The 144179-nt window shown below is 38.9% G+C and overlaps 3 protein-coding genes across 9 annotated transcripts; 2 read left to right on the top strand and 1 right to left on the bottom strand.

The window, feature by feature from the left end:
* Positions 1–40683: 40683 nt before the first annotated feature.
* On the bottom strand, positions 40684–57202 carry trhr2 (thyrotropin releasing hormone receptor 2; the record flags this gene model as incomplete). The annotated part of the gene is made up of 3 exons (XM_079825280.1): positions 40684–41385; positions 53336–53750; positions 56817–57202. 3 exons carry the CDS (start codon positions 57200–57202, stop codon positions 40684–40686), a joined length of 1503 nt encoding a protein of 500 aa, XP_079681406.1.
* A 5565-nt stretch (positions 57203–62767) lies between these two features.
* On the top strand, positions 62768–114822 carry zc3h18 (zinc finger CCCH-type containing 18). 3 transcript variants are annotated; one of them, XM_079825585.1, is made up of 19 exons: positions 62768–62957; positions 64046–64947; positions 65794–65878; positions 70368–70519; positions 70613–70708; positions 70980–71137; positions 71479–71508; positions 72137–72248; positions 72521–72807; positions 105517–105702; positions 105894–106025; positions 106153–106248; positions 107700–107900; positions 111584–111694; positions 111807–112003; positions 112700–112890; positions 112977–113076; positions 113240–113336; positions 113750–114822. In XM_079825585.1, the coding sequence occupies exons 2-19, from the start codon at positions 64057–64059 to the stop codon at positions 113973–113975; spliced, it is 3348 nt and encodes a 1115-aa protein (XP_079681711.1). In that variant the 5' UTR covers positions 62768–62957; positions 64046–64056; the 3' UTR covers positions 113976–114822. The 3 variants fall into 3 exon arrangements, with proteins under 3 accessions (XP_079681711.1, XP_079681709.1, XP_079681710.1); XM_079825583.1 differs by having other exon boundaries at positions 107661–107900; XM_079825584.1 differs by having other exon boundaries at positions 62771–63306; positions 107661–107900.
* Positions 114823–119280: 4458 nt separating this feature from the next.
* Positions 119281–142332, top strand: tango6 (transport and golgi organization 6 homolog). 5 transcript variants are annotated; one of them, XM_079825636.1, is made up of 19 exons: positions 119292–119380; positions 119702–120351; positions 121170–121286; positions 121383–121545; positions 122496–122602; positions 122673–122768; positions 122904–123066; positions 123199–123266; positions 123360–123472; positions 123591–123767; positions 125222–125348; positions 125651–125845; positions 126545–126679; positions 127656–128144; positions 130371–130428; positions 134231–134389; positions 136502–136653; positions 138065–138178; positions 140998–142332. In XM_079825636.1, exons 1-19 carry the CDS (start codon positions 119329–119331, stop codon positions 141172–141174), a joined length of 3312 nt encoding a protein of 1103 aa, XP_079681762.1. In that variant the 5' UTR covers positions 119292–119328; the 3' UTR covers positions 141175–142332. The 5 variants fall into 5 exon arrangements, with proteins under 5 accessions (XP_079681765.1, XP_079681762.1, XP_079681761.1 ...); XM_079825635.1 differs by having other exon boundaries at positions 122493–122602; XM_079825639.1 differs by lacking the exon at positions 122673–122768 and having other exon boundaries at positions 119281–119380; positions 119665–120351; positions 122493–122602.
* Positions 142333–144179: the final 1847 nt, after the last annotated feature.

Raw genomic sequence — 144179 nt, 5'->3', positions numbered from 1 at the left:
GGGCTGGGATTTCTATTTTCCAGCATGCTTTGCTATGACACTCAAAAGGGAGAGTAAATGCTAAAATGAATGTAATATAATAATTTATATAATATATATATATATTAAATAATATTTTTTGTGTGTGCAAGATTAATGTTAAGGTAGAGATTTAGTAGTGTTTAATGTTTAGCTATGTTAGTTTAGAAGAGTTTCTGTAATGTTTGGGGGGTTGGGGGGGGGGGTGTTACCATGGTGACGAGTGCATGAGCTTAGTTTCAGAACAGATACACAGTATATTAAATACTGTACTCATTCAGAAAGTGCTATGCTATCAAAGTATTGTGTTACCAATTAGCAAGGTAGCATTTATTGATTACCTAGTTAAAGCGAACCAAGTTTCCACTACTAAAAATATTTAAGTTGATCATTTTAATTTAAATGTATGAATTAGCTTACTCAAATATTAAAATGTGAAGAGTTCAGATGCAAGATGCCTCTAAAAGCCACTTCGGTCAAAAATGAGATAACGATTCTGAGTGAATGCTCTCCGCATATAGTATAAGTTCATAAAATACTTTAACTTCAAACCCACACTGTAAAAACTAATTAGTTCAGTTTACTTAATTAAATTGTGCAAACTTGTTGCCTTAATTCAATTAAGTAAGCATTACTTAATTGCATTAAAGGTCCTGTTCTTCGTGATCCCATTTTTCAAACTTTAGTTAGTGTGTAATGTTGCTGTTAGAGCATATATAATACCTGTAAAATTATAAAGCTCAAAGTTCAATGCCAAGCGAGATATTTTATTTAACAGAAGTTCCCTTTCAAAGCCTACAGCGAACGGCCGGTTAGGACTATATCCTGGTATTTCCTGCTTTAATTACGTCAGTAGAGCAGTATGTCGACTAACCTCCGCCCACAAGAGTACGCGAAAAAGGGGGCGTGGTCTTGTTGCTCCCGCATGGATAAGAGGAAGTGTTGCGTTCGGTTGCGTTTGTATAGTTTGTTTGTCGCCATGTCGTCGAGACGCTGTTATTTTCATCCCGGAGTCAAGTCACCTTTGTTTGGCTTTCCCAGGGACGCTGTACTTAGAGATCATTGAGCGCATGCATCCCCGTTTTGGTAAGAGGCGTGACCTTTCCGGTAACGTGCGCTCTGCGTGCGCTATGCTGCTGTCGAATCACAACACGGGAACCGCTGGCACAATCAGAACTCGTTACGTGTTTCTGAAGGAGGGACTTCATAGAACAGGGAAATCTTTCAAGCCGTTTTGAGGACAGTGAAAACAGCAGTATACAGATAAGTAAATTGTGTGAAAAATACTGTGTTTTTTTTACACGCGAAACATGAACACATGTTATATTGCACACTGTAAACACAATCAAAGCTTCAAAAAAAACACGAAAAACGGGACCTTTAAGTTGTTCTTACTTAAACCGTTTAAGTTTTGTCAACTTAATTCTATCTGAGATCTGAGGAAGTGTACTCCCAGAGTGCATTGTGGCATGAAGAAATTAATTGCTTCGTTTTACTATGTTTGCCTTTATTTTACTATTTGTCTTTTGTCAGTATAATCCCAATAATGACAGCAAGTAAAATAGTAAAGGTCGTATTAATAATAAAAAAAAATAAAAAAAATAAAAAAAATCCTTGTTACCATTGTTGTGTTTTGCATGCTGAATGTTGAAGTGTGTGTGTGACACACTCGAGCATGGTCATATGATATTGTGACAAACATAGAGGGATTATATCAACTCAATTAAAAGGTTATGCCATAAATATTAGCAAAAAAATTATTTGACATGAAAAATAGTTATGTTCTATATCATTAATGGACAAATATTACATACATACATACATACATACATACATACATACATACATACATACATACATACATACATACATACATACATACATACATACATACATACATACATACATACATACATACATACATACATACATACATACATACATACATACATTACTTCCCTTGTTTTGAAATCAATTTCTTGTTGCATTGCTGCATTAATAGGAAGTTAATTGCTATAATATGAATGAAGTTCCAAGTGTCCAACCAAAGGGAACACTAATCACAATTATGGTGACAAGAAGTGGAGGAAATGAGTGATAAGTCTAGAAAAAAATTGCCCCGCCTCAAAAACACTTTGCCCGTCCACCCGCTTGCTTTTTTGCTTTGGCAAAATGGTACTCAAACCAGTCAAGTAATGTTTACTTGAGTTTTCTAAGTAACGAAGGCATAGCATGCAAATAGTTCAGATTACTTACTTGTTTTAAGTAAGGTCAACAAATTATTGGACATTAAGTAAAGTTTACTAAAAAAGTCTTCGTAAGAACAACTGTAGGATTTTACAGTGCACTAAATCCCAGCCTCAGCCCATTCAGAAGTACCGGTAGAAACCTATACATAGAAACCTATACATAGGTAGAAACCTATACATAGAAGCCTGACAAAAATGCTTATTTTAAAGTAAAACGTCAGACGGACTCAGAGGCTTTTGCATCAGAAGTCTTCATGTACAAAATAAAAATCTGCGAGTACTACTTAAACTTCTTAAAATGTCTTAATTTGATGTAACCGATTACTTCAATTGTTCGGGTTTACAGTGTAATCGAAAGAAAACAAGTTGATAAAAAGATTGAATCCAATATTTGGTGATAATATAGCATAACGAGAGATTTATAAACTATTTTATTAGGCCGGTCGTTTTTGACCAGGGACATCACACAAGTGACTTTGTGCCATTGTGTACAAAATAAAACTATTTCAAAACAAACTTCCTGGTTAAACATTAAAGCACAGTAGTGCTTTTTCATATTTTATTGAATATTGACAAAATTGTCAACAAATACTGCTTTTTCACTCAAAAATGGAGATGCATAAACTCAGATTAATGATGCCTCAATCAGTTCCAAAAAGAAATACAAAACTTGTCCTCATTTAAAGAAAACAAGTTGACAAAAAGATTGTATCAATATTTGGTAACAACGAGATATTTAAAAGCTCTTTTTTGTAGGCTGGTCATTTTTGACCGGGAACACGTGTAATAAGGTATCCCAAAAAAGTACAAAAAATATCCCCCAAAAATGTTGGGAAGTAGTTATACCCTGTGTGAGTGACATCCTCATCCTCAAAATGACCCGAACACGACAAGGGTAGAGGTCAGAGGTTGCCCCTGTTGTAGAGGTCTATGAGAAAGACCCTTCTGGAACAGAAATCTGATGGCAAAGATCACTTTAACAGCCGTTTCTATTCCCCTGGCAGGAGCACAGATGCAACAAGAACCAAGTTCTTTCAGAAACCTCAATCATAAACTAACATGCAGTGATGCATATGTGCATCACACACTCCATCTGTACAGTTTCGTTGGTTACAATGATGGACAGTTTTGGACACTATTGAAAACAATGAAATAAACTACTAATATGTGCCACATATCATTTCGACATTACTAACTGCACCAAAGCCATTTGTAAAAAAAAATTTAAAAATTAAAAAAAAAAAACTAGATTTTTAATGTTAGGGTGTTCTGACTGGTTTCCAGAGTGTTTCTGGAGAGTTGATAGGATGTTCTAGGTGGTTGCCTGGGAATTGTCACATTCTGGGTGGTTGCTAGGGTGTACTTACTGACTTCACTCACACTGGGTATAACTACTTCCCAACATTTTTGGGGGATATTTTTTTTACTTTTTTGGGATACCTTGTTGCACGTAGTGTTCCATGGTCAAAAAATACCAGCCTACAAAAAAATAGCTTTTAAATCTCTCGTTGTCACCAAACATTGGATTCTTTTTGGTCAACTTGTTCTTTCAATTAGGACAGGTTTTGTATTTATTTTTGGAACTGATTGATAGGCATCATTAATCTGAGCTTATGCACCTCTATTTTCGAAGTGAAAAAAGCAGTAATTGTGGATCATTTTGTCAATATTTAATAAAATATGAAAAAAGCACAAACTGTGTACTGTGACTGAGTACAAAATGGCACAGTCACACTTGTGATGTTCCCAGTCAAAAATTACCGGCCAACAATAATAATAGTTTATAAATCTCTCGTTATGCTTATCACCAAATATTACATTCAATCTTTTTGTCAACTTATTTTCTTTCAATTATCTATTGTTCAATCATATTTAAACTGTATAAAGTCATTATAATAACTCTACAAATCACATTTTTGTCAAGGTTTACCACTTAATTTGTTCCTTTGAGGTATGTTTTGGCAAAATATTACATTACAATTACAATAAGACCTGTAAAAAGGATGTTTTAAAGGGGGAAACCTGGAATAAGCAGTTTGTTACCCATCATTTATTTCAAAAATATATATCTGCAACAAAATGAGTGTTTGTGTAAGCATGTTTAATTGAGTTAACATAGAAAGTATGAAGTGTAAAATGAACAGACACTTTAAAATAAAAGTGAGCCCATGACTGATCCTCTACTGCCACCTGCTGGTTAAAATAGTCATTTTGTCATACTACTCACTAATATTGTTCTATAATTCATATTTAGACTATAAAGTCACTATTATAACATTTATAATCACATTTTGTCAGTTCTTTTTGAAACTGACTGACCAAAGGTGACTGACCAAGGGTTATGTTTTCAGTGTAAGGACTAAGCAATCACAACTCAACATTCCCATTTCTTATGTAACCGTGCTTTCAGAAATCTTGTCTGTATGCACTGTTGCATTTGTTCATAATGGCTTAATGCTTTCTGATCTGTAAGAAATAATTTATTTTCATGTCCATGCAATATCTTCCATTGTAGCACGATAGGCCACTATGCTAGGGTGTTGCTATGTGGTTGCTTACTAGTCCACCCCCAAGTTTACATAGGTGAACTTAAGGTTTACATTGGTTACAAAGGTTTACTTAAGGTAACAAACTGTCTTTATATCGGTACCATGTATATTTGACATATTTACACCCTCTTTCTCTTTCTTCCAGCCATGTCTTACTATTTTATTCATTGGCCCACTTTAAGCCAGGCAGGTTGAGTCCATAAAAAGCAGGTGTTGTAGATGCAGGACATTCCGCTCACGTGGAAGGGGCTGCCATCATATTTATCCACGCTCGAGTGCTCAGTGGAGCCAATTGCACACAGCAAAAGAGACGAAGAAAATTGCACATGACCCAGATAATCTGGGTAGACTCTCTGACAGGGCTTAATTTAATTACAGGGCAATTAAAGATCAGTATGAAGCTGCGAGAGGTTGGCCCCACCACAGAGTTGATGATCTCCCACATGGCATCTACCTGCTGGCATGACAACCACTCACGAGCATGATGCATTACACGCTGCTGGGGAGAGTTAATTCCAGAAGTAGGGGATGTTTTGAGGTTAACATGGCAGGCAATTTAACATTTTTGTATAATGCCATTGCATTTTAATTTCAAACAGCGTTTTTGGATGCATGCATTATATTTAGTCATAGAGGCCTCCACACAAACTTAAAATGAATGTTAGCTCAGTGGCTCACTATACACATTAAACAGAGAGGGCAGAGATGTGTCGCTAAATGTTCAAATGAAACCTGTGCCACCAGATTAACCTCTCGATACAGACATAAAAAACAACCAGAGTGCATAAACGATGGTAATAACATCAGATTCTGGCACTGAGCCATCATTTTATCACACCAGCTATCACACCAGCTCCTGGTACACACAGATAAATGGCGACAGAGCCCAGTAGATGTGTTTTCTGCCCCTATCAACTGTCAGCAGATGTTTACAACGAAATTTATGGCAAATTGACTTTACTAGTCTGGTTAAGAATCTCCTTCTTCTTTTTTTTTTTCAAATAAAGATCACGATTCTGAACAGACAACTAAACAAAATATAATGTAATTTACTAAAGATTCTGACAAAATGTTAATGTCTGCTAGCCTGATGTTGTGGCCAGGGTTAAGTTCGGCTGGCATCCAGGCTAAAGGACTGCAGTCTATTTATAATGTTTAATTAATCTGAATTAATTATTTAAAAAATACGGTTTGAATGAATATTCAATGAATAAATACATCACTTGTTTCATTACTGGATGAATCTGCCTTTTTGAACGAATTTCTTGAATGAATGATTCAATGACAAATACATTTTTAAAGGTCCCATGGCATGGCATTTTTCTATTATTTTATAATGTTTCCTGAGGTGTACTTATATTGTTAGTATGATTTTTACATCATAAAATATCATAATTTAGAAATAAAAGGCATTTTTTCTATACTGCTGTTTGCCCTGTGGCTGAAGGCCCTGTTACAAGAGGCGTGTCTGCTGTGAGACTTCAGTAAAACGCCCACTGTTGTGATTGGCTGACATCTTTGCATTTGATATGAGCGGAGGGGGCGTGGTTTGACGAGGTCTACGAGGCACGAGCAGGCACGAGCTGCTGCCAGAGAGACGGATGGACCGGACTCGGAGTTCACTTCACATCGGTTCTGTCAGTCTCAGTTCAGTGAACTGTTTTAGTTACAGCATATACTTCAGGTTATTAGTCTATTTCTAGTCGGAGGGGCTGTCACTCATGTCAGAAAGTTAGTAACTTTAGTAAATTATGGATCAGCGCTGACTGGAGACGCGAACTGTTTAGAACGATTCAGTCCGATTTGGTGAACTGATTCGGTTCACTAAAAAGAACCGGTTCAAAAGAAAGATCGTTCGCGAACCGGACATCACTAATGTACCAGAGACTGAGCTCAGCGATTGCTAACAAAGTTATTTATAGTAACTACTGAGTTATGAGAGCGCTGTCAGTCAGCGCGAGTTTATTGTGTTTGTATTTGAGAGTTCTGAATAAACACGAGTCCCAGTCACGCCGAGTCCGTCTTCATCATTATTACCAACTTTGTAACACATGCAAAGTACCATTACAGCTGTCGAGATGAACGAGTTATGAGTAAGTGTTGATAATACCATTATTTTTAGATGTTCCTATCATATGGAAAGCGTCAGTGACGCGCATTGAGTACACAGCGCAAACAAAGACACAACAGCAGTAATCGAATGTAATCCAGTTTATTGTGGGAATAGCTGGCTAGCCTAGCCCAGATACCCTCACGCTTACCCCCCTTCTGCTTAATCTCGCGCCTCCGCTGTGGGCCAGATGCAGTACTGGGGGTTGGGGATGTTGGAGGCCGACCGGACAGTGCAGCCCGAGCCTCGGCGTGTGTAAGGTTTATCTCTAAAGATGTGGCTCTGCCGATATTGAGCAGAAACTCCCGACTGTATGCACATTGTAGAACCGATAGACGCGACGAGGACGTACAAAAACACTGACTCACAAGATAGAAAACACGAAAACACCGTTCTGTCGGGAGAGAGAGAAGCCGCAGCGTGTGCACGAATAATAAATAATTAGCTACACATAAGAAATCACTGATCACAGATCAGAAGGAACTGAAAAAAGACTTCTGTTTTCATTTGTACATCCAAACACTGAGAAACTGCCAGCATTCACTCGTTCAAAAGCCATGATCTCTCCAGGACAAATATAGCGTTTGCATGGGCGTGCCAGATTCTCTGGGCGGAGGAAAGGGAGGTAACCGTTCCTGCTTGGACGTCAAACCAGGAGACTTCAGGATTGGCTCGTCTGGCCTGTCATTTTCTCAAAGGCAGAGAGATACAGCCAGAACTCGGGTTTACACCGATCAACATTTCTATCCACTTGGGGACAATATTCAGGCTAGGGGAACTCATATTAATGTTGAAAACGAGAATTTCATGCCATGGGACCTTTAAGCCACCTGGAGGCATAATGTTTTGATTGCGACCATATACATCTGTGTTTATATCTGAACTATAAACTTTTATCCCAGTACTTCTATGATAAGACTATTTGTAACAGAAATAACGAAACTGTGTGGTTTCTGAAGCTGTTTCATACTGTAGGCCTACATGATAACTGCTCTCTCTGGCTCAATAAGTAAGGGATAATGTACATTCCAGCCGGTTGTTATCGCAGAATAAACCCTGACAGAGGGGGTCTTGCATCACTCTGAAGGGGTTTATTCTGTGATAACAACCGGCTGGATGTACATTTGCCCGCTTATTACACGACTAATTGTCTCAAATAAATTAGACACAAAATATTTTCTTGAGTTGAAATATTTTATTAGCTCTTACGCAAAGCTTCCGCGAAGAAAAACAGTTCTAAACTGTTTTAAGCCTTTATCTATTGCTGAAAAGATTTGTTTTTACCATATATGTTGAAATTAATGCTGAAAGGGATATAGTTCATTCAAAAATGAATATTAGCCCATGATTTACTCACCTTCAAGTCATCCTAGGTGTATATGACATTCTTCTTTAGGACGAATGAAATTGGAGTTATATTAAAAAAGTCCTGACTAATCCAAGCTTTATAATAGCAGTAGTTGTAGCTGTTTTTGAAGTCCATAAAAAATGCAGCTGTCCGTCAAATAACGTGCTCCACACGACTCTGGAGGGTTAATAGAGGCCTTCTGAAGTGAATCGATGCGTTAGTGTAAGAAAAATATCCATATTTAAAACTTTATAAATAAAGTTCCGGCCGTGAAACCCTTGAAGTCTTCCATTATAACCCGTGGTGGGTGTTTTTCAGTCACAAGATGGCGCCAGACAGTCAACGACAGCTGAGTGACACGTTAAAGGGTTAGTTCACCCAAAAATGAAAATTCTGTCATTAATTACTTACCCTCATGTCGTTCGACACCCGTAAGACCTTTGTTCATCTTCGGGACACAAATTAAGATATTTTTGTTGAAATCCGATGGCTCAGAAAGGCCTCCATTGGCAGTGTATTTTGCACTCACAAGACCCATAAAAGGTACTAAAGACGTCGTTACAAAGTCCATCTCACTACAGTGGTTCTACAATAATTTTATGAAGCGCCGAGAATAGTTTTTGTGCGCAAAAAACAAAACAAAATAACGACTTTATTCAACAGGTGCTTGTCTTCCGTCTAGGCCTCTGACATGAACTCATGAAGCACCACGACACATGCACGAGAATAGAGCCGGCGTTCTGACACATGACCCGGAAGCGAGGAGCTTTGTTTACAAGCAGAGGAAGATGCGCCGTATCTAAGCTGTTGAATTCTACATTGATCGTGCTTCAGGTCTTGGCGTAGTGGTCAAAATGGGGCTAAAGTGTGCATTTCCTGGATGCTTGAACACCGGCGCTACGTCATATTCTCGCGCATGAGTCGCGGTGCTACGTGAGTTCGGCCTAGACGGAAGACAAGCACTTGTTGAATAAAATCGTTATTTTGGGGGGTTTTTGCGCACAAAAACTATTCTCGTTGCTTCATAAAATTATTGTAGAACCACTGTGGTGAGATGGACTTTGTTACGATGTCTTTAGTACCTTTTATGGGTCTTGTGAGTGCAAAATACACTGCCAATGGAGGCCTTTCTGAGCCATTGGATTTCAACAAAAATATCTTAATTTGTGTTCCGAAGATGAACGGAGGTCTTACGGGTGTCGAACGACATGAGGGTAAGTAATTAATGACAGAATTTTCATTTTTGGGTGAACTAACCCTTTAAGCATATAAGTACCGGTCAAGATAACTAGTTGTACCCGGATGAGCGGTGTGTTCTTCACTGTGGCGGTTGTTATCTGAGAATAACATACTGCTGGAATGTGCGATTGACCAGAATCAAGTAGTTTAGGGTTGAGATCGCGATCCCTCTGTAGTCAATGATTTTATCTCTCATCTCTTGGGTGATCAACTCATCTTTGATCACCCAAATTACATATTTAAACGTTTTTTTTCCCTGTGAAAATAATTTATTCGTGCCTTAAAATAGCTTGAATCTACACCCTTGCTTCATTTAGGATATGCCGCCCTATGCAAATTAGTCTCCGCCTCAATCACACAAGCTCAGAAGAATACCTAACCTGATCCACTCTGTCAACTGTAATGTAGTAGTATATGCTGCCCAATGGCAAGTGGAAATAATTCAGCCATATAGTGTTGTAGTCAAGACCACCTAATCCGAGACCAAGTCTAGACCAAGACCAATGTGTGTTGAGATCAAGACAAGACCAAGACTTTGAGGGGTTGAGACCAAGACAAGACCAAGACCAAGGCAGGACGAGACAGACCAAGACCAGAACAATTAATTTCAGCACTCTTTAAATTCAGAGATCCACATTACCACCTGAGAAATGACTTATAACTTATAATAAATTACTTATAATAAATATAATAAGAATAAGAAATTATGTAGAGCTGTTACCAATCAAATTAAATCATTAACAACAAAATTCATCTTTGCGCTACAGAGGTGATACAGATGATGCATCTGAATTGGTCAATTACAAATGCATAAATAATGTTGAGGTTAATGTTTAAAAAAAATATTGAATGTTTGTTAAAGCAATATCATGTTTGCAGTCATGCTCAAGTTTGTGAAAACAGCTCTCTTGCTCTTGTGATATTGGTTAATTATATCACGTTATAAATCCAGATCTCATACAAGAACTTTTTGCAACAATATCTTGAATTTTGTGAGCATTTGCATGCATTTTTGGTGACATTTTTGAAACAATTTCTGAATCGCCACAAATAAATCAAATTAGAAAAAAGTTATTGATTGCATCTGAAGCAGGAAGTTTTACATCCAATCACATTAATGATGTTGATAAATAAGTCAGGCAATGCACTGGCAATTTAGTAATATCCCAGTAGTTGGGTCTTGAAACTAAAACTAAACTAAATCCAGAGTCTTCTAAATCTGAGACCGACACAAGACCGAGTACAAATGTGGTCGAGACCGAGACAAGACAAAGACCGTCAAACAATGGTCTTAAGACTCTCAAGTACAACAACACTACAGCCATATGTTTGAACCAACCAGAAACTGATTCAGAATGTCAGTGGAGAAAGGCATAGTTCATCATAGCATCGTAATATATAGTCTGCATCAGTTATACATAATTCACCTGCTGTATTGCTAAATGTAAATTTTTCATATCAATAGAAAAATATACCAGGATTGGTACCTGGCTTCTCTTGAGACCCCTGCTTCGCAACATACTTAATGATATGCTAACGCCCACCCACACGTTGACATGATTGGTTACAACATGTTTGTGATGTAAGGAACACAGACGATTTCAAACCACATTTTTGAGACCTTCTTGGTTCACTGCAGGTTTAAGGAGAAAATATTTAGCAATGGTGTGGTTGCCTGATGAATTTGCTTGTGGATTGTCTTAAAGCATATTAAAAACACCACATAAACAACATTAAAACTTGATTTTCACCACAGGGCGGGGTTTAACGAGTGAGACTCTATAAACTATAGTTTTCCATTTCTGACACTTCCATCTGCTTGGCTCTCCAGTTTTGACCTAAACAGAGGAAGAGAAAACACCTAATTTAGGCTGACTGACAGTATAGTTGTCATTGATCTACGATTACTTATAGTTGAATTGAGATGCCCTGAGCTCCCCAACAGCCGTCAATCACTCCTCTCACCTCAGCATATCCTGGGGGCCAGAAGGAGGATTTCCTCCAGAGAAGAGCTGAACCGTGAGATTAAGTGTGACAATTTCCCTGCTGCCACACCGCAAAGGCTAATCCATTTCCCATCAGGAATCGCCAGGAGTGTACAGCATTTGTTTCATAAAGAACACAAAACTACTGTACACCTGTGCTGCCCACAGATCTGAGTCATATACTGTAGAACTTATAGAAAATATTATTTGGATTCACAACAGTGAGTCATACCTCATCTGTGTGTGTGTGTGTGTGTGTGTGTGTGTGTGTGTGTGTGTGTGTGTGTGTGTGTGTGTGTGTGTGTGTGTGTGTGTGTGTGTGTGTGTGTGTGTGTGTGTGTGTGTGTGTGTGTGTGTGTGTGTGTGTGTGTGTGTGTGTGTGTGTGTGTGTGTGTGTGTGTGTGTGTGTGTGTGTGTGTGTGTGTGTGTGTGTGTGTGTGTGTGTGTGTGTGTGTGTGTGTGTGTGTGTGTGTGTGTGTGTGTACAGGTATATGTGGTTTATGAGGACACAAATGTGTATAATGACATGGGTATTACAACATAAAAATGGTTTATGAGGACACTTCCTGTGTCCTTGTTAACTAAATGGCTTAAAAACATACCAAACTGTATGTTATGAAATAAAAAAATGCAGCAAGTTCTCTGTAGGTTTTAGTGTAAGGGGATAGTATACAGTTTGTACAGTATAAAAACCATTACGCCTATGGAGAGTCCCTGCAAACCATATATTCAAGAATGTGTGTGTGTGTGTGTGTGTGTGTGTGTGTGTGTGTGTGTGTGCGTGCGTGCGTGCGTGCGTGCGTGCGTGCGTGCGTGCGTGCGTGCGTGCGTGCGTGCGTGCGTGCGTGTGTGTGTTCCCAAAAAGTGTCAGACACTAAAAAATGCTGGGTTTCGTGTGTCTTAGGAGAAAGCATAATGCAAACTGAATTGTTTGAAAGTCAAGCCAGGCAAACAGTATCAAAACACATCTTTAGAAGTAAAATTTACATTTTAGTGGAGATTAAAAAGCATTTTAAGTCTTTGCCAGAGTGCACTGTCAATGATTCTCTATCATTTTGTGCAAATGTACAGTAAGATTATAGAAATAGTAAATCAACGTGGCTAATAATTCTGCACGCAATGTATATACAGAATAAAATAAAGAATAAAATATAAAAATGGGAAGGACTTATAAAGTCAGAACCTTACTGTTAACATTACAAACTTATTTTGTTAATTATAAATAATTTTTTTTAGTAAAAAACATAATTGACTATATTTTACGATATAAGTGTTATATCACTATGATTTATTTTTCTATAAATCTTCCCTGCTACACCTTTATAGACTCGGTCAGAAGGAAATGCTCAACAGGAGCTGCTGATGTGCTGTCATGAATCCTTCCTGCAATCTTCCAGCCACTGATGGATGTTTTTTTCCGTCTGGCTCTGCTAAAGGGCTCTGGAGGTCGTTCTCCTACTCAAGACGTGGTTATCACCACTCCACGGGCATGCAGCTGTCTTTGTGCCAGTGTTTTGTCCATGTTTAATTCATAGAGCCAGTCTGGCATGTGACTGCCTTTGAATAGTTACACACAACGCTAAACCCTGAAGCTTTCCAGCAAGCCTCCTCAATGCACAACTACTCTCACTTGACTTGTATTGATGTTTCATCTCTCAAAGGGATGTCCTCATTCACTAAACCCTTTTTTTCTCTCCACACTGCTTCGCAACATTCATTTTCTTTGCTGATAAAAAATTAAATAATGGTGGCATATTATAATAAGTGCATTGTTTTTTTATAATTCAATAATTAACAGTAGTAATGATTCAAGTGAGTCATTTTATTTACTCAATTAATTCTTTATGAGTTGATCACACACACACACACACAAAATGTACTTCTCTGGAAAAGGAATTTGAATGATTTCCTTTGTCAGGTGCATACAGCAAAATGTTCCAATTTGAAAGATAAAATGTGAAAAACTATATGAGGGTATAGGGTTAGACTTGTTTCCATGGCTACTTTCACAAGGTCCCATGCACTATGCAGGTTTAACAGTTTAGTGTGTGTGTGTGTGTGTGTGTGTGTGTGTGTGTGTGTGTGTGTGTGTGTGTGTGTGTGTGTGTGTGTGTGTGTGTGTGTGTGTGTGTGTGTGTGTGTGTGTGTGTGTGTGTGTGTGTGTGTGTGTGTGTGTGTGTGTGTGTGTGTGTGTGTGTGTGTGTGTGTGTGTGTGTGTGTGTGTGTGTGTGTGTGTGTGTGTGTGTATTTGTTTACTTCTGATCTGTTCAGTGGCACAAATAATAGTTAAATTTTTAACGCTCAAATATCATCAGAACGTCTCCCACGATCACTGCTCTTGAAGTATTCTTACACCTGCTGTCATTCACAAAATGCAATTTACATTCCCTCTTACAGTACGGCTGACATTCAAGTCACTCCATGTAGAAGAATGTCACATGGGGTTTTCTAAACCTGCACACAATCCGTGACTAAAGTAACCTTGTTTATCGCCATGACGATAAACACCCCCACAATCTGTCCAGCCCTTGTGGTTTGTCAACTTGTGGCTAAATCAGTGTGGAACAGAAGGTGGACAGAAATCACATCTAACTTACTTTGACAAAAACAACCTAATGAATAAATCATGCCGCTTTCCACACAATAGCTCAGTGCGGTTTAAAAAAGGACCGGTTTATAAGGTTGTTGTTTTACAACATGAATATGATTTTTTTTTTATATAAATACAAATTCTTTTGTAATTTGTGTGCAAATCCCTTGGTTTGTTTGTTTGAAGCATTGAATTTCCTTCTTGTTTGTCTGTCAGCAGAAGTTTAATATTTAATGACACTTCCTTGTTTTTTAGGTTACAAGAGTTGATCTCATATTTTAAATATTTCTCTGGTACACACAAAACTCCTGCTTGGAAATAGATTTCTAAGTTTTATTCCTTCTAGAAGGCCTATTCAAATTCATCATTTTTCTCTAATAGTCTTTCTGTGAAGCTGAAAGGCAGTATGCTTTTAACCTTTAATGCTTTTGCTGCATTACATGGGCTCTCAGTGCTAGTCTGCTGGAGACGGGGATATTCTACATTGTTATTTAATTGCTATCGACTTAATAATTCCTTTCAGTACCTTATATTTTTTATTGCAAATGTACAGAGAACATGTCTGCATAATCAGACAGTATGAGATCATACGACTGATGCGAGCATGTGAAGTGCTCTTTGTGTTTGTCTGTACTGGATTTGTGCGCGTACGCCTTCCCTAAAGCACAGCGCCCGTGTGTTTGAAGTGCCATCCTCCGTCTGTTGTCTGACAAAGCACATGTATCCCCCAAGCTTGTGTCCTCCACATTTAAAAACACAGGCTCTCAGCTCACCCTCACAGTCCTTTATTCTTCCCACACTTTATTTAAAATTACCATACAACTCATTGTCTTGCCATCAACGTGGTTATTGTGATCCAAACAGCGTAATCAACGTGGTAATCCAAAACAGATCATTCAAGTGTGGACATCAAACAAGTGGACCTTGAGCTCAAGAACAGGTGAGCAGCTTTAACAATTGCTATTTCATTACCGTTACTACCTTTGGAAAGAGAAGCAGGTGCACTTGTGTTTGCCATGAAAGGAGAGGTCATGTTGTTTTCTGACCTCTGTACAAGCGCACAAGACAAGTACACACAGTACAAGATGTTCATCAACAAATTTGGTTTCTTTTTCTAAAAATGGCCATGAGCAGCTGTGGCCATATAGTGGAGCATCCAACTAAGCAGATTAAAGTTTGATAAGTAAGGTACATAATTTTATAGGATACACTCAAAAAATGATTGTAGCTGTTTGTTCAGTTTATTTAAATAAAATAGGCTGAAACAACACAATTCTTTCGTTTCTTTTTTACTTAATTGTCATTTGCACTCAATTTTATTACCTTAAAGCAAACCTGTAGCACTCCTCTCAGAAACTGAAGCCTCCGCGCCTCGATCGCCCCTAGGTGGCTGCTCCCAGTATAGCTCATAAGCCCCGACCCTCCGTGTTTTCTAATGGACCCGAGACAAACTAAGCAATCAAATTACACTTTAAATAATTTTTCCAAAAGTTGGTTTCTGTCATTGTAGGCAGTTTTGATCACGATGATTTCATTTCAAGTGTTAAATAAGTTTAGTTTTAGTTAGTTATTTGATGCCATAAAAACGGGGGGTGTGACATCATGATTGACAGCTGAGATTGACAGCTTCTCGGAGTGATTTTTGGGTGGAGATTGGAGCTTTAGCTTTAATTTCTACATTTCTATAACTGTTTATTTCACACTGACATCATGAATTGTTCTGCATCTGTGAGAGTGTGGGCGGGCTTTTGATATCGCAGCTCTACTTCCTGCTCTCTACTGCGCAGATTCCGGTCCCGAGATCACTACTGCGCAGACTCTGTCCCAAATCTGCGCAAGATGTCAGCGCCATATTCGGACCTCCGGAGGCTTCAGTTACTTCAGCGGAAGCCGATGAAGTCGCGTCGTCCATATTTTTTTACGGTCTATGCGTTAAAGCTGCAGTCCGTAAGTTTTGCCTCTTTGTCGCCAGCTCTGTTTGAAACCTGCAATTGCAGTTGGTTGCGGAATGATATCTTTACGTGGGTTGTGTATTGTCACGGTAATATGTGTAGGCTGTCACCGCACTGGTGTGTATACTGTACTTTACTGGTAAACTGGTAAATCATGGTAAACTGTGGTAAATCATGGTAAACTATAGTAAATCATGCTAGAATCATGGTAAACTATGGTAAATCATGCTAGACTATGGTAAATCATGCTAGAATCATGCACTCTAAAAAAAAAAAGGTTCTATATGGCACCAAAAATGGTTCTTGGCTCGTAATCATAGGGGAACCTTTTTAGTGCTATATAGCACCAATTTTGGTGCTTCAGTGGTTCTTCAGTTCTTCAACCACTGAAGAATTTGGTGCTATATAGCACTAAAAAAGGTTCCCCTATGATTACGAGCCAAGAACCATTTTTGGTGCCTTATAGAACCTTTTTTTTTTAGAGTGTGGTAAACTATTGTAAACAAACTTTGAAGTTGGCTTGAAAAAGCATAGACCAGAAAGTTTGAAAAAGTTAATTTTAAAGATTTAAGTTTGACAGTTTTGAAGTCAATACAGATGATTTACCATAGTTCCCCATGATTCTAGCATGATTTACCATAGTTCCGCATGATTTACCATAGTTTACCATGATTCTAGCATGATTTACCATAGTTAACCATGATGTACCATAGTTTACCATGATTCTAGCATGATTTACCATAGTTTACCATGATTTACCATAGTTTACCATGATTCTAGTATGATTTACCATAGTTTACCATGATTCTAGCATGATTTACCATGATTTACCATAGTTTACCATGATTCTAGCATGATTTACCATAGTTTACCATAATTAATGGAATTACAGATACTACATCTTGGAAGAATGACCAAAACAATACGTTTCACCGGAAAATGTAATCTTAACATGTCTGCCACTTTTGTTCTGACAGACTGAGAAAAAAAGTATTACAATAAATTGCGGTACCAACGGTGAATAAATCAAACGATTGTTTGGCTCATATCACATCAAACCGTGCAAACGATTAGTATTGTTATGCTTTGTTCTCAAATTGTTGATGTTAACAACATCAGAGCATTGAGTGACTACATGTATTTAGTGTGTGTTAGAGTTACCTGTAGATTTTAATTTCTGTACAGTCTAATATTTTGCTTTTGACTACGGGTGAATCTCCAGTTTTCACTGATGTTGTTTGGAACTTTTTGGATTACAATCCGCCATCAAATGATACGTTTAATTATTTCAGCTGCTGTGAGAAAAGGCTATAAATGATCCGCTTACCGCTGTGAATCGGGTTAATATAAGGAGATCGTTTTGAACGCTGGCTGGTTATATATTTTCTCAAAATTTGATTTTGGATCATTTTTAACCAAAAGAAGTTACGGACTGCAGCTTCAAATATAAATTTGTAAAATGTTAAGTTAACCTAAACTATTTGTGTTGGGACTACATTAATCATTTCTTGTTGCATTGACTGAAACTGGGCAGTGTATTTTCTAGTTCCCAGCATGCTTTGCATAGGGATGGATCAGGAGAGTAAATGTTGAAATTAAGTGCTGTTTAATGTGTTTCTTTTAGTAAAGGGAAAGACCTATTCAAGTTTGATGTTCAGTTATATTTGACATTTAAAAGCGTTAATGTTGTGTCGAATTTGTGAAGTTACCATTATGTTGAAGTGTAGACCTTGTGGTTAGGCTGTGGGTGGCTATAAGTGAACTAAGTCTGTGCTGTTCTCAATTAACTGAAACTGTGCTAATGCCAGTGATAAATTGTTTTTTACTTGATCATTACTTGCATGCAAGTTACAAATGTTACACTTAGCAAGTGAACAAGTGATGCATTGACTTTTTTTATTAAATAAATAAATTATTTCAGTTTGACAGTCTACATATGGTCATCAGTTATACCCCTTTTTACCCTATTTTATCTAGAAGGAATGACACAATTTTGTTAGTAGTCTTGACTAAATTAATTTAAGTTCATACAACAAGATTCGATTTTGTTGGGAAAATGTTATTCAATTTCATGGAAAAGTTTTCCTTAATTAAATTAAGATTTTTTTTTTATTGTGTACATTAAATTGATCGAAACTGACAGTAAATTGTTACATCCACCGGCTGAATTGCCCTTGATTTTCACTAGACAGCACTCCTCCCATCTCCTTGGCCTTTCCATCATGAACTACATTTCCCATAGTCTGTGCAATGATGAACGGAGCCAAAATATTGCTGCTAATAAATGTGCTTTTAAACAAAGGAGGAAAAACTCAGTTTATAAAAATACCCGTGTACGTGTGGACTAGGCCTCAGTCATTCATTGCTTAGTCTTGTTTGTGTTACACTGCATTTCCCTGTGCCATGGACTTTTTATTATCTGGATGGTTTGCTCTGTGGTTTGACCTATTGCCTGTTTTATGGATTACGAATTTGGATGGCCCCAATATAAGCTGTATTTGGATATGTTTCAGAGCAGTTATGTAACAAATACTTTTACATTGTTAAAAAAAATTTTTTTTACGGATTATCAGACTGGCTGATGATCAGTGGCAGGTGCGGGTGATGGCTGAATGAGTGAGAACCAGGAGGGATGCTGGGAAGTCTATTCCAGAGTGTGAGTGCAGTGAAGGAAGACCGCGGTGCACTTGTGACAAATAATACTTCACAATATTATATACTGCGATACAGAATATTTGCAGTCTGGTGAGCAAAAATCTTACTGACCCCAAACTTTTGAACGGTAGTGTGTAGTCTATTATTTGGGAATTTGAACGTCATAAACAATTTCAAGTTCAGTTTACATACATTTCCTCTTTGCAGGAAAGATTGCATTGTTTCTGCAACTTTACATTCAACACAGAAACTTGGAACATCCTAGAAAAGTGTAATCGAACGGCAACTTGTGAAAACCACATGCCCAATTTCAAGAGATGCGGGGGTTTGACATCACACAAGCACTGTGGCACCCAGGGAGATAATGATAATGATACACAACTAATTATACACAGCTAACGATAAACATTCACTTCTTTGCGAATGAAATGCATCAATTAGTCAAAGTCCCCACAAAACAAAATCTGTAAATACGTGTGTGAATTACTGTAAAAGAGTTTTTTTGTTGAGGATTGTATGCAAAATGTATAAACTATTACTGTTAGCATTTTACCCTTTTGTGTGTCTTTGTTAACAGTGAATTGCTAGCAAATGCTGGCTTTGCAATTTGTTTCTTTGAACGTATGAATCATTTTGAGCCTTGGGGAATGGAACACCTTTAGTCAGAAGTTAGATAAAGTACTTGCGTCCACATGCTAAAAAGGCAAGCTTTCCCCCTTGATTGTAATTATGGCAACTGATCAATATTACTGATTAGACAAGATTGCCAACATTTCTTTTATTAAATTAGTTTTGCCCCGCCTCAAGCACTAAACAACAGGAGAGGTAATCACCCTCCACATTCACCGTCAAGCTACACATCACGCTTCACGCCAAACTCCTCGGCTGGGTTAAATTATCAATGTCTAAAAGGTCGTAGATGTTTTCTCGCAGAAGAAGGAACATATGTTTAAACACAACAACACACCCACACGCCTCCACACACACCGGATATAGAGGAAACATAGTCACTGTGTGATCGGTGTAGTATCATGGCCAAGTAGCTCTGGCTTTCGGCACCCTGCGGAGGCTGGAAAAGACAAATTAAGCAGCGGCTTGTAGAGCCTGTTCACACTGAACATGAAACACAGCGTTAACGGAGGGCAGGAATGCCTTCAGAGCTAATGAGAACAGGAGAAATACTCTCAACATAAAGCTCCTTAGAATCCTACAGACATCAACACTGCTGTAATTGGTCTGAGAATTTTACATACACTGTGGTCCAAAATGAAAATGGGGGATGTTTTTACAGTTTAACCTTAAGTTTTAGGATTTTTACCAGGAATTTTAAAGAGTATTATTTTACAATAAATTACTGTAGTCAGAAATGTACAGAGAATAAATGCATGCTGGGTCATTTTCTTATGAAATACTGTTAATCAACAGTAAAATGATGCTAACATCCTTCTACTGCTTTAGTTTTACTGTGAATTCACATTATAAAGTTGTCTTTAACCATGCCATTGAAATAAATTATATTGTTTAGTACTGTAATTACTGTGGTCTAGCCAAGAAGTTAGTCACATTTTAAGTTAGTCAACTTATTCTTAGAATTTCGTTTTAGTGTTATTTTAGCATGGAGATTTACCAATATCCTATTTCAAATTCAAAACTGTTTGTCCATTGATCTTTTACAATAGTGAAGCAACTATCTTTGAAAGGAGTGACATCATCTTGCAACACAAGACTTTTTTTCTTATAAGCTTCACCTATGCACAGAACAAAACACAACAATGGTAACACTAAACAAATAATAAAAAAATATAAACTCTGAAGATTACAAAATAAACCAACACAAACTTCTACACTGTAAACCCAAATAAGTTGGTAAAACGGTTACATACAATTTTTTAAGTTAAGAAATTAACATTTTAAGTTAGCAGAACTTGCAGATTTTAATTTTCTACATTTTAATTGTACTTCAAATATTTGAGTAAGCTAATTCATATTTAAATTTAAAGGATCAACCTGGCTAGCTTTAACTAGCTAACTCAATAAATGCTACCTTGCTATTTGGTAACAGTGTTTTGATAGCATAGCATGGCACTTGCTGAATGAGTACAGTATGTAATATACTGTATACTGTATTTAATATATCTGTTCTGACACTAAGCTCATGCTCCACTCGTCACCATGATGGTAACATGGTAAAAGTGAACCAAAAATAAGTTCAGCAGCACAGATAACACCAACAAGAATCAAGAAACTCCACAGTTTCTTGCAGCACTGCATGCTGGGTACCTTCATATACACTGTAGAAATACAATATGATATTGTTTGTTTACAGTAATTTTTTGAGAATACAGTTAGATAGATAAGTCCTACTGTGAAATTACTGTGAAAGTAAGGCAATTATTAACCTGGAGTTATTTTACACTAACATTTTTTTAACAGTTAATGCATTAACTAACAATAAACTATACATTTGTTCTCCTTATTAATCTAAATCAGTTAATACAAATACAACTATTCACTGTTAGTTAGCTCAAGTTCATGAAATAATAACAGATACACCTTTTGATTTTAATGTGTTATTAGTAAATGTTGAAATTAACAGTAACTAAGATTGAAAAACTGGTAACACTTAACAATAAGGTTGAACCATGAGCAACATGTGTTACTGTATTTGTTCATCTTTGTTAACGTTACACTCTAAAAAATGCTGGGTTAAAAATCACCCAAGTTGGGTTGAAAAGAGACTAACCCAGCAATTGGGTTGTTTTAACCCAGCAATTGGGTTGTTTTAAGCAAAGATTTAACCCAACCACTAGGTTTAAACAACCCAAATGCTGGGTTAAAATAACCCAATGGCTGGGTTAGTCCATTTTCAACCCAACTTGGGTTATTTTTAACCCAGCATTTTTTAGAGTGTAGTTAATACAAATACAGCTGTTCATTATTTGTTCATGTTACTTCACAGTGAATTAACTAATTTATATTTTAATAATGTATTAGTAAATGTTTAAATTAACATTAACAAAGATTAATAAATGCTGTAGAAGTGTGGTTTATTATTAGTTCATGTTAACTAATGCATTGTGAAGCGTTACCACAAAAATGATGTAAAACCGAACATTTAAGAATGAAGAATATTTAAGGCATTCTGAAATTCATGTTAATTACATTCTGGGTAAATTCATTTATTTACATTTATGCATTTGGCAGACGCTTTTATCCAAAGCGACTTACATTGCATTTAAGGTACACATTTTACATTTTGTCAGTTCTTGCTTTCCCTGGGAATCGAACCCATGACCTTGGCGTTGCTAGCGCCATGCTCTACTGTTTGAGCTAGGAAAGCCAGAAATTCAGGTAGTTTTCTTTAAAATTGCAATGAAAAAAATTGTAATGAGCAAAACTGCAAAATAGAAGCATTTTCATTATAGGACAAAGACAACTTATGACATAATAAGAAATATTTAAGAATATTTAAATTAAAATTCCTTTACGTTTAGTAAAATGCTAAATAGAAGCAGTGGTCCTTGAACTCTGCTTATTTATATTAATTGAATACAGTATGTTTAAATCACTGGCGAATGGAAGGTAAAAAAGAAAGCAAAGGTTACATTTGCCATTTGTTAGATGAAGTCACGACAGTTCAATGTAGTAATTGAACCTTTTTAAACTGAGATCGAATCCTTTTACTGTGCGATGTCTCTGTGTGACACTTTTAGCTCAACAATTCTCAGTGTGTCTCTTGCACTCCTTTATCCCTTAGCTAAGATTTGATCATTTCATCTGTGTCATGGTTAGCTGAGAGCTTATCCTCACAGTCTGATCTTCCACCAAATCCTGAGCTTTTCTACCGAAAGATACGAGCAATCTGACAGGGCAAAGACTTTAGTGAGAGCAAGAACATGTGATACTCCAGTCCAGATATGGTTTCTTTGAAAGAGCACCATCCAAACTAAATCATAGATTTAGTTTTTCTTTGCTTGTGTTTCTGAATGTTAGACAAAAAATATATAGGTTATCAGTCTTGCTGTGATGTAAAATTGTGAGTCGTTTTTTAAAAGGGCATGTTTCATACTTTTTAAAAAAGGACTGCAAATGTCACTTTTATTTCTCATGAATATCTAAATCTCTTTTAGGGAAGTTCTGATTAGTCTAATTTTATGAGTCTACTGAGAGGAAAATTACAATGCATATTAGATTTTATGCAACAGTTAATGCTGTTCGTTTAACATTGTTTGTCGGTCTGCGTAATAGTGGTGAATCATTCTCACAACCGTTTTGTTCAAAAACACTGATTCAAAGATGACATTATGTTGGTGTGGCTTTGTTTGGATCTATTTTTATTGGTTAGGAAGAATTTGACATTTATTGTGTTAACTTCTTGTTTATTGAACTGTATAAAAAAGCAAGCACATCTGGCAAATAAGACCACTATAAGACATTAGCTTCTCCTTCCACAGTGGGCGGTTTAAATTATTATATTTAATTATTTAAAAGACACAATTATTAAAAAACATGATTCATCTGTATTTGAATATTAAGTCCTTAATTTGCAGAAAATAAGTGATAAGTGTTTTGCAAGATGAGAAGATTTTTCATCTCAAAAATATTTATGGAGTATGACTCTAGTGCACTGCTTTAAAAAAAAGTCAGTCCAAAAATATATTTATTGTATATATATATATATATATATATGTCAGGCTCTTTTCTCACCTCCTTAGTGCAATTGAACAGACAAATTGCCCATTTAAAACTAATTGCCTGACATTGCACACATTACACTAAATGTATGAAATATAGGGGGAAAAACGTTAAAGCTTTTCTTATCTTTAGCTCATCTTTTCATTAACACAACACATTTTTGTACTGAAATATAACAATGTGTAGTAAAAATGTATGGTATAGATTTAACTTTACTTTGATATGACTATTTTATCTCTAAAGCATAACCGGAAAAAAAAGGTTTTGTGATTTTAGTATTTTTCATGTCATTAACATTGAAAAAATATATTTTATTCATATACGATATGCTATGTCCGATCTAGTGACACCAGTTGTTTAAAAAATAAAAATAAATTTTATTTTATCAGGATTTTAACCAAATGTTGTATAAAGATGATTCTCATAACGGAATGAACAGAATTTTTGCCCATTTTACCCACATATTGCATAAAGTAAAATGGTATATCAGTTCAATATACCATATTACTTTATGCAATATGTGGGAAAAAATTGACAAAAATGGGTTGTGCCATTCAATACAATGTTTCTGTATCTAATTTGCTTATTACATTTCCCCTATCATGCTATTTTAAAGTTTCCTCATTTTGTTTTGGAGGTCTCCAACAACAGGTTTACATGCATCAAAGGTCAAAAACACTTTAATTTTCTCATAATATAAATTGCACATCACCACATTTTTCAGTGATTCTCAAACGACTCAATGGATGAATCAGTCTCCCTAAATCCCTCTCTGCCTTCTCTGCTCTGACTGGCCAGATGTCCCAGTCTGTTGTGATTGGTCTATCGAAGCTAAACACCTATTACCATAACTGAACTTCAGCTCATTCCGGAGGCTTCCTAAAGCTCAGCGATTGTACACACTGTAAATCTTGGCATTAATTTTACATAACAATCTGAGCACAAATCCGATGATGAAACATTGAAAGAACTAGTTATTCAACCCGAACCTCCATCACAAGGACAACTTGAGTTGTAACATTAAGAGTTTGCAAATCAAATCTTGCTCCATCTATCTTTACAAGTTGTAAGAACGACAGACAATGTGCATTAATAGACACAGTTTTAGGTAATAGTGGCCCACAGCTGCTTTGCAGAAGTATTTCAGTAAGATTAGCCAGAGACCTACACTGTTAAACCTTACCAGGTTTTTTATGAGTAAAATACTGGCAGCACTGTTGCCAGCTAGTTACTGTAAAGAATCTGTTACAGTGACTAACTAGCAACAGTGTTGCCAGTATAGTACTGTGTGTCTATACCAATACAGTGACTAACTGGCAACAGTGTTGCCAGTTTTATGCCGTAAATCAGACATTACAGTTGATAACTGGCAGCAGTGGTTTCAGTAAATTACTGTACAGTAATAACATACTGCATATACATTTAAATAATTAGTGGTGCTTGCGTAGCAAGGCATCACTATTACTATCTAGCCCCAGAACGAGTTTTAGTGATGCCTTGCGCAGCAAGGCATCACCATCACTCTCAAACATACTTATTAGTGTTGCTTGTGAAGCAATGCATCAATATTGTCATTCTCCATAATTAAAATTATTATTGGGGCTTGCGTAGCAAGCCATAAATATTTAATATCTCACCCCAGATCGGTTCTTATTATTATTCTTACTTCTGGACACTTTTTCGGCGCGCTTCTCCTCCCACATTTTTTGTCACAGACCCATGAATGAGGCGTCAAATCGACCGGCCTATACGGGAATGTGTGCTATATCTTTTCTAAGAGGTCGGGGGTACGATGTTCGCCCCAGGGGCGAAAAAGTAGCCCAAAAATCCCATTGACTTAACATTGCGACGAATTTTGACCCCTCGTAGCTCCGAGCAAGGATTTCGTAGAAACTCGTGACTTACCACATTTGAAGAGGCTGACAGGCCCAGTAAGATGACACACCGCAATGGGGTATAAGTTGTACCCCTGGGGTGCAGGAGCTGCCCAAAATTTTACCCCATTCATTGTCTATGGGGAGGATGTCCCGTTAAGCTCGTGTATCTCTTACTATGGGAAATTGCATAGGGATTTTGTGTTGACCATAGCTCTGGCTCACAGTATCTCAGAGACAAGGGGGTGGGCTCAATTTACTCAGCCAACCAATCACTATCTCAGGATGATTGTCAACATATGAAGCCACGCCCTAGCAACCATTTAGAGCTCCCTAGCAACTGATCCCATAGACTTCCATTGAAAGAGATCAAAGGGATATCTTTTGATAGAAGTGTCATAGAAACACGAGGGTGGGTTTGTTTGACTCGGGGCATCAACAGCCAATCACAAATCACCTTCAACACTTCCTAGCCACGCCCTAGCAACCATTATCAAGCAGCCTAGCAACCGTTTACCAAGACCTATATCTCTGCCTCAGAGCATCATAGACGTATGGGGGTTGGTTTATATCATTCATACTGACAAGCAGCCTTTGGAGTATCATCATTGGATGCTGCCAAGCCACTCCATAGCAACCAAACAGAGTACCTTAGCAACCATTTACCAAGACCTATATCTCTGAATCAGATCATCATAGAAACATGGGGATTGGTTTATATCATTCATACTGACAAGCAGCCTTTGGAGTATCATCATTGGCAGCTGCCAAGCCACTCCATAGCAACCAAACAGAGTACCCTAGCAACCGTTTACCGAGACCTATATCACTGCATCAGAACATCATAGAGACATGGGGGTTGGGTCTTTTGGCTCATGCTAGCAAACTGGACTTTCAACATGCTACACATGTTAGCAGTGAATAGCTACATGCTAATAATGATTAGCTAACAGCTAAATCAGGCTGAGAACATGCTAACAACTCTATAAAAACTCCATAGTAACCATTTGTGACAATTGACAACTGCCTAACAACAACATAGCGACCACCCACAATACCTTAGCAATGCCTAGCAACCACCCAGAAGACCTTAGCAACCGCCTAGCAACGCCCTAGCAACCACCCAGAATACCTTAGCAACCGCCTAGCAACCGCCCAGAACACCTTAGCAACCGCCTAGCAACACCCTAGCAACCACCCAGAAGACCTTAGCAACCGCCTAGCAACACCCTAGCAACCACCCAGAAGACCTTAGCAACCGCCTAGCAACGCCCTAGCAACCACCCAGAATACCTTAGCAACCGCCTAGCAACCGCCCAGAACACCTTAGCAACCGCCTAGCAACACCCTAGCAACCACCCAGAATACCTTAGCAACCGCCTAGCAACACCATAGCAACCACCCAGAATACCTTAGCAACCACCTAGCAACACCCTAGCAACCACCCAGAATACCTTAGCAACCGCCTAGCAACCGCCCAGAACACCTTAGCAACCGCCTAGCAACGCCCTAGCAACCACCCAGAATACCTTAGCAACCACCTAGCAACGCCCTAGCAACCACCCAGAACACCTTAGCAACCGCCTAGCAACGCCCTAACAACCACCCAGAATACCTTAGCAACCGCCTAGCAACGCCCTATCAACCACCCAGAATACCTTAGCAACCGCCTAGCAACGCCCTAGCAACCACCCAGAATACCTTAGCAACCGCCTAGCAACACCATAGCAACCACCCAGAATACCTTAGCAACCACCTAGCAACATCCTAGCAACCACTCCGAATACCTTAGCAACCGCCTAGCAACGCCCTAGCAACCACCCAGAATATCTTAGCAACCGCCTAGCAACCGACCAGAACACCTTAGCAACTGCCTAGCAACGCCCTAGCAACCACCCGGAACACCCTAGCAACCGCCTAGCAACACCCTAGCAACCACCCAGAATACCTTAGCAACCGCCTAGCAACCGACCAGAACACCTTAGCAACTGCCTAGCAACGCCTTAGCAACCACCCGGAACACCCTAGCAACCGCCTAGCAACACCATAGAAACCACCCAGATTACCTTAGCAACCGTTTACCAAGACCTATATCTCTGCCTCAGAACATCATAGAGACATGGTGGTTGGTTTATATCATTCATACTGACAAGCAGTATTCATTGGATGCTGCCAAGCCACTCCATAGCAACCAAACAGAGTACCCTAGCAACCGTTTACCAAGACCTATATCTCTGCATCAGAACATCATAGAGACATGGGGGTTGGTTTATATCATTCATACTGACAAGCAGTCTCATCAATGGATGCTGCCAAGCCACTCCATAGCAACCAAACAGAGTACCCTAGCAACCGTTTACCAAGACCTATATCTCTGCATCAGAACATCATAGAGACATGGGGGTTGGTTTATATCATTCATACTGACAAGCAGTCTCATCAATGGATGCTGCCAAGCCACTCCATAGCAACCAAACAGAGTACCCTAGCAACCGTTTAGCAAGACCTATATCTCTGCCTCAGAACATCATAGAGACATGGGGGTTGGTTTATATCATTCATACTGACAAGCAGTATCATCAATGAATGCTGCCAAGCCACTCCATAGCAACCAAACAGAGTACCCTAGCAACCGTTTACCAAGACCTATATCTCAGCCCCAGAACATCCTACAGATATGTTGCTTGGTTTTTTTGCTTTATCCGGGTGGCGAATTTTGCCACGGCAAGCACCACTCACATTTTCTTCAGGAAATGTACATTCTAGTTTATAATGCAGTACTCATTGTGGTCCTCTTAAACTTATGAAGCATTCTTTCATGTTACTTAGAATGAAATAGAATGAACAAATTCACTTTATTACTTAGATGTTTATCTATTGCCCAAAATAATAGAATCACACACACAAAAAAACATATCAACAAACATAATATGAAACACAAATAATTTCAAGACATGTCAAATCCTGCCCTCTAACCAAAACAATTAAAACTTAGATACAACACCCAAAATCTATATCTCAGCCACCAATGACCCTCAGGTTATTTATGTTAACATAAATTAAATTTAGTTTAGTAAAACATTAACAAAAATCCTTTCAGTTAGTTGCATGTTTTCCACTCAAATTCGGCCTCTGCAAAAATCTATGTACGTGTGGATTTATGTTTTGAATCTTTCTTTTAACAGATGACCCAGTTTTACGGCTAGTTCCTGCTTTGGAAGCACACTTTGTCCCCTCAGGATTAATCCTCACTAAAAACCTGTTGAGTAAATCAGACAACAACTATTTTAGAAATGGAGTCCTGCTCGAGCCCCTGCCCTTTTTCAAAATGAATCAAAAGTGCCCCTCTCAGACAAATATCAATGATAATATTGTGGTTAATAAAACTAAATAAATTTGATTATAACATGACAATGTATACAATAGTAACGGACGGCTCAAAAGTCGGATAATTTCTGTTGAGGCGTTGCCGTAACGCGTTGCTATGGGTTGCGGGCGTTTTGATTGACAGCTGATTTTCCACTGTTCGGAAACGGCTCTCGAGCCAAATATGGTCCTTTCAGAGAGTGTGTGGCCTCACGGGAAAAAACTAAACCAATATTTTTTTTCATCCATAATCAGAGCTAATGTGTTGATTTAATTACAAATCTATATATTATATATTTTAAAGTATTACACAATTCACCAATGCTCGTTTGTCATATATACACCAACCAATCGTGATCTGGCAAAGCAAGTTCAAATTCCATTGGGCGATGTGAAGCGGTAATTTTCTGTTCTTATTCATAAATCGGTTGAAAATGACATGGACAGACGAACTAACGTTTGTGGAACGATTTCCTGCGGATTGTCTCATTTTATAAATTGCATCACTGACAAAATGGATTTTAACTGACAACAAACAAATCACTGCACAAAACCACAGCAGCAAAAGTCGCATTAATGGTGAGTAGTGTTAAATTCACTTGTATTTATGTATATTGATACACCGTTTACTATTTCATGAAACTATCAAAGTTAACAAAACCCAAGTGCCACCGGCACCTACAGGCCTATTATGTGAAGTGTAGGCTGGCGAAATGGTTACGTGAAAGGACTTTATTATATTAACGTTACCATTTTTGAATATTATACAGTATTATGAAAGAAGTCTCTTATGTTCATCAAGCCTGCATTTATTTGAGAAAAAACAGCAATATTGTGAAATATTATTAAAATAATGGTTTTCTATTTTAAAATAATTTAAAATATAATTTATTCCTGTGATCACAGCTGGATTTTCAGCATCATTACTCCACTCTTCAGTGTCACATGATCATTCAGAAATCATTCTAATATGAGGATTTAATGTCAATGATGGAAACTGTGATACTCTTTTCAAGATTGTTGGATTAAAAAAAAGTTAAAAAGAACATAATGTAATAATATTTCACATTATTAGGCTACTGTTTTTTCTGTATTTTTGATTAAATAAATGTAGGCTTGATGAGCATAAGGATATATATATATATATATATATATATATATATATATATATATATATATATATATATATATATATATATATATATATTGCCCCTTTTTTACATTTGAGCCCCTGCCCCTGAAGAACTCTCTGCACGGCCCTGCTTGTAGTTGTGTGATTCATTTTCAGTCTGAAAACATACAAATCCGCTATTGGAGTTCTCAACACAGCAAGCTCAGTAGCAAACCAACTCCAAGATAATCAAGGCAAAGAGGTGACAGCTGCTCGTTTAGGCTCAAACATTCAGCCCTAGTGTATGTATTTGTGTGCTCACATGCATGCGTATGTGTGTGTTAATGCATTAATCCTTGTTTTCTGACTGAAGATGTAGCCTAAACAGTTTGAAATAAACAGTGAAGTAATGCATCATGGGAATGTAGACCAGTAATTTACCAGTTAATATTACAGTTATTTCCCTTAATGGGCGCTGAAAGTAATGTACTGTAGTTTATTATTAGTGCGGCATAACCTCACCTCATATCACAGTAAAATTATGTTAAAGCTAAATACTGGCGATTTTACAGTTGTTTACCCAGAAATCTACAGCAAGGCTTAACAGTGTACACAATATAAAACACAAAACTACATATTTTGAACACCCAAGAGAAAATGTATAAATCAGTTAATCATACTTACAGGTTGTGATTCTGAGGAGCAAGCTGGTCCAAATAAACTGGGAACTGACCCATGTTTCAAAAGCAAGGCCGTTTCTCAATATGACGGTTCACATGCGACTTGTGAATCGTCATGCTGCCCAAGTACTGTTCCATTTCAAAGTTCACATCTAGCCAAGTACAGTTCAAATCCCCGGATGTGTCCTTGATCCGCCCCTTTTATCGAGGAAGCATCGATAGGTGACTTGAGCGGACTTGAGATACAGTTATCCCAGAATGCATCTCGCACCAACCAACAAGCAGCGAATGAGAAACCCAGCGTAATTAAAAAAGATACTACTGTTATGTGTCACAAAATGTAGTTTTAAGACTTTTTCAGGCAAGAATGTAGTTGGTTAAAGCTCAATTCTGTGGTTTATTTAGAAAGAGAGTGCCTATTTGAAAATTTGATCTGGCTTTTTCGGAGTTGTGAGATCCAGTCGATCAGTGAGCGCTCAGCGCTCCTTAACCCCCCCGAGAGCAGCCTTACCTCGGCTAGTCCTTCTGACGTCTGCCGCCGACTCTTGATGTCCAGTGGTTAAACATGAGATATGATTTGTCTTGTGTACATCTAACGGGCGATCTTTAGTCTCATGAATCTATAATTAGTTCCCTGGCAAATCGTTTTGGCCAGAGCGAGTGACGTTTTCGAAAACGCTGCTGTTCCATTAGCAGAATCAATGGACTTGTGTCCTTGCATCCTCGGGAGTTCGTTCTCCTGAGTCGAACTTGGCAAGTCTGAACTACCAAGGAAGGAAGTCAGAAGTTTGCGTACTTGGTATTGAGAAACGCCCTAAGTGTTTTGCTAATCCTAAAAAATTACGTATTTGTTGGCAATTCAAGTTGTTCGCGGGTGTACGTACAACATAGGTGGGCATTATGCGAATGTCTTTTTTTTGTGAGGTAGAACCGTCACGCAGTGGGATTCTAAACACAAACGACTCGTATAGGTGGTTCAGAGTTGATTCTTTCTTTTGGGAGACAATAACTTTATTCATCGTGCACTTTCGACTTCACAACTTTACAGAATGTTCACAAACAGCTATATTACACACTACATGAAAGGGAATATTTGAAGGGCACTTTAATGTGTTCTTGGGGCAACATGTAATGATAAAAGAAGTGTAATAATGGGAGTAATAACTTGCAACATTTTCATAATAATATCTAATATATTATCCTATTCACTTGTTGTGTCTCCCAAAATGCCTGATACACATGATTGAAGTCATGGTGTCCTCTACAGTAGAGTGATGTCTGTTATACACTCACCTAAAGGATTATTAGGAACATCAGTTCAATTTCTCATTAATGCAATTATCTAATCAACCAATCACATGGCAGTTGCTTCAATGCATTTAGGGGTGTGGTCCTGGTCAAGACAATCTCCTGAACTCCAAACTGAATGTCAGAATGGGAAAGAAAGGTGATTTAAGCAATTTTGAGCATGGCATGGTTGTTGGTGCCAGAAGGGCCGGTCTGAGTAGTTCACAATCTGCTCAGTTACTGGGATTTTCACACACAACCATTTCTAGGGTTTACAAAGAATGGTGTGAAAAGGGAAAAACATCCAGTATGTGGCAGTCCTGTGGGCGAAAATGCCTTGTTGATGCTAGAGGTCAGAGAAGAATGGGCCGACTGATTCAAGCTGATAGAAGAGCAACTTTGACTGAAATAACCACTCGTTACAACCGAGGTATGCAGCAAAGCATTTGTGAAGCCACAATACGCACAACCTTGAGGCGGATGGGCTACAACAGCAGAAGACCCCACCGTGTACTACTCATCTCCACTACAAATAGGAAAAAGAGGCTACAATTTGCACGAGCTCACCAAAATTGGACAGTTGAAGACTGGAATAATGTTGCTTGGTCTGATGAGTCTCGATTTCTGTTGAGACATTCAGATGGTAGAGTCAGAATTTGGCGTAAACAGAATGAGAACATGGATCCGTCATGCCTTGTTACCACTGTGCAGGCTGCTGGTGGTGGTGTAATGGTTTGGGGGATGTTTTCTTGGCACACTTTAGGCCCCTTAGTGCCAATTGGGCATCGTTTAAATGCCACGGCCTACCTGAGCATTGTTTCTGACCATGTCCATCCCTATATGACCACCATGTACCCATCCTCTGATGGCTACTTCCAGCAGGATAATGCACCATGTCACAAAGCTCGAATCATTTCAAATTGGTTTCTTGAACATGACAATGTGTTCACTGTACTAAAATGGCCCCCACAGTCACCAGATCTCAACCCAATAGAGCATCTTTGGGATGTGGTGGAGCGGGAGCTTCGTGCCCTGGATGTGCATCCCACAAATCTCCATCAACTGCAAGATGCTATCCTATCAATATGGGCCAACATTTCTAAAGAATGTTTTCAGCACCTTGTTGAATCAATGCCACGTAGAATTAAGGCAGTTCTGAAGGCGAAAGGGGGTCAAACACAGTATTAGTACGGTGTTCCTATAATAATCCTTTAGGGGAGTGTATGTCAGACATTTTTAAAGACCGAGAAAGAAGGAGATGATTTTTAAAGAAGGAGATGTTGAAACCTCCAAACATTTGGTGTCCCTGAAAAGTCCGGAATGTTAAAACTGTGACATGTACGATGGTCTCACTAAAATATAATGTCCACTACAGCGGACAAAAGTCTATTCCTGGGTCCCGGGCACTCTCTCTCTATAGTTTACAAGACTCAAAAACAAAAATGAATGTAATATAATGGGCAGCGGGCAGTCAAAATCATAGCCTTCTTCTCTTGCAAGAGAAAGTATTTGTCTTCAACAGTGGCTTTCGGTGATGAAAGGATTCGTTCACGGGTGTCTGACATCATCAGCCGGATCTGTGAACTAATGCCATCGGAGAGAGAGAAAAGAAGAGAGAGCTGAAATGAGAAGAAGATGGTGATAAGCAAATCTGATGAAGTGTTTCTGCTTCCCGTCCTGAGAAACTCATCTAATTTTATCTGTCCATCTCCTCTGTCAAGGCACAACACTTCGGCTCGCCTGCCCGCCACTCTCTCTTAGAGAGAAAATCTGTTTTCAGCTCTCTATGGAAATGACTTTTGACAGTTACTCATAAGTGGGTGATTCACGCACCGAATGAACAAAAGATGGCACAGGAAAAAAAGAAACGATTTAGATCTAACCCTCATAATGGATATGTGTTATTAAGTTTTTAATATTGAGCATTTGGAAGGCCAAGGGCACATGGTGGAAAAGCGAGGGCCGCTGATGAACACGACTCTGTCGGCAGCCTCATCTTGTTGAATGACACCTCAGTTTTGAAAAGATGGCTTATCAACACCAGGATTGGCACCACTGCACCTGGCCGGAAATCCATTCTCAGGGGCGTCTTATCTTCCCCGGCTACAATCCTCCAATCTAATCAGGCAAAAGTGAAGTGAAAAAGAATGTAACCTTAGCAACCAGCTGCCAAGCTACCTGCAATGCTTTCCATGTTGAGCCAAACATTATCATATGGTCGCTATTTTTGCCTGCTAGAAATGTTAGAATATATGCCTCTTTTGCATATCGATTGGACAAGGGAGAATGTGAAGCATTTCGTGAGTATGTGCGTTTGAGTGTGGCTATGTGTGCTGCTGACCTTTATAGGTGCAATAGCTCACGTCCCGCAAGGATAAACACCACGCTTAAAGTGCACCAATTGCTGTGCAATCCACTGACCGAGAATACAAGGAAACTATTCAAATGTTTTATAATAGAAAAATTCTCTTTACATGGGTTGGTACTGTTATTTTATTCAAGAAATTCCTACAAAAATGCACCTTTTGAATGATGTACATGTTTACCAATATCCTTTTCAACTTCAATTTCAAAAACGTCTTGGTGACGTTAACCTGAAATTCTTAAAAAAATGTAAAAGTTTGGTTGTTTAAAATGGCATTAATGTCTTAAAAAATAAATCAGTCAGATTTCTAGTAGTGTTATTTTGTGGTCATCTGACAAGAACCATAAAATTAGACTCTCCTGAGTGTCCAGGAGATTCAATTTTTTTTTAAAAATATATTTTCAAGTCATGAAGTTAAAGATATGAAAAATTAGATGAAAAATGTATGATTACAAAGACAAAATTTCTAAGAACTTTTGTTTTAAAGACATTTCACATTTTTTTCATCCTTATTTGTCATTGACCCATATGTAAATTATTACACCTATGATTTGCTTCATAGTGCAGTGCTGCTTTTGACTGCTCAAGATTTCATGCAATGTGAAATTATCATTACTTGACTTTCTGCAACCAGTCATTTTTTTTCCTTCAGGACATGTGGCAGCATCAACACGAATAAATCAACAACTCATTAAAATTCTGCACTTGTATCCAGCTTTAATTTTCACATAGGATGCCAAATGAAACCATAAATGAGTAAGATTTCATATGCATGTTTTTATCTGTTTTAAAAAATAAGCACAAAACTGAACATGCTCACAGATCACTTGCACATTACTCTGATTTTAACTCTGCAATCACGGTCTGAGCAAACACAGAACGGGCTTAAAATCAAAAGCAAATAGAAGCTTCATATCGCAATACACAATATCAACCATGGGTTCCACAACAGATTATTTATAAATAGCAGCTAATAATAAGCTTTCTAAGCTCCCAAAATGAAATGACTTCTGCAACACCAAGTCTGCATCTCATTGTGCATACTATCCTTCCTAAATAGTATGTGACATTAGTAATATTCAATACTATTTAGGGTGGATAGTATGCACATTGGGATGCAGGACAAGCAAAGATGCGCGAAGATACGCCATGTCATAATTACAATTCTGACTTGTAAAAAGCAGTCACGTGTTCGCAGAACTCGTAATTACAACTTTAGACTCTTAATTTTTGGAGAGATCCGACTTGTACCACGCGACCACTGCAGATTTATTTTCAAGTGAATAGTGCAAGAGAAAAGTCAGAATCCGAGGACGTGAACGGCTCCAAGGCCTACAGCGTCACATGTTGTCATCTCTTATTTAAGGTAATTCAGTGGTGCAGTTATGACATCACTTTGTAGGCCAAAATGCAGAAGCGAGTTAGCATTTTAGCACTTCCGGTTCCCTCGTCCCAAAGTCAATGTGTTTTTTGAATGGGGTTTTGGTTAAATGGTTGAAATAAGGTCTGTGGCGAACACACGCTCAAGACACTTTCATGTTTTATTTTACGACATAAAATACATCAGTATTACCCCACTCGTGATTTTTTGAAACTGGTACGTGTCTTGAAAAAGGCGGTGGCTAACAAGTGGCTAAATGGGACTACAGAGGCTGTCGAGATTTAACCCCATCACGCCGAAAAGTTAAGCTCAGTCCGCTTTTACAGCTTCATTATGCTCATAATTGGGCTCTTATGCCGCGTTCCAGGCCACCCGTAACCCGTGTATTTCCAACCTTCTACCCGTGAAAGTGCACTGGAACGGCAGTCAAACCTGTGACTTCCCACCCGTGAACTCGTACTAGATCGATGTACTCCCAGTTACGAGTTTTGACGTCACATAGCCCGCGAAGCAACAATGGCAGCCCCTATGGACGCAGTGTTTATGAAAGTCGTACATTAAAAACCAAATATAAGATATTGCTCTAACGTTATTTATCCGCAAATGTTATGCATTATCCTATCAGTAGCTTTTCTAGAGTTAGCTAGTTTTCAGGCCATTGAGTGCACGAATAAATATACAAATAACGTAAAATAAAAGGTATTACAGCTTCTCTTGCCTTATGCGCCATTTTTCCACTCCGTTTCCCTCAAATAAGCAAGGAGTTATGCTGCGTTCCAGGCAGGTTTTTGAGCCCGTAAATTACAACTTCAAACCACGACTCTTGTAGTGTTCCAGGCAAAGTCACGCCAAACTGCCTGAGCGCAAGGAATTGTGTGGTAGTTAGATGTAAACAAAGCATGGCGGACCGTACGGGGTGTATGCTCATTTACAATCATTTCTATCGCCAAAGGTGCTTACTCCTTGCTTATTTGAGGGAAACGGAGGAGAAAAACGGCGCAGACGGCAAGAAAAGCTGTTATACCTTTTATTTTACGTTATTTGTATATTTGTTTCATAAACACTGCATCCGTAGGGGGCTGCCATTGTTGCTTCGTGGGTTATGTGACGTCAAAACAAATATACAAATAACGTAAAATAAAATGTATAACAGCTTTGCTTGCCGTCTGCGCCGTTTTTCTCCTCCGTTTCCCTCAAATAAGCAAGGAGTTATGCTGCGTTCCAGGCAGGTTTTTGAGCCTGTAAATTACAACTTCAAACCACGACCAGGGCTGCATTAAGACCTCACTGGCCCCCGGGGCTATGAGTTACTACAGGGCCCCCGTCGCAATAATAGTATATACTGTGTATGTATATATATCACAATATAGTTGCGACCAGGTAGGCTCGTCATGACGTCACGTACGCATCTTGAGTTTCACTTTCACCACTTTTCCACGGAAGGCCATCGGCTGGAACTTTACTTGATAAAGTTTTAAATATGGATATTTTTCTTACACAAGCGCATCGATTCGCTTCAGAAGGCCTTTTGTAATATAACTCAGATTTTATTAATCTGAAAGAAGAATGTCATATACACCACGGATGACTTGAGGGTGAGTAAATTATGGGCTAATTTTCATTTTTGGGTGAACTATCCCTTTAAACCATTAATTAATTATTACTGCATCAGAAACTAATACATATTCAATATGATTAATAGGTCAAGTAATATATTAATTGTTATTAATGAAATATTTCATAATGTATTAATTCCTTAATAACGTATTAACTAATAGTGTAAATTAATGCATTTACATTATTAGTTGACATAGGTTATTAAGGAATTAATACATTATGAAACATTTAATTAATAACAATTAATATATTACAATTAGTTTGGCGTGTGACTTTGCCTGGAAAGCTACAAACTAGTCGTGGTTTGAAGTCATAACTTACGGGCTAAAAAACCTGCCTAGAACGCAGCATTATAAACTACTCTAACTCAAAAGTTCTGGGAAAATGTTTTGAGATAAAAACTGAAAGAGCTGTCGGAAGCTTAGTGATGGTGACGTCGAAATCGCAGGACCGTGGTGTAGTCCGTTTATAGCCTACCTTTATCCTTTTACTTCTGGTGACTTTAGACTTTAAAATTCATAAAAGTTGTGTTCATCTGTGATGATTATCTTGATGGACAGAACGTGCAAGTATCATAAACTTGTGTTGCTCACAGAGCTTGTTTTTAGCGATAATCCAAAAGCCTATGGGAAAATCCTATTGGGTTTTTCTCGAGGGAACCAGTGCGATGCTAACTGCCGGTTTGCCTACACAGTGACATCATACCTGCACCAATCTATTACGACATGGCGTGTAAGCAACATCAGTATGCAGAGGAAATCCACCCCTGGCACAGAAACAAGACCGCAGCAATTAACAATTGTGAAACATAATGGAAAAGAGTCTAACAACTCAAAGGCTAAGCATTATATGTTTGTTCTTTCAAATGTCTCTTTATACTAATGATATAAAGAAATGCAAACCCCAAAACAGACGCAGAATATATCAGAAATTGAATTGTAGGCCTAGACTGCTTATATTCATATTCAAATGATCTTGAAAACGGTGCCTCGGTGAGGAGCTGCATTCTTCTCCAGAGCAACAACAAAGCATTAAGACTTAATGTCGTACTAAAATAACAACACAGGGTTCACATTTCAACTAAAAATGACTAACAAAGTCATGACAGAGTCAGAAAATCATGAATTATAACAGATAATCACACCAATGTTAAGTATTAAATGTCTCAGCATAAACATGAGGCATACAATAGCGCTTGCTAAACAACAAAGTGCTTTGCGAATACTCTTCAGCTCCACCACGGCTCTCCTCCAGGAAGGATATGTTCTGTTAATAGATGATTTATGGTTACAACTGTCTGCTTGCTTCAACAGAAAAACATCGGCTCTGCTCTCTGTGAAAGGTGTTCCTTGCGCTCCACATAAAAAGATGAATAACTGCACCTGACAAAAGGATGCCTGACTCTGCTCGCCTTCAACGAGGTTGTAAATGGAGTCTAAAAAGCTCAGACGTACCGCTGGGCACACAGAACCGTCTCTGTTTACTTGGGCTGGAACAAATGGTGAGGCATTACATCTCCATGTACCATGGAATTCATCCAGCGATGGCAAATGTCTTGTGTTGGCTGTGGGAAAACACAAATGTGTCATGATGCTTTGGGCCTTATTGTTGGACGAAAGCATTTTAAATGGATCTTATGCCCCATAGCATCCTGGATGTTTTTATGGGAAAACTTAGTGTCTGTGCTTTAAAAGCAGGAAGGGGTTTGTTTGTTTCTCATTCTGCTGCGCTTGAAGACACAAAGTGGGCAAAAAAGTTTTGTGTTGAGAGAAGACACATCCTGGAGCTAAGGCTGCACAAGTAATTCAATTAAAGTCAAAATTGCGATATGGCCTTGTGTGATTACTAAAAGGCTGCATTTTTTTTATTTTTATAAATTAAATATGTTGTTTGTAGTTTCAGTTAAGGAGCCCCAATGTTTTGAGTGCAGTCTTTTTTCCACTCGGTTCACTTTTGGGTCAACTGAAAGAATTTGGTTCTTTTAAAGAGGACTAAAGTGTGAAGACCCTTAAAGTTGCGACATTTCATTTCTTACGTATTGTAACGTACATCCAAGAGAAAAGGATTAGCGAAAAAGAGAAAAATGTTGGTTGTTGATGGGAGGAAGGCAGATCTTGCCATCTTGGAGTCAATTTTAAGAAAGGGGCGGGGTTTAAGCTGATTAAATGATTGGAGAAGTCCAGCATACAACACCAGAGAGAAGTCTGTCATTTCATTGGAGGATTGAGTTATGATAATTTGATTAAAAATGACCAGGTCATAATAAAACATACATGGAGGAATTGTTTACAAAAAGATCCATTCAGAAAATAGATATGATCAATTTCCATTTCATAATGACTTTAAATATTTGCAGCAGGAAAAAAAAATTTTCTTAGTCTATACTATGAAATTTTTGGTTTTGGACCCCATTAACTTTCATTGTATGGACTAAAAAAATACTTCAAAATATAAAAAATAAAATATAAATAATTTTCATTTTTGAGGAAACTACCTTTAATCAAAACTCCCAATTTTAATTTGCATTCACGGCAATCTCATTGCTGTCTATGAGCAACAGTTCAAGGCTGGAATACACTACACAACTTTTGTCAAGATCTTTGCCCTGATTTGCAGTCTGGAAGAGTTAAAGCTTGTTGAAAGTCATAGCTGGTCTGCAGATTTTGGGCTGTTTGATTTCCCAGATTTCACATCAAATCACTTAGCATATGATAGGCTCAGATTATTTTTATCAGATTATGATTCTATCCAGTCTATCGGAAGATGGAGCACATATTGTTTGCATCTGTCATGTGTCTCCTACACTCTAAAAAAAAAAAGGTTCTATATGGCACCAAAAATGGTTCTTGGCTCATAATCATAGGGTAACCTTTTTAAGTGCTATATAGCACCAATTTTGGTGCTTCAGTGGTTCTTCAGCGGTTCTTCAGAGGTTCTTCACTGGTTCTTTGACTAAGGTGCTATATAGCACCGCTAACTAAGGTGCTACATAGCACTACTACCACATACAGAACATGTTAAGATAAGGTGCTATAAAGCACCAAAAATGGTTCCTCTATGATTACGACGAAGAACCATTTTTGGTGCCAAATAGAACCTTTTTTTTTTTTTTTGAGTGTAGGAATGTGGCGGATGTTTCTGCAGGACTTTGCTGTGTTCGAAACAATTGGAAGTCTGGTAGTCTGTGATCCTCAATTGTTTAGTGATGGTCAGGTTTTCCAAAATTAACATGTACAAATCGTGTAACGTATTCCAGTCTTTTTTTTGATGGGTGATGTTTTTATGTAATTCTATATCTACATTTATAAGCAGCAGTAATATGAGATCAAAATAAATAGTTAAATATATATATATTTAAATAAAGTAACCCTAGCTGGAGCTCTAGCTCTAGGAGGCATGTGATGCTGGTGTTGACAGCCAAATGGTTCCACTTGTAAATGATGAGGAGAGAGGGGCTATAGTCTTGCCGCCTCCACTAGAGAGAGAGGATGACGCCTGATAGTACATACAAACAAGGTCCCAATTTCAAGAACTGGTTTGAAAATGAACAACCAGGCTCTACTGATCAACCCTGCCGCTTCAATGAAATATATACATATATAGTGGAGTGATCTATACAATGCTGTGATTTAGCTCTGTGTCATTCTGTTCAGCTTCTCTCAGCGTGGATTTGAATGCACCGCAGGCTAGCTGTGTCTGCTCTGTGTTGCTCATGTCAGCGATAATATCCTGAGTAGTATTAGTGCTTTCCTGCATTATTTTCCCATTATCATTTATCTTGCTCATGTCCACGTTCTCCACTGTAGGCATCTCCTTGTCTACTGAGGTGTTCAATTGATCTAAATTGTAGTTTTCAACTGCATTTTTGTTGATGCTTGGATCAATCTCGTTTTTTACACTATCGCTAATTAGCTTGTCCATATTTTTCTTGTTCTCCATGCCTTTGTTTTGTTTCTGCTCAGGAGTGACCGAACCGATTTTTTTAGGTGTGTCTCTGGTGCCGTTGGTGTTGTTGCAAATTCGGGGGTCTCTTCCTAGGCTGTATCCGCTCTGGAGCATGGACAGTGTCCGATGGTGCACATCTTCCCTGTGGCAGCGGTACAGCCCGCGGAAGGCCGATCGAAACTTCTGGGACATCAGGTTGTAAACGACAGGGTTGATCGCACTGTTGGCGTAAATGCAGATCCTGCAGAAGAGCAGGAACCAGGCATCCAGGTATGGCGTGCGCACAAAGGAGTTAATGAGAACCAGGGTCCTGTACGGCATCCAGAGCAGGGCGAAGAGCACAACCACCACTGCCAGCATCTTAGTGACCTGAAGAGGTGAGAAATGATAAAAGTGGTTATTTTAAGTTTCTATAAATGCATATACAGCAATGTAATTACGTTCAAACATAAGATCTTAAAGGGATAGTTCACCCAAAAACTTAATTTACTCAAGTTGTTCCAAGCCTGTATGAATTTCTTTCTTCTGCTGAACACAAAAGAAGATATTTTGAAACATGTCAGTAACCAAAGAGTTGATGTGCCCCATTGACTTCCATTGTACCCCCAATCCCCCCTTCCCCCTACTATGGAAGTCAATGGGGCCAATCAACTGTTTGGTTACCCATATTCTTCAAAATATAATTTTTTTTGTGTTCAGCAGAAGAATGAAATTCATACAGGTTTGGATTCAACTTGAAGGTGAGTAAATGATGACACAATTTTTATTTTTGGTTGAATTATCCCTTTAATACCTTCTGATCACTCAAAGCTTATGAATTCAGAAGACTTCCTTTCCAGTATTTCTAACCATAATGTCAAGCATGTTCCTCGTGGTCACATATTGTACTAGTTTTTAACAAGCTGTTTTTCACGCCATTAACAGGAAGTTGTGAACAGATGTGCCAATTTAACCTTAGTCCTTTGAGTAGTTTCTTTTAATCATATGAATCTTGAATATTTTCTTGTAACAAGTTACAGTGTTCGTATAACAAGTTAAAAAATCCTGACATTTCACAGACTGTGTTTGTCTTTAAACGGCGACAGACAAAATGCAGAAAGAGAAGGATGATAGCAATGTTTCAGCCAGATTTTTATTCTGTTGTATTTATTTTTGTTATATTCTTTTTTACATTACCGTTTAAAAACTGGAAGTCTGTACTTTTGAACTTTTTATTTGTCACGGTTTCCACAACAGATCAGTACAACTGTTTTCATGGCTGAAAATAAAAAGAAATGTTTCTTGAGCACCAAATCAGCATATAAGAATGATTTCTGAAGCATCATGTGACACTGAAGAAGACTGGAGTAATGGCTGCTAAAAATTCATTACAAATGACTGTTTTCCTGTATTTATTCAAATAAATGCTGCTTTGGTAGCATATGATACTTTAAAATAAGATAAACTGTAATTATATAACGTGTAACAAAGATACATATTTATATATTGTTTAATAAATGTTACGTTTTAGGACAGAAAAACAAGCAAATAATCGGTAACACTTTACAATAAGGTTCATTAGTTAACATTAGTTAACTACATTAGTTAACAACATTAGTAATAATGAACTGCACTTATAAAGCATTTATTTATATTTGTTAATGTTAATTTCAACATTTACTTATACTTTATTAAAATCTTGTTAATATATAGGTAATGCACTGTGAACTAACATCAACAAACCATGAACATCTGGATTTTTATTAATTCGTTAACAAATATTAACAAATACAGTAACAAAGGTATTGCTCATGGTTAGTTCATGTTAGTTAATACATGAACTAATATTAAATAATGAAACCTTATTGTAAAGTGTTACCAAATAATTTAAGCTAGCCATAATGTAACTCATAAATTCATAAACAACTGCTGGAAAACAGTCGCCTACTGTAATCTATTAATAATTTTCACACATCAATGTTAGTTAAGATAATGCTAGATAATGCTACCATGGTAATGTTACACATTTAAGTTATGAGAATTTGCCGCAACAATGTTCAGTAGATCAAAAGAAAACATATTTGTGCATTCAATGCAGGAAAACAATATTTTTTTTTACAAAAAATAAATAAAAAATAAGCATGATAACGTCGCAATATTTCCATGTCTGTGTGTACAGTATATTTAGAGATGTTATTAAGAGAAAATGGCTTAGACAGAGTGCTTTGATTTACATTTAAAAATTAATTCATCCTTATCTCAAAAAGAAACAATTACATGTTACATTATTGATCATGGCATGCAAACAGAGGGATCGGTAGAGAGAACGAGAGCAAGAGAGAGACAACGAGACAGAGACACATAGTCAAACATCATCTTTGTGTCAGTAACAGACACTGCTGAACCCCTGTGAGAAGGATGGAATATATCCACACCATGTTTTGACTGTCAAAACAAAGCAGCCCTCGCTAGTGTCTCCTCACTTAGTTCAAGCGACAAATAAATATCAAAATTCCTCCCATTAACATTCACTGGGAGTCCTCTGGGGTTCGAGCTTACTTATTGTCTCACACTGGAGATAGACAACCGGTGACGGAGACCTTCAATAATAATGACAAAATTGTCTGTACAACAAAGCATCTAATTGAAGCTGTGTGAGGCTGGGAGGAGCTCGCTTAATTAACAAAGCAGGAGATAATGACTGCATGACTGGCAGTGACAATTTGAATATGTATTTGGAATATCTGGTTATTGTGATTGCTTATCAATGGAAAACAAGGTCTTAACATAGCACAAACAAAGCCGGCTGCTACTCATGATTAGGTTAAATAAAGGGGAGACTCTACTGTAGTGATGACTTAATCAGATTCATAGGAGAGATAACTTCACTCAACCACTGCGGTGGTACAGGCATCTTGAATCGTATTGAACTTTATGAAATTTGCAGATGAAGTGATCAAAGGGCTGGAGGTGCGGCGTAACCGAGGTACAAAAGCGAAAGAAAGGGAGCCGCTCTTATAACCTCAAAGAGCATAATCTCTAGGAGTATTAAGCATACTTGAGTGAACATCACAAATCATATTATGCAAATGTTCCACTTGAGTGGGGCCCTCTTGAATCTTCAAGATTTTGATCTGAGGCGCACGCGAGCGTCTCCACATAAGTGCACTCACGTATACGCAGTCGCAGGGACATGCGTGCACGTGAGGTCACCGAATGGTCTGAATTTCATGATCTTGATGCCCCAAATAAACTCTGAAATATCATTGAAGTCTCAGGACTACAATAAGTATATCTGTATATCTAATTATTACAGTGAACTAAAACAAAAAATAAAAGCTACTGAAGTAAAATATATATAAAAAACGTCTCGGTTACGTATGGTAACCCTCGTTCCCTGAAGGAGGGAACGGAGACGTACGTCGGACGTACCGACGAATTGGGATCACTTCTGGGAGCCCCTATCAGCTTCAAGCTATCTAGAACCGGCCAATGAACAATTGGCGTGCGAGATTTGCATCTCGCGCTCCGCCCCGCGCCGCGGGTATAAACAGGAAGCGAGAGCGAATGCACGCTGTTTTTCACTGAGGAGCCACACGTAGTGGCTCGACCTGCAGTGATGGTACAGCAACTGTGGCGACGGGACGTACGTCTCCGTTCCCTCCTTCAGGGAACGAGGGTTACCATACGTAACCGAGACGTTCCCATTCAGTCGGTCACGTTCGACGTACGTCGGACGTACCGACGAATTGGGATCCCCTATGGAAAACGCCATAGTTACTACCACTTCCAGCGCCCAGCGAGAGCCCCACAGACCCCGATCTGATGCGGGCGGGTAGGTTCACGCAGGGAGAGCCAAAGCTGCTGTTCCGCAAGACCCATTCAGCTGACTGTATTGGATAACGCTGGGAAAGCGTGCCTGTGAAGGCAGCTGCGGAAGCCACATCATGCCCAGAGGGAGTTAACATGTGGAGAATACACGTATGGGCTGGCCGTGGGCAGCACAACATACGGAAGTCTCAGGGGTGGCTCCGGCCAATTAGGAGGGAGACAACACGTACCTGAGACGGCAGAGGAGCTCTGCCGAGGGAAAGACACAGGCTCGCCGTAGGGAGCCGTACCGTGGAAGAATACACATATGGGACCGCCGTGGGGGTCACTACATACGGAACCCAGCCTAACACAAGTTCCACCAATGCATACGAGTGTTAGACCTGGCGTCGAACGCTCCGCCACGTCCAACTGCCGCGGGTTGCGGAGGACTCAACAGGGTTCACCGTTCCGGGGAACTCGACTGGAGCAGAATAAGCGCACGCATCCGTACCATAGGGGAGGGAATGGCGCAGCAAGCCGACACTAGAACGGGTACTTCGGTGTTACTGACTATGGGAAGTGAGCACACAGGAAGACACCGGCTCTACACGGAGGCTATAGAATCTAGCGAACGTGTTAGGTGTCGCCCAGCCCGCAGCTCTACAAATATCTGTCAGCGAGGCGCCACGAGCCAGCGCCCAGGAAGAGGCAACACCCCTAGTGGAGTGGGCTCTTAACCCGAGCGGGCAGGGCACGTCTTGGGACTGATAAGCCAAGACGATGGCATCCACTATCCAGTGGGCCATCCTCTGCTTGGAGACAGCCTTTCCCTTCTGCTGTCCTCCGTAACAGACGAAGAGCTGCTCTGAGGTCCTGAAGCTTTGCGTTCTATCCACGTAAGTCCGGAGAGCACGGACGGGACAGAGAAAAGCTAGGGCTGGGTCTGCCTCCTCCGAAGGCAGCGCTTGCAGGCTCACCACTTGGTCCCGGAAGGGAGTAGTGGGAACCTTGGGCACATATCCAGGCCGGGGTCTCATGATCACATGAGAGTTACCGGGCCCGAATTCCAGGCACGATTCGTCGACCGAAAATGCCTGCAGGTCCCCTACCCTCTTGATGGAGGCCAACGCAGTCAGGAGTATTGTCTTTAACGACAGAACTTTCAACTCAGCTGACTGCAGAGGCTCAAAAGGTTCTCTCTGTAGCGCAGTTAGCACCAGAGTTAAGTCCCAAGAGGGTATGGAGGGAGGACGAGGTGGATTTAATCTCCTCGCTCCCCTAAGGAACCTGACGATCAGATCGTGCTTACCTAGAGATTTTGCATCTACGAGCTCATGATTAGCGGCGATAGCGGCGACATAGACTTTGAGGGTGGAGGGAGACAGCCTTCGCTCCAACCCATCCTGTAGAAAGGTAAGCACAGATGCGACCGAACATCTTCGGGGGTCTTCTCGGCGAGAAGAGCACCAGTCGACTAACAGGTTCCACTTCAACGCATAGAGGCGCCTCGTAGAGGGGGCTCTAGCGGAAGTAATGGTGTCAACTACCGCTTGCGGTAGGTCACCTAGAACCTCCGCGTCCCGTCCAGGGACCAAACATGGAGTTTCCAGAGGTCCGGACGCGGGTGCCATAGGGTGCCCCGTCTCTGAGTCAGGAGGTCCTGTCTCAGAGGAATGGGCCAGGGAGGTGCTGTCGCAAGGAGCACTAGTTCCGGGAACCAAGTCCGGTTGGGCCAATACGGAGCGACCAACAGGACCTGCTCCTCGTCCTCCCTGACTTTGCACAGAGTCTGCGCAAGAAGGCTCACTGTGGGAAACGCATACTTGCGTTCTTCCCGGGGCCAGCTGTGGGCCAGGGCATCCGACCCGAGGGTCCCCTCGGTCAAGGAATAAAACCGCTGACAGTGGGTCGTCTCTGGGGAGGCAAACAGGTCTACCTGTGCGGCCCCGAAACGACTCCAGATTAGCTGGACCGCCTGGGGATGGAGTCGCCATTCTCCCGGAAGTACCTGCTGACGTGACAGCTCGTCGGCCGCACGATTGAGCAGGCCCGGAATGTGAACGGCACGAAGCGACCTCAGATGCTTCTGACTCCATAAGAGGAGATGGCGGGCGAGTTGCGACATGCGACGGGAGCGTAGACCACCCTGTTTGTTGATGTACGCTACGGCCGCAGTGTTGTCCGTCCGGACCAGAACGTGCTTGCCTCTGAGCGGCACTTTGAAGCGGCTGAGTGCAAGATGAACTGCTAACAACTCGAGGCAATTGATATGCCATTGCAGTTGAGGCCCCGTCCACAGACCCGAAACTGCAAGCCCGTTGTACGTGGCACCCCAACCCGTGGATGAGGCATCCGTGGAGACAACGGAGTGCCTGGACACTTGTTCTAGGGGAACTCCCGCCCGGAGAAACAGAGGGACCGACCACGGGCCGAAGGTTTGGCGGCACCTCGGAGTCACTTGGACGCGGAGGGAACCGCTGTGCCACGCCCATCTCGGGACTCGATCGTGTAGCCAGCGTTGAAGCGGTCTCATATGAAGCAACCCGAGCGGCGTTACTGCGGCTGCGGATGCCATATGCCCCAGGAGCCTCTGAAAATGTTTCAGTGGAACCGCTGTCCTGCCTCTGAACGAATTCAGGCAGTTCAACACCGACTGGACGCGCTCCTCGGTGAGGCGCGCAGTCATGGCGACCGAGTCTATCTCCATACCGAGAAAAGAGATCCTCTGCGTGGGGCAGAGTTTGCTCTTCTCCCAGTTGACCCGAAGTCCCAACTGGCTGAGGTGACTGAGCACCTTGTCCCTGTGTTCGCACAACTGCTCTCGCGACTGGGCAAGAATCAGCCAGTCGTCGAGGTAGTTGAGGATGCGAACGCCATGCTCTCTCATGGGAGCAATGGCCGCCTCCGCAACCTTCGTAAAGACTCGGGGCGACAGGGACAGGCCGAAGGGTAAGACGCGGTACTGATATGCCCGTCCCTCGAACGCGAAGCGCAGAAAGGGCCGGTGTCGAGGGAGAATCGAGACATGAAAGTACGCGTCCTTCAGGTCGATCGCTGCAAACCAATCTCGGGGACGGATGCACCTGAAGATGCGCTTCTGCGTTAACATCGTGAACGGCAGCCTGTGAAGGGACCGGTTCAGGAATCGCAGGTCCAAGATCGGTCGTAACCCGCCGCCTTTCTTGGGTACAATGAAGTACGGGCTGTAGAACCCGGACCTCATATCGGCTTGAGGGACCGGCTCTATCGCGTCCTTCGCCAGTAGGACAGCGATCTCCGCCCTGAGCACGGGGGCGTTCGCCTCCACTACAGTCGTGAAGTGAACGCCCCTGAACTTGGGGGGACGCCGGGCGAACTGAATCGCATAGCCGAGTCTGATGGTTCGGATGAGCCACCGAGACGGGCTGGGAAGCGCTAGCCAGGCTCCCAGACTCCGAGCAAGGGGGACCATCGGCACCACAGACGTACCCGCAGCGGGGCAGCGAGGCGGAACGCAGGGATCCGGCCCGGACGGCATGGGAGCGGCCCGCAGCGGGATCTGAGTGTGCTGTGCAACACTTACCTGCATCCGCGGAGGGGACGTGCGAGTGTGGGGAGGCCGCTTGTGTGCGTCCCGACAGCCGGCGTCCCCTGCTGGCGAAGGGAGAGGTACTTGAGGGTGGCGAGGCATGGGAGCGTCGACCACCGCCAAGCGCGCTCTCTTGGCACCCAGAGATATTGGAAACTGCTCTTTTATTGATGTTTTGGGTGCCGCTGACACTGGGGCCAGCGGCGGAACAGAAAAACAAAAGATTTTCCCCCGGCCCTCCTCCGGGGGAAGGAGTGGTGCTGCAGCCATCTCCCTCAGAGCAGTTTCCTCCATCTCTGGGCGGCCCGTCTCAGGGTCGCTTGCGACGACGCTTGCCACCTGGCTTGGCAGCGGCCTGAGCGGGCTGGACATCCTTCCCACGGCCGGCCCCACGCCGTCGGCTGGTGGAAGGCTGCTGCGGTGCCTTGGCGGGGGCGGAGGCGGCGGCGGGTGGACGTCCTCGGCGACGAGTAGTCGGAGGCGCTGCCGCCGGCGGCGGGGTGGAGGCAGCAGCGGGCCGCCGGGGCAGGATGTGCTTGATCGCCTCCGTCTGCTTCTGGGCGGCCGAGAACTGTTGGGCGAAGCTCTCGACCGCGTCGCCGAATAACCCAGCTGACGAGATGGGTGAGTCCAGGAACCGATATTTATCGGTCTCCCTCATGTCAGCCAGGTTAAGCCAGAGATGACGCTCCTGGACCACAAGCGTGGACATCGCCTGACCGATGGAACGGGCGGTGACTTTCGTCGCCCGGAGGGCGAGGTCCGTCGCCGTCCGGAGCTCCCGGAGGAGCTCTGGGTCAGGCCTACCCTCGTGCATGTCAAGGAGCGCTTGGGCCTGGTGGACCTGAAGCAGCGCCATGCCATGCAAGGCGGACGCAGCCTGCCCGCAGGCCTTGTAAGCCTTCCCAGTCAGACTGGAAGAGAACTTACAGGCCCGGGACGGGAGACGTGGGTCCCCGCGCCAGTTAGAGGCGGTCGCCGGACACAGTTGCATCGCGACGGCGCGCTCCACTGGCGGGATCCCCACGTAACCCTTGGCTGGCCCGCCGTCGAGAGTAGTGAGGGGGGAGGAGTCACTCGGCCGGTTTCTGGCAGAAAAAGGTGCCGTCCACGACCTCGTGAGCTCCTCATGCACCTCCGGGAAGAAAGGTGTCGGGGCGGGACGCTGAGAACCAGCGCGACCCACCCCGAGGAACCAATCGTCCAACCTAGAGGGTTCGGGACACGGTGGAGGGTTCCACTCGAGCCCAACCCTTTCGGCGGCCCGGGCAAGCATAGCAGCCATCTCAGGGTCCGGGGCAGCCGTTGCCACTCTCCCAGAGGGAGGCAGTACAGCTGACCCTTCATCCTCCGAGGACTGAAACTCCCCCTCCGATGCAGCGATCGACATCTGCTCGTCTGCTGGAGCTCCAAAAGTCACCACTGGTCTCCCGTGGGAGGGTCCAGCGGGTTCTCTCGGAGGCTCTACCGGCTGCGGAGCTGAGGGATTAGGGGCCTGCGGAGGGTCGCTCGGCGGGTTTGCCCTAAACGTAATCCTCAGATCACCCTGGCCATCCAAAGAAGCAGGTCCGCCCGGGTTAGGGGCAGCCCTGGTTCGTGGGATGGGTAAGGGGACTCCCCCAGCCCGGAGGTAGGAGAGTCTCGATCTTAGCTCCGAGATAGTCATGTTCCCGCAGTGGGAACATGAACCATCCACAAACGCCGCCTCAGCGTGCTGTGTGCCCAAACACGTAAGACAGCGGTTGTGACCGTCAGCAGGGGACAGGGAACGACCGCATCCAGAAACGCACGGGTGGTAAGACATCCTGAAAAGGACGGCACGTCACCCGTGAACTCTTTTTGTGAGGAAACGCTCTTGTGCTGAAGCACTCAGGGGGAAACGCGACAGCGCACGGGATTGTTGTGCAGCCCGTGCCTGTACTCAGCAGGAAAACGCCCAACCAGACCAACAGATTTTGCTGTTGCTGTTAAAACAGCAGTTTTTCTCTGCTTGCAGAGGCAGCCGATGAGTCAGCGCGGATCCCACTGAAATGTGCCGTCTCTCCAACACGCGTTTCCTGGATTCTCCGGTTCTTTCGTCTCTCTTGCTTGATAGCAGCGAAAATACTCGACTGTGAAGAAGAGTGAGTCCATCATATGCCTGTGTGGCTCCGAAGTGAATGACAGCGTGAATTCGCTCTCGCTTCCTGTTTATACCCGCGGCGCGGGGCGGAGCGCGAGATGCAAATCTCGCACGCCAATTGTTCATTGGCCGGTTCTAGATAGCTCGAAGCTGATAGGGGCTCCCAGAAGTGATCCCAATTCGTCGGTACGTCCGACGTACGTCGAACGTGACCGACTGAATGGGAACTCTACATTTATTTTATTTCAGTTAGTTGCCAATGAAGCATTTCTCTAGCCTGACAAGCCAGACCCACATCAAGATGTTGGGTCTGGAAACTCACCATTGACATGGCTCAATCCGAGGGGCGGGATAAACGGTTGTCTTTCAAATTCCGGATAGCGCCATGAGCGCCACAACCAACCAGAGCAAAGAAGAAGGTGAAGCCGAGCTAACGTTAGTTGATAGACTTTCGCCGTATCCGGTCGGCAAAACTTCGAACATATCTTTTTTCTTAAGAATGACTTCAGTGCCATTTTTTGTTCTTTTCTCAAAGAAAAAGCTTAACTCCAAGTCTCATAAGCCCGCCCACCGACTCTACACACAATCTGTGATTGGCCTGACCAGAGTTTTACCAGCTCTCAGGTCTACCAATATTTGCTAGACTACACTCGCGGCCAAATTATTTTTCTGCCGCTAGGGTGCGTCTAGATTTCTCGGCTAGCATTTCTCGTTTTCCTTTATTTTAACTTGATGTACTAAATTGACTAAAACTGAAATAAAAATAAAAACTAGACATGTTTTAAAAGGCAAATGACCAAAAATAACAATAAATTATTAAAAGTTTAACTAAGTGAAAAAAAATATTTTTAAAATTTTTAAACCAATTTTAGAACTAATTCAAAACATCAAAAATTATGCTAAAATAACACTGATCTGGCTAGTGGACAAATAACATGAAGATATATAAGTATAGCATGCCATACTATACTGTAAAAAAAACTTGGATAGTTCACCCAAAAATGAATATTAGCCCATGATTTACTCACCCTCAAGCGTAATGAGTAAATCAATGGGCTAATTTAAATTTTTGGGTGAACTATTCCTTTACATTTTTAAGTACAATAAACTTGGCTGTGTAAATCATTTCAACTTAAATTACATTAACCTGACTTAAAAGTGAGTTGAATCTTGTATAACTTAAAAAAAAATTAATTTAAAAGGGCTTAACTTATTTTGATAAGTTTAAGTAATGTAAAAACATATGTCATAACTTATTGATCATGTCATTTACCGTGTGTAAGTGCACTTGCGGAAAACACAGGGACACGTGTCATGCACGCTAGGTCATAGAATGGCCTGAATTTCATGATAATATCTGTTCTCCCCTGTTTGACACTCCAAATGAAGTCTAAACTATCAATAAAGTATCTGGACTACAATAAGTATATCATGCAGGGTTATTATAGTGTACTAAAACCATAAAAAAACATTTTCATTACTTGCATGCATAGATCATATCTGTAATGGTCTGTCACAGAGCCCATTATTCCAGTGTCACAACATAGATATGCAGTGATGGTAATGTAGACCCAAAACTGTACCCTGATAGCCCCTAATGCTCTCTTCTGATGAGATAGATCCTAATGATCTGCTTTATGATGATATTCGGCCATTATGTACCCTTCCACATAACAAAAAAATGAGCTCAAATTTTTGGTCTGCATCCATATATGAGTTTGTTTGCACAAAAGTAGGTGTGCAGATGTATTATTGTGCTGTATACAGTGTTTCAGGAACACGCATTTAGTATAAATTCCATTTAGATGCTATCAGTAAAAAGTGTATCACCCAAACAGACTTTTTCTTAAACTCAGTTCAAATGTACAATATTGGACCGAGCTCACTGCACAAAACTCTGCATTTTAAATGACCCATTGTCATATAAACAACAAGTCAATAAATAGACTGCTGTAAGTCCTGTAAAGAATATAAATCACAGTATGGTTTCTGGTTCATTGGACATGAAAAATGACTCATGGTTCAGTTGTGAACTTAAAGGGATAGTTCACCCAAAAATGAAACCTCAAGTGGTTCAAAACCTGTATGAGTTTCTTTCTTCTGTTGAACACAAAAGAAGATATTTTAAAGAATGTCGGTAACCAGACAGTTGACAGCACCCGTTGACTTCCATAGTATCTTTTTCCCTACTATGGAAGTCAATGGGTGCCATCAACTGTCTGGTTACCAACATTCTTTAAAATATCTTCTTTTGTGTTCAACAGAAGAAAGAAACTGAGTAAGAAATGAAGAATTTTTTTTTGGGGGGGGGGGGGTGAACTATCAATTTAATACGGCTCCTAAAGAGCAAATTCATGAGCAAATTTGAAGCAGTGAATCATTTGAACCGAATCATCAAAAATAATTGGTGCCTAGGAATCATGTTGTTCACGAATCGGACACAGAGACTTGCGCTTGTTGTTGCGTGCAAGAAACACTGCCACACACTGATGCTATTTTAAGTTTAAGATGGCCAGCAATGGCAACTAGGTTTTAAATGATTGTCTCTTTTTTATTACTATGCAAAGTTAGGCACCTTGGCAAATAATTGCTACTTTCAAACACTATTTTAAGCTGCATCAGGAAAATATCAACACACTCTCCTTCCCACAAATTGACATTTAGTAGAGTGAAACATTCTTCTCAGAAAAAAGAACTGACCTTTCAAAAAAACAAATATGAGATAATAATCATAAGGCACGGTACAGGAGAAGAGAACTACCCCTCGTTTGCAATCTCAGTGGATATCAAAAATGCAGAATTGTCTAACTTATGCAGACACACACACACACACCTACCTGTTTTCGGGAAGAAAGTGCACTCTTTGGCCGTCCCTGACGACCTGCTTTTGCATCTGCCGGTTCTTTGCAGCTCCTCCTGAGAGTGGGGGCGGTTATGGTGCCCGATTCTGGTGGGTGGGGCAGAGGATTCAGGTAAAGGATTCGGGCGATGAGACCATAAAGAGCAATGGCCAGAAGCAGCGGGATAACGTAGAAGATGGCAAAGTCGATAAGGTAAATGGGCAGATAGAGGTCTCGAGAGACGCGATAGCCACACTGAACACGACCGTCAGGGTTGACCTGGATGTCCACCAGGAAGAGCCAGAGCATACAGTAGACACAGGTGAAAACCCACACCCCTGCAATGATGCGTTTGGCTCGGGATACCGTGCAGATGGTTTGTGCCCTCATTGGGTGACATATAGCGATGTATCTGTGGAACAAAGAGATAACAGAAATGTTTATAACGTGATTACATACACTCACCTAAAGGATTATTAGGAACACCTGTTCAATTTCTCATTAATGCAATTATCTAATCAACCAATCACATGGCAGTTGCTTCAATGCATTTAGGGGTGTGGTCCTGGTCAAGACAATCTCCTGAACTCCAAACTGAATGTCAGAGGTGATTTAAGCAATTTTGAGCGCGGCATGGTTGTTGGTGCCAGACGGGCCGGTCTGAGTATTTCACAATCTGTTCTGCTCAGTTACTGGGATTTTCACGCACAACCATTTCTAGGGTTTACAAAGAATGGTGTGAAAAGGGAAAAACATCCAGTATGCGGCAGTCCTGTGGGTGAAAATACCTTGTTGATGCTAGAGGTCAGAGGAGAATGGGCCGACTGATTCAAACTGATAGAAGAGCAACTTTGACTGAAATAACCACTCGTTACAACCGAGGTATGCAGCAAAGCATTTGTGAAGCCACAACACGCACAACCTTGAGGCGGATGGGCTACAACAGCAGAAGACCCCACCGGGTACTACTCATCTCCACTACAAATAGGAAAAAGAGGCTACAATTTGCACAAGCTCACCAACATTGGACAGTAGAAGACTGGAAAAATGTTGCCTGGTCTGATGAGTCTCGATTTCTGTTGAGACATTCAGATGGTAGAGTCAGAATTTGGCGTAAACAGAATGAGAACATGGATCCGTCATGCCTTGTTACCACTGTGCAGGCTGGTGGTGGTGGTGTAATGGTGTGGGGGATGTTTTCTTGGCACACTTTAGGCCCCTTAATGCCAATTTGGCATCGTTTAAATGCCACAGCCTACCTGAGCATTGTTTCTGACCATGTCCATCCCTTTTTGACCACCATGTACCCATCCTCTGATGGCTACTTCTAGCAGGATAATGCACCATGTCACAAAGCTCGAATCATTTCAAATTGGTTTCTTGAACATGACAATGAGTTCACTGTACTAAAATGGCCCCCACAGTCACCAGATCTCAACCCAATAGAGCATCTTTGGGATGTGGTGGAATGGGAGCTTCGTGCCCTGGATGTGCATCCCACAAATCTCCATCAACTGCAAGATGCTATCCTATTAATATGGGCCAACATTTCTAAAGAATGCTTTCAGCACCTTGTTGAATCAATGCCACATAGAATTAAGGCAGTTCTGAAGGCGAAAGGGGGTCAAACACAGTATTAGTATGGTGTTCCTAATAATCCTTTAGGTGAGTGTATATTTAACCCTCTGGTAGGCCTATTTCTCTTTTCGGTCAAAACAGACTGAAGACAAGTTCTGCAATGAGTAATGTACTATAATTAATGTACTATATTTTGTTTCAGTAATACTTATTCTTTAATATTTGGTATTTTGAGGGGATTTAATGGTACTAGACAATATTCACTTCTAAATTATTTATATCTATATAAAATAATACAAATATTAGAAACATATCATACTATTTTCAATTAACAGTGTTTAAATTCTAAAGAGCAAGGGAGGCCTATTTAAAATCCAATGAATGGCAGATTGGTTCCATCTGATGAATGAAATAAAGAAAATAATTTGTAATACTATAGTCTAACCACTAGATGCCTGAATATATACACCGATCAGGCATAACATTATGACCTAATATTGTGTTGGTCCCCCTTTTTGTTGCCAAAACAGCTCTGACCTGTCGAGGCATGAACTCCACTAGACCCCTGAAGGTCTGCTGTGGTATCTGGCACCAAGATGTTAGCAGCAGATCCTTTAAGTCCTGTAGATTGCGGGGTGGGGCCTCCATGGATCGGACTTGTTTGTTCGACACATCCCACCCTCCACGTGTTCCCCAGGTAAGCCACGCACATGCACCCGGCCATCCACGTGATGTAAAAGAAAACGTGATTCATCAGACCAGGCCATCTTCTCCCATTGCGCCATGGTCCAGTTCTGATGCTTTCGGCGGTGGACAGGGGTCAGCATGGGCACCCTGACTGGTCTGCAGCTATGCAGCCCCATACGCAACAAACTGTGATGCACTGTGTATTCTGACACCTTTCTATCAGAACCAGCATTAACTTCTTGAGCTATTTGAGCTACAATAGCTCGTCTGTTCGGACCACACGGACCACTGATCGGACCACACGGGCAAGCCTTCGCTCCCCACGTGCATCAATGAGCCTTGGCCACCCATGACCCTGTTGCCGGTTCACCACTGTTCCTTCCTTGGACCACTTTTGATAGATACTGACCACTGCAGACCGGGAACACCCCACAAGAGCTGCATTTTTGGAGATCCTCTGACCCAGTCGTCTAGCCATCACAATTTGGCCATTGTCAAACTCGCTCAAATCCTTGTGCTTGCCCATTTTTCCTGCTTCTAACGCATCAACTTTGAATGTTCACTTGCTGCCTAATATATCCCATCCACTAACAGGTGCCGTGATGAGATAATCAGTGTTATTCACTTCACTTCACTGGTCATAATGTTATGCCTGATCGGTGTATATACTGTATGTGTATATATACTGTATATATATATATATATATATATATATATATATATATATATATATATATATATATATATATATATATATATATATATATATATATATATATATATATATATATATATATATATATTTATTTATTTATATTTATATATATATATATATATATATATATATATATATATATATATATATATGGCAATTAGGGAATACACAGTTCTATATAATGTTTATATATTATATAAGATATATGAAGTGTATAATGTCGTATATAAGACATTATATACTTCATCATGGCTGATTTGTAGATTATACCCCCAAAATGTACCCTGTATTTTTCTATGCATTTCTATTTAAAAAAAACTAAGTTTCATACAATTTTGATAAAGTGACAAAGTTTAAAAAAAAGTCAATTTGTTTGTATACCCACAAATACTAATATTCATTAGGGCATTTCATATTATCTTCATATTATTTCACTTACAGTATATTCAAAAGTTTTTCATTCAGTTTTATGATACTTCATTTCATTATAGGTCTTACCTCTCCACGGTGAAAGCTGTGATTGAGCAGGAGGACGCGTTAATGCCAAGGTACTGAAAGTAGGTGATGCCCAGGCACCCAGCATGCCCGTACACCCAAGTGGCCATCAGGCTCTCGGAGATGTTCGGCAGACCCGCAGCCACCAGAACCATCAGGTCCGCCACCGCCAGGCTCACCAGATAGCAGTTGGTGGGTGTACGCATGTGGCGTGTGGTGAGAACCACCAGCACGACCATGATGTTTCCCACTATGCCCATGCCACACACCAGCAGCACCAGGAACACAGACACCGTCTTATACTCCAGGGACTCGGACACAGCGTCCCCAGGCCCCACCAGGGAAATGTTGGTGGGAGTGTCCATTCTGGAGCTCACATTTTCTGGCATGATTAGTCCTCTTGAATGTGAATATTTACATATAAGATGTGAAGGAACAGGCAGAAATCAAATTGGTGGAAAAACAAGAAAGCAGAATATCTGTTTGATATTCAAAACATTGAAGAAGGTATGAGAAATGTGTATATCTATTCAGCTCCAGCTTTTATTGATGGTCTTTTGTTTTATTAAGTATCTTGTTTAATTTTCTTGGCTTCAACCGCATAATGATGTTCCTCTGCTGACCGCAACCCATTATTTCTTCTGTGTTAATCTGTAACAGTATCCTTCCATTAAAAGCGTCACATTGAAATCCAGAGTCAATTTTTTCCCCTCACGTTAATGCAATCGCCCATCCAATTGATCACCCTGGAATAAAAGTCAGCAGGGAAAAAGCAAGTCTCAATCACAGTTAAAAGGATTTCATAGCCGTCTGTTAATTGCTAAATAACTGTCCATTTCACCTGGCACGAAAAGATAAGGCTGAACGCAGAAGTACACCGAGTTGGGAGCATCACATATTAAAATAACATGATGCAGACTAGCACATACTTCCTATTTGTTCTCTTTACAAATATTCCCATAACACTTGCTCTAGTAAGGATTTTAGGAGACTTCCTCTGAACATTATTGAGACAGGAAGAGAAGCTTTTAATTATTCAAATGAGACATTTTAAGTGGTGCACGGCGATAAGTAGGGGAAATCACAGAGAGACGTAAAGCCACACAGCTGCTTTGGCAAATGGCATGTTTAATTGCCAAGGATCTTTAAATCAAATGCAACCTCTGTAATGTTTTATTCTGTGCATTGAATGATCTTACAAATGACCTCAATAGCTGTTTTTCAGTGTACAAAAGACTGCAAATAGTGTAAATCTCTGTTTTATGCTCATCATAATGCAAGAACACAATGTTTACCAAACAATATTCTTTGATTTGAACATTAATTCTAGTCTGAAAATAGTGTTTTGAAATCCAAGTCACTAAATGAGGCAAAAACGTGGTGCACAGAAGCTTGAAAAATCCAGGCATCTGTTGCTCTTTTCAGCTGTCTCTTTGCCTTGTAAATAAGATTGCACTGCCTCTCGGGGCTTCCCTAATAAATTGAGGTGGACACGATGTGAAAAGTAATTTAACTCAATCCCGACTTCCCAACCCTACAAAACCCTGCTCGGACTTCATCTTACTCTATTTCATATTCCATTATTACGTCTCTCGCAATGCAAATATGGAGCCCTGATGTGGTTTCCCATGAATGTCAACTGAAGAGGAACACAAAATGCCTGTGTGTCTCTGTGCTTAGTATGCAGTCTTAGCAAGAATTTAAAAAAAAAAATCATTACATGAGGGCTAAATTTTCAAGAGGGACATGTTTGAAATTGAAGAAAAACATCTTATAAAGTTACATTTTAATAATAATAAAAAATGATGTGTAAATAATAAAGAGTGGCTTTCAATAGAAGCACTATCCTACTGTCACATAAAGGAGAGCTCTTCCTTTCCTCTCTCTGAGCTTGATTCAGAGATTTTCATTCATGGTGAGAGTCAGGCGTGCTGCTATGAAATCGGCTGTCATTCACATTTGTTTAGCTCTCCTAATTGACTGTATCACTACCAGAATCATAAATCAGTAGAAAATGCTCTAGGCAAATGCACATCTGTGGCTCACAGGCTGTGCTGCCTAACTATAGACAGCATTTTGGCTCATTCCTAAAACACTATATGCCTAAGAAACCCTGTCTAGGTAGGGACCACACTAGGTTTAGGTAGACAGCTGAGTGTTGGTGTAAGAATCTTCGTCTCTCTTATATTTGTGCCTGAACAGGAAAGCAAATGTTTCAATAATACTCTGAAAATAATCAGTTCTCGACTGACGTCGTAAAAACGAATAACTCAAGAGTTTTGCACATTTTTTAAGCAACATTCATTTTGCTAAACATTTTGGCGACTTGAAGACTGTGTGAACCTCTAAATCTATTTTCAAAAACATGCTCTGCTTGTTTATATCGCAATAAACGAAAGGTTCAATATATATTCGAATTAGGCTATATTAGTAATCAGAACCGCGGTCTTATCCGAGCCGCTTCATATAGGCTATTAGATATAGAATTGAACTTTCAGTATTGTAAAACATATGAGCCTTTTGTCTTATAAAATGCTTACAATACAAGCTAAAAGTGCATATTATAGCCTATAAATAAATATATAAATATTATATGAATAAAAATGTCTTTAAAATACTTTTAGAAATGGAGTCAGGCTATGCAAAAAGAACATCACTTAAAATTCACGTATTATGAAAACTGACATCGATAACTTCTCAATATAGAGAATAAAGCGTCTCTTACCAGACATCATTCTTGTAGTGTGGAACCAAAACAGCTCTCCTGCAGCGTCGGCTGTAAACCCCTGATGAAAAAACAAAATGCACTGATATGTATTTGACATGACGAGTAAATAATCTGATCTTGTACAGAAGCGCTAGTAAATGCACTCTTATAACTGTAAGTCTTCTTAACTGTAAATGCCTTCATTACAATAGCGTCCCCTAGTGGAAGAGCCCGCTGTGCGTGTATCTTGAGAGAGATTCGAGGCACACTGTGGGCTATAAAGATCATAATGCACACCAAGTTCACTAAGCTCTACCCCTAGAAAAATGAGTAGTACTTTTGAAAAATGATGTACACTCACAAGATAGAGACACATGCACACATCCACATTTTATAAATCTTTTCTATTATTTTTTGTAGGGTGTGAATTCAGATTGATTGGGACAATTTTTCCATCTCATATCAATGGCAAAAAGTGTCCCCAATCACCCTGAATTTACCCATTGTGTTGACAAGACATGGATTCATGTCTTGAAGGCATGAAATGGAAATTGCGATAATCTTTTCTTCCCAAGCCGCCTGTTAAAGGTAGGGTAGGCAATTTCCAAGGGGGTAATCCAGCACCCGGAAAGCGTACGTTCCATAGGGGCAGCCATTGCTAACCAAGCCATCACCTGCTGTTAGCATCCCATTGACTCCCATTTATTTTGGCGTCACTTTGACAGCGAATAACTTTACATCTGAGGCGTTTGAAGACTCCATTTGACCATTGTTTATTTCTAAAGAAACACGACAATATATAAAAGGCTCCATTACCTTGTATATTACACTATTGCCCCGTAGAAGCCGTTTTTGTAAAAAAATAGGCTAACGATTGCGTCATAACCACGCAACTCTGTCGCGTAGTAGAGGAATTACCGTATAGACAGGAGGAGAAGATCGCAGGCAATCTTTTACTGTCTATGAGGCAATCGGGGGGACGTGGAGGCATAAAGTCCGATAAAGACCAGGGTGAAGCATGGGGAGAAGCCCTATAGAGAGTCGAAAGCAACGGGACAAAATATTTCAACAACGTGATTCAGATTTCACTTTGCACAACTACTAGAAGACATACAACTGTCAGACTGGTTGCTCACGTCACATCTACGTCGTCAAGCTCAGTCTGAGGCTGCGCAGTACGCTCATGAATGAAGAATCAGGAAGTGACTGCTTCTAATTGACTTCACTTTTCCCCGTCGAAGCCTATGGGATCGCTGTGTCCATTTCTTTTACTGTCTATGGCAATTTCGGACAGGCTAGCAATAGAAAGCTAGCTTTGAAAGCATTAGATCCCACCCTTACTTCAGAGCGTCTCCAAAGCCACCCCTCCTTCAAAATACATAAATGCACACAGCAGTGTCTGCAAAGCGTCACGAGACAAGAGGCGGCGTTCATTTTCCCCATGTCTCAAGAACGAAATATTACAATAATAATGAACGTGAACAACTTACAGAGCTCTAGCTGTACCACTTGACTGCTGCAGATTCATTTTGCCGTTGATAGTGTTACCAGAGAAGAGCATAAATCCGAGTCTGAGGATGTGAACAGCTCCAGGTAGAACGTCACGGTTTGCCATCTCGTAACTATGGTTTAGACATGGCGTGAATGTAGCATAAGCTCGTCGTTTTGGTTCAGTAGGAACTGTAAAAGTCGGCTGCTGTGTGGCGCTTGGTGACTGCTTTACTCTGCATAGAGACAGAGCGCATTTAGGCCACGCCCACACCGGGGTGGAAAATAGTCCCTCTCCATTGACTTTGTATTACGTGAAGCGGCCTCCTTGTCATTTCTGACTTATAACAAAAAACAGAACAATGTCTAAAAGCTGCTATGTGACAAGGTGCACAGCAAACAAGCTAAAAAGCCTAAAAAACTATGATTTTATAAGCTGTCGACCCAAAAAAAAACAAGCAAGGAGACAAAAGTGGATACAGAGTATGAGACGAGAAGCATTAGCAGGAAGAATGGGTAAATTGTGGGATCTTGACACTCAGTTTGCCTACATGTGCAGTAAATAGTTTGTCATGGTAAGTCAAATATCCGAATAATGTCAGTTTTATATATTAATTAATTAATCATTTCCACTTTTGCGTCCTTAAACGCTCGTTTTTTGGGGGTTGACAGCTTATAAAAACTTAGTTCTGTGTTTTTTAGCTTGTTTGCTGTACACCCTGTCACATAGCAGCTTTTAGACATTGTTCTGTTCTTTGTTAGGTCAGAAATGACAAGGAGACCGCTTCACCCAATTCAAAGTCAATGGAGGTGGTTGGATTGTTGGCCACTTCAATTATTAATTGGTATCAGGATGTGAAGAAAGTTTCAACCAGTATAACAAAAGTGTTTATAAAACATATTGCCAACCCTACCTTTAAGTTGTGATGGAATACCGTTTCCAGGTCCAAGCCTTCATCCGTTTCAAGTGAGAATACTCAACAGCCATATATGAGCCTATTTTCATATTACATTTAAGGTACGCTTAAGGTGGTCTCATGATGTACACTGCTCACATAAAAGATGAATCACTGTCTGGCCATCTGTGATTTTTGTATGGAGATAAATGTTAGGATCATGATTTTTCCGGTAGTTTAACAGCAGACCATTTGTTGTTTGATTTAGGCATCTGATAGAGTGTTTGGACCCATAAACAGTGACGTCAGACTTAACAAGCTCGAACAAGAAAAAACGTTGGGCAGGACTTGATTTTGTCTAAATTGTCTCATGCGAGTGACAGGTTTTCCCGCCCTCATCAGAGAACAGATGTTGCTGCCGGTGGGAAGCAAAGTTATTTTTACAAGGGCATATGAAAAACAAAACAAAAAAACAATATGGATAAATCATTTATAGCTAATAAATACTGAAATATTTATCTAAAAAAAAGTTTTGCTTTCAGGTGACTTTAAATATGAATTGTTTGTGTAAAAAAATATGTGCATGGATAAATCATTTACAATAAATACTGCAATATTACAAAAAAAATAAGAATTGTTCATTTTCATGGTTTCATGGTGACTTTAAACCAATTTTTTTTCTCTTTTTATATGATTTATTTTATAATTTTGATCCCGTGTGTATGATATTATGCCTCAGTATATTTATTTGTGTATTATACACTTAACATGTTTTATTGTTTCCAAGTATTAATTTAATAACGTCTTCCTTTATGTTACTTGTCTGTGAATTGTGTTCTATTCAATGAAAAAAAGAAGCTTTTGTCGAGCTTTGATGACGTCTGGGTAATGGCCGCTCTCACTGTGTCGTGCAGGGTTTATGAATTTCTCCGGTAGAGAAAAATACGAACTCCAGACAGATCGTTCATTGTTTGAACACAGTCACCCCAAGGAAAGAGACCGGGTGACTCCCTACACTGAGACCCTGTCTCTCGAGACTCTGTGGTTTGAAAGGTGACCGAATGTGTTTTAATACGCGATGTCCGTGTGTTGTGCAGGAGGGAACGCTTTATTGTTGCATGAGATGGTAGCCAGTGTGCATCGAAGAAACATCGTGCAACGTCGTAACTCGCGAATTTAGATTTAGAAAGTAACGTATGTGTTATTTGCGCTCAAGTCTCGGCGTTCGTCTCGGCGCGGTCGTTCGGGAATTGTCGGAAATGGTGTCGTTTTCTAGTGTGCGGGCAGGATTCGGGCCTGTTAGCCGCATCGCCATCAACGAGCTCTCCCGTTAAAGATAAAGCGGCTAGTAAGACATGTGTCTGTCTCCCTCTCATGAATCCATTGCCTTAAATCTGAGAAGGTAAACAAGTTCCAGATGATTCATTGATTGGCCTTTGTGTGGTATGGAAAGTTTTTAAAAGTTTGAATGCGTTTATGCTATTTTACGTTAGCAGGCTAATATAGAGGTGGTATTATTGTGGAAGAACTAGAAAGGTAATTCATTCGTTTAATAAGCTATATTTATGCAGGACTACCCTTGCATTAAATTTTCATGGTAATTATAATTTTCACCTAAATAACACTATTAACTTTGTGTTAGCAACTACTGTCATTCAAAAATATATAGTGACATATGTATTCTGAAAGCCAGTTTGGTATAGGCCTATTGGATGTCTACCGCAGTAAAGCTTTTTTTAAAGTAGTAGTAATTTTACAAATTATAGCTAATTTAAAAAATATTACTTTTTTTATATGTTGACAATAGAAATATTTCTATGTTTATAAATTGTTTTATATTTAGTATAAAGTCAGATAGCAAAGCTTTGTTTGTTTTTTGGATGGTTATAAAATAATTTTAAAGCATATATCACATACAAAGTAATATTAATTTACAAAATACATGCCAAATGTATTTACTGAAGTTTTAAAAATGTTTTCAGTAGATTTTACCTATACCCACTAATATGTTGGGTATTATTTTAGCAAGTCTGCTGTAGAGAGTTGAAGGTAAATCGTGTTAATTCAGGTTTTAGTTTTGAAAGTGTATTATACATTTTTGTTTAATTAACTGTTTGGCTTTTATTGAATGTCTGCTTCAGAGTTCTTGCTGATGGATACGCCTGAGAGCCCCACCCAGTCCCCACAATCTCCTGAGGAAGAGGAGAAGGGTCTCTCTGACAACGAGCTGCTGGAGTCGCCCGAGTCCCCAGCAGACATAGACAAGGGAGTGTCAGACAGTGAGCTTTTGAATGACGATGAAAACGATGTACAGGAGGGAGGAGGAGACTCAGATTTTGAGGTTGGAGACAGAAAAGCTGCTGGTGGAGAAGATCCAGAGGATGTTTCAGACCTGGAAGACTACAAGATAGACAGGGAGGAGAGAGGAGACGTCCACCAACAAGACCTTGGTTTGACGGTCCGAGGAAGCAGGCAGAATGCTAGCCTGGAGGAGGACGAGGACGAGGAAGAAGAAATCCTTGAGACGCCGAGATCACCGGATCCTGAATCACCCGGCCCAGAACACGAGCGACCTTTCACCCCAGTGGAGGAGGAACGAGACGAGGAGGATGAGGCAACCACCAAGCCTGGCCTCGGCTGTGCAGAGCTTGAGGAAGAGGATGATGAGGAAGAAGAGAGGAGGAGGCGGAGGAGGGCGGCGATTGTAGTGAGTGAGTTGAAGGATGAATCTTCTGTATCCAGAGATCTGGATGAACATGAGCTGGATTATGACGAGGAGGTTCCAGAAGAGATTAGCGCTGCTGCTCCTGAGGAGGACGATGCTGAGAAGGGTCCCGCCGGGGAGGATGGAGAAGAGGAGGAAGAGGATGACGAAGAGGAGGAGAGGAGACGGAAGAAAAGGGAAAGAAAACCAATTCTGCCTCCAGATAAAGACACACCGCTGAGAAGATCTGAGGACTCAAGGGAGGGAGGCAGGAGGGATTCGTTCCGTGATAAAAAGAAAGAGGAAGATGATGGAGAGATTGATGAGGGAGAGATAGATGTAAGTATTTTGAAATCATTTGTGATTCTCGTATGATTATAGGAGCTGTTTAATCTCAGTTATTATAGTTGTAATGTTTTTCGTGATGAAACTTATGTATTCTTTCTTAGTAGGCTGAGTTTTTATGCAACATTTGTGGTAGTTTGTTTTGCATAATGCACAGATTTGTTTTGTGTGGATTGTTTGGCCTGGCCATAACAGTAGAGGGAGCCATTGAATCTTTTTTTCTAGAATCCAAAGAAATGACACACTGCTGCTAAAGCACTCTCAATATGAATTGCTCACCTAATATACTAATTATATAATATGTCAATAAAATATATTTACACTACCTTTCAAAAGTTTGGGGGCAGTCAGATTTTTGATGAATGTTTTTGAAAAAAGTCACCATGGCTCTATTTATTCATTATCCATTTAAAACATTAAAAGTGAAATATAATTTCCATTTAAAATAACTGTTTTTTATTTTAATATATTTAAAAATGAATTTTCAGCATCATTACTCATGTCTTCTGTGTCATGTGATGCTTCAGAAATCAGTCTATGTTCATTTGGTGCTCAAGAAACATTTATTTATCAATGTTGTAAACAGTTGTGGTAACTGTGATACCTTTTTTACGATTCTTTGATGAAAATATCGTAAAATAGGAATGATTTGAAATAGAAGTCTTTCGTAACACTTTGTCACTTTGGATCAATTGAATGCATCCTTGCTGCGTATTCATTTCTCACCTCATCAACGTTTGACTGCTAGAGTAAATCCGTTGCCCTGGATTTGGATTAAAACAATAACATCAATAATTATTAATTGCTACTGTAAGAGGTATTTTTTCCTGTTCTTTTCAGGATGATGACCTTGAAGAAGGGGAGGTTAAGGACCCCATGGACAGAAAGATCAGACCTCGACCCATCTGCAGGTTTTTCATGAAAGGTAGTTCTTCATTCATGTGTTTTCTCTGAATGGTTATAAATCTTCTAAAGCCCTATTCGGGCGGTAATTGTTTTTCATGTGGACGTCTGTAAAAATAAATTGGTATGCCACCTCAGTGATAAAACTCGCACATTCCAATGGCGATTGATTCACGGTGGAGGAGCGAGTTTTGTGATTCTACGAACCCGGGAACCCGCTGCTCCCGTTGTCGGTTGCATGATTGCCTGCTGTAAATATGCTTGGAATAAGAATAAATTCATTTAATTTAATAATAGGAAAATACTATTCTGATTATCATTTAAATCTTCTGTTAAAAAAATGGGAATATAGACACATTATAGTTAAAATGCTTTTCTGTCTTGTATTTTATCCCAAAATGACATCATTTTATGATGTCATGTGGAAATGAGTAAGTTAATACAGCCTCTTATTTACATGAGGATGAGGTAAATCTAACGCTGCTTGGTTATTTTAAAATATTGCTGCTGTAATAACGGCCCATTTCAAATGTTTGTGCTTTTCTTCTCTTTCCCTTTTGAGCGGTAATAAAAGACTATTTTTGTAAATACTTTCCAGCATTTAAGTAATAAAAGTGAAGGCTAGATCTTTAAAATGCATGAAATTACAACGATACGGTGCTCCGCAGTGGTCAAAAAGGATATAAACAGTGGATTTTGAAGCAATCTCTTTTTGAAAACTCAGTGATGTGGATTCGGACGGCAATTAAATTACCACACGTCTATGGTGTTTGTCTAAAAACAGTAGGTAATTCGGCTGGGGATTTTTACACAGTTGGTGGGAGAAAAACGCTGACATTCTGGATTCAGACGGCAATAAATTCACAGACTAGCACCTGTAAATGATGACAATACCTTACGACCTCATGAGAAACAAATACTGCCGAAAAGGGCTTAATACAGCATTGCAGACACACTCGTTCACTCACTGGCCACTTTATTAGGAACACCTTGCTAGTACCGGGCTGGAACCCGTTTTGCCTTCAGAACTACCTTAATTCGTTGTGGCATAGATTCAACAAGGTGCTGGAACATTTATGATAGCATCACGCAGTTGCTGCAAATTTGTCAGCTGCACATTCATGATGTGAATCTTCCATACCACCACATCCCAAAGGTGATCTGTAGGGTTGGGCATCGTTTTGATTTGAACGATTCTGATTCTGATTCTTAGTTTCGATTACGGTTCTTTTCGATTCTCGATTCCGATTCTTTGAGGGGTGGAGTCACAGCATGTCACAGGCTCATTTCACAGAGGAACATTTTATTTTGATTCAATAATGAGTTTTAGTTTTGGGACTTTCTCCGCTGGCATTTTCACTTGCTTTGCTGCAAAGGTGAATGGAGTTTCACACCCAGTCCCGGTTTAACAATAGCATTAACAGCAGTCATATTAGGACTGCTACTAGCGTGGGCAATTTGCGTATAGCTACATTTATCTACGAGGGGGGAAAATTATTTCAGTAACGTTGTTGTTCACCACAATTCGCAATTTGGTCAAGGGCTTTATTACACTACAATCACTTACCTAATTATGACGAGGTGGGATAACGTTAGTTCACCCTGAAATGAAAATAAAGCCATCTTTTACTCACCTAGTTGTTGTTTAAATGCGCGTGTTCCTGTGTGTGTGCACTCCAAGCCGCAGTAGCCTCGTGCAATATTGTCATGACAACCGGTACACAATATTCACTTAAGGAGGTTATATTATTAGTATTATTTCTTATCATATACGTTATAGAAAAGACGAGAATCGCGTTTTTTCTATTGAGCTTGATTTCTCAAAATGGTGCATGTGTGTGTGTGTGTGCTTATCCTGGGTGCAATGACAACAACAGTGCGAGTTATTATAGTAGGCATGAGCGCCGGCGGCTGCTGACGGCTCATAGTGCACACAGAGGAGCACGCTCAGAATAACGGCCGAGCTCAGTGTTTTGACTGAATAATACGGTTTCTTTCTCGCAAAACCTATAGTGTGCCCCCTGAACACTTTCCATATGGCGCGCGTCTCCCTGTATCGTTGCGTGATACTTTTGTTTATTTTTTGTAATGTTTTAGCTGATCGCCATTCACTGCCATAATAGGAAGGAGCGCGTGCAGGAACAGTATTTTAAATGTCATAGGACATAGGGCTCTGGGACAACATCAGGGTAAGTAAAAGAAGGCTTTATTTTAATTTCAGGGTAAACTATCCCTTTAATAACGTTGGTTAGCGCAGGGTTGCCCGAGGAGGACAGACCTGCGCATCATTTCAAACACGCTACACTCGTTAATTTATACACCACATATTTGTAGTGCATCCTCCCGTGCAAGAAATTAGTTTGTCATATGTGTTGCACTGTGCCGACCCAGGCTTTTTTTAAAAAAATGTGAAAAAGCCACACTTTTGAGCGCCGCTTACCGTGCTCCATGTCTGCAACAGAACAAACGGGCGCGGCAAGCACTTCTGAAAACTTGCGCGTTTGGAACCGATGATCGGAATCGAAAACAAAATTTCTAAACGATTCCAATGGCATTGTTATTTTTTAAACGGTTCCAAGTTGGAACCGGTTCTCGATGCCCAACCCTAGTGATCTGTTGGATTGAGATCTCGTGCCTGTGGAGGTCATGAGTATAGTGAACTCACTGTCAAGTTCAAGAAACCAGTTTGAGATGATTTTGAGCTTTGTGACATTTCTTTTTCAGCCCGTTCTCTGTAAACCCTAAAGATGATTGTGTGTGAATATCCCAGTAGATCAGCAGTGTCTGAAATACTCAGGCCAGCCTATCTGGTACCAACAACCATGCCATGTTTAAAGTCACTTAAATGCTGGGTAGTAACTGATTACATGTAATCTGGATTGTGTAATCAGATTCCAAAAATTAAGTACCTAATTATAATAAATTCTTTATTTTATTTTTAATTACAATACAGTTTTATTCTCACAATGGCAGTGTTATTCATAATGCATTTATACTCCCTACTACATTTTTATCTTAAAAAGAAACTCACTCACTGCTGAAATAAGGCCAGTCTCACTTATACTGATGTCTCTGTTATATGGATTTTGTTTTTTCAATTTTGGTCATTAATTACAGCCATTCAACAATACAGTATAATTGAAAGCTATTGACTTTAACATTTAATAGGCTTTAAAAAATGTAACCGCTTTTAATTTAAGTGAACTTAAAACAATCCTCACATAAACCTATTTTAATAAAGGTCACATTTAGTTGTGCCTTTAATATATCAGGTTTCAATATTAAGGTTTTTTCCCAGATGGGACATTTCAGATTTTTTACCTGCCCGGCTAAAATGCACAAAGTTATTGTTTTTGACCCATGTTACCTTGTAAACAGTGTTTTAAGATTTTCTAATATGTCTAACAGTTATGAAACATACAGAAAGTTATCAAACACTTCACAGTCTTCAGTGCATAAATTATAAATGAAATGTAGATTAGCTTCAAATGTTGTTCAGTCAAGAGCAGTGAGTGATTTTCTTTGATTAAGGCCCTGTCCACACAAACATGGGCTTTTTCTGTGCGGTTTGGCTGTTCGTCCACACGCAAACGCAAAACCAAACTTTTTTGAAAACTCCTGCCAGGGTGAACATTTTTAGAAACTCCGGTTGCAGTGGTGTCATGTGGACAGTGAAACCGGAGATTTTTAGCGTGTTGCGTCAGAACCGGAAATAATTTTTTTTCCAGGCTTCTGATTGGCCAACATGGCTTTACGGTTAGGGTATATTGCCACCTGTTGGTTTAGCATGCTCTTGACAGTGCTTCATAGCGTGTTTTGCGTTTTTATGTGGACGCAAAAAAAAATTTTTTAAATGGGGGGGACTCTCTGTGTGTGTGTTCACTAGGCCTCACATTAATTACTGACTGCGGTAGGTTTATTAGGCTGCTGTCACTTTAAGATCTGACGCATATGACCTGGATCTGACCCGAATCTGACACATTCTATTTTCTGTCAACTCTTTGCATTAATTTAACACTTTAAGAATGTGCTTAGGAAGATACTCTACAAAACGTGAATTTTGGCATAATTGTCTGTTAGTCCGTTCAAGTGCGAAAGAGAACTCCGTGCCGTCTGAAGCTGCATTCTGTGCACACGTTTTAGGTGTTTGTTCACAGAGAGATGCTTTTTTTTTGTCTTTCAGCTTATATCTGAACTAACTTTGACGTCCTTTTTTTTAGTATAGTCTGAGTTTTTTGTTTTAGTTTTATGTAGTCTGAGGTAATAATAGAAAGCCTTTTTATCATCGAGGAAAGTTGTTTAAGTGTGATATTCATGTCATTTGCATTTAGTTTGTTCTTCTGTGTATGCCCAAATTACAACAGCAGGGGGAGCAATTGAATACAGGATCTTTCCTGTGAGCAAATGTATCTACAGAGCAAATCCTGCAAAACAGCAGACCGTTTAGATGTTAATGCTTTAAAATAATCGTTATTTAAATACCGTAATGGCCTCTCTTTGGTCTCTGACAGGTAACTGCACATGGGGCATGATCTGTAGGTTCATCCATCCAGGAGTCAATGATAAAGGCAATTACTCCCTCATCTCCAAGCCAGACCCCTTCTCTCCTAACGGAGCTCCTCCAGGAGGAGGACCTCATCCCCTCATGCCTGCTAACCCCTGGGTATGTATCTTTTTCTACTATCTTGTTTCTTCCTGAATAAAAAAGGAATAAAAAAAGTTTAAATTTCAACTCAACATTTGAATCATCTTTCAGGGAACTCCTGCTGTGGAAGAGTTGCCTCCCCCTCCACCTCCTCTAGATCCTCCGGTTGAGAGTGCCTGGGAAAGAGGCCTTAGACATGCCAAAGAGGTACAGTTTTTACCACCTTACTTTTTTCTTTTCTTTTTGAGTCAACGATGTAAAAAGGACCATGTCTATACTGGCTTTTTCCAGGGAGGAAATCCTCCATTCAAATGGTTCTTTAGTCTGTTCTGGTTTTGTGCCAGCTTTGTAACTGAGATAACGTAATATATGTATTTTGATACTCTAATGCTGAGTACGGTATTATGTATGAAAGATATGGTAAGTTTCCAGTTGAATCTAACTGTTCCAATTTAAAAAAACTCTGCTTTCCCTTTAGGTGTTGAAGAAAGCCACCATCCGTAAAGAGCAGGAACCAGATTTTGAGGAAAAACGTTTTACCGTAACCATAGGTGAAGATGATCGAGACTTTGACAAAGAAAATGACTTCTTCAGGGAACGTGGCTATCGTATAACCAGAGAGATCAGAGATGCTGGGTAAGAAACCATAACTTATTAGTGTGATCTCTTCCACTTGTTATGGTCACTGATAAGTTTAAAACTATTGTTTGGCTCATTCTTTTACAATTAGTATGCATTTAGTTTTTTTATGATCTTGTTGGTTTTTTGAGTACATCACACTGTAGGACCGTATCAAATGCAAAATGACGATAACCTAAATGATGGCCTGTCACTGCACCCAAGATATATAATGTTACTTTACATATTCATGTACATTTTAATTGCCGTTCTTCTTGTTGATTTAAACAAAGCTAATGGACATGTACTCTATATACCCATACTCTAATTTTGACACTTTTTCTCTCTATGTATTGCAGTGAGATTGAGTTCCGAGATCCGGGTTATGCGTGAGTACTATAAATTAAAATGCTTTCCTCCAATACAAAGTGTAACCCACTTGATTTTAACTTGCACCCCCTCACTTAGGGGTGGGCGATATACCAGTAGACCCGATTAACCGGTTGAAATTTGCCAACCTCTGCAGAATTTGGACCATCGTCTCTATCGCAGTTATGCTCACGTGACATTACAGTTTTTAAGCATTGCGGTTTAAAAACAGGTGATTTGCAATAAGCAGCGAAATACAACTTGTTTCAGTTCGCTTTCTGAGAGATGCGCGCACATGTAGTCACTGCTGATAAAGCACGTGAGTAACAGTTTAGAAAGAAAACACATGAGTGTTATGGATCTGTGACAGCATCCAAATTTACCTGATGTTGTCATACTATGTTAATCAAACAACAACAAAGAAAAGAAAATATCTCACTGCTCTTGACGGAATCACGTTTGCAACTTTAAGAATCAATGTATATTGAATTTACACAGTAAAGACTTGATTTTGTATATATATCGTCATCGTGAAATAAAATTACTCATATCATGATATAAGATTTTAGTCATATCGCCCACTCCTATCTTCACTATTCATTTAAACCCTCTTCCCAACTGTATTTTTAACAACCGTTTCTGTGGTAGTGATCCATATGGTGACCCGTACTACGATTATGAGATGGAAGCTTTTTGGCGTGGGGGCCAGTATGAGAATTTCCGAGTGCAGTACACAGAGACCCCACTGCCGTACTACCCTGTGAGTACATACTGATGTAGTGTTCATCTGTTTTTTTTATTTCTTCCAAAGGGCTTTTAGCATAAAACTAACATGCAAAGTTACTTATCTTTTAAATATGCACAGTGTGCATGTATATGATGTATTGGCCAAATTTAACACCAAAATGGTATATAATACAAAAATAGTTGACCGTTCAGTGTTGCATTTGAGCAAAATTAAGTATTCCTGAGAGCGGTGTAGCTGTATTTGTACAATTGAAAAACGTTATCCTTTTTCTTTTTTTGCCTCAGGACCGAGAACGGGAGCGAGATCCACGCGAACGCCACCGGGAGAGGGAACGGGAGCACGAGAGAGACCACCGTGAGAGGGAGCGCAGGCAGAGAGAACGGGAAAGGGAGAGAGAGCGCGAACGGGAAAAAGAGAGCCGCCGAAGGAAGGAGGAATGGGAGAGAGATCGTCTGAAACGGGACGAAAAGGAGGGAAGGCCAAGAGAGCGGCCTCCCAGAGAGCCACGGGAGAAAAAGGATGAGAAGGAGAAGCCACTCAAACCACGTTCGCCCACAAACATGCCACCCAGGTCAGTTTCAAGCTTCTTACAATCTTAGATGGAACAAAGTCTAATAACGAAGAGGTCACAAACCCTCTATTGCGCACTAAAATCACCTATTCCAGTTTGATTGCCTGGCTGCTATGCATCTTTTGGGGATATACGTTTTTAGTCTCTCTTGAAGTCTGGTGCAATGCGTGCACCTGAATTAGTACTAAAAGCTGTATTTTGTAAAATTGTAAAACTTAGGTGTTTTCTATACAATCGTTCACAGAGACTGCTGTGTTGTAAATTCAGTGAGCATCCCCTTTTTGAATGCTGGTCTGTTGTTGTGGTAGGATCAAATTCAAATATAATTGACACAAACTGTGGTTATTGTTTTGCATGTTGATCATATTGTCTCTTCGAGTTTCTATTCAAATAAGCTACAATGTGCACCATGTCGATAGGGTTGTCAAAAGGACTGGTACTTTGGTACCAAGTTTATACTTGGGGCATGTTTGCTGCGGTTCGAGCACCATTTGTTCCCGGTGCCCCCAGCATTGTTGGTCTGGTTTCACACTCAATTTGATTGTACGTCATCACAATTGTGCATGCCACATGATAGAAAACAGTAGGGCTGTAATCAACCAAAGAAAATCTTGGTCGACTGAAGTCCTGAAATTTTAGACTAAAAATGACGTTAGGGAAAAAAAACGTTAAATGAATTGGCTGTGCACTGTGCGCAGTACTTGGTAGCCTTGTTGTCTGCCTAAATGAATTATAAATAAACATAAAAAACTAGTAGGCTATTTGCAGTATATTCAATCGTTTTTGACCTGATTATTTTGTACTGAAATGAGTCTGTAACACGAGTCTGTCGGCTCTGACAGCGTTGCATCACGTGCACCTGCGCAATATCATAGTACTATATTTTCGGAAATCATAGGCTATGTTGTCAACTAGTGATATCATCCCAAGAACTTTTGAGGAATATGCGACATAATTGTTTTTGTCATATGTATTATAATAACTGACAGACACTCTGTGCAGCTCGAACATAGGATCAGCTCAGCTCAGCTTCGCGGCTGAGACACGAATAGACTATTAACTTAAAGCTTTTACTCTTAAACACAAAAGGCACGTCCTCTTTAATAAAAAAAGGAATATTTATTAAACAAGCCTGATCAAGAGCAGAAAAAATGCTCTCATAATTAAATAAATACAGCAAACTAGCCTACTTCAACCTGTCTCTCTTCTCCAGTGGGTTGGGCTAAAACAAGGGGGGTGTTACCTGTGAAACAGGGGTGCTCTGAAAACACCCCCATTAGCAATTAGTGCTTTCCACCTGATGAAATGAACATGGCAAAACTGAAGCGTGGTGTTGTGACGCTTCCCCTCATGTGGATGTTGATGGGCGTTCCTCAAGTTTACCGCTATGGGCGTGCTTTTGAGCCAGCGGGGAATGAAAAACAAAGGACCAGCGAGAGACTTCCCACCGTCTCCATGTGCTCTACTTCTATCAGATAGACGTGTTCAGCGGATTCATTTGCATAAAGATGGGCTTCGGCAAGCTTTTTGGCCTTCCCAAAATGCTTTGCGGGCGCGTTAAAGTCGCTTGACGTCACCAATAGTAATAAAGTGGAGTGAGGTGCGACAGAAGTGTTGCACGGACAAGTGGGTCCGCACCTTGATGATATGAACGCGGCACGGCAAAACTGATGAAATGAACGCGGCAAAACATCGACCAATCAGAATTTTGGTCGAGCCAGAACGTATCGACTAATAATCGACTAATCGACTGGGAGATTACAGCCCTAGAAAACAGAATGTGGTCAATATATTGTTAACGAGAAACCTTGTTGCACTTATGTTGTGTTCATCTGCTTGCCTGTACAAAGTATGCATCATAAATAAGGTGTATATTGAGTATATTGAATTTGGTCTTTTAATATCACTGTCTTAGTACATTAGTACTACCTGGTAAAAAATGACTGGCGGGCAGCGGAGGAAAGCCTTATTTTGCCCCCCAGGTGGATGTTCCTATGAGGGTGTGACGTCACATGGAAACTATGAATTATGTGCAGCAGAGTAAACGGCAGTTGGGTTTACTGTATGTGCTTTGCATGAAGGCAGCTTTCTGCTGCTTGTAAATGGAATCTTTAGAGAAGACAGGGGATTGCCATTCATTTGCCACCCTGATTGCACTCGCCATGCACGATTACATTGCAGGCTCAAGGTAAATCATCAACACGATCATCACTTACATGTGTTTTATTGAACTAAATGCATAGTTATCGGCTAAAACGCATGCGCAGGTTACTTTTCTTCCTGAACAAGTGCGCACCCAAGTCTGTGTTGCTTTCACGTTCACGTGAATCGCGCCACAGTTCGAGAGCAACTAAACTAAACTGCCAGCGTGAAAGGCTGAAAGCACCCTTAAATTTTCAAAGCGTAACCGTACCATCTTTTCTGCAGTACAGAGTACCGGGCCAATTTACAACATGTTTTTGCAACTTTGAGCTTGGTAGCCAAATTATAGTGATATTTGTTGAGCGTGTGAACGCAGTGGCCAATCAGAGAAAGCTTCCGAAAGCAAGATGACACGACTGAGTTTATTGCATTTCGTCTGTTTCTCATTTTATTGAGAAAGTGACCCTTCAAAAAGTCATTTTATTACATTTGAGAGAAAAATCCACAGTGGCTTCTCCTACTGCAGCAACTTCTTAGTGATATTTTCTTTGTGATATTTGGTGCCAGTTTATCAAGAAGGGACAGTTTTGTTCTCTTGGTCTCGCTGGATGGACTTGTGATTGTGACTATCTAATTTTCATATTGCAATAATTGCTGAAGCATTTATCATGGTATACGGTATGATCACAATATTAAAAATAAGTTACAAAAAATGTTGTCATACTATAACAGGTTTAATAACAAAAAGAACTCTGCACATTTAAATACAATAAAGCAATACACAAATGTATAAAATAAACAAATGTTTTAAATGATTTAAGTGCAAAAGAATAAAAACAATGTAACACTTTACAATATGTAATGAGGGATTGTGATATTGACCTTGTGTTTGCCATGTAAATAGCCTTAAATTTAAACAAACAAATATTTAATGAGCAATAGCTACATTTCTTAAAGTTATTATCCTTTGTTAAAGGTGCACTATGTAACTGTTTTTTTTAACTGGTTGATGGGAAAAGTATTCTTAAAATAAATTTAAAAAATTTGAATAATTCGTAATTATTCACAGTATTTTGAAGTGTCCACTATAAGAATATCGTGCATGTTCGTTATCATGATAAATTGTATTACCGTATATATGTATTACACGTCTACCAATATTTAAATGTATTATTTATTTATAGTCATTAATAGCATTAAAAATCAACTAATTTAATGCATTTAATTTTTTTATATTCAAATAGTTAAATACAAAATGCTGTTGTACAGAAATTGGTACCAAGAACTGAGATTTTGGTACCGTGACAGCCCTAGTCAACAGGCTGGCTTAATGCGAGTAAGCGAAATCCGTTTCTGGAACTGAAAATCCGTTGATTCTTATTTCTACTGACACAAAGTTTGTCAGTGCAGTACAAATTGTGCAGTTGAGGAATTGAAGAGTAGAAATTATAGTTGTATGTCTTTAAAAAGTGAAACAAAATTGGATAAAATATAGACAAAATAATAATGTTGCTGTAGCTGTTTTGAGCCATGTATGTTTGTATGTTATCTTTAAATGGTTAATGATCATACAATTAATTTAAAACACAGCTTTGCCCCAAATTAACATTCATATTAAATATATTAACTCTTTGTGGAAAGCACTGCAGGGTGACTTTTATTCTATTAGATTACAGTTGAATACGCATTAGTCTATAGTCTTCTGGCACTTTGGTATTTCCTGACATTATAACAATAGTCTTTTCAAGTTGGGTTTATTTCCCCTCACAGTTATTTCTTTATCACTGTATTCACTTAACCACAGACTCAGATTGCATACTTGATTATAGCCACTTTATGGGAAATTTCCTGGAGATTCGTATCTCATGGCCACACCAGTGCTTTTCCTTTGACCTTCCACGTCATGTCAGCTCTCATTTTTCCTGTATAAAAAAAAAAGAGATTCGCATTTCATTAATTAAGCCAAGATCCCACACAACAAATTTCCGGCTCAGTTGAGTAAATCACTCGTGTTCTCAGAGGTCCGCAAAGGGACACCGTTAAATGCATGAATCTGTCCCATGATACTTGCATGGAGTCATTTACCAGGCAGGGTAGGGAGAGATTCACACCTACACAGTTTGTTTGACTTCAAAGAATGCTGTTGTGTCTCAAATTTCAAAAATTTCATGCAACTGATGTAACTCTCCCCATTTCTTATGAATGTAAACTTGAAAAATGCATGATCATAATTTTTGCCCGTGTTTTTGATCTATAAGCATGGAGTTTCAGTTTCACTCAGCTTATTTGAAAGTGAAAAAAAAAAACACACGCTACCTTTTGTTCATTTAAAACTGAAGTGTGTAATTTTTCATTTGCTAAAATACTTTTACTCCTATTATTGCACTGTAAAATCTAATTAGTTAGACTTACTTAAAGCATGCAAACCGGGTCTACTGTTGCTATAGTGACAAACAATTTGTTGTTTATGTGGATTTATTTTTTATATATATTCAGTTTAACAGCATTAGGTTCAAGAAGTTCAAGAAGTTTAACTGTGTAACTGAACTGCACATTTTGACGCTTAATTTATGTTCTAAATTATGAATGGGTCAAAACGGCCTGAATCCACTTGAATTAGTTTGGACTGCTCTCTTACTGAATCGTCTGAAGCGATTTCTCAGTCAGTAAAATGAACCGACAATATTGAGAGGACCAGCGCTGTTTTTCAGTAGTGAACATGCGCTAAATGGATGTCTTGACAATTTTGTTGCTTTTTGTAGTGTAGAGATTAGGGATGGGCATGATTAATCGACGATCGATAATTGATCGTTAAGAATTTAGTCTATTTATTTATTTTATCTAATGCAGATTGCGTTGCTTAGTGTGAGTCTTGAAGCAATTAAAATTAATTTCACTGTGTGGTGAAGTTCACTGCAAACATTGTGATGCCGTGTATAAGTACAACACGGCCACGTCTCAAATGATGTACCACTTAAACAAAGTGCATCCGTCCCTGGTTAATGTTGGTGGCGGTGCATCTTGATCTCAGTCTCAACCTAGCATCAAGTAGGTGTTAGCACGGACTCGGAGCTGTGATGCGCAACGAGCAGAGAAAATTACCAAAGGGATCTGCAAGTTCATTGAGTTGGATATTCTGCCCTTAAGTATTGTTGAGGGCAATGGTTTTCAAGAACTGATACATTTATTGGAACCAGCATATCAAATTCCATCACGACGTACCATCACCAGACTGGTAGAAACTCACTACGAAGAACGAAAGCAGCAGCTGTTAAAAAAATTGAGCAAAGCTGAGAGAGTTGCTCTTGTGTTATGATAAATTGTGACATTTTATATTCTATTGTTTTTTGTGAGTTTAATAAAGAACTCTTACTCGTCTTCTGTCCAAACACACCATCATCTGTAAAGAATGATCCACTTTGACGCATTGCCACATACAGAGACGAGCGAAAAGTTTAAATCTTCATGGTGATAACTCATTTTTTTTAACACTTTGATATTTTGGCTTGGAATTTCGTTTGTTGGAAATGTACACTGAATTTAGAAATGCTTTTGAAATGAAAAACTTTGCGTTTAATAAACAAAATATATTTTTGAAATGAAGACGGCGTTTGCAGTGGAGTGCAAAATAATCTGTTCCCAGAATCCACGGCCTTTGCCGTTATTGTGAGTGTACACAAATAAAAGTAGAGAGTTTACTGTTTATTATATGTCTTGCACTTATCTGTAGTATGGCTAGACATTATGGAGTATTGTGATTTGTTTCTGCGCTGTCATAAAGAAAAACATCCATCAGAAGGCGCAGACGGTTAAAGAAAACGTGGCCTATTTAGTTTCATATAGTTAGGCTATGTTAAAATATTTGGCTATTTTGGAACAGATGAGGTCTCTGTTTACGAACGCCGGCTCGCAGCTGCAGGTTCCGCTGCTTAGAGCACCGCATATGCACGCGCATATATGTTCTGTTTGCCTAACTGAACGTAGTTTAACTTATCTGCCATAAGTTGATCTTGTAATAAAGGTCTCATCGAGGAAAAACACGCTGTATTTTTGTATTCATTGCATTTTTGAATTATAAAAATTAAACTTGTTTGAGAGGCGGCTAAAATCCGAATTCGAAAGGACTGAATAAATCTCTCTACGAACTTTGTGCGATGGCACTCTTACTGATATGTATGCGCGTGGTTACATTTTTAACAAGCAGAAAAATACAGCCTCACGATACACATTTTTAGCTATCATTTTTAACTTAACTATTTTGAAGGATAAAAACATGAACTTTAACTATTGACTTTACATCATCAAGTCAGCTGTCACTTTACTTAAGGCCCTGTGTGGTCGCACACTTGGCACAGCCCTTGTGACTGTACTGATTGCGAGATATTGTTACGAATAATAAACATTATACGACATAAAGTGAAATATTAAAATTTTAAAAGGGTGACTTTAATTTCGGGCCAATTGAATATATGAATGTTCCAAGTGCCCAACCAAAGTGAACACTGATTAACGGGATTCACTGTGGGAAGAAGGCAAGCCGGCGGAGGCAGTGTGGGCACTGTTCTGCTGGGAAACCTTGGCTCCTGCCATCCATGCGTAATTGCGGATGTTACTTTGACACGTACCACCTACCTAAGCATTGTTGCAGACCATGTACGCCCTTTCATGGAAATGGTATTCCCTGGTGGCTATGGCCTCTTTCAGCAGGATAATGTGCCCTGCCACAAAGCAAAAATGGTTCAATAATGGTTTGAGGAGCACAACAAGTTTGAGGAGTTTGACTTGGCCTCCAAATTCCTCAGATCTCAATCCACTTGAGCCTCTGTGGGATGTCCTGAACAAACAAGTCCGATCCATGGAGGCACCACCTCGCAACTTACAGGACTTAAAGGATCTGCTGGTAACATCTTGGTGCCAGATACCACAGCACACATTTAGGGGTCTAGCGGAGTCCATGCTTCGGTGGGTCAGTGTTTTGGCAGCAAAAGGGGAACCATCACAATATTAGAAAGGTGATCATAATGTTATGCCTGATCGGTATATTATTATAATATATATTTTTAGTGAGTTTGGGTTGCTTGTATAATGTTCATCATTCACAAATCAGATTTGTAGGTAAATCATTTATAAACCTATATCGAAGGTTATCAACCACACTGTTCTTTCACACTTAAACGGACCAAAATTCCTATTTTGTCTAGTATCCTCGTAAGAATAGTCTTTAATGAGTTGTGTTAAATGAACGCAAAGAGTTATGAGAAAATAGGATGTGTCTCAGATAGGGGTGAAACGGTTAAAATTATTCACGGTTCGGTTTGTATCATGGTTTTAGGGTCACTGTTTTGGTACGGTTCGGTATGTGCCATGTTCAGCGTAATTAGGATATTTGTCAAATACAAATAAACTAATTAAGAACAAATAATCTCAAGCAGCAGCACAAATGCACACAATAGAGCAAAGATGCATATAAAATAAACAGCTTTTATTTTTGCTTTTCAGGTTTTCCAGGTCCAGAAATTTAATAAAGTAATCAAATATAAAATAGCATTGCCTATTATAATCTTCACTGTATAAATTAAATAAAGATTAATCATTATTGAAGTTACAAAAGCTATTCAGTCAAGAGCAGTGAGTGATTTCTTTGTCATTTGTTGTTTGATTAACATTAAAAACACAGACAGCAGGAAAAGCCTTGTTTCCCTTTAAGAAATAATGCACATCATACATACTGATATCTGTGACGCGCCGTGCACGGCTTCAGATGATTGCACACACAAACAGAAATCTCCTCTTAGCTTACGCGAGTTCTCTTTCGCTCTTGCTCTTGAATGTTTAAATTGACAAAGCTTAAATGAGTTTAAACGTGTGCTATTCGTGTCTCACCTGCGCTCGCGAGCGCTATCAACACCCAGGGGATGACGGCGTATATGACAGAGTGAGTCACGTTCGAGCATACGGCACTCGCATACAAGAGTGACTGTTTTGTTCACGCTTTTTGATCATCGCTTTTGTTGTACATTTACATTTACATTTAGTCATTTAGCAGACGCTTTTATCCAAAGCGACTTACAAAAGAGGGCAATAGAAGCAGCTAGAGCAGTCGAAGGGCAACAATATCAGCAAAATGCAAGTGCTGTAACAAGTCTCAGTTAGTCTAGCACAGAACAGAATTTTTTTTTTTTTTTTTTTAAATAAATTATACAGACAGACAATGAATAGAATGATAAGTGTTATTCTCGATCGGTCAGGTGTTGCTGGAAAAGATGTGTCTTTAGACGTTTTTTGAAAATGGCTACAGACTCGGCCGCATGAATTGAGATAGGTTAATCAGTTTCTGTTCCTACCTGTCAGACCTACCTGAAAATCTTAAAGCACTGTTTACCTGGTCAAGTTACCTGAGTCAAAAACAATGAAAACAATAACTATTTTGTGCATTTTAGCAGGGCAGGTAAAATGAATGAACCTGGGTTTGTTGACAATTGGTTGAAAATTGTTAGAATAGTTGGTTAGTTCACTTGAATAAATATAGTTTTTATTTAAAGTAGGCCTGTCGCGATTGGTCGATACAATCGACTGCGTCGACGCTGCTGTTAATTAGTTAATTATTATTTTTAGTCGACTGGTTAAGTTGGGTACGATATTAAATTGTTTTAGTACCGGTACTTTAAAAATGACAGCACTCTACTAAGAGCAGTATTTTTTTAATTTGCGTCGATCTGTGACAGCAGGAGTGAGGACGTGTGTGTGTGTGAGCTCTGCTTCCACCGTTCACTAAACAATGGAAGCAGAACACTCAAATATACGCGCAGCTCAGGAAAAAGAACGCAACAGAAAAGGGCGGCGCGGTCGGGACGTGCTTACGCGCGCTGCCGGACTCTGACCTGAAGCAAACATGCCTTTCACTCAGACAGATCGCGACGCCAGTTTCGCAGATTATTGGGTTTGAATGGTAAAAAAATATGTAAAAATGCTCGTCCTGGCGAGTATTCGTGTAAATGCAGTCGGATATTTATTTAGTGAACGTATACAGACTTGAATGAGAAATCGGGTGTTACAATGAATTTGGTCCGTGCAGCTCTTAAAGGGCCGGATCTAATATTCTTTGAAGCAGGGCAGGAACATGCCGGCCAAGTGAGTTTTTAGGGGTTTTTTAACCCTAAAACAATGAATAGTAAGGTATTATTCAATTATTCATGGTATCGATTCAGTAACTTATCGGTACTGAGGTATTTTAGTCTGGTATCGTATCGAAGTCATAATTTTGGTATCGTGACAACACTATTCTATATGAAAAGTATTTGCTGATATTCTTTTTTTATGTTGGTTTACAAATTTGTACCTTTTTTACATTTTTACTCTTTTAGTTTTACATTTTGTCAAGGGCTTGTTTACATTTATACTATTTTTATAGTACATTACTGAAGGCCAACGTTGCAAGTTAAATTCAATGTTTTTAAGTAAAATTGTTGAAAATTATTGCGATTAAATAAGTCGATAGATTAATCGATATAAAAATAGTTGTTAGTGGCAGCCCTAATTTAAAGCCTATTATATGTTAAAATTGATAGCTTTCCATTATATGTAATGTTGAATGGCTATAATTATTAATGGATACATTTAAGAAAAAAAAACATGTAATGGGGACATCAGTATCAGTACTGGAATCAGTGATACTGGCCTTTATTCATTGTGGATAGTAAAAAAAAAAAAAGCCATTAAACAAATATTTATAATGTGCTGTGTTTGTTATTTCTACATTATTTTTGAGATTTAATTTGCAATTAATTACAGAAAAATTTGTGATTTTGATTAACTTTTTTTAAATGCTTGACACCGTGTGTGTGTGTATACTGTATGTATATATGTGTACGTGTTTTTATTTTTTGAGTGGCCTTGTTAGCTTAACAAATAGTGTGAGTTTGAGACAGAACTATCTTTTTGTCCGAATAGTTGAAGACCAGAGAAGTGTACAGGAAACTTGTTTGAAAAATCATTATTCTTACAGTTTGCTCTCAGGTTCGCCGATTGGCAGTAATTTAATTTCATGTGTGTAATTGTGCAACATGTGCAGTATATGTTGTAAGTCTTTCAAGGTAGGATTTTTTCCATTTAATATCCTCATGAAACTTGTCAATGCAGTGTGGAAATTATGCCTCTGCAACTAGCTAATGTTGCATGAATTCGGAATTACTACATAGCTTTGTATTACCTGCACCACAGGTGAAAGTTTGATCTATTGTTACGTCTTAAAAGGACCTGACGTAAATGATGGTCAACATTCATTATAGTAGTAAGCACGTGATCATGAAATGAGGGAATTTTTTTGGCTTGTCAAAGGAATGAAGGAAGGAAATCATTAAACCTGGATGTTCACTGTGTGAACCATTTCCCAGGCGTGGTGAAGATAGGAGTGTGATCTTAGATTGACTCTGTTTGCTCACAAGAACCAACACCCTGTGACGTTGAAAGGTGTGCATGATCACCGTTTTAGTCTTTACCTGAATTTGTCAAGACAAGTTTTTTTTTTTTTTTTTTTTTTTTTTTTTGTGCGTGTGCGTCTTCATAATGTTGGGTCATCGCTACTCAACAGTTATAGGGTTTAAGATATTGACTGATTCGTTTAAGGAAATTGACATTTGAAATGGCAATAATGGAAATGCAACACCATTTCATTACTGAAACTGTACCTCAATACCACACTTGACTAACTGGTGGATAAAAATCCAAAATATTATTTCACAGTATGAATAACCGTTTTTCGGGACAACAACAATAGGACAAATACAATAAAGCTAAGATACAATTATAGAATATTTTCAGTTAGGTGTCAGGGTTCCTACGGGGTTTGGAAAAGTATGGAAAAGTATGGAATTTGATTTGAGTAATTTCCAGGTCTGGAAAAGTATGGAAAAAATAAATCAGAGTATGGAAAAATATTTATGTTTCCAGACTATTGTCCCTATTTCGTTTTCTAAATATAAAATTAAGAATTTCTAAATGTATATAATAAATATATAATATACACTCACCTAAAGGATTATTAGGAACACCATACTAATACTGTATTTGACCCCCTTTCGCCTTCAGAACTGCCTTAAAGGGATAGTTCACCCAAAAACGAAAATGTGATGTTTTTCTGCTTACCCCTAAGGCATCCAAGATGTAGGTGTCTTCGTTTCTTCAGTAGAACACAAATGAAGATTTTTAACTCAACCGTTGCTGTGTGTCACTCATATAATGCTTGTCAATGGGGTCGAATTCTATAAGAGTAAAAAAACATGGACAGACAACTTCAAATTAAACTCGTGACGACACATTGATGTCTTAAGACACGAAACCATCGGTTTCTGAGAGAAACCCAACGGTATTTATGCAAATATATCACCTCATATCAGACGAACGCTTCAGCTCTGCAGACTGACATCACTTCCTGTGAGTGAGGTCAAAATTACAGCCGGGTCATAGAGATATATACATAGATACGTCTGATATGAGGTGAAATTAATTGCATAAATACCGTTCGGTTTCTCTCAGAATACTAAAAGCCAATACGAAATCTTTAGAATGTAACATACTTGTTAGCAGTTGAATTTTAAAACAATTGATCAGAACAAGTTAAATATGGTCGGTAAAATCTGTAGGGAAGTCTGGAAATTTGAGTCTGGAAAAGTATGGAATTTTGAAATGAAAATTGTGTAGGAACCCTGAGGTGTTTAACAGAAGAAATTAGAATCAAATGATTTAATTTATTCTCCTTGAAGCCCTCCTCCTCGTATGCCACTTTTCCACTGTCAGGCCGAACGGTGCTCTGTTCAATGCGTAACCATTCAATTCTGTGCTGATCTGGGCCAGTCGGATACGGTACGGTTACGGTTTCATTTTCCACGGTGGGGCTGATAATGGCCGCTCTTTGGAATTCAACGACGGTGGAAAAGCGGCTATATATAAGAGAACTTGTGCTCCAATTGATTGATATTAAAGGGTTAGTTCACCCAAAAATTAAAATTCTGTCATTAATTACTCACCCTCATGTCGTTCGACACCCGTAAGACCTCCATATTCGGAACACAAATTAAAATATTTTAGTTGAAAGTTGATGGCTGAGAAAGGCTTCAGATAGGCCTCCATTGGCATTCAGTACATTTATACTCCCAAGACGCATAAAAGGCACTTAAAGCGTCGTTACAAAGTCCATCTCACCACAGTGACTCTACAATAATTTGACGATGCGACGACAATAGTTTTTGTGCGCAAAAGAAAATCAAAATAACACCTTTATCCAACTTGTTCTTGTCTTCCGTGTGTGCCTCCACGACGCATGCATGAGAATATGACGCAGATCCGGCGTTCGGACACATGACCCAGAAGCGTTTGGTTTACGAGCAGAGGAAGACGCGCGTATCTAAGCTGTTGAATTCTACATTGATCATGCTTTAGGTCTCGGCGTAGTTCTCAAAATCGGGCTAAAGTGTGCATTTCATGGATTCCCGAACGCCGGCGCTTTGTCATATTCTCACGCATGCGTCGTGGAGCAATACACGGAAGACAAGAAGAGGTTGGATAAAAGGTGTTATTTTGATTTTTTTTTTTGCGCACAAAAACTATTGTCGTCGCATCGTAAAATTATTGTAGAGCCACTGTGGTGAGATGGACTTTGTAACGACGTTTTAAGTGCCTTTTATGGGTCTTGGGAGTGTAAATGTACTGAATGCCAATGGAGGCCTATCTGAAGCCTTTCTCAGCCATCAACTTTCAACTAAAATATTTAAATTTGTGTTCCGAATATGAACGGAGGTCTTACGGGTGTCGAACGACATGAGGGTGAGTAATTAACGACAGAATTTTCATTTTTGGGTGAACTAACCCTTTAAATACTAATGTGTAATTAAACTTGAAGTTTTGTTGAATTATTTTACCTCGTCAATCAATTTGTAATATCTAAATATTGAACTCTTTTATTCATAATAAATAGCATTTCCTGCCTTTTATATTTTTTTGGGATATTCGTAATACTAGTTATATTGTGTATTGGTTCCTCTGGTACAGTTTTGCCATGTCTGTTTATCATATTGTGTTTTTAAGGGGCCACATTGAACACGCTTCTCTTGTGTAAAAAAAGTACAAAAAAGCTTGATGTGTGCCGGTATTTATACATTATTTAATGTTGCTTTCTATTTGTTAAACAATTGTTTTAGGAACTGTAGTTGTCAAGTAAGTTGCGCTCTCTAAACTGTGCGTTTACTGCACTTTTTGTTGCATCAGCATCATGTTATTAACAGACGTTTAGAATATCGATTTTTGAAAATTATGAATCTATTTGAATCGTTAGAAGATAGAATTGCGATTTCATATGTGAATAAATTTTTTTCCCACCCCTAGAAGAAATACTATAGAAATTGAACAATCAAATGTAAAAATTAAACATTGCATAGTGTTCACTGTATGAAGTAAATACATTGATTGAATAACTTGAATTGCTTTAATAAATATCAGTTTCTTTTGTTGTTTGAGAGATTCACAGATGCTGACAAGGCATTAAATAAAACTATACTGATACTTTTGTTGTTTGAATAACATTAATGACACAGACAGCTGCAGGTATATTGGCCCGCTGTCACTTTAAGACCAAATGCAAGGATCCAATATATTGACAGGCTTCCGTGTGAAAATTTTCTCCCAAGTGTTTACATTATCTTAACTTAAATACATTACATTCAATATATTGCATTATTACATTAAATATAACATATTGGAAGAATAAAACCGTTTTTTTTTCTGTCATGGCTTGCAGTATAATAATCCATTTTGCAATTAAAAAGAGTTAATTGTCTATGTTCTTATTGCAATACATGCTTTTTCCAATATTTTTTTTTAAATTTACAGTCATAATCCAGATATTTATAATTTATGTTTACTGTGCATGTTGGAGATTTTAGTTTTTTAAATGGAAATGTATTTTTATGGAATCAGGATTGTCCAAACATGTGGAGAGGCCAGAAGAGGAATTGATCCTGGTTCTCTTTTCCATTGTGTTGGTGTCTGGTATATTCCTCTGTGTCGCCCCCTTCATTGTTATGTATTGATCTATTGTTCTGCTTCTCCTTAATTTGTATCATTCGGCTGCATGTGATATTCCACAATTGATTGTTGACTTAGCAGTTACTCAGTGGTTTTAACCTCTTTGCACGCATATGTACTCTACGCTTTCTTTCAGTGGCACGTTTTCTTGTGTACTTAAACATTTTTTCACCTGTGGAGAAAAAAAGAGAAATTTGAAGGGAATTGGAACTATGCTAAGCCAAGAATAAAATAAATGGAGGTGAAAAATTACAACACAAATTTTTGTGTTCTATTTATAGCACAGAATGGTTAAGTATGCAACAAAACAGGTTATATTGTTTGTGTGTTTTTGCCAGATAGCTCTTGCAATACTGGAACTTCAGCGTAATTTTTCTTTGTAGGTTTCATCATTGTACGTCACAAAGGTGATAAATCGATATCAAGGATGAAGTGATGAAATATGATATTTTCATTCAGATTTGTTCTTTGTAAACATGTGATGTCAGAGAGTTTATCTATAATGTATATAGAACTTGTTGATGCAGTTAGTTCACTGTCAAAATGTACATGTGGATGGAAGACCTTTTGTGGTTGACTTTTCTGGCATATTTCAAATTCTTCTTAATATATGTTGATGTTGACCGTCTTATTAGGAACCATTTTTCAGTGCCAAAAATTTGGCAGAATGTAAAATTAATAAGAATTTATTCTTCCTCCTTTTTGTCTATGCATTCACTTCATGTCCAGAATAAGCCACAGTACAGACCAGACTCCCAAAAATTTGTTTCACTACTACCGTTCAAAAGTTTGGTTTCAGGAAGTTTGTATTTATATAAAAAAAAGAAATAATTCATATTTTCATTCATGTGAGGGTTGCATTAAATTGATCAAAGTGTCAGTAAAGATTTTAACATTTTTTTTTTTTAAATGAGTCATGAAACTGTAAAAATGTTGGGTGGGGTATTTGGGGTTGGTGATTGGCACAAATATCGATTTCGATCTTGATTCAGTATCAATTAATATATATATATATATATATTCCTACTGTACATATAAGGAAAAATAAGTTTGCCTTTTAGCTCTATTTCAAACTATTTAAAATTATATTTGCTCACATTCATTAATATTCAATTGTATGTGCTTGTATAAGTATCATAAAAAATATTAGGATGTAAGTTATTAACGTTTTAATTTCACATTTAAAGAAATCTAGTGTTTGATCATGTCTAAATGTATTCAAATGCAAAACCTAAAAATAAGTACGCAGTTATGATCTGCAATACTTTTTTGAGCAACTAGACTAGATACATGTATATTTATTAAGAGCCATATAGGCACCTATAGTGGGTAAACCATGGCATTACAAATAAAATTAATTATTTTTCCAGGTACATAATTGTACTCTAATTTGCATTGGATTTCTCAATTTTAACCTTAATTACTACTCTAATTGTAATATAAATAAGAACAAAAATTAGAAGTATTTATTTTTATTTAATTCATTAAATGGTCATTAATGGACCATAATTATTGCACAAATAATAGGCCTATTTAGTACCAAAAGATCTCCTAAAAATATTATTAAACTAAAATATAGAACATTTATTTAATTGAAAAATAGTTAAAGTGTGTGGTCACCTTTGACCTCCAATGATGAGTGTGACCAATTAGTAAGGATTACCTGAGGGCTAAATACAATAAAAACATTAACATAAATGTTAACAATGTTGCATCTCCAGGGCTCAACATAAAAAAAAATTCCCACTGTCCCCTGGGGCCAGTAGATCAGAGTTTTGTTGGCCCCTTCTATATTTTTATTGGCCCTGAAAGAAATATAAGGAAAACTTTTCCATTAAGCTGTATGTATTGTATACATTAGGATTAATCAATACAGCAAATGGAGTACATGAATTAAGAGCTAGAGAGCCCCTTGAGACATGCAAAAATAACCAAATTGTCATTGTAACTATGATTTTTTTTATTGCCTGACCAGTAATGTTAGCACTGTGTTTGCCTATATAATGTGTATCTTTGTTAATTGTTTATCTTTTGTATCTATATATATATATATATATAAAACAAAAGATAAACAATGAACAAAGATACACCTTATATAAGATATTTTTGGCTTCATTTAGCCGTAGTCACGTGACATACATAGGTGTTTTGAATCACGCTTTGGATCGTTCGACTCGAAACATCTGCGCTTCGGATCGCGCAAAGCTTCGGAACTACAGTTTTGCATCAGCCATCCCTGACATGCACATGAAACCGAAAGTATAATTTACTCGTCTCGTCTCGGTCTGTTTTGGAGCGCGCGCGCTGCCTTTGGAATGACACAAATTCACTCATGACACAAGTCAAGCACTCGCACTTTGGATCTATCAATTATGAGCAAAGTTACGGTGATATATTAGCTTGCTAGTTGAGTAAGTTACCTTCGACATGCTACATCGGTGAGGTACTGAGAGCCAACGTCTTCGCGATCCTGTATGACGTTTGTTTTGCCTTTGCGGATGGCCAATCACTGGCCTGCGCGGGCCAGTGATTGGCCATTCAACTAGCCCGACATACTCTTTTACTGGCCCCAGGTCATCGGGCCATTGCTTATGTCGAGCCCTGATCTCCATCACTCTCCATAATAAAATTATACTGTAAATGTGGTTGACGTAATAATCAATGCACACTAAGCTGTACTGTTTACCAAAACTTGCAAATACCTGAACAGTGAAACTGTCGTCTATCCATTCAAATGTATTGACACCGCGCTAGAAGTATTGAGAGCTCGGTGAACCACGTGACTGTGCGCGCCGCCGGGAGATGAGAGCATTTCGCCTCTGGCTTTAACTGTTTTGCCACATTAGCGCCAAAACGCTATTTATTGTTTGAATTTCGTATTAAAACTTTAAAAAAGTGTAAAAGCTTAGACTTTGTTTAATAACAAAAGCAGGTTTGGCAATTTGAGAGCAAGAGACACACGTGAGTGACAGAGAGACGGAGGGAGAGCAGGGAAAGAAAGTGCAGCTGAACGAATGTGCTGCGTGTTTTAAACAGGGTAAAAAAAAAAGAATAACGACACGCAATATGTGGCGGCCGGTGTTAATTATGTGGCGCACCGCCACAAATTAGTCTATGTGTGGGAAACACTGTTAAAGTGTCATTTGGTGTTTCCATGGTTCAGAAATCAAGGGTAACGCGGGTATGATGTTATTGATAGGCGACGCACGGACACGGTCCTTGTCTTGGTTAAAATTGCTTATTTCTTTGCATTTAAAGGGGTCATGAACTGGCTTTTTTAAATTTTATACTGTTGTCTGAGGTCAACTAATGACGTTTGTGTGGTTTTTACATTCAAAAACATCATAATGAATAAGTAATAGGCTATTTTCTGCCTTGGTTTTGAGGCTCTCTGAAAAATGCTCTGTTTTGAAGGGCGTGCCGCACTGAAGACTTGGAAGTAAACGCCCACGGCTAGGATTGGATAAGATTTGCATATTTAATGAGCTTCAGCTCCCCTCAGTACATGTGGGAATTGTTTTGAAAGCGTCTAGAGAAACGCTCATAGGGCTCGAAAAATTTCTTTATCAAACAAACACAATGATTCATCTCTCCACCCGCGATTGATTGGAATGTTATTTCTGTATTACTTGGCCGTCCCAATCATCAGTGAATATAACTGCGAACCGCCCGCATGCACGCAATGTTATTTCACTATAGCCCGTCTGAAAAGCACATAGCCCCGGGACGTTGGGCTTTGCGAGCAGTGGCGTTACAAGTCTGAGTCTGATCACGAATTAACCAATAACACCTTCTCCAGCCTGTGACAGCGTGCTGAGGTATGTAATCAATAGATATCAAACGATCTGTAACAATGCAATACTAACACATATAAAAAAATTGCACCATTCCTGTCGGATCCAATATAGAAGGCACAGCATTGTGTTTTAATCTTAATATGTCTGCAAATCCAGTCTCGACCTCTATCATCTTTACAATCGATTTTGTGATGAAATGAAGCGAAAAAGCGCGTAATGTCTTTCGCACGTGAACTGGAACCGGCATGTTTATTGCTCGGTAACGCGACCCGTTTAGCGCGACCCGTTTAAAACGAGGCAGCGTTTTAGCATACGATGACGTCAATAGTCGACATATTCTGAGATCTCTCGTTTTCTGGGCCTGGTGTCTATAAAAGCTTTTCTTTGACTAACAATGACGTTTTCAGCTCTGAAACTTACAGGATATTCTTATCACGATTAACTTTTATATATCAAAGGCTCAAAGGAAAGTTGATTTCTCAATTCATCACCCCTTTAAACATTTGGGATAATGCAAGTACACAAGCCAACAAAATAACATTGTTCTAGTGATTTTTGGATATTTTAATAAAAAAATATTACATATTGTGCCTTTTAACAGATGTGTACGGGTTGCACGTCAATTAAAACAATAGCACTCATGTTTTTTAATAAGGGAACCAATATCATGAAAAGTGAGGTATATGCGTTAATTCTGAGTAGTGATTGACTACTGTGGCTGGAAGGGTACGCTTTTAAGTAGGCCTGTACGATTAATCGAAAAATAACCGAAACCGACATTCAGAACCTCTAACCGACGTTTTTTCCCATGTCGGTTATTTCAGTTTTCACGTGACTCCGCCCCGTCAGTCACATCGAGTGCAGTTTGCAGGCACACAGAGATGCAGGAGCAGTTATCTGTGTTTACAGATGCCCAGAATCACTATAGTAACTGCATGTTTTACACAGTTTATACAGGTCCGTTAAATGCTGTTCTTATAGCCTATACGCGCTTCCACCAACACACACGGCGCACGTAAGCCCCGAAGCCAGATCGCTTTCACTTTCGTGCTCAAAGTTTGTCAAGTAAATGCGTTTAAAGGCTTGCCAGTTTGAACATTTAAAGCGAGTGTGCACTATTCAAAAACAACAATACGGAAAACGTATCAGTTCAGTGATCAGCTTTTTTCTGTGAGACAGCCGAGCCGTGTCGCGTCTCTGACAACGCGCGCGCCCTGAAGGCAGATCTATCACCTGCGTCCTCACAAAGCTTTGTCATTTGTATGTGTTTTAAGCCCTGCCAGTTTGAACATTAAAGCGAGTTTCGACCAACAGATGTGTATTATGTTGAACTAATGCCTGATATATTGTGACAAACGAGCACTCAGACAGAAGCTCGCACATCACGTGAAGATCGCGAGCAGAGAGCAGCGCAGAAACTCATTGTCAACGCTGAAAAAAAAATTCCACCTTTTTAATAGTAGAAAATATTTACAGTACAAACCTTATCAGGAACTTACTCAAAAACCTTACGAGGGTAAAAAAAAAGAAAAGTAAAATAATCGTTCATTAATCGTAATTGAGGTAAAATGTTCAATTAATCGAGGTTATTTTTGGCCAAATCGTTACAGCCCTACTTTTAAGTCATCTGTTTCTCTGTATTATTCATGAGAAGAGACTTATTTCGCATTACAGCAGAGAATTCAAATGTGACAAGACCAGTTCGGTGGTGTTTGTTCACCTCTGCCTGTTCAGCTTTGCGTTCAGATCGTAAGTGTATGTTTCAAAGTTTGGTAGTACAAAAATGTTGTTTGTAGTTTGTATTTTCCCCACAATGAGGTCAGAACTGGAGTTTCACTTCCAACACATGGAAATCATGACTGTTTATTTTGTAACAACCTGTTTGAGATCGGTTTCTGTGCGGAATGTCGCAATGAGTTTTACACTGTCAATGCGGATCAGCGGGGTCACAGTTAATATTCAGAGCAGAGCAAGAATATATCTTGTTTTTACGGACATATTTCACATACTTTCCAGCTCCAAACATAAACCAGCCCCATGCAGGTGCACATTACTCTGATACAGCGGTATGTCTGATCATGAACGCGATGACCCGATGGATCTTTCTGATACACAGAAGACAATAGTGCAGATCAGGGGTTTTCAAACTGTATTATGCCAAGGACCCCCAAATATGAGGGACCCTCTTCCTAAAATCCATCTATATATTTTTATGTATGAAATTTTTTTTTAACTGTTAGATAAACTGTAAGAGTGAAATTATAAAAACAACATATTGTTTCCAAACTTAAATTAGCTGTATAAACCTGAAGAAGAACATTTTCAATTAACAATTATTTGTATAAGCAACTTTCACAATAAATGTATGCAAGCAGCTTACGTACTGCATTAAGAATACTGCCTTACAACCCCAGTGAGCAAGATAGAGGTCCTAATAGTTCTATAGTGAGAGAAACTTACTAGAAAGATACAAAGCTTCTGGAAAGTATGTATATGGCAAGAAAGTATAGAATTTAGATTTAGAAATGAAATATAGAAAAAAAATATTCGGTAGACTTTATCCATTTTTGCTTTCTGGGGACCCCTTAGAACCTTCTGGGGGTCCCCGGACCCCAGTTTGAAAACCCATTAGTAGACCATTATTTAATTTTTTTTTGTCTGAATAATGAGCATTGCAGTTCTGTGTTTTCTACCCTCTCCCCTCACATTCCCACTATTCCACAGCTTTACATGCCCATTTTTCTGAGTCCTTTTCAAAGCTGTGTGAATAACCAGGCTAAAACGGGTGTTTCATGACACTTTAAAATAAATGCTGTTCTTTGAACAAAATTTCAGAACTTTCTATTTATCAAAAAATTGATAAATAATATTTGTAGTAATAAAAAATTTACTGTTTAAAACTTTTTTTCTTTCTTTTGAGAACCAAATGAACATATTAGAAAGATTTCTGAAGACCATTAATTTGACTGAAGACAAGTAATGTTCCTGAAAATTAATTTAATAATATATTTTAAAATGTATTAAAATAGAGAGTGGCCATTTTAAATTGTAATATTTCACAATATTTCTGTTTTTACTGTATTTTCGATCAATTAAAAGCAGCCTTGTTGAGCAGCAGTGACTTTTCAATAGAATCACAAAATCTTACCAACCCGGTAGTTAGGGCTGTACGATTAATCGAAAAATAACCGAAACCGACATTCAGAACCTCTAACCGACATATTTTTCCCATGTCGGTTATTTCGGTTTTCAAGTGACTCCGCCCCGTCAGTCACGTCAAGTGCAGTTTGCAGGCACACAGAGATGCAGGAGCGGTTATCTGTGTTTATAGATAACCAGAATCACTATAGTAACTGCACGTTTTACACCGTTTATATACAGGTCAGTTAATTACGCGCTGCGACACACACACACACACACAGACGGCGCGCGCAAGCCCCGAAGCCAGATCACTTTCACTTTCGTGCTTATAAAGTTTGTCAAGTAAATGCGTTTAAAGGCTTGCCAGTTTCAACATTTAAAGCGATTGTGCACTATTCAAAAACAACAATACGGACAATGTATCAATTCAGGGCTCAGCTTTTTTCTGTGAGACGGAGCCGAGCCGTGTCATGTCTCTGACAATGCGCGCGCCCTGAAGGCAGACCTCTTTCACCTGCATCCTCACAAAGCTTTGTCATTTGTATGGGGTTTAAGCCCTGCCAGTTTTCGACCATCAGATGTGTATTATGTTGAACTAATGCCTGATATATTGCGACAAACGAGCACACAGACAGAAGCTCGCACATCACGTGAAGATCGCGAGCAGAGAGGAGCGCAGAAACGCAGTGTCAACGCTGTCCTGTGACTAAAGTAAAGTCACTAAAGTAGCTTAGAAACTCAACCGTTAAAGGCATATATTTTAATACCTTTGAAGTACAAACCACAGCTTCATAATGAATAGAGACGGTATGAGTAATTCACACACACAATCACTCTCTCATTAATGCATTCAAATAAATGTAATGTAGGCCTACTGTGTTAATTTATCTGTATCTGATGTACAACAAACAGAAATCTGCCCCATAGACAATAACTGCTGAAAGTGAACCGTTTCCTTCAAGTATTTTAAAATCACAAAGAAATACACTTTTTCATTAGAAAAAAAAATTCCACCTTTTAATAGTAGAAAATATTTACAGTACAAACCTTATCAGTGAACTTACTCAACCTTATGAGGGCAAAAAAAAGAGAGAAAAATAATCGTTCATTAATCGTAATCGAGGTAAAATGTTCAATTAATCAAGGTTTTTTAATTTTGTTCAAATCGTTACAGCCCTAGTGTATAATTGTACTTTGAATTGTAGGTTAGTTATTTGTTTACATAAGCCTGTGTGATCTGCTGATCTGCATTGTTACATTGTTCCTTAATGCTCTCTTCCTCTGAGTCTGATTTTAGTACAGCACACCTTTATAACTTGCTCAAAGAGGTGTGACTGAAAGTTGCATCATCTGCTGAAGGTTGGGTTACAACTTGTTTTTAAGGCAAGCCGATTCCTGTGATAAGGAAACAATGCAGTGATTTCAGTCCAAAACATTTAACATGTCCTCTGCTGTTCTCTGCAGGGATCAATTTCATGAGTAAATTTTTTTTTCTGGAGGCATGAAACTATACATGGAAATATTTGCCCAGAATAGCACAAATGCATGAACAAGGAAAAAGTGTATTTTTAGGTGCAATAAATAGATCCGTCTGATCAGATGAACACAATACCAATGAAACATTTTTGAACGTGTAAAAATTTTGTCTTAGATTTAAATATTTTAATTGATTGACAAGCCTACAAAAATAACTTGTTTTTCTAGAATGATGTGCAAAACTACCGTAGCTGCTTTTTGAATTTTATGCATGCATTTTGCCAGGACCAAACCCCCCTCCCCATAAAGCGATCACGAACGAACGGACCGACCGACCAAGCAGGGCCCCCGCTTCCTCTAACTCACACTGGGCCCGTCCCCAATCTTTGGGACGGCCCTGCACCTTTGCTTATCCAGATGTTTTATGACATTATTTTGACACATATGAACAAGAAGTGTTGTTTCTCTCCTTGTTAGAATGGCATTTTGCAGTGTCTTAACTTGTTAGTGATTCTTGGAAAGGCTTGTAGCTGGTCAGATAATACAGCTCCTAACCTGTTAACTGGGGTTTATAGCCTGAAGCTTCCTGAGGAACTTTCTGATTTAGCACAACATTCATATATAGCCTGCTCACACCATGAAATATGACGTCAGTGGACAATTCCATCACATGAATGATTGGTTAGAAGTTATGTTCTTATGACAGCATGCTGGTTTTGATGAGATAAACACACCTGGGGCCATTTGACACATGCCCTCACAGAGCGATGATGATTAAATATTATGGTAATTCTTGCACACGTGCTCACGTTTAGAAACATTCCAGGTAACATTTTGGAGCTGTAATTTTTCTCCTCATAATGCTTTGACAAAATGTATTGTTTATTTGCGTGTAATGTTAATAAAGTAATAAGTGGTTTAAAATGAGAGAAGCTTAACTAGCCTACAGTTAGATTTTTTTTTTTTTTTTGTAAAATACTTTAGTTTAGCAGGAATGCATTGAATTGATCAAACATGACATTAGACCTTTATAATGTTACAAAATATATTGGTTTCAAATAAATGTGGTTCTTTTGACCCTGACTTTTGATCGGTAGTGTGTAATTGTACTTTGAATTGTAGGTTACTTATTTATTTACCAGCCTGTTTTTCCTCAATGCTTTCGCTCTGTGTGAGTCTGATTTTAGTACAGCACACCTTTATAACTTGCTCAAAGAGTTGTGACCGAAAGTTTCATCGTCTTCTGAAGATTGGTTTACAAGCAAGATGGTTCCTGTGATAAGGAGACAATGCAATGACTTCAGTCCTAAACATTTACATATCCCCTGCTGTTCTCTGCAGGGATCAATTTCATGAGTCTAATTTTGTCTGCAGGCATGAACAAAAAAAAGTGTGTATTTTTAGGTGCAATCAATTATTGATTTTTAAATTTTGGCTTCCAACGATTATTAAAACAAGATAAGATGAAACAATTATTGTGCTTCTGCCGCATTCCGTCCATGCCACCGTCCTTTCCTTCACAGCGGTGTGCTTTCGTTCCTCTCCAAGCCGAACTTTAAAAAACGTAACATCCAAATCAGTGTAAAATGCGGTCTACTGTTCTAAACTGCAGGATGTGCGTTTAAGCCGCGAAAGAGATCCTGTTCCCTAGGCGGTCACCTGTGTGTGCGCTCCAAGATGGAGCGGAACGCACATAAGTGAAGTATACTGTGGGCTTCAGATACACTTCTAAATGGCCAAATAGCCTACACACAAATATGTCGAAGTATCCTCGTAAACACAGTCAGTTATGTCTTAAGTGAATGTGAATAGTTGAGAAGGAAAATGCATGTGTAACAGTATATTGGATCCGTGCTGCTCATAAAGTGACAGCAGCCTAATAAATCTGCTGCAGTCATTATTGTTAATCAAATAACAACACAGTGAGTGATTTAATCTGTCTTTCGATAATTGTGAAATTTTACTGACATTTAAAATTACTTTTATCATGAAATAAGACTTTAAGCATATCACCCACCAATAACCTTGTTAAATAATTGTGATTTCAATATTGACCAAAATAATCGTGATTTATGATTTTTACCATAATCGAGCAGTAGGCTTGCTACGATAGTCGGTGTTGCCGGTGTTACCGGTGTCCAGACTCAACACCGGTTACATCACTTGCCCACCGTGGCACCGCCCATCGTCTTTTTGATTTTTTTTATAGTAATAAAATAATTTAGTTCAGTTAGAGAACAGACAATACAAATAAAAACTGAACGTATCTGCTTAATAAAGCAAGATCCGACCGTGAGTCTCGGAGGCGGCAGGAGTCATTCATCAGATTTAAGAGTGAGGAGCTGACTGAGATGATCGCGGAAGATTTGGTTTCAAAGCGAAACGTAAAAGCGCCTATTTAAGGGAGTTTGTCATTTGTTTTGTTGTGTTTTTCATTAAAAATAATAGGCTAATGAACCCACAATTAAAGCGACCCGCAGCCGAATTGGCGCTAATTCAAAACCGAAAGTTAAATGTGCACGGCTGCACAGAGCGTGCATTGTTTACTTTCGCCTGGCTCCGCTACGCTGACTGCGCGCATTTATTTTTGCCGCGCGCACCCTCGCGCTCGTGCGGGCGCGTCGAGTATAAACGAGGCTTTACGGACGAACTGTTATTCATTCTTGGCGTGCATCTTAATCATAGACTGATCAATGCTTGATCAGTGCCCTGACTACTGAACTAGGGAACTGATTGAGACGCACCCATGGCCTCACAGAGCGCGCATTTACAGACGAGCTGTCATTCACGGTTTGCGCACTGGCGCGTTTTCAGTTCAGAGCGGTCGTGTGCATGTTACTTTCGGTTAGATAGAATTAGTGATTTAAAAGCCAATTAACCGGTGGGAAAATTTCCTCACCGTCACATCCCTATCGAGCAGCCTTATCAGGTCCACCCACTGGTCCAAGAACAGTAGCCAATGGCGTGGCACGTAACTGCCTTTCCTTTTTTGCAACGCAACAAGATTAAATACAATACAGTCCCTGTAAAGGCAATTCTGAGATTTGTTTCTAAACACATTATAAATGTTAGAAATGTATTGCTGAAACACATTACAAAGACTGTGAACTATGAAGTACTGAATTCAGAAGTTAGACCGTTAAACAGTTTTTCACCGTTGCTGTGTTCAGGATTTTCTGGGCGGGGCTAAAACGGTGGCTCGATGACGCACTGGAGCCACTGAGCCTGGCTCCTCCCCTAACACGATCATAACTAGAGCACATTCGCATCAGTTCGATCGCGAGTTACTGTTAGTACTGTTAGTTACTATAGTCAACAACTTACATAACAGCTTACAAAACAAAAACGATGAAGAAGTGGATTAATTTTGTGAACAGCAACCTTGATGGAGAGCTGAGGATCATCACCGACACCTACCTCTGCAGTGACTTTACACCGGATCGTTTTACAAACTTTCACCGGAGACAACTGGGATTCACTGATAATCCGCTGCAGAACCGACTATCCCCCGCCCAGGCCTTCATCCTCCCGTCCCGCCGACATCTGGTGCATCGTGATCATAGACGCTCGTGATCAGTGAGTGTTGTCTTGTGTGCTACTGCCACTTTCCCGCGAGTGGGCGTGGTTTCGGCGCCGACAGCGGACACACCCCCAGCGTTTGAGAGCAGAGAATGCTGCTCATTTTTTCAGGTTTTTGATAAGCTATTTTATGTACTTCCCGGATTTTTTTATGATTCAAATTTGGCTGGGTGGTTAATAACACATTTATCTGTGGTGTGAGGAACTCAGAACACATGTTTAGTTTTGACTTTACAGGGACTTTAAGTTTTTCAATAATATTCAATAATTAATAAGTTTGAATAAACGTTTTTGATTTGAATAATAAATAGTTTGATCTATTTAACTCCTTGCTTTATATTTTACTCATTCATTAGGAATCTGTCGCATAGCCTCAAATGAGAAATTTGAAAGCATTTGCTTTTTATAAACATCTTGGCACCTCAATTCTGGGGGTTGTAAGTTAGTGGTGAGGATTCTTCTTTGATTTCTGTGGGAAGGTGCATTTAATTTACATACAGCGGGTAATTTCCAGTATTTACTCCTTGATTTTAATGGTGGTTTTTCCTATGGCTAGAAGCCTTTTCAAGAATAACTTACAAGTTAAGACACTGCAAAATGCTGTAGAGATGGAAAAATAGTTACAATCTTCTTTTATCCCTTCTTTTACCATGTGATTAAAACCCAAATGTGAGACATTCAAACTGACCAATCAGAAGATTACTACTTCCTCCACCGTAATAAGTGTGACAATTAGCAGACGCATCCTCTCCGATGTATATAAATTCTAAATGGCAAAAGTCTTTGTTGATTTTAATCTTTACAGACAGTGAACATGAGACTTCTTTCAAAAACATAAAAAAATATTTTTGACCCCGAACCTTTGAGCGTTAGTGTACATGTGTAATCATTTAACAATTTGCTATAAAACCCCTTGTCGTTTGGACCTTATTTATCCTTATTGTCAATTGGAAGTCTTCATGAATAGTATTCACAGTCCATTTTACTTCAGACATACAGGTGCTGGTCATATAATTAGAATATCATCAAAAAGTTGATTTATTTCACTAATTCCCTTTAAAAAGGGTAAATTTGTATATTATTTTCATTCATTACACACAGACTGATATATTTCAAATGTTTATTTCTTTTAATTTTGATGATTATAACTGACAAAAAAGGAAAATACCAAATTCAGTATCTCAGAAAATTATAATATTGTGTAAAGGTTCAATATTGAAGACACCTGGTGCCACACTCTAATCAGCTAATTAACTCAAAACACCTGCAAAGGCCTTTAAATGGTCTCTCGGTCTAGTTCTCTAGACTACACAATCATGGGGAAGACTGCTGACTTGACAGTTGTCCAAAAGACGACCATTGACACCTTGCACAAGGAGGGCAAGACACAAAAGGTCATTGCAATAGAGGCTGGCTGTTCACAGAGCTCTGTGTCCAAGCACATTAATAGAGAGGCGAAGGGAAGGAAAAGATGTGGTAGAAAAAAGTGTACAAGCAATAGGGATAACTGCACCCTGGAGAGGATTGTGAAAACCCATTCAAAAATGTGGGGGAGATTCACAAAGAGTGGACTTCAGCTGGAGTCAGTGCTTCGAGAACCACTACGCACAGACGCATGCAAGACATGGGTTTCAGCTGTCGCATTCCTTGTGTCAAGCCACTCTTGGACAACAGACAGCATCAGAAGTGTCTCGCCTGGGCTAAAGACAAAAAGGACTGGACTGCTGCTGAGTGGTCCAAAGTTATGTTCTCTGATGAAAGTAAATTTTGCATTTCCTTTGGAAATCAGGGTCCCAGAGTCTGGAGGAAGAGAGGAGAGGCACACAATCCACATTGCTTGAGGTCCAGTGTAAAGTTTCCACAGTCAGGGATGGTTTGGGGTGCCATGTCATCTGCTAGTGTTGGTCCACTGTGTTTTCTGAGGTCCAAGGTCAATGCAGCTGTATACCAGGAAGTTTTAGAGCACTTCATGCTTCCTTCTGCTGACCAATTTTATGGAGATGCAGATTTCATTTTCCAACAGGACTTGGCACCTGCACACAGTGCCAAACCAACCAGTACCTGGTTTACGGACCATGGTATCCCTGTTCTTAATTGTCCAGCAAACTCGCCTGACCTTAAACTTGTGAAGAGGTTAATCTTGTGAAGAGGAAGATGCGATATGCCAAACCCAACAATGCAGAAGAGCTGAAGGCCACTATAAGAGCAACCTGGGCTCTCATAATACCTGAGCAGTGCCACAGACTGATCGACTCCATGCCACACCGCATTGCTGCAGTAATTCATGCAAAAGGAGCCCCAACTAACTATTAAGTGCTGTACATGCTCATACTTTTCAGTTGGCCAAGATTTCTAAAAATCCTTTTTTTTTTGTTGGTCTTAAGTAACATTCAAATTTTCTGAGATGCTGAATTTGGGATTTTCCTTAGTTGTCAGTTATAATCATCAAAATTAAAATAAATAAACATTTGAAGTATATCAGTCTGTGTGTAATGAATGAATATAATATACAAGTTTCACTTTTTGAATGGAATTAGTGAAATAAATCAACTTTTTGATGATATTCTAATTATATGACCTGCACCTGTATTACAGAGTGAAACGTACAAAAAGTGTGACTTTAAGAAATTTGATAACATACTTTGAACTATTTATTTTGATAACAATTTTTTAACTAAGCATTTGTCTCCCTTTTTTGTTTGTTACTTAATTAGTTTTTTTTAAATTGGGGATTTACCATGTTACTGCTCTGCATCAAGTATTTCTTCACGGAATAATGTTCTTCCTTTTTTTCTTCTTCGTACAAACAGGAAAGTGAGCTCAGATTCCACATCTAAAAATAGCTTTGCTTGTCTGTTCTATTTTTAGGTACTCTGCAATACTTGGTCTGCCTCAGGTTTGTTTACTTTGACGTCATCCAGAAGGACATTCCAGGTGCTAGGCTAAATCATGTTAGTCATTCAAAGGCATACTTTAAGTGTACATGTGGAATGCCCTTAGTTTAACTAATGCTGTAATGTAATGATCTTTAATTAACCCAGGGATTAATGAGCAACTTTTTCAAAAACTCCCATTCTTTAATTTTTGCCTTAACTGCTTTTGTGAAAATAGAGCAGGAATATCCAGAGAAATTAAACTTGTATATGGGATTACTGGAGGGCCAGCTGGTCAGGCGATGTGACCGCTAAAGTCTGCTGACAGCATTTAATGGACTGGAACTCAGTGATTAACTTTTCTGACTGTCTGATTTAGCACAGCTCAAGTTATGAATACCTAGAGAAAATGAACATCCACATGGGATTATAGGAGAGTAGGGTTGGGCGATTTGTAAAAAATATTTTATCGATAATCACCTTAAAGGGATCCCATGGTGTTAAGACTTGTATGGCTTAATATAACATAAATGTTGTCTCTTACTGAAATATGTAGTAGAAAACCCATGAAAGATCCACGTTATTTAAAAAATCCATTATATATTTGGACAATGGGCGGCGCCATTTTGTTTGCGTTCTAGGTTGATGACGTAGAATGGTTGTACTCTGCAATCAACTGGCGCTACCCGCAGCTATTCTTACCACAACACACCTCGGAAAATTTTCAGAGTTAAATAAAACCAATGAATTGCTTTGTAATTTATTTAAATATCGCAATATCCGATTGTATCGTCTAAAAATGACTGCTTTATTTATTTAGATAAAGGTAATTTAAAGATTATATATTTGAGGTTTTTATTATTATTATTTTTAAAAAATTATTATATATATAATTTTTTTTTATTATTATCTACAGCAAAGTATAACGCTCCCAATATGCTATAACGGAGCTGCCAACATTGGAAACTTCGAACGTTTGCATGAGATTAAACACCGGAATTTAAACTAAATAGTATTTATAAAATAATTTTAATTACAATGGTCATGTTTGTGATTCGTTTACTCATTATGTAGCCTTCACTATTTAAATTACTATTCAGAAACCGGTGCAGTTAAGCTACACTTTTTTTTTTTTTCTGATTTAACTTTTATTAGATTGCAGACCAAAATAAAATAGGCCTACTTGATGATATTATTTTTAAAATGGGAGTTATCACTGCTACACACGTTGCCGTTAGAGCAGTCAGTGCCAACAAAAGGCAAAAAGAGTGATTTTCTTAACCTTGCTGTCAATCCATGGCTCTAATAGGCCTATACTGTTTTTCTTTCTCAACCATTTGTTCATTTAAGTAAGGAATAATTGACGACGGGCCATTGAATTATTAGAAAAATAATGCACACCAAAGGTGGTAATGCAGTCATGATGCGAAGCGGTGTGTGCATTACTTTTCTAATAACATGGAGTCAATTATTCCGCTTATACTATGGTTACCACACCTAAAAACAGTGTTCAGACTATTTATTTCAAGTCATTCGTCAGGTTTTGTCCTTAAAACGCTAGTGTGCAGGACTAATTTCTTACGCCTCTAAACTCAAGCCTCCGTTGCTAATTCCAAAACGTCATTTTAGATCTAGTAATGGAGGCTTGAGCCACTGATAGCAGAAAGTTATTAATGCAGTGAGTTATTAGAGAGAGAGCGTATGTGAATTTCCTCAGTCTGTTTGTCTCTTTCAACAGTGTTTGGCAGCAGTGTCTACTAATATGAAACCGTAAGAACAGCGCCTTTATTACCTTGCTAGTGAGAAATGTCATGTAGCTTTTAAGTCGCTAAACTATTTTACTGATAAAATCGTCAGTGTCGCGCTGACAACACGTTTCTGCGCGAGTGTGTGTCCGCACTGTGTGTGTGTGCGCGCCTGAATGGGAGAGCAGATAGAGCGGGAGAAAGAGAGTATGTGCTTTCCGTACTCAATGAAACTTAAATTTGTCTCACTAAACATGGAAATTATTTGTCGTTTTTATCCGATTGTTTACTATATTTATTTGCTTGGTCGGTGTCATTGTGGGGTTTGCTTCTTTTGTTGTTGTAGGCTGTAAGGGCCTTTTTAAAATAACTGAAATAATTTGGCGTAGTGATATGGAACTGTAATGCGGTCAAGACCTGCCTGGAACTACTTTAGCCGTGCATTTCCCTGAAAATAATTGCACACCTTAGAACATTTGCCAACCAAGCAGATTCAAGCATTCAACAGCCCCGTAGTATACGACAAAAATGACTGTGTATAGGATGTTTTGAAATAATTATGTATGTATTTGTCCGTGCATTATATAAGAGGTGGCTCCTGTACGTGTGTGAATGTGAAAACAGCGCGCATGCAGAAATGTCCCCTTTGAATCGATTTTCTATTCCTATCCTAACCCTACTAACTACTAGCCAATAACCTAAAAAAAATTAAGTCATGACTTAAAAATGTTATTAACGGTTCTCATTTCTTTCAAAGGAAGCACAGGGGAAATCTTCCCGCTCTTTTGTGTGAAGGAAAGACACTTAAGATTGAAAGCTAGATATCTAGTTGCCAGAAAACAAATGTTTACTTGGTCTGCAGAGCAGGAAGTGTGCAGGAAATATGAGGTAGTGTTTGTATATCATTGATATCATCTCCCATTTCTGGTATGGTGTTTGGATAGTAGCCAACTAAAACTCAGGGATGTTACATTTGCTTCAGTGTTATCCCTAGAAATGGTAAATTGCATAGTAAGATCAGTGGTTATTATTTAATTACCAAAAAAACAAACATAGAGCACTAAATTAAGTTGGCTAAAGTTACCATTGATAGAAATGTTAAACTACATCATAGAGCTAATTAATTGTTTTTGAATATTAGCTGACTAAATTATATATTTAAAAAATAGATTTCTAGGTCTGTTTTGTGGGAACTAATGGGAAAGTCTTGCGTGTACTTTTTGTTACAAAGACTTACATAAGACACTCTCATAAACAAATACAACTGAATAGACATTTGACGCTTCTTATGAGAAGCTTGTTGGCAGCTCTTGCTTCCTGATGAAAAGTTGGATGGCTTCCAAAGTCAGTGAAGAGGATATAGTCTGCTGCTTTCATGTGCATCCAAAATTACTTTGATAAACTGTCATTTGCTGAACTGTCTTGAGTTTACTGTCATTTTACAAGAAATAATTCAATTTGGAAATGTCTTATCACTGTTGCAACTCCACTTCCCTGTGAACACTTAAACATGGTGAAGTCTCTGTAACATATGCCATCTGATAATAACATTACCTATATTAGTTACATAATGGTATTATTTCATAACGACAATTGGCATGCATATTTTGGGGGGTTTCTATTGTTTTTCAGGAAATGGAACAGATATTTTCTTAAGGAAGACTTGTATTTCTGTTGAGTCTCAGTGAGATGAGGACAAATGTGTGCCAACTTCATGTCAATGACACCGCTTCTTTCTTTGACTGAGAATGTGGAAATTCAACCTGGTTTTCATTAAGATAATTGCAAGTGCTTGTTAAAACTCATTGAGAGTTTGCTAGGGTAAAGAAACTATTGGTGCATTCTATCTAAATCTACTTTTTCTGCTTTTCTTTTCAGAGGGCCATTGGAGCCACCAACTAAGAAGGAGATGGTCCCACTGCCCAAGAGGCCAGATGAATGGAAGGACCCCTGGCGCAGGTCTAAATCCCCTAGGAGAAGGCCTGGTCTCATGGGCTCCCCTCCGCGTGGCCGTAGGCGACACAGGCCCTCTGGATCTTCAGTTTCTCTTTCCAATTCGTCTAGGTAAGATAATAAGTTTTCTTGTTAGCTAAAGGGATAGTTTACCAACCAAAAAAAAAAATATTTTACATTTACCCTCACGTCATTCGTAACATGTCTGATTTTCTTTCTTTTGAAACATATATTTGTACATACAAAGAAAGACACTTGGGACCCCACTGATTTTCGTTGATCTACTTCTCCCAATTTTCCAGGTCTTCATCCCGGTCCTCATCGTTCACGGGTTCTGGCTCTTCCCGTTCCCGATCTCGTTCACGGTCTTCATCAATGAGTTCCTACTCAAGTCACTCCTCTCAGCACAGCTCTTTCAGTGGAAGCCGCTCTAGGCAAGATATGATGATTTGTCATGCTAATTTAATGACATTCAGTACATTCAGTATACCACATTTATAAATGGCTGGTTTTTATTGTGAAAGTTTGCTTATATTAATCACTTTACTTTTCATTGTCTAGATCGCGATCCTTCTCTTCCTCGCCCTCACCAACCCCCTCGGCACAAAGAAACACTAATAAAAACAAAGCTGAGCAGCCTCCTGTTGCAGTGAAAGGGTAAATGCACACACTCATGCTCTCAAAACCAGACAAATGGTATATACACTGTCGTTCAAAAATTTGGGATTAGTACGATTTTTTTCTTCATGAAAGACATGCTTACTGGTGTGATTTAAAAAAATAATAATAATTTATACTCCCTACCTAAAAAATATGACCCACGTGAATTGAGTGAAAAGAAAATTGTTTGGGGGGAGGGGTAATGGTTACTGTATGATGATTGAAATCACGAATTTGCCTTTATAATTACTAAATTGTGGCATCGTCTGTGGGACACCCTTAGCATAGCCAGGGTTCAAAGCAGCAAATGCGAGTACAAATCGGTGTTGAACTGTTGTTACTCGCCAGTTGGCGGTTGAATTTTGACAATGTATAGTTGTGAGAATGTGATATGGCTTAGTGCAATTATCAAATCGCTGTTGTAATTATTTAAATATAGTCTGACGCCCTTGCATGTTTCTGGAGCATTCGTTCATTTTCAGTTTCGCTTCACAGTAAATGCTGCTCTGTAAGTGCTGTGTGTTTGAGTCCCTTATAATTTGCATTTGGGAATGCAACATGCGCCAACCATCTTCCCCAAATTCATAATGAGAATCATTTATAAATCTGTTGTCAAAAAAGAGTATCAGAAAACTCCCTGCGTTTTTCCACCAAAATAAATAAAAGCTCAATGATTGATAGCAAAGAAATGAAGACAACTATAAATGTTAGCATTGTAATTTTACTGTTCTGTAAAATAAAATAAGAATAATTATAGTTTTTATTATTGTTAATAATAGTATTACTAATATGTTAATACTTTTATTGTACCATGCATTATAATATATGATTGTGATTATTATTAAATACTCAGTACAGTATTCTACAGAACTTAACTTTACAGTAAAATAGTATGTCTTACTGCAGTAGTAGGATATTTCTTTATTAATTTAAGGCAATAATAATAATAATACATTTGGTGGGGGTCTTAAGCTGATTACATTCCTGATTAAATTGATCAAACATGACTGTAAAGACATTAATAATATTACAAAAGGTTTTGATTAAAATTTTTGTTGTTATTTTGAACTTTCTATTCATCAAAGAATCCCGAAAAAAAATGTATCATGTGACGTGATAATGATGCTGAAAATTCAGACATTTTAAATTGTAATGTTTCACAGTATTACTGTTTTTACTATATTTGTTTAATAAATCGAACAAATTAATACTTGGTGAGCATAATAGATGACTTTCAGAAACTTTTAAAAATCCCCAAACTTTTGAACCGCTGTGTACCTCAAATCTATATCAACACAGCCAGTTAAACACTGAGGCTTAGCGTTTTGGCTGATTCTAGCTGTAGTCGTCAGAACTGGTCCCCTTGTTAACTCACTGCATGCACGTGAAAATAACATATTTTCATTCAGCCACCCGTTGAAGCCTGGTGCACTGCCCCCTCCTCGCAGGGAGAAAGGACCTCCCAAAATGATGCCCAGCCCCTCGTTGCCTGAACAGCTGGGGAAACCACCCAAGCCAATCACGGAGGCAGGAAAGCCCCCCAACCCCCGTCCACCTGGAAGACCTCCTGCACCCAAAGAACCGAAAGAACCCCCAAACATGAGAGAAGGACGTAAGAAAGAACGTCAACAGCACAACCCACCTCGCAGGTACAGCACACGTTACATGTTCATTCTGACATTAACATAAACTATCGCTCTTTGCAAAGTTGTTTTACGGCCATTTACAAGGATCGTCCACCCAAAAATGAAAATTCTATAATTATTTACACGTCATGTTGTTCCAAATAAAAAAAAATTCTCAAAAATCTTGAATTTGATATGTTTTGATACTGAAATACCTGAAACGGTTCCAATACTCCTTTTCTGTAGTATCAATACACTGATACTAGCTGCGCGTTTTCGCTGTCATTTCTCTCCGATTTCATTCCCTCTGGTTGTATTGTTCCCACAGGTTTTGCGCTCACACCAAATCGGCTTATTGTGCTTAAATGGTCAAATACATATGCCAGCTTTCCCTGTTGTACGAAAAATGGTATCACATATCAATATTTTTCAAGTTGACAGCACTATTCCAAACCTTTACACATTTTCTTTATTTTGTTAAACACGAGAGGTGACACACATGAGGTGATAAGGATTGGGATTGTCAAGTTCCAAAATGAAAAAAAAAAAAAAACATTACATATGGCCTTTTAAGGTCTTTGCACACTGAGTCGAAATCTTCATATGCGTTTTTTTCTTTTTTGTCATCATGTGGCTCTCTCAAAATGCTTGCTACGGAATCTGATGCGAAAAACACTGAAAATCGAACCCAGTCTGAATTTTTTTATGACGGACGAAAGTTTCAGAGACAGGGCAGCGTATAAACGTGATTGACACTACATGAGCTTGTTATTATTTTTTAACTTGTGAAAATTTCAGATGAGAATTTCGGACTCCGTGTGCAAGGACCTTTGGACTGGGAGTTTGATGCCTGTTTAAAATAATTTATATACTATTAATTATTATTTGTAATTTTGGAACTTTTTGCAAAACCCCAATCACGTTCATTTATTATTATTTTAGTTTAGTTTTTATTTTAATTATAGGGTTAGTAATAAATAGTGGAATTTTTATTTAAGGTTCTTTAAGGATTGCATCATAAGAGCTGGAGATTTTAGTTTCTATCTTGATTAGTGTGCTTGTTTTTTTTGTTTTTGACATTTTGCGTTTTGAGTGTATTTGCATATGAACTGTTCCCAATGATCAGTGTTATAGGCTGAACACAGCATGTCTGTTTTTGTTTGTGTGAGAGAGAGAGTGAGAGTCAAGAAAGGCCGCTTTTCAGCACACGGAAGCAGCATGTGACAGTTCTGTGATCTGTAGCAGTGAGAGTGAAGTTTCGCTGTGGATGTGGAATACCCTGTGTGGGTGTTCAGGAAAATCTCCTGTCCCGCTGGTTCTAATGCCTCAGCACAAAGAAGCTTTTGTTGATTTGTCGTAGTTATCATAACTGTCATTATGTCATTGGCATTTGGCCAGATGCAGTTGGCATTTAGGACACATCTGATACATCTGGATTTGTGGCTGGTGCTTGCCCATGCAAAACTTGTAGGTTCTTGCTCTGCAGTTGGGTATTGCGAGTGGGTTGGTAGTTGTTTAATTGGCCATGTCTACAAGATATTTTGTGCCTTATTCCCCTTTGCCAAAAAAATTATCACTCACAAAAGAAATAGCCAATCAAACAATCCACAATCAAACAATGCACTATTAGGGAGATGTCTGTTAGGGATGCGTTAGGTTGAGAAGTTACTTGCTACCTCATTTTGCAGCTCGCATGTTTGGATTCATTTTGAAATGTGGGGTGCATGTGAAAAATTAGTTGACTAATGTATATCAATAAGCCATATAAATAATCATAATGAGCCTTTAATAGCTTATTTACAATATCAGTGCTCAAGAGCACACATTGCCACAGCGCACCGGCAAAAGTAGTGATTAAGAATGTGTCGTGAAATAGTAAGGAGACTGTCTATACATTTTAATAATTTCTTGATAATGTTTTCAACTGCAGAGATTTAGTCGACGATGCTGACTCTCCATCTCCGCAGCAGTGGATGCGCCTATATGCATGTTTCATATGGATTACATAATCTGAGTATATTTGCTTTCCACTTGAATTGGTTGACAATCGCTTGACGTTTCATAGATAAATTTGTCATCTCTGTGAGGCAAGTTTACACTGAGTTTTGGTTTATTTTTTTACCTCAATTTCACAGAGGCCGAGACGACAGAAAGCGCGTCCTGTTTGTGGTCTTTTTTTCCAAAGGCAGATCTGTTCCTCACGGACTATGTGACTTCGCCACAAGTTTTTTTTCTCTGCGCCCAAACCAACTAATAACATTTTTGGTCGACTAACGATTAGTCGATTATTAGGGGGCAGCCCTAGCCTGACGTCGTCGGACTCAATTCTAGTCAGATATGAGTCTGATACTGCTCCATTGGGTTGTGATTATGGGGCGTGTTTTAACCGAACCAGGAAAGACCTCAATTGGATAGACCTACAACCAATCAGAACAACGGAGCAACGCATAGTTGTCAACAGAACTCAACTGCACGCACGCTGGAATAAGTAGAAGAAGATGAGTGTAAACGATATGTGCCGGTGTTGTAAAAAATAATTTAAGGATACACAGAGTACTTACCACCACGATCATCATCTTTGAGAGAAATAGTAAAGGTGAATGCATATACGAACAAGTTCTCAGTTTAGGATTAGAACGAATTCAACCCAAGCGCTCTTTGGTGACGTGAATGCTTGCGTTACTGTTCATCATCTGTCCGTCATCGTATAAAGCCCGCCCTGACAATTTCATTGGTCTGAACAGCTCCGTTCGTGCATAGTTCCTCCACAACGGATCAAGTCCTGACCGAATTTCATGAACTCAAATGTTGTGGGCAGGGCTAAATTCGGCTGGCATCCAGGCTAGGGCGGCCTAGAAAATTCAAAGAATAAGGACAAAAAAGTAACTATTTAATTCACACTTTTGATCCAAGTCCTGAATAAAAGTATTGATTTTAATTTTATTTTGAATGGTAGTGTGTATAATAAAAACTAATAGAATGTACGTGTGCTGAAATGGTGTTTATTTAAAGGAAGTCTGTAAAGTCTGTTACCATTTTGCTGTGACATACTCTCTGTAAATTCATTTTAATTATGAGAACTGGCTTCCATTTTAAAAGGTTATGTTGTACTGTTCCATAGTTATTGTCAAAGAGGAACATTCTCAGTTGTCAAGCAGAAGAACGTCAAATGTGACGTGGATGCACAGATGTATGTTCTTCCCTTTGCTTTGGATTTTTTACTTGCAGAGTTGTAATGATTACAGAAATGCCGAGGTCTGAATTAACCTTAACCTGTTAACTGTCACCACCCTTTTTGAGAGTAGATAACCTAATGGTTGTAATTCATGAATGCTAAGCGTGGTCTCTTTTTAAACAAGACACTCAGCAGATTATTGCAGAAGTGAAAGTAAAAAATATATATATAGTCATTTGGAAAATTGCTATTCAAATCAAAGCCATCTCTAACCAAGGGACACTGAGCAGAAAGAGGTATATACATATATAATATAAATCATGTACATAAGAGCTCTTGCTTCATTATCAGATAGTTGATTGACAAAACGGTTAATTCAATAGTTAATTCGGTGAAGTATTCATCAGACTGAACCAAATCTGTAACCTGTAAGAACCAGTTTGTTTGCAAACTGCACCAATTAACCACACTAATTCTGTCTCCAGTGCGTGACCAACATTTCTCTCTCGCTTCCTGTCTGTTTCTCCTGCAGGCGAACAGCGAGTGGCAGTCTAAGTGGCAGCAGTTTTTCTGGCTCCAGCTCAAAATCCCATTCCTCCTCTGCCTCTCTCTCCCGGTCCCGTTCCGGATCGCACAAATCTAGGTATGTTGTGCACACAGACAGTAGAGTCCAAACAAAAAACAAAAAATCCTCTCAATTGAAAAGGTCATATGTAAATATCATGGTATCACCAAATGTCTGTGCGGTTTTGCAGGTCTCTGTCGGTCAGTAGCGTGTCATCTGTATCCTCCGCCTCCTCCAGCAGTAGCTCGGTCAGGAGCGCTGACTCTGATGACATGTACGCTGACCTGGCCAGCCCCGTGTCCTCCGCCAGCTCCCGATCACCCACTCCAGGCCATGCACGCAAGGAAAGGGGCCCTCCACGGGACAGGGGCCCCAACAAAGACAGAGGTACTGTGGCTCAGTGACTGTCACATTTTTTGAAGTACAAATCGAATAAGCCATAAATATAATTTTATTGTTATTGTAAACTAAAACTTTTTTTTTCCCGTTAGATGAATTAAAACTTAAATAAAATATAAATATTACACTAAAAAACTATTTTATTTAAATTAGTTTTCAAGGCAACATTTATTTTTGTGATGTGAACTAACACGAACAATGAACAACTTTTTTTTATTAACTAATATTGACAAATGCTGTAAAAATGTATTGCTCATAGTTATTTCATATTAACTAATGCATTAACTAATGAAACCTTTTTGTGAAGTGCTACTGAAGTGCTAAAACAACTAAAACTGAAATAAAAATAAATTAAAGCCAAGTAGAGAAATTAGTAACACTATTTTAAGGTGACATAGGTACATGTTACTACATGTACTTATTATAGTAACAAGTAAATTATAATGTAACTCTATAGTAAGTACATTTAGTTTAATTAATAGTATCAGTACTTGAGTAAGTACAATGTAACTACGTCACCTTAAAATTAAGTGTAACCGAAAAAACTAATACAAATGAGAGAAGCACATAAAAAAAAAAAAAAACTTAAACTAAAATGAAAATGTAAAAAATAGTAATAACTACTATAATACTATACAAGTAAAACTAAATTAACACTGCTGTTTTGTGTGGTGTCCTTTCAAGGAAAACCGCCAAAGAAAGACGAGCCTTTCAGAGATGAGCGGAAACGAGTGGACCCCTCCGGTCTCCCCCCTAAGGCCAGCTCCGGCATGCCTAGATCTGGAAACAGAGGTCACCCCATGCACCCGCCGCCTATGGGTCCTCCAGGAGGATACGGCTCTCACAAGGACATCAAACTCACCCTGCTAAACAAGGTAAACGGGGAAGGTGCTTTTACTTTCAAGCAGCTGTGTAGAAGTGCATGATGGATGAACGACTTCTTTATTTCTTCTTTGGCCAGCAACAAACCGACAGAGGCAATAGGAAAAGGTACTTTCCTGCCGATAAAGAGCGACCCCCTTCGCCTCTCAGCAAGAGGATAGCGATGTCACCTGACAGAGGTAAACAACACGACATATGACACCTTCACTGTCCATTAGAAAACCCCTCTAGATACAGTTGTGCTTAAGGTCTTTGCTCAAAAGATGTCCAGATATCAGTGGTGCACCTCACCGCAATCTGCTCTCTCGGTTCCTCAAGCACCACTCTCTGATCTCTCCATAGGTCGAGACAGGAGAATGCCCGGGCGACCCCCGCTGTCTCCCAGAATGGATCGGCCCAAAGGCCAAGGTCCTCGACCCATGCCACCACAAGGAGAAAGGTACCCACTGCCACTTTCTTTTCTCACACTCTTCTGAATATCCCTGCAAATATGTGGTGGTTTCCGTCAATTGACATGTTCTTGTTTGAATTTTTTTTTGCTTGTATATAAATGTATTCATTTGATTTGTTTGCATGAGAACTATAAATTGCCCTTTTATAAAATTTCTGTTAGTATAGATAACGTGCAACGTATATATACGTTGAGCAGTGACTGAGAGTAGTTTTTATTATTCTAGCTTTTATCAAAAAAAATCCCCAGGTTTGGTCTGCTTTAGTTCCCTTTTTATGTGTATGGTGGATCAAGGTGTTTTATAACAAAAAGCTTTATCATTCTGTGACTAAGACTAAAGACTTAAAAATATCCCATGTTCGCAAATTTTTTGTCAATTCTCTTTGTTTTCCCCTCTCCAGGAAGCGTCCTCTATCTCCTCCACCCAAGTCTTCTGGGAAAGGCCCTGCTGCCGTGTCTGCAGGTAAACCTCCTGCGACCGGGGCTGGATCCGGTTCTGGCTCCGCTTCTAGTTCTGGCTCGGGCAAGCCGAGCAGCACCCTTTCTCGCCGTGAGGAGCTGCTAAAACAGCTAAAGGCTGTCGAGGACGCCATAGCCCGCAAAAGGGCAAAAATCCCTGGGAAATAATAAACCTGGTGTCATCCAACTGGGACATCCGTTTTTGCCCAGTGTATGCCTGAAATGGGGAAATGGTTGCCGTTCTGAACTCCAAGGACGTCTCGCATAAATGTCCTAGGGAAAAGAGACTGCAGTTACATTTCTGCTTGTTTTGCCCTCAGAGAGAGGTTGTCTAGATTTTATATCGATGTGATAAAGTTGATAAGTGGCGCTGTTCACTTGTTTGTTTTCGCAGGAGGATGGAATGTTTACTTGTAGTGTCTCAAGATAAAAAAAAACCCTGTGTACATTCAGTGCTCATTTTTGCTCTGCATCCCGCCACAATCCCTTCTCCCTCATATTCTAGTTGCTTTTTCCTTACTCCTGTTATTTTATGGGGCGAGTTACGGTGGACAGGTGTATACTTAAGATGCTTGGACCATCCTGGACGCATCTGCGCATTCGACGTCGGTCCTGCTCGAAGAATCCAGAACTGCATTTTCAGAGCCTTTACCGTTTCAAAAGTCCACCATAACCGATGAATTTGTCTATCCACCGCCACGTGTTTAGCCATTACTATTTTTCACCATGTACAACTACAAAGCCAGATGACACAATACCTGTTGCTTAAAGTGTATGATTCTAGAGAACCAATGACAGTGATGTGAAGTATTGCTTTTTTTTTAAGATTCTGCATTGTCTCTCTTTCCCCCCCCCCCCCCCCCCCTAGCTTTTCAAGTGAAAACCTGCATTTTATTTGTCCCTCATTTTTAGTTGAAAGTGTGAGAGGCTGCAATGGGGACACCTGGAGATAAGGAATAATTCCGTCTTGCTTTTTGTGACAGGAAAAAAAAGCTTCTAAATAAACTATTTTGATAAAGAGAATACATCTGTTGAAATGATTCCTCTTTGATGGAAAGATGACATCTAATGAAAGACTTTCCCCGGCTGTGCGCATATGAAGGTCTTTGTTTCTGCAGAGCATGTGCGCACATCATCATCAGTTTGTGCTTTTTTTTGATTACTTGGTTCTGTTTGTTGTTCCACAGTCCTCCGTCTGCAGCTTAGTATCAACACCTAAAACAAATTAGTGAGATCATCCATTGACAGGGTTGGAACATTATTCATCTCCCTTTGTTTGTACATTTTTACGTCACCAGTTGTAAGAGTTAAATAATTTGTAATACTCTTCTGTGATGCACCCACATTCTTTCATGAGTCATTTTAAATGATTAAGCCATTGTGTTTCGTGCTATTACTGTGGTGCTCTAGTGTCAGTGCAGCTGAATACAATATGATATGCGGTTGGCGTCAAAATATTGGGAGCTTAACAAATGATCCACCTTCAGATCTCAAACCTATTATAGATGCTTATATCCTCAAACAATGGCAAGCCAAATGGGATCGGTGTAATAGATAAACTTTACTAAATCAATTCTATGGTTGGTGGACAACATTCTACACTTGCTCTCGAATGGGTCACTCCAGACTAACCAATCTGGCTTTGTTAATGGGTGATGCCCCTTTATGACCCTCTTGCCCGAATCCTTTATTTCTGACGCATATTTTAATGGACTGTGATGTCTTGATTCTCTACTGTTCAGTTGACTTGTAATGAAGTGAGGCCAGATTTAGTTTTAAAATCATCAGATAAACTTTTTTTATTTGATATTTTTACTTTTTATATCAATTTTTTTCTCGCCATGAATATAGCTGTGGTAGCTGGCATGGTGTTAAATAAAAACAAATTGGGTCATTGTATAAATCAGAAGCAGTAAAAAGTTGACTATAAAAACAAATGGTTCATTAATAAATATTAGAATATTTAATACATAGACTAAATGTGCAATCTGCTTTGAATACTATAGTTATTTCAGAGTAATACAAAAGTGCTAATATTATAGTTTCTTAATGTTGATGCCATGTTAAATATGTGTGATTGAATCATCAGTTTCACATTCTTCGTAGAATGTATAGAATTCATGCATGAAGCTTAGGGGACTCCTGGGGAGATGTTTTTGGGCTGATCATGATGCTGTTGGGAAATTCACTTGGTCTTGTCCCGTGATGGCAACCCCACAGAAAACTGCTATCAAAGCTCATTTTAGTTAATGAATGACCTGTTATTGAGGGCTCTTTTGTCACAACCAAAACATCCAGGGGGCTCCCACAAATCTCTCCACATTCACTCTTCCAGGGATTTGAAAAGGTCACAAAATGCTCAGAAAAGGGAACATTTCCTCCATCTGAATATTGGCGATACCTGTACATGTTAATGATATTCGATTTAGCCTTATAGTGAAATGCAGGGTAAGTTTGGCAAATGTTTTGTGACACACGTCTTGCATCACCTCTTGTGAGTAATATTAATGGAGCTAATTATTACAGGATGTGTGTTTTTTTAATAAGTTTAATACTTACATCTCCCCTATCCTATCAAAGAAATATATAACTATAAATGACTGAAGTACTGCGTTTAATGAATGAAGTTTGTCACTTGCTGGCGATATGAGAGCAGAAACACTCCCACTTTCTCATTCATATTATTCATATTTGAAAGTTCAAATTGCTCATTTGAGTAATAACTGACAGACTGCTAATGAATAGACTTTTTTTTTTTTTTAAAGTGAAGGTCTGAAGGATTTTTTTCAAGATGCTTGTGTAGACTAAATAGCGCTTCATATGAAAGAGGAAGCACGGAAGTAAATATTTATTACTATTTCCTCCTACTCGGATTTTCCCTGGGTGATGATGGACAACAGGTGAGTATAGTATAAATATAAGCGTTCTATGCTGTAAGGCCATAACAGTCCTGAGGCCAACCTGAGCATTGAACTAAAGCATCACTCTGAGAATTTATAATAAAGTCTAAACAAATTATGTGGGTAAGTAGAAAAAAAGTTTATGGTAGATATTTTTTACAAAGTAATACATGTCGTCTTAACCTATGAAAAATTATTTTTCTTCATAAAGAAATTGATGTTGCACCCTATTTATTGTGTTTATTTATTCTTTACCTTGCAGTTCCCACTGTTTTTTGGAATATTTTTCTTCTTGTCGGAGAACATCGTGGAAGGAAAGGATATGGGATGCTTCAGCAAGGCACACACCAAGTTACTTAGCTCGATGCTTACACACGCCAGTGACGCCACACGCTCGCATCCGAAGCACAGCAGTCATTCGGCGGACTCCTGCGTGGACGCCGATCCGACTTCACCACACAAGAGTGAGCGCTCACTGGCCCCCTGGCGGACAAGGTAGATACAGCTCTTTCTACAACCTATTTAAAGGGATAGTTCACCCAAAAATGAAAATTCTGTCAAAATGAAGATATTTTTGATGAAAACCGAGAGCTCTCAGGCCCCTCCATAGGCAGCAATTTCATTACCATTTTCAAGGCCTACAGAAATGTAGGAAAGACATTATTAATTAAAATAGTCCATGTGACTCCAGTGGTTCAGCCTTAATTTAATGAAGCGAAGAGAATACTTTTTTTGTGCAAAAAACAAACAAAAATAACAACTTTATTCAACAATCTCTTCCGTGTCAGTCTTTTACACTTCTGAGTTTTACAGCAGAACGGCAGCTCACCATTGGCTAGCTCCTGCGTCAGCATCACACGCTTGCGTCGTGGTGCTCACGTGAACAGCTTCGGCCAATGGTAAGCCGGCGTTCTGACAAAGCACTGCTCTGAATTTACTACGTCAACAGCTTAGGAGACTGACATGAAAGAAAAGAGATTGTTGAATAAAGTTGTCGTTTTTTTGCGCACAAAAAGTATTCTCGTCACTTCGTAAAATTAAGGTTGAACCGCTGTAGTCACATGGACTATTTTAACAATGTCTTTCCTACCTTTCAACGCCTTGAAAGTGTTAATTAAGAAAATGTGTTAAATCAGAAAGCTTGCGGATTTCATAAAAAATATCTTAATTTGTGTTCCGAACATGAACGAAGATATCAGAGAAATCAGAACCCTGTTCAGCAGTGAAGCATTGCTAATGACCTAATCGTACCAGCCTCTCGATAATCTCCAAAATGTATTTCTTTCATATTATGCATACTCATACAATGCCCTGTGTGCTTTGTTTGGCTTTATAACGAAAATGAATGGGGGAAAAGTGGGTGGAGTTGTTATGAGTCCGGTTTTGTAGTGTTCAAATATCAAAACAAAATCCTAAAATAAAACAGTTGTGTTTGTGTCATATATATTGAATTTCACCAAATTTAGTGACCTGCTACACGTCTCATGCCTTTCTATCTGTTGTATTTTCAGCACTGTGCACGTGCCAGATATGTACCCCAAATCATATGAGGAAGCAAAGTGTTTGTGTGATGGATGCCTCATTAACGGGGTTGAAAACATGACCTACAACTCTGTGCCCGTGAAGAAATCTCGTTTATTCCTGAAGAAGGTCCCTTGCCCATTAGACCCGTCCAAATACTCTCTAGAGTTTGAAAATATTCTAGTGACTGTGGCCTGTACCTGTGTGGTCCCTCAGCAGTAAGAGAGGACAATATCCACCAAAGCTGTAGAGACTTGTCTCATGTACCATGGCGTGTTTGTTTTAAAATGCAATTTTTGATAAGGTACTTAAACTGTTTGATATGCTTATATGAATAAGCTAAAAAGGTTGCATGTGTCACATGTTTATAAACCAACATAGTCTTTCTTGAAAGGAAGACATGTTTGTATTATTGTAAAACACTACTTTATTTAGACATTATTTATTTAAATAATAATAACTTATTTACTATTTATTTAACTTTTATATAAATTATTCATTTGTGTGAACTTTTGTTCTTGTGCCTATAGCTGTCCTTTTATAACTCTGTCAATGACAGGAATAGTTATACTAAGTTTGTTTCAGTGATAACAATAAAATGTATTAGAATGTTTTGTTTTCTTAAACCTTGCAAATTGTCCAAATGGTATTATGTTGAATAAAATCTATTCTGATCTTCATTCATTGTTTCGTCATATTTCACCCAAAACAACAACAACAACAACAACAACAACAAAAACAACAACAAAAAAACAGTTTAGCATTTTTTTTTACAATAGTAGGTAAATTAAATTATTTATAAAGTATTACCATTTGTTTGAGTGCATTTACGCAGAGGTAAATACAAATGTTTACATTACAGTATGCCTACTTACTTAGATTTATGAAATGGTAAAATGTAGAAATATATTAATATATATAATAGAATAGAAATATATAAATTATTGCCGTTGCAATATTTATTTGTGTGAGTCTAGCTTTTATTTTGTGGGACTTAGCGGGACTTTTATTTTGAATCTTTTCTCATCAGTTTCAACCACTGTTACGTTAAAGCTTTGCGACAAAGTTTTTGTAGACAACACATTGCAGTGCGGAGTAAAATGATCCCAGCACTAATAAAGTCTCTCAGTATATTAACGAAACCTATTCGAGGTAAGAATGAATGTATAACCAGGGGCATGTTTTTTCATAACATGCGTTGATGTAATATATAGTATCAGTCATCATTTACTCACCCTCATGTTGTTCCGAAACTGCACGACTTTCTTTATTTCGTGAAACACAAAATATGTTATGTACTGACAGCCTTAGCTTACGCTTTCAATGTATATTTTTAAATACAATAAAAAGTGAATGGTGACTGTCATTATGACAAACATATCTCATTCACAGAAGAAAGTCATGCAGGTTTGTGTGTTGTTTTGCTAATTTGTTAGTGATGGCTTGCGATGACGGACGCACACTCTTTTGCAGAGGCTCAGTTGAGCGATGGACAAAGCACACAAACAGCACTTGTGTCGGCTCTCCAGAGAAACCTGTCAGAGCTTCGGGAGCGCATGTCTGCAGGCGAAGAGCTGGAGGAAGCCCGACAACTTCTGGAGGAGGTCAGGAGAGACATCACATGGTTTTGCAGTGATACTGACGACCTAACCTGGAGCTTTGTTCAGGAATGTCTTCTCTTATTGCTCTGCCTGGCACGTCACCTCAACCACCTTGTGGAAGCCTTTCACCAGATTCATGCTGCACCAAATCCTGCTACCCCCGAAGCAGCTCCACCACTTCCCCCAGATGTTCTCAGTGTGGCCCAACAAAAGACACTGGGCACTGTGCTGCAGTTTGTGGTCACACTGGGTCTCTGCCCATATTTAGCTCCTGGTGTAGGGGTGGCACTGGGGCTGAGGTCAGCCTTTGGGGCAGCAGTGGAGGGGGCAGTCCGTCCCGATGTGGCCCCTGCAGGGGACCGTCGTCTACTTATCACCACTAATGTGCTCCTGGAGGTGTCTGCACTGTCATCGCTAGCAACTCCTGTGTTTACACGCCACCTGGGTGACATCATGGCAGCTCTGTGTCAGTTAGCTTATCGACCCCAGCGGCCGGAAGGTGATGGTACAAAGAGCAATAAGGTAAACTTGTACTAATATCAAAGCAATAGTTAATCCTATTTGACTACATTATACTAGTGGTCTAATTTGAGGTCTGGGGTTCCCAAAGTCATGGAAAAACCTGTAGCATGGAAATGTAATATTGTTCCAGGCATGGAAAAGTGCATGTATATGTATGTATATGTTCTTTGTTGTTAATTGAAATGAAGCTGATTTAAAATAAAATATTAATATTATATTTAAAACAAATGTTGCCTTGGCCACCAACTGAAAAATGACAAAAACACATAATCAAATAAAACTTAAATGAAACTAAAATAAAAATTAAACTGAAAATATACAAATAAAAGCTCATTCAAAATATTAAGTACGGTAACTTTTTGCTACTACTTTATTAACATGATTTAAGAATGAACAATAATTCTACAGCATTTATTAATCTACATTAATGTTAATTTCAACATTAAATAAATTATTCAAATCAAAAATGGTGTTTAATATTAACATTAGTTAATGCACTCTGAACTAACATGACTGTATTTTTTAATTAACTAACAATAACAAAGATGAATAAATACTGTAATAAATGTTTTTAGTTCATGTTGGTTAATACATTTACTAATTTTAACTAATGACACCTTACTGTAAAGTGTTAATAATACTTTAAAAAAAAATCTTTATACATTTTTATTTTTTTTAATTCTTATACAATTATAAAGAATGATATGAAAATTAATTGGTAAGTAAGTGTGGGAATCCTATACATCACTCTTTGAAGTTTCATATTGGCCCAAGCTAAATGTTGAACTATTTCAACTATTTCACATTCTCATCTACAGGGACTAACGGTAGAGGAGCGCAAGACCTGCAAAGAAGCACTCCACAGTCTTCTTGGAAAAGTGTATCAGCCAATCGTCATCAAAGAATTGCTTGTTCTGCAAGGGGGTCCTAAACAGGTGTGTGTTGCCCACTATCTTTCTGAATACTTTCTGATGTGTTAGTATTTGTGTTGTCCTCTGTATTCTGTGATGTACTCTGTCACGCTGTTGTAGGCATCTTCAGGTTCCAGAGGCGGATGTGCTGGAGGGGGAGGTAAGGCTCTATCCCAAGCTCCCCCATGGCTGAGGCGCCTGTGTGGACAGTTGCTGTCTGACAGGTTAATGCAACCGCAAGGCGTCCAGGCAGTGGTGAGGGCCATCTTAGAGGGCACCGGAGGTAAGGCTGAATTTAACAAAGAGTACAGATGATGGGTTCAGAGAAACATCAGACTTTGTTTGAATATCTGAAAAGGTTTTTAATGGAATAGAATCAAGTTTACAAGACCATCTGTCTAGAATGCCTTGTCAGAGGAAAATACATATTTTCTAAAATATTTTTAGCTATCAAATATATCTCAAATATGTTTAGCTTATTTGCTATCATTTATCAATATTATGCAAATGAGCATAATTTCAGCCATATTTTGTTACTAACCTCAAAACCCATTTTAAAATCTCGTTCTCTTTCAGTAATGCAAGCCTAAACTAGCATATTTATTTAATAGTGTAGGGTTAAACAGGATAAAATAATACTTTTAAAAAACATTTTACATTTATGCAAATGTCGTTTCTGTCATTAATTTTATCACTGATACTTAAATATTTGTACCTTTTTATTTTTAAGCTTTATGTGCATTTTTTTAGTATACATGCATGTATGTGAATACAAATACATGTAACCTTGCAACCTGTGTTCATGCTTTTGATGTTTTGTTTTCCACAAACATATATAAAATGCAATATCCTGGAACTGTGCCTGGAATATTACATTTAATAAACCCCAAAAAGCAGCAGTGCGAAGGAGACAAACCTGCTACATCTCGCTAAGAATAGCTGGATGACCTAAAATTAGGACTGATGGAGAGATATGTCAATGAGTGGGCAAATATGTTTTGCATTTTCTATAAACAGCACAGGGTCGGAAGGTTCGGTCAGGTTATGCAATCGCCATTTTTTGAATGATGGTGGAAAAGTGTGTATTTTCATCCAGTACATAACAAAATTCCCAATGTGTTTCCAATAGGTTTATCATACCAAGGGGAATCAATCTGTTGCTTATGACAGCTATGAATGTTCAGCATGTGCTTTTCAGTCATTTTACCTGTGTTTCACATTGCTGACCAGCAGGAGGCGACTCTGACTGGAGGAAATGTGATGCTGTGGCCAAGATTCTTGCCGCCTGTCCTCAGCAGTCCGCCTCTGCTGAGAGCTATTACAGTCAAGTGTGTCCACAGGTAAAGGAATGTTCTTTTATTACAGTCAAAATAGTGAGATTATCTCACCAGCAGCCATATCTCCCTGTAGCCCAAGACTGGTTTCCCACTGAAGCTAAGCAGGGTTGAGCCTGGTCAGTACCTGGATGGGAGACCAACTGGGAAAACCAGATTGCTGCTGGTAGAGGTGTTAGTGAGCAGTTATAATTAATTAATTAATTAATTATTGCTATAATGGTTATTTGGAGTTTTATTTGGTTTGCAAAAGATACTAATAGTCATATAATAGCAAAAGTCATAGAATGTATATCACTGGATTTAGGTTCTGGATCTACTGCATTTCAAAGACAAGCTGACTGCACAGCAGTTCCAGAGAGTGGCCACCAGGGCGGCGCTCATCATGGTGCAAGATCGGCCTGAGTTTGCACATCGATTCCTGCTCTTTCCTCTTCTCTCCCCCCTTCGTCGCTGTGCACAAGGAACCGGTTAGTATTTTGTTTGGTGACTGCAGTTTAGAATTTTATATTGGCTGATTTAATTTAGGTTGTGTGGAAAAGCTGCATCAAGTCGCATATACTCTTTTGAGCGTTTCAAAATTAACTGATAAGCTTTTGCAGGAGCTGACCTTTCCCAGGATGCAGTGGAGGAGTGGGAGCTGACTCGCTGTGTTGAGGATATATATAAAGTAAGCCAAGCTATTATCTAATGCTCCATATCATCAATTATATGAAACTACAATATAATCATTTACAAAAGAACGTTATTCCATTCTGTTTAGATTTGTGTAGTGGGTAATAATCCATCAGAAGTCCTGCTGAAAGCTCTAACAGATGTCATCTCAACACTATTCAATCTATTTTGCTTCACCAAACAGAATGTCTCTCATTTACGGTCAGTCTTTCTTTAAAAAAAAAAAAAAAGTCTCAGTTTACGGTCAGTTTGCATTTAGAATATGAAGTATTTGTAATAATCATGTTTGGAAAAGACTAAAAGTGGTTGTTTCTTACAGGTCATCCTGTCAGGAGATCCTGATATGGTGCCTGTCTCACTCAAAGCGTTCGGCATCTCTTGCGCTGCTGAAACGCTTGTGTGGACTGCGGGGAGAAGTGGGTGGAGTCAAACAAGGCTTTCAGTTCTCACCTGGCAGTGAAGGAGGGGCCAGACTTACATTGAGAGAGCTTATCAGGTAATATTAAATGAGAACCCTACAATAATTATACAATGTTTTGTGGAAAGTAGCCAGTCAGTATTTCGCCATTGTGAGCTTATCGGCCTATGGTCTAATTGGCAAAATGTATTAGGTAGATCACCCATTTGTCAATTTTAAAACAAACCGAGGTGTTTAGTGAGGAATTTAGAGGCAATATTGTGTAAAAAATGTATTTCAGTCATTTTGTATGCACCTTATTTGCTTTCATTAAATTAAGCATTGCTTATATTTGTATAATATCAACTAAGTGAAAAAATTATAAAAAGTAAAGACATTTATGTTACAAATTCCTTTTTTAAATACATTCTTTTCTTTCAACTTTCTGTTCATCAGTGAATCATGTTTCCACAAAAATGTTAAGCTGTGCAACTGTTCCATACTTTGTTTTGTAGTTTTCATAGCTCCAAAAAAAAAAACGAGCTCAGACAAACAAATGTTTCTTGTTCACTAAATCAGCATATTAGAATGATTTCTGAAGGATCATGTGACACTAAAGACTGAGTAAAAAATGTAGCTTTGCCATCACATGAATATATTTTACATGTATTTATTTACATATTACAATTAAAAACTTATTTTAAATTGTAATAATATTTCAATAATATTTTGTTCAAATAAATATAGCCTTGGTGGACATGAGACTTTTGAATAGTAGTATATATATGCAAAGCATATACACCGATCAGGCATAACAGTATGACAGGTGACGTGAATAACACTGATCACCTCTTCATCACTTCATCATGGCAACATTTTGACCCTAAAGTTGATGTGTTAGAAGCAGGAAAAATGGGCAAGTGTAAGGATTTGAGCGAGTTTGACAAGGACCAAATTGTGATGGCTAGACGACTGGGTCAGAGCATCTCCAAAACTACAGTTCCTTCCTGGTGGGGTGTTCCCGGTCTGCAGTGGTCAGTATCTATCAAAAGTGGTCCAAGGAAAGAACAGTGGTAAATCAGCGACAGGCTCATGGGTGGCCAAGGCTCATTGATGCACGTGGGGATGCAATGTTCTGCTGGGAAACCTTGTGTCCTGCCATCCATGTGGATGTTATTTTGACACGTACCACCTACCTAAGCATTGTTCAGCAGGATAATGTGACCTGCCACAAAGCACAAATGGTTCAGGAATGGTTTGAGGAGTTGACTTGGCCTCTAAATTCCCCAGATCTCAATCCAATCGAGCATCTGTAGGATGCGCTGAACAAATAAGTCTGATCCATGGAGGCCCCACCTCACAATTTACAGGACTTAAAGGGTCTGCTGCTAACATGTTGGTGCCAGATACCACAGCACACCTTCAGGGGTCTAGTGGAGTCCATGCCTTGATGGGTCAGGGCTGTTTTGGCGGCAATTAGGATATTAGGTCATAATGTTATGCCTGATTGGTGTACAATTATTAACTGGCTCTTTTTCTGTGTTTTTTGACAGTGATGAAGGTGATGCACTATATGAGAAGGTCTCAGGTGAGCAGTGGAGAGTGCAGTGTCTGGTGCAGTTATTGGAAGAGATGAAGGACAGTGACCTGCCTGGAGAGTTTTTCCTACTGCTGCTGCAGGTGCTGACCTCTGACAGATACTAATGTAGCTCAACAATGTCTATAGCACACAAGATTGATGAATGTCCATAATTGTTTTTAAGCAGTGTTTGGGGACTCACCAATGCTTCAGAATGAAGAGTAGACTTTTAGACTTTAAGAATTGCTAATCTTGAGCTTTCCTTAAGATTTGGACATTTCCTTCCCAGATTTCCCGAACAAAATAGGCTTTTGCAGATGTTGTGAAAGTGGCTTGAAATTGAAAGTGGATGCTGAGATCATCGTATTTTTTTCATTGTGTGTCTGTTTTGTGCTGTTTCCAGGATTTAACAGCTGTGGCTGCTGAGCAGGATGAGGTTGAGCAGGAAGTGAACACCTCATCTATGACCCTGCTGGAGTTAGAGCAGCATCTGCTGGGGCGTGCAGGTGGACACGGACAGAGACTTGCTCTGCTACAGGCACTAGCCATCATGTGTGAGGGTCTTCCACACACACTGCTGCTCTGCAAACCCACTCAGGTGTGATATAGAAGAAATCATTCATTCAAAGTTATTTAAACATTAAATGGTTCTCTCTTTTCCTGAGTGCATTGGGGAGTTTTAATTCTAAACTTTAAACTCTTTAAAGCTTTTTATCATTTTGTCTTTTCTGCTTAAATTTAACTGAGGTTTTAAAATGATAAACATGGCCAATCTAAAAATAGAGCACATCATCCCCTGGCCAGATCTGTTCCGTTTAACTTTCAACAAAGAATATCTTTACTCTGACTGTTATTTAGGGCACATGTATGAGCCTCTTAAAGCTGAGCACAGTTGTGTTATATCAGCAGTGTTACTTTATTTAGTTGTGCTACTTTATGTTGTGATAAGGTGAGAAGGTGTGATCTCTAAGACATCTCTCTCTCTCTCACTCTCTCTCTCACACTCAATTCAATTCAATTCAATTCAATTCAATTGTGCTTTATTGGCATGACAATTGTTACAATGTATTGCCAAAGCATTTATAATTTTACAAATAATCAACATACATGTACATACATTAAATAAAATAATTATAAAAAGATAAAATCAACAAAAAAAAACTCTCACACTCTCTCCCACACACACTCTCACTCTCACTCTCTCTCTCTCTCTCTCTCTCTCTCTCTCTCTCTCTCTCTCTCACACTCTCTCTCTCTCTCTCTCTCTCTCTCTCTCTCTCTCACTCTCTTCATACAGGTGGTTGGGTTCATAGCATCCATGCTGCAGAGAGCATGTGTTAGTCTGGAGCGTGGCACTGACAACCCAGTGGAGAGTCAGACTCTCAGTATGGGAATCGGGCTTGTGGCCACTCTACTCTCTGGAGCTGCTGAGGTAGTGTATTATTATATATTTTGCTGCTTTCCTTTGCTCACTCTAGAAGTTCTCCTAGTAAAAAGCTGTTTTTATGGGTAGTTAAAATATTGCATATTAATCCTGCAGTGTGGCATACACTTTTTTTTAACAAAAGTGTTCTATTTTTGTATAATATTTTGTAATTCAATAACAAATCAGGGTCCAAAAACAACGCACTTAGCATATATTCAACATTACAACCGTCTGTAAATGTATGGGGGAAAATGTCTGAACAAACACTAGGTCTAACACTTATTACACATCCAACTAACTTCTGTGCATAACCTCCTATAAATATGATAATACAAGGTGTGCCTTTACCTTCCTTTTAAAACTACATTTCTGTGTTATTTTAATTATTAACTAAAACTAGTGAGAACATTTCTGTTATTTGGAATAAAGTTGAAATTAAATAAAAAATAAATATAAGTTGAAAAACTAAATGAAAATGAGAAAGAAATAAATAACTAAATAAATACAAATAAAATGACAAAAGCACACAATGGAATGACTGAAAATCAAACAAACCTTGACAATTCAAATATACAAATAAACGCACATTTAAAATAATAAAAACACAAAACTGAAATAACACAGTATTTTTCAGAACTGCATAAAAGTCAGACACAATATATGAAATATGCACTAATACACAGGTATTGGGTTAATTTGGTCCAATTTAGTTATAACAATGACGCAAAAGGGGCAAAATAATAAAATATTGCAAAAACAAAAAAGATCTTAAGTTTTAATGGAATGTCTTTAAATTTTATTAATTTTGGGAAGTTCTTAGCAATATTGATATGCAATTAATTGTTATTGATTAATCACCATATTATGTAATTAGTATGATTAAAAGTTTATTATTTATAGACAAATTTTGACCTAAAATCTTGATGTTCATGGACATATTATTTATTACCTACCAATTGTACCTGTGTATATCTTCTTTCAGCTCACTGCAGATGATTATTCATCAATGGCTGCACTGCTGCCACACCTGGAACAGATTTCCCAGCAGCACCAAGAGCCAGTCATCCAGGGGCTAGCGTCCGATCTGAGGGCTACTATTGCCACACACGGGGCTTATCACCCTACAACTGTCCCTAAAACAGCTAGCCAGCAGAGTACCACCCACAGTCCTGCTCAACCTGCAGGCCACAGTTCAAACTCCCTCCCAGCCAGACCCCAGGTCCCCTCACAATCACATCCCAAACATAAAACAGACCCTAATGTAACCCCCAAAGTTAAAGACTTTCATACAGCTGGAAGAATACCCAATCCTGGGATTTCTGAGGCCGCGCGCAGTAAAGCTTTCTCGGAATGCCTGCTGGAAGCCTGTGACCCAGATGTGCCCACACGAGCCGTAGCACTGCGTTCACTGACCCGCACTGTTAGAGATGGAGACAAGGAGGCATTACAGAACAAGGAGAAACTACTAACGGTAAGTATATAGATGTGTGTATCTATGTATGTAAGTTAAAGCAGATAAAACTGGCCTGGCATGAATTAAAAAATAATACATTTTTCATTATGTATGATATGAAAGTGGTCACATTTACAGAAAATTAGCAACTGCTAACTGCTGTCATTTCACTAGGAATCTGCATAATTAGAGATTTAGCTGTTTTGATCAACAGAAAACTGCTTGGTTTTAAATTCATTCTGTGATGCATTGCTACACTATTGAGGACACAAAAATATATTGTTTTGATAATTAGCAAAGCATCTGCCAAATGCATTGTAAATATAAATACTATATATATATATTATAATGGAGTGTGTATTTACACTGTGCAAATAGTCAGCCAAATGCTTTTTCCACTAACTCCGCCCACTGACGTCTGGTTGGGCTAGACAAAAGGACGGAAGACACTAGTACAGCAGCAGTAGTATAGGGCTAAAGCGCGTGGCAGAAAGTTTTGATGCAAATCAACCCACGGTTCTAATCCGCCTTTTGCAGGACTCTCTCCAATCCCATTTCCCATCACATATCAGATCGGAAAGGCATTTATTTTCATATAAAAATGAAGAACTATTCGAAAAGTCGAAAAAAAGGGTCTAACGTGTGTTTATCGGTTCAGGGAGGGCTTTATTGTCCCAATATTCATTTAATAATTTGAACAAATATAATAATTTACACTCTGTTATTTTTTGCGTACTGTTTAATGTACAACAATACTGAGGTGCAAATAGTATCTGCCACTGTTTATAAGTATACATATAACTAGTGTAATTAGAAGCTATTGCTAAGAAAATATGCTATTTTCACGTGTAAATAGCATCAATCGCTATTTGTACTTGGTGCAAATAGCCTCTGCCATATTATAATTCTAAAATATTACCATTAATTCTAGATATTATTATTATTGTTAAAGGTGAAATATTTTAACAGTCTTAAAATATTAAAACTTATTTTTGTAATGTATAATTAATACAATTAAAATTATTTTTATATTATCTTTTTGTATCACACTAATTTCTACGTATTAATTCCATTTCACCTATCACTGTATATTATTAATAGCTGGTAAGGTATGTTTACACGAAGTTCCTTTTGCGTTTTCGTGTACAAATAAATAACAATGTTGTCAAAGCAATCTCTGTTCACACGGATCTGCAAAAAAGACTAAAAATGCTAAATCATACATGCCAGTGGTTGGCGATGTCACTTTGTAAAGAAACAATATGCGCCTATAGACTGAACACATAATACGCATGCTCATGACGTCACCGTTTTCACAAATTTGCTCATGACGTCACCGTTTTCACAAATTTGCATTTTTGTAGTTTACACAGAGACTTCAAAAACTTGCCCTTTGAAACCCAATTTCAAAAGTTTTTGGCCCTCAAAACGCTGTTGTCATTGCACTTTGATGCAGGCGATCATTATAGTTTCTGATAAACACTTACCCTCCCAGTATGCATTATTCTCTCTGATGCTAAAAGCCTGGTGTCACGTGCACATCTCTCCTGGGATTTGCGGAGACTCTTCTTCCCTGGGTGACATTGTTTATATGGGCCAGTGACTTCCAGTGTTCCACTTTCTCCTGTGTGCTAGTGTTGAGGGTGGGTGAGGGTCTAGACCATGTTTTATAAATGAGGTGGGATGTTTGGTGTGTAAAACCTCTTGCTTGAGGGTGTTTGAAGACTCTCGTGGGATCTAGTTATGATGAGCGGCTTTCTGCAATGTCTCATCTAAAATTCTCTGTAATAAGAGCCTCTTCTGTGTCCAACGCTTCATAAATACAACTAATTCACACATAAACACACAAAGGCACAGAGCATCACACTAATAGTGACCTAACATCCACCCAGTAATCCATTAACATATGTGTATCTCAGAGAAGTACATTTTTTTCTTTTGATTCATTCAGTATGTTTTAAATATTTATTTGTATCAGTGTGTCAGAGTTCTTAATACATAAATGTCTTATCTGTTGTATTAATTTTCACTTACTCTTTCCTTCTCTCTCAAAGTCATACCACTTCACCTCATGTGAACTCATTTAAATCTTTCAAAACCGCAGGCCATAGACATGTCTTCATTTGCATTACTGTAAACGCGATGAGAGCTGAAAAACTGTCGGCGATAATTAGACTAAGGAGTTAATTAACTCTGCTCTAAATCTGTGCTCAGCTTTCAGTGAATTATTTCAATGTGTTACAGCTCTTTCTGGAAAACCTGGAACATGAAGACTCCTTTGTGTATCTGTCTGCTATTCAAGGTAATTCATTCATTAGTCCAAGAAAGAAACCAGCCTAGAAATTCAACAAAATATCACAATCACACCTGCTTTTGCTTATTTATTTTTTTTTAAATGACTATTGAGGGTTTTTAAAAGTGAATATCAAATTTTGATTTATTTGTAGTTGTAATGGTACATTATAGAACAGCTTGGTTTTGACTGGTTGAATGACTTGGTTGTTGTAAGTATAAAGCACAGACATTACATTGACCTGATTACTTTGCCAGCTGAACTCACTGTCAGCTTTACCTCAACACTTTACAATATGTGTTCAGCCCCCACGTTAATCATTCTTAAAGGCACATTATGTACGTTTCGCCGCTAGAAGTTGCTTATTCAAACCAAAAACAAAGGCGTAGCTTGATGATTAGGCTTGGAATCATAGGAGTTGTCTTCTTCACCTCCACAGCTGCTGGAAAACTATCCGACGGGGCTCATGTTCATGGATGATATTAACATTACTTTTGGTAATGGTGAAGTAGGCCTGTCGCGATAGTCAATAAATCAATTAATCGCACAATAAAAAAAATGAGCTCGATAATTTTTCCGGCCGCGATAATTTCCAGCGTTCGTTTTTATATCCATTTTTGCCGAGCATTACATTATATGATCATGTTCCTATACATGTAAATGCTTCTAAGTGCGACAAGACACAAGAGAACGCGCTGTATGTCAATGTCCTGTCTGTGTGGCTGCGTCTCATGTCAGCTAATCGAGGGACACTCTGACACACACATGCTTTTTTTGTTTTGGTTGTCTTGTTCATTTACTGTAGATATTTCAATTGCTTTACGTTTTCAGTGTTAAATAGTCTTTAGAAATAAAAGTTTATTGATCTTTGAAAAGGTGTACCTGCATTATTATGCCATTATCATTATTTTAGATGAAAATGGTCTCAGAACGACAATATTATCGTTTATCGCAATAATTTCTTGGCCAATTTATCGTCCAGCAAAATTTGTTATCGTGACAGGCCTAGTATGAAGTAGGACGGGGCCCAGAGCCTTGGACATTTTATGCTGCTGTTTTTATTATGCTTATATGGTGAAGTTGCGTTGCCGCTCTTTTCGTTTAAGTTTATTTCACTAATATTTTACTAATAAAGTTACATTTAAAGGGGGTGTGAAATGCTGTTTCATGCATAGTGAGCTTTTTACACTGTTAAAGACTTGGATTCCCATGCTAAACATGGACAAAGTTTAAAAAAAAAAAGTTGGACGTTTGATGGAGTATTTCTGTGCCAAAAATACTCCTTCCGGTTTCTCATAAGTTTTGGAAAGTTTTTTTCGAGTATGGGCCAAAGTGACGTCAACAAGGGCAGAATGTCCTTTTTTTGGGGGGTACGTACGGGCTCTTCTCCCGGAAGGGTGCACACGCGACTAGAGCAAGAGAGCAAATGCACGCCCATTAACGCACTGTGCTTGGCTTTAGGAAAGTCATCGGCTGCGTGCTGCAGTCACAGGACTTCGCAAAATATATATATTGTCACCAAAGATGTGTGTTTTTGGTTGTCAGGGCAAGACAACCCTGTACAGCTTCCCAAAGAACCCAGGGTTAATGGGACAGTGGATGGAGTTTGTTTTTCCGGAGTTGTGCAAGTGTTTTTGTTTGTTCCCTGAATTTCGGCGACGATGGTTTATAAACAAGCCCCAGTTCAACTACGGCTTGTAGATCGTCTAATGCTGAAAGATTGTGCGGTCCCAGCGATTAAGGTTCACGGTCGTGCGTTGGAAGCAGGCGGTGAGTAAAACTGCTTCAAATGTCTTTGTGTTGTTAGCTATCGACTCGTTCATTCAAATGCGCTTCTATTCCATTGTGTAAACACACACTAGTCTGACGTGCAAAACCGTTCCACTTGCTACTGCTAACATTAAATTGCATACAATAGTCCATAAACCAAATTATGTCCTCATAAACCACGAGTAAACAAACAAAAATGTTGTAAAACTCACGCATGAGAAGCCGCTAAGCAAGTATATACAGATACAGTTACAGTTCATACCATTGAGACGTCCTGCTGTAGTCGTCGCTGCTTCTCCTGTTCAATTTCAGCCTCTAGATCTGATTCTGGATCGTATATGTATGGTTAAATCTGATTGATCTCCATGGTTTATTTAGGATAACATTTTTTTTCCACGTTTAATGATGTCACAGCTTTCAGACGCTCTCAACGCAATAGCTGCGCGCGCTCGTGATTCTTTAGCTCCGCCCACACAATCTTTTTTTTCTTTTCGGAAAGACTCGGTACAGCCTATCTTTCTTTTATAAATATAATAAAACCAAAGACTTTTCGGAGATATGAAGGATGCAATACTACTCTATAGGCACTCAAGATTGACATGAGACTGACTTAAACTGAGTGTTTTTACCCCCCCTCCCCTCCCTTAACGGACACCTCCATCATCCCCTGAACTTGTTACAGTTATGTTTTAATCACTTAAATACACATTATTTTATTTCATTCTAATGAAATAGCCGCAAGTGCTGAATTACTACTCATACTGGTCACGATTGTGGGGTAATGCAGCGCTTTTTTACTTGGTCAAAACAATCATACTAAAAATACATTGGAGTGTGCTGAAAGTTATGTTAACATTAATCTGTGCGTTTGCTCGGTGGCTGGTATATGATAATTGTTACACACTGCAGTAATCTAGATCAATATTAGAATGTATTAACAAAAGATTGATGACTTGTGTTGCTAAATGACATGCAGTTAAAACATTGTATTGTGGAGAAAATGCTGTATTACTGTTACTACAAATAAAGCTCTTTCTGATTTTGCTATGTTAGACACTTGACAAAAGAGTGTTTGGTGCAAACATGTTAATCGCGATAAATCAAGATGACAAGACAATAAGACTAACCCGATAAAGGTGTCCATACAGTTGCTCACCTGTCTAATAAAAGGCATAATATATTAAAGCGTCTTTGGTGTTTCCATGATTTCTACGCAAGAAAAAAAAAAAAATTGAGGGTAACACGGATATGACGTAATTGAAAAATTGCTGATTTCTCTGGATTTGAACATTATTGGAAACATTTGGGATAATGTAAGTACACAAGTCAACAAAATATATACCATTGTTCTAGTGGTTTTTGGACATTAACGTCCAAAAATATTACATATTGTGCCTTTAAAGAATATAGACGATTGGTTAAACATTTCATTTGTTAAATGAGGCTTTGACAAAGCATCTGATTCCTGAGCTCATTAAAGTAGGTAATATTAAGCAGCACAACTGTTTTCAACATTGATAATAATAATAAATGTTTCTTTAACACCAAATCATGTGACACTAAAGACTGCTGAAAATTCATCTTTGCCATCACAAGAACTTTTTTTTACAATACTGTTTTTACTGTATTTTTGATCAGATAAATGCAGCTATTCAAAAAAACATAAAAAAAAAATCTTCCTGACCACAAACTTTTGAACGTTAGGGTATATTTCTTTTATATATGTGTGTCAGGTTATTTTAGGACCAGTTTTGAAATCTACAAGGACACTGTATCTGGGCCAACAAACAGATTTGTGGTGCTATATTTTGAGTTGATTAACTAAACCAGCTCTATTTGCAGCCAATGTTATCTCACCTTTTGTCCATGAATGGTCAAAACCATCTCAACCATCCTTTTTTTTTCCCTGTTGGGGAAGAGCTAAATTAAGATTTTAATGCTCTGGCAGCCTGTTGTGCTTTTTATTCATCCTGTCTCAAAAAGGGTCTGTCAGAGTTTTAGTCTTTATTCAGAGCTGTTGTTTCTTTTTGTTCTGCTTCAGGGTTGGCAGTGTTGGCTGACTCGTTTCCTGAGCAGATTCTGCAGAGGCTGCTGGGAGAGTATCAGACCGAGGCAACTGTCGGTCCCCCCAAAAGAGAGCGCTCCCTAGAGACACGCCTCAAAGTGGGCGAGGTTTTAATGAGAGCCTGCAGGGCCATGGGTGAGCACAGTCACTGACTGTAGTCTTTCTTTCTTTTTCATATTTCTTTCTTTCTGTATTTCTTCCTTTTAATAGACATGCTCTGTTTCAGGATCTGTTTGTCAGATCTGGGCAGTGCCGTATCCCCAGCACAAGTGTGCGGTTATTCATTGTGTCTCGAGATCATTCAGTCTGGGTCAGGGGCATGTCGTCTTGGCCCGGCTCCTTAAAGCTAACAGACCGAGCTCGGAAAAAGCCCAACAGCTGCTACAGTCCACTGAAACCGCACAATGAGTCTCACAGCTCTCTGTCACATTCATAGTGCCTTCACACACAGCAGGGGGCATCACACACTTCTCATCACACACTTGAGCTCAATTTACATTTTCAACCCTTGAGTATTATCTAATGAGACACTTATTTCAATCCTTAAATCCTTGATTTTGTAATAACTTAATATCTAACCACAACATGCTGTTTCGTAATGTACACATCCGATGCGTGATTAAATAAATCCTTTTCCTGCATAAGTGTGCCACTGGTTTCCAATTAAACGTCGCTTAATAAGGTGCTGGGACAGATGGCCACAGTTAACAAGAAGCACAGGATCAAAGAAGTGTGTTACACTTTTTCTTGCCCCTTTTCTTTTTCCCTCCCATTAGACACCCATTTTTTTCTCGTGGATCTAGTCCACAATAGCCATTAAAACCCTTTTGATCCGTTTGGAGGATTGGTCAGCTGAACAAGTGGACATTCATGTCTGAATAGGTCCTGGCACATGGATTCTGGAAGGTTTTATACAGTTTGAATGATATTTCAAACAGGGCCAGAAAAATCAGCTGTGGGGAGCAAATCCCTTTGGACCCACCTGGCAGCCATTTTAATTGCTTTTGTCTAGTTTTATCCTTGTTTATTTCCCATAAAGAATGTCAATTCCTCTTAAACTAATACCTGTAAGTGTGAGAAGTATTTTTTTTTATTTTATCAGAGCCCTTTCCTCGTGAGCCAAAAAAAATCCCAGTTTAGTGACTTTGCTCATGCCGTAGGTACGTGCTTTGGACTTTCTCAGACTTTCACACTGAGATGGAGAGATTGGAAGAGGAGTGGTGACTTCAGCTTTGTGTGTGTGTTTTCATTGTTTGTTCAGGATGGAGCTCTCATTCCATGCACTGTACATGTGATATTAGGAAGAATCCGAGTTTAATTTGTATTATTTAATTGACTGTATATCTCTTTATTATCTCTTTACAGGTCAAAAGTTTGGAATAATTAAGATTTTTAATGTTGTTGAAAGAAGTTTCTTTTGGTCACCAAGGTTATATTAGGTTTCACTTTCATTTGATGAAAAATACAGTAAAACAGTAATATTGTGAAATAATATTACAATTTAAAAGAACTGTTTTCTATTATAATGTATTTTAAAATGTAGTTTATTCCTGTAATGACAAAGCTGAATTTACATTTGCCATTATTTTTGTCTTCAGTGTCACATGATCAGAAATCATTTTAATATGTTGATTTGGTGCCCAAGAAACATTTATTATTATCAATGTTGAAAACAGGAGACTTATTTTACATCTTGTAAAAAGGGGCATAATAGATATTTTCAGGCGCTGCGTAATATCACTGCGCCGCTGCACCCATGGTACGGCAGTAAAGTTCCTTGATTACTACGCAGGAATGAGAGTATAGTTCGTAGCCATATCGGTCTAGAAAATCGCAACTTTTCATTTTTCGTCGGTCTTAGTACACGATGTAACTATACACATCACAACATGTAAATAGGAAAATGTCACAAATTCCACAATATATTATGCTGCAAAAACTTTTTGTAATGTAAGAACCATTCATAGTAATTTAGCACCAAATCAGCATATTAGAATGATTTCTGAAGGATCATTTGACACTGACACCAAATTTAAAACAAAACAAAATTGCCATCACAGGAATTAAAATAAAAGCAAATAAGATATATTAAAATAAACAACAGTTCTTTTAAATTGTAATAATATCAAATAGATGGAACCTTGTTAATTTTTTCCAAAAGTTTGAACAGTAGTGGAAGTCTTTTATATACGTCTAAATATCTGTGCAAATAAATAATAAAAAAAAAAATCATTTTATTTCTTTTAGGTGACCTTGCCCCACACTATGGTCGCCCTCTGATTGGTGTGTTCCTGAGTGGCACACGAGACGAGGACAGTAGTGTGCGTGCCAGCAGCCTCTCTAATTTGGGTGAACTCTGTCAACGTCTCAACTTTTCCCTCGGACCACTGGCACAAGAGGTAGTACTCACTAGTATTCAAAACCTAAAAGTCAAGACAACCAGACAAGCTGTTGAAAAGCTGGATCTGCGCGTCGTTTAGTCTGTAATTAGTTCTTTTCAAGCAGACCCCCAAAGCTACTTCTATTCTGATGTCATCGTTCTCTTTACTTGGCACAGCTGTGTATGTGTGTACACATGCACAAATCTCTACACAAGAATACTACTACTAGAGCTGAGATCAGGGTTTCTGCTAGTTCAGTTGGGTGACAGCTGGATGAACCTGAACTGCATCAATTTCACTGATTTGCTCAATAAAATCAGCCAATGTCCTGACTACAAATCCTTATGCAGCAATTGATCATGTATGCTCAAATTTATTTAAAGGCTTGCAGAATAGATCTGTAAATTAAAATGTTCCATTTTATAATGTTAAGTGGTGACACCATAATATTTGCATACTGACTTGCTTTTTTTCTTTTTTAATTCATTTGCATACTGAATTGCTTTTTCTTCTTCTTTAATTCATTTGCATACTGAATTGTGTTTAGCCTTTTTTGTTGTAGTTACTTAATCATTTATAGCTGCATGTAAAAGTGACACAGAATGTGTTTGTTTTGCATTATGTTGATTCTCGTACACAGCCAATAGAAAACAAGAAGTGTCCTAAAGGTTGGGGAAAAAATATCACTTTTCGTTTAATTGAGAACTCCCCATATTGATTCTTTAAATCCCAAGATCAATCTTTTACTCTAAGCCTAGTTTCAGTTTCTGATGCAAATCTGACAGCACAATTCACAATACAAATGAGCTGGTAATTTTATTGATTAGTTCTTTCTTTCATATGTAAGTGAAATGCACATTCATAACTAAAATAGACCCAGATCAAATCAGTTTTAGAGCCTGTGAATCACAATCACATCAAACTGGGAAATTTGGAGAGTTATGTCAACAGTATTTTAGTCAAATCAAAGCCAAAAAGCTTACCTGAAACTTTAGCATTGTACTTTTGCAGCCTTGCAAGCATTGATGTTTCCTTCAGGAAATACATGTCTAGTATTCTTTGATGCTTATGCCAATATGTGAAATGTGTGACGCCTTGCAGTTGGCGTCTGGTTTATTTTTCAGTGCTTGTGCATACAGTCGTTGAGAAAATCTACTGTAAGTGGCTGAACTGCGGCAGTGGTCTAGAGATCTTCATGAATAAGCATCTCTGTCAGCGTGACTAACTGGCCTGCTTATTCATGAAAGAGCCCGTCTGCAACAGGCTGTTCTAGACCATCTTGACCATCAGCCTTCTGCAAACCCGTGTGCATGTGTATAGACATCAATCGACCCGCTACATTGACATAAAGATCAACTGGTGCAGCATTGCAGATCTCTGCGGCCTGCATGCGTCCTTTGCATTTGACCTGTTTGTGTGCTTCCTGCAGCTGAGCACGTGTCTCACCGCCCTGATAAAGACGGACAGAGAAGCAGAGGTTCGAAGGGCTGCTGTCCACGTCATTGCTCTGGTGCTTAGAGGCCTCAGTGATAAAACCACTCAGGTGAGTGTTTTTAAATATGCGTGATCAATTAAACATGAAAACTTGTGATTATCCAGTGGCAGGAATTAAAAGGAACATGAAAAGCTTTTTGGTAACACTTTACAATAAGGTTTCATTAGTTAATATCTTAACATGAACTAAGAAAGAACATACTTCTACAGCGTATATTAATACAGCGTGTATTAATCTTAGTTAATGTTAAATTAATATCAACATTTACTAATACATTATTAAAATCAAAAGTTGTATTTGTTAAACTTAGTTAATGAACTAACATGAACAGTTATATTTCTATTAACTAATGTTAACCATTAATAGATAATGTAACAAATGTATTGCTCATTGCTAGTTAATTTTTGTTTATACATTAACTAATGTTAACAAATGAGACCTTATTGTAAAGTGTTACCAGCTTTTTTAAAGGACTTATTAGTATTTTAATGTAATCTTTCATTTAAATTATTTTATGTTTCTATTATAACATATTTTAAAATGTAATTTATTCCTGTGATGGCAAAGCTGAATTTTCAGCATCATTACTACAGTCTTCAGTGTCACATGATCCTTTAGAAACTATTCTAATATGCTGATTTGGTGCTCAAGTAACATTTCTTATTATTATCCCTGTTGAAAACAGCTGTGCCATTTAATATTTTTGTGGAAACTGTGATGCATATTTTCAGGATACTTGAATAGAAAGTTCAAAAGAACAGCATTTATTTGAAATAGAAATCTTTTGTGACATTATAAATGTCTTTACGGTCACTTTCATTGATCAGTTGATCAGTTAAAAAAAACAAAAAAAAACGAGCTATGCCACAGATGCTATCCATTTACAGCATGTTTTTAACCCGAAATATTTCTTTAAAGGTATGAAGTCCCATCACTGAGTTTATTCATGTGAAAAGGCATCCACCTTTTTTTGTGTAAATCCTGGAAACAGGACATTCTTTGTGGTTATGTCCGTGTTTTGTGTGTGAGGATATGGAGTAGGTTGTTATGTCTTCCGATCTGGTGTCTTGATCAATGCACGTGTTTAGTGGGAGGAATTCCTCCAGCATCTGGACTGATGAGCAGCAGCTGTAATTTTCTACTCTCTTATTTAGAGGTCACCTGCAGTGTAAGACAACCGATTCTCTGTCTAATCATCTCTCAGCTTACACTCTTGTTCCCACGGCTTTGATCACTTTCCCAGCAATGCCTTTAATTTCCGACTATAGCTCCTACAGGTCATTTGGTGCATGATGAATAAAATTATTAGATCTAAACCATATGATAACTTTTGTAGATATTCAGAAAAAAGGTGGTCCTTGCTCATGCAAAATTATGGTAGAGTGTTGCCAAGACATTGTTGAAAAGTACTATGTTACATTTTACCTGGTAAAGTGTCCACCAGGTCAAACTAAAAATCATTGATGTCCATAACGTGAACAGTGCAGGCTGAGTTAAAAAAAAAGAGTTACAGCTGTATCTACATTAACCAATCAGAGGTGTGTAACAGCCTCTGATCCTCTGGATTATAAGCAGCCATCTTCAACAGATGTTTACCCTGTTGTGAGATGATATGAACCACACCATTGACTGTAATTTGTACGTTTTATTAATAAAAAAAATATTTTGATGTCAGCAGACTGGCAGCCGATTGACATTCCAACCTATCAGACTACAGATCTGTTCTCCCATAATGCAGTGTGATAATTGTATTCCAGTTAACTTTTTTATAAAAATAGTTTTTACATATTTTAAATATAATAGGGTATGAATCACAAGACTATCACACATTGCATGAAAGAGAGATACTTGATCACTGATACCACTTATTTCCATTATCAAATGTATTCCCATGTAATAAGATGAAGATATTATCAAAGTTTAAAGATTGTTTGCCATATTTTTCCAGTGTGATTATAGTAAGTATAAGAGAATAAGAGTAAAACATTTAAAAAAAATAAATTAAATAACTAAAACAATATTACATTTTAAATAAAAAAAAAAACTTAAATTTTTATCTTCAAAATAGTTTTCCTCAAACCGTATTATTATTTAAAGTAGTATAATATTTTTTAAATGTATTTTTGTATGAAGAATTCTTGAATAAGATGATATATTTAATTTGGTAGAGAGGTTGATACAAAGTGTCAGGATGTTAAATCTTCTCCTTTGTCCTTTTACAACTTCACTTTGCAACACTTGGAATTTCTTTAGGGTTTGTCCACATAAAACACATCTTAAGCTCCCTCTATAGACACACGTGAACTGATCCCATGACCTCAGAGCAGATCGAACTGGCCACTGCTGCTGCAAATGACCTTTTATACTTTTGACCCCCTGATTTACAGCACCAATGTCCACCCTAGATAGTACCCTGATCCTTGAAATATTTGCACATGCACTTTATAGGACAGGTTTTACTAGACTCCGATTCAGATGGTGCTGTCCCTTCGTCGGATAACGTTAAGTCATGTCTGTCATCGCCGTCTGTTGAGTTTCCCAGGATGGAGCTTGACAAAGGTCCTTCTGGTATAAGGAACGGTTGTTACTCAGTACAGGTGTTGCAGTGAGTAATGAGACGGCTCGTCCAGGTAAACCATAAGTCACAACGCCTGGTGTCTTCTTAGTGCAAGTCTAAAACAGCTGACTGCTCACAAAAGCGTCCTCCTGCTGTGAGGGAGAAGGTCAAGAGACCACCTGCCCCAATAGACATATACTGTACTCATTATTTTCTCTTCCTTGTTTGTTCTTTTTCTCACTTTCAGTTGTACAGTAGAACAGTACATCTGCTTACTAAGTGCTTTGTTTCTCCCCTTTTGCTTTTTCAGGTTCTTGGGGATGTTTTATTGGAGCTGTATCGGGCTCTGAAGTGGGTGATGCGGTCGGACCCAGATGACGTGGCTGTACTTCATGCTCAGCTCGCTCTGGAGGAGCTGGATGAAGTCATGAGGAGGTCCATCTTCCCTCAGCAAAAACTTGAGAAAAAGATTGTGGTACTTCCTTGAAAGTGCTCCATGAGTTACAGCTTTTTTTTTCCCATAATCATTAATCACCATATATTTCCATTCTCAAACCCAAAAACCTGTCTTGCCATTGATAAACTAGCTCTGTGCCTTTTGTTATCTGGTACACTGAGGTTAGAGGGCACCAAAAGCACAAGACATATCTGTGTAAAGGGCCCTGCAGTAGCTGGTTTCCACTCTGCACTGGTGATAAAATGCCTGTTTGCTTTTTGTTGAATGTTTGTGGTACATATAAAGACGGCTAGGTCATGACATCATTGTAAGATACGACAGGGCAATTAGTCATTCTCTTAAAATTCCTCCTACTTCACAATACTAAAACTGTCCATTCATGTTTACCGTCTCTATGGCACCCTGACCCTTTGGGTCTGGCCTGAAGCAGAACTGGTTAAATACCATATAATGTTAGCATTTATGCTAACTCATTAAATGATAGCTTGGTTAATATGGTGTCTCTTAAATAAAATAAAGAGTGCTTATTTTTCCAAAGCTGGTCTAATGTGTTTATATTATGCTGTTGTTAACAGTTTCTTTTTCCCTGTGCTAGGACTGTTTTAGAGGTAATATAAGTGTAAGCACATGTCCGAACATCTGGGTTAGGTTGCAGTGCCACAAGTTCCTGTCTGCCTCATGTGCTGTAAGGTAATGGAGGTGAACCAAACATTAATCTGCTTAAAAATAGCAGGTAATCATATTGTAATGGTGATGATACACAGGGCAACTTTGAGCAATGTTACTAGGCAATGTTGCCGTCAACGAGCAACCAGGTAAGACACAGGGCCCATGACCGATCTAAAGTATCCAGATAGAAATTTGTTGCCCATTCCCAATGGGAAAGTGGCCAAGCAACATTGCCTAGCAACAGAGCTCAAAAAAGTTGCCCCATGTATCATCACCTTTAGTGTATAGTATGTATTAAAGTCAATATGAATGGCTGTCTGTAACTGATTGTACTTTTGTAATATTAAAGGTATAGTTCACCCAAAAATGAAAGTAATGTCATTATTTACTCACGCTTATATTTTCAAACTTGTATGACTTTCTTTCCTCTGTGGCATGTAAAAAAAAATTTTTTTCTTCTTCTTCATACTTCAATGGAAGTCAATGGTCACCAAAACTGTTTGGTTACCAACATTCTTCAAAAAAAATATTTTGTTGTGTTTCACAGACAAAGAAAGTCAGACAGATTTGGAAGGTGTAGGGTGAGAAAATGTTGACACAATTTTTGAGTAAACGGCCCTTTTAAGGATTTCTGAGTAAAGCAAGAAAAATGTAGGACATGAATTGTGGGTATTTAATAATAGAATGGAGCCAGACTGAATGAGAGTTTGTGAAAACAATATCTAAATTGTACCCAAATACACTTTGATTAAAGATTACAGAGATAGACATGTTTTACTTTAGAATAATTTACAAAATAAGTAAATATGGCCAATTTAGAGTTCTTATTTACCACATTTACATGTCAACAATGCATTTTCTGTGTTCAGAAACTTTGAGGAAAAAAGGAGAAACCAGGATAAATATAATTTCTAAACATTTGGATACAGGACGACACAAAAATCAGAGATAGTTTGATAAGCGAGCATGAAGAATCATTTTCACACATGAATTGGCACCTTTAAGTCCAGACCTTAAATTCATTGAAAGTCTTTGGGGTGTGCTGGAGGAGACTTTACGGAGTGCTGGACTCTTGCAATGCCAATACCAGATCTTGACCAAAAATTGATGCACCTCTTGATGGAAATCATCAACATCACAACATTTATTTCCATAAATTTTTGGTCAAGATCAAAGTGCCAATTCTTAAATGAAAATGATTATTCATGCTCCCTCCCAACCATTCTTCCATAATTTGAGCCTGATGAATCTTGACATTGTCGTCCTGGAATATGGCCAAACATATGGTGCCAAACATAACATGCTAGAAACATCCAATCATAGACTCTTAAAGGGTTAGTTCACCCAAAAATGAAAATTCTGTCATTTATTACTCACCCTCATGTCGTTCCAAACCCGTAAGACCTTCGTTCATCTTCGGAACACAAATGAAGATATTTTTGATGAAATCCAAGAGCTCTCTGACCCCTCCATAGCTATTTAATTAACACATTCAATGCCCAGAAAGGCAGTAAAGACATTGTTAAAATAGTCCATGTGACTCCAGTGGTTCAACCTTCATTTTATGAAGCAATGAGAATACTTTTTGTGCGCAAAAAACAAACAAAATAACGACTTCATTAAAAAATTACGCTGTAATCTTACACTGTTGTCGTAGAGTAAACAGTGCAGCGCTTCCTAGTTCTAAGGCAGAACGACTCGTGCTCATGCGTTGTGGTGCTCACGTGAATGGCGCCGGCCAATGGTAAGCCGACGTTCTGGAAGCGCTGAACTGTTCATGTTATGAGTCTGAGTCTGATACAGTCTGATACAGGATAGATGAAATTGTTGAATAAAGTCGTAATTTTGTTTGTTTGTTTTCGTGCATAAAAAGTATTTTCGTCGCTTCATAAAATTAAGGTGGAACCACTGGAATCACATGGACAATTTTAACGATGTCTTTACTACCTTTCTGGGCCTTGAAAGTGTTGATTAAATTGCTGTCTATGGAGCAGTCAGAGAGCTCTCGGATTTATCAAAAATATCTTCATTTGTGTTTCGAAGATGAGCGAAGGTCTTACGGGTTTGTAATGAAATGAGGGTGAGTAATTAATGACAGAATTTTTATTCGAATTTTTGTGGTTCGACCTGGTTCTCCTGCTCTTCTAGCGGGCCTTCCGTCATGCACTATCAAACCCTTGCAACTGATCCAGAATGCAGCGGCGAGGTTGGTCTTTAGTGAGCCGAAGAGAGCACACGTCACGCCTCTCCTCATCAGTCTGCACTGGCTACCAATAGCCGCTCGCATTAAATTCAAGGCACTGGTGCTCGCCTTCAAAATATCCACTAGCTCTGCACCAACATACCTAAACTCGCTCGTTCAGACT

The sequence above is a fragment of the Gobio gobio genome (genome assembly GCF_949357685.1).
Source record: "Gobio gobio genome assembly, chromosome: 9".
In the NCBI taxonomy this organism is placed as follows: Eukaryota; Metazoa; Chordata; class Actinopteri; order Cypriniformes; family Gobionidae; genus Gobio; species Gobio gobio.
Note: the sequence above shows the minus strand (reverse complement) of the source record. Positions and strands in the feature narration are given on the sequence as shown.

Coding starts and splice junctions, on each gene's coding strand:
- tango6 (XM_079825635.1), top strand. CDS start 119,329: ATGATCCCAGCACTAATAAAGTCTCTCAGTATATTAACGAAACCTATT. Junction 121,546..122,492: donor CATCTTAGAGGGCACCGGAG/GTAAGGCTGAAT, acceptor ATTGCTGACCAG/CAGGAGGCGACTCTGACTGG. Junction 126,680..127,655: donor TACTCTCTGGAGCTGCTGAG/GTAGTGTATTAT, acceptor ATCTTCTTTCAG/CTCACTGCAGATGATTATTC.
- zc3h18 (XM_079825583.1), top strand. CDS start 64,057: ATGGATACGCCTGAGAGCCCCACCCAGTCCCCACAATCTCCTGAGGAA. Junction 112,004..112,699: donor GGGCCCCAACAAAGACAGAG/GTACTGTGGCTC, acceptor TGTCCTTTCAAG/GAAAACCGCCAAAGAAAGAC. Junction 113,077..113,239: donor AGCGATGTCACCTGACAGAG/GTAAACAACACG, acceptor ATCTCTCCATAG/GTCGAGACAGGAGAATGCCC.